At 36.3% G+C, this 144,179-nt stretch overlaps 1 pseudogene; it reads right to left on the reverse strand.

The window, feature by feature from the left end:
• Positions 1-107,663: 107,663 nt before the first annotated feature.
• LOC149219346 (pre-mRNA-processing-splicing factor 8A pseudogene) lies at positions 107,664-109,431 on the reverse strand (annotated as a pseudogene).
• Positions 109,432-144,179: the final 34,748 nt, after the last annotated feature.

The following is a 144,179-nucleotide window of genomic DNA, read 5'->3' on the forward strand; positions in this document are numbered from 1 at the left end:
GATTTTTATTTAGAAAAAACCCACTTTATAATGTTTTCTTGGAACTTTTATTTTGTTTTCAAATCTCTGTTTGATGCTTCTCTTTATTTGTCTCTTTTCAGATGGATGATGCTTTGATTGAGCTGATTTCTTCAATGGCTCATTTCTTGCAGCAAGGAGAAATGCTTGGGCAGCTTATGGGAACAATTATTACAGAAAATGACTTGAATTACATCAAAAAATATGAACAAACTAATATACTCTATTTTCATCTCAAAAACATGTTTTTGAGATGAAAATTACATCAGTGAAATAAGAACTTTGTACAATAACCATGACTTGCTACCAATCACTCTTTGTTTATTGGTCTTCCTCATACCTTTGTTTCCCTTTATTTACACTGAAACTATGCTTTTGACCTTGGAAATGAACCCTAAGACCTAATGGAAACATGACTGCCTTAACTCTAAAAATAACATAACTAAAACCATAACTGAATGAAACATGGAGACGGGTCAACAAATGTACCTCATGAGAGAAAATTTGATTTCTGAGAAGAAGACAACCATCAGTGGACCATTTTGGCATGACCTAGTGGAATGATAAAAAATTCAATATGAGACACCTAAAATGAAAATGCAAGAGCAAATTTGATCCCTGATGGAACTATGCATATACTGACACTAATAGGTCACTAATACAACAAGCGTAAGGAAATTGCCTTGGTATGTAGATGAAAATGAATAAATGCATAGTCACTAATTACCCCTGTGGGTAGGTTTTGTATGAAATTATGCATAGTATATCAAAGTCAGGGGATAGGTCTAGGAAGAGTGACACCACCACTAAATTCTAGTACATCTAAGGAGTGTTTGGATAGGTTATGGTAAAAGAAAAGAGAATAAGATGTATAGCTCATGCCAAGAGGATCGATTTCCGAAGAGATATCTGACAACAAGTGTAAACGTAATAGTTGTTACCATACCAAGAAAATAATATTTGGCATAGTTATATGTGTAGATATATAAATGAAAAAAAAATATGGGAAAATTAGAGGTTCATGACATTTTATCACAAGTCATAATAATTTTGGTATAACTTTGGAAATAGAGTTGAATAAATTTCGACTAGAAGTCCAAGATCTAATTACCATAATGAAGAAAATAGGCATCTTAGTAGAGATTTGGAGAGGAAAATGCTTGAACTTTAGTAGAAACACCTAGAATTTAAGCAAAGATAAGCTCAAAATGGTTTTAATAGGCCGCAGAAGATTTGGAAATCAAGTAATAGGAAGGATCTACAATAGTTATGTTAGCTAAACAAGTCCATTGTTATTTAAATATAAAGGAAAAACAACAAGAATAATGAAAGCCAAAGGGTTTGGCGCAGTAAGCTGGGAGATTAATTGCACGCAGGAATTGTGAACAACAATAGCAGTAGGTAAGACAACAGGGTGAGTTTATACATGAATGACATATTTTGTTGGCATATAGGAACAAAACTTCCCGGTTGAGGCACAACAAGGCCAACTCAGCATCATATTTTTCTTAAATTTTATATTTCACGAAATTTTAAATTCATGTTGAGTTAGATAAATGTTTGCATGCATGTGGCTGTTGTTATTCTTTTTTAAAGTAAGAATGCATATATATATATATATATATATATATATATGAATCAAAATTGTTTGTTGTTGATGTTAACTCTATTTTTGATTTCCTCTAAGTGTAATGGTGGGGTGTTAGAAGTGCACGCTCACCAAGATGGGGGATGGCCTTCCAGATCCTGCTAGTGTGTGGTTGGCACCAGAAGTGGGGAGGATGCTCTAGGATGAAACCATGTACAAGAGCATGGAATTGAAACAATAGAGCGGGAGCCAAATTCATTTTGTATGTTCAAAATCATATCATGGATATTCACATGCACTGCTCGATGCATAAAATAACGGGATAGGAATTTAATACCTCTTCCTAACCCACGTACTATAAATGTAGTATGTGGATATTGAGAATAGGGTGTCTCTAAATGTATCCACATGATTAGTTTGATTAGATGAGTATTATGTTGTATCTTAAGAAACCAATTTCCTGGCTGTAGAGAAATTGTGCCTTAGACATTAATAAATATTATTTATTTTCACTTATTATTTGTTGTGTTCTCAAATGAAGGACATAGAAAATTTGGTCTTTAACCCTTAATAAATGTATGAACGGAACATTTCAGAATGCCATTTGCTGCTAGATATAAATGATGGGTGAAGAAATATTGAAGGAGAAGTTAAAGATAATATGCTGGTTTTTCACAAAAACTACTATCTATAACTTAGAAGAATTATGAAAATGAGAACTGAATCATAGACAATATGCTGCTTAACACAGAAACTACTATCTATGACTCTTGGAGAAGTTAAAGATAATCTGCTGGTCTTTCACAAAAACTATTATCTATAACTTATAAAGGAAGGTGGAAACTTCAAGTATAGGAGCGCTCTTTGAAGGAATTTTAACTTTATCTACATAGGAAAATAAAGACCTACAACTTCATTATTATTCTTGAAAGAAGAAAACGTAACATGAAACATGAAAAAGAAGGTTACAAAATTATACCCAACAACTCATGGAAACTTCTGATTCTTTCATTAATCAAGGATGATATCAGGAATATAGTGGCCCAGTCTATGGGTTCTCCAAAATTCGAACCCTTTCTTTGTAAATTTTCACCTTTTTATACATTGTGGAACAGTTTTTGATTTTTGAAACTGCCCAAATTATTTAACTACTTCTCTAACTATATGAATTAAAAACTATTACAGAATTTTATAGAGCTTAAAAGACACCTCAAAGAACATGAAATAATAGGAACATAACTAAATTTATAAGAGGATGATAACTGTTGGCTTGCTCTGTTAATCTATTGCAGAATTCCTCTGTAAATGCCGTAATGATGTTTAATTCATTTTAGCCATAAGGAAATGTGTTTAGCTTCTGTAATCTTGGGCTTACATATGTATCGAGCATTTTGATTGGCCAACATACAAAGAAAACATCCTAATTGTCTTTCCCTTCAGATTCGGCTCTAACCCTAATTTTCCACTTTACACAGTGAAATTAACGCGAACCTTTGCTTAATACGCAACTCAAAAAGAGTTAATCTTGCTTTATAAATCTGTCAAATCTTCCTATTTAGCACTCTGTTGACTTCCACCGTAAATTGCAATCGGCCCTCTCAAATGATATATCACCACAAAACTTAACTTTATGCACCCTTAAGCCACATATGCATAAATCCTTCATATTTGTGCTATTTCTATTATATACGTTTTATAGTAGAAATATGCTATAAAACATGTCTATTCCGCCGATATAATGTTTGCGATGCAATATTTAAATCCTCACCATTGATCTTTTCTTAGTGGACTTGACGGTCTACAAATATTTTGAGTGGGACATAAGCATGGAGAATACCCACCCATGATGAGCGGTTTTCTCTCTACGTCCGGCTGCTATGTGTTGAACAATAAGTGGAATCAGGTGAGCTCCACTAAAAACCGCTTACCACTTTGCATCCGCCCGAAATTCTGCCTTTTAGCTTAAAATCCACCTATTCATATGCCTTGCGGACCCACCAAAATTATAAACACAATGAATATATGTTTCGGGTCTGGCTATTGTGAATTGCAATCGGAAATTAGTGAATGTACCAATACATATGCCTTCGACGCTTTATGGACCCGTTGGGCTTTTAAATATAATATATATATTTTAGGTCCGAATCTTTGACACTTTATGACTTGTTTCTTTCGCAATTCTGATACACAATATGCTTTACGATATATATATATATATATATATATATAGATATATGTATACATTCATATAACCATTGGCTTAATCCTTGGCTATACCGGGGCCGATTCTTTTATTTTTACTTGTTCCTTTACAAAGAAAACATACCCGATATACCAATATTACTCCTTCCTTTTGCTTTTATCTATTTTTGAAATATTTTCAAGTTCTTGTATGAAAAATGAATACTACAAGCAACAAAAATGCATGTTACAATGTCTTGCTCCACCTGGGGATAGTGCTTTTGGCACAGAAGCACTAAGAACCACAAATTAGTGCCTTCACCTCGGGCATGGAGTCATATATTGCTTTGCATAAATTGAAATGCTATGGCATTGTACACTGATTTCACTCCAATATTTTCAATGAAATGATGCTTGTTCTTCAGAAGTGGAAGTAATGCTTTAAGTATTTCCCATTGATAGTCAGCTCTAGATTTTCATCATCAAGATTCTTAAGAATGAAGGTATTATTGGATCCTACATCAAAAATTCTAAAAGGGCTAGACCAGAGAGGATCAAACTTCCCATGTTTACCCTTATCTTCTCTTCTGGTATCCCATCTCAATACTCTAGCAGCCCACAAATAAAACTTTAACTTAGAATCCCAATCTCTTTGATTTTCTGCAATGGTTTTCTTAAGGATCTTCATCAAAGTTTTGTTAGTAGATTCAGATAATCCATTTCCTTGAGGATGGTAAGCTGTTGAATGGGAAAAAATAACATTATACTTGTGATAAAAATAAATGAACTTACTTGAACTAAAGACTTGAGCATTGTCTATTATAATTTTAATGGGGCATCCAAATCTGCTGAAAATATTTTCCTCTAGGAACTTCATTACTATTTGATCATTTGCTCTCTTAGTAGGAATTTCCTCTACCCATTTGGTGAAGTAATCAGTTGCTATGAGAACCCACCTACGTTGTCTACTTGAAGGTGGATTTATTTCTCCAACAAAGTCTAATCCCCATTGTCTAAATGGCTCCTCTATGAAAACTGGAATCAAAGTTAAAGGGGCTAATCTCTTTTCCTCAGCAAAAAGCGGACACTTCTGACAAATTCTAACAAACTTATATGTATCACCAAATAAAGAAGGCCAATAAAATCCTACCTGAAGGATCTTATTTGCAGTTATTTTCCAATTGTAATGTCCTCCACAAAACCCCTCATGATAATCTTTTATTGTTTTTGTAAATTCATCCTCTATTAAACATAGAAATAAAATTCCAGCAAGATACTTCCAGTACAATCTTCCTTCCACAATCACATATGGTTGTGCCTTGATCTTCAGTGCCCTATCCTTTGTTCTATCTAAGGATTGGGGACAAGAAATAAAGCACAAATAATGAATTATATGCTTATACCTTTCCGAACACAAAAATTTATACTTGATCTTCATGCCTGGATCTTGCTCTCCTTCATTTTCTTTAGCTACTTTTTCATCCACAGGTGCTAACAAGTTAATTCCCTATGCCTAAAAGTTTGGTTCCATCAAAATTTTTGCCAATCCTTGTCCTTTCACCAACTTTGTGGGTTTTATGTCCAAATCATATTCTTGGATCTTGGCTATCCACTTTCCTCTTCTGTCTTCTATATCTCGTTGTAGTAATACATCTTTCACTGCAACATTTGGCACATAAGTAATGATTTGTGACTGCAGCACATAAGTTCTAAAAGCTTTCAGGGCTTTTACTAAGGCAGACACCTATTTCTCAAGAATATTATATTTCAGCTCAGAATCCCTAAGAATCGTACTGAATAATGCAATTGACCTCTCTTTCTCTTCATCATTCTTCTGCAGTAAGACAACAACTATTGAGCTTGAAGATGCGAATGGAAAAACTTGGAAAGGCTTTTGGTAATCAGGGCTGATTAAGACTTGAGCTGCCTCTAATGCCTCTTTAATCCTAGAAAATGATTATCTAGCTTCTTTGGTCGAATTCAGTTCATTCTCCTTCTTTAGCATATTAGTAATTTCTTTTACAATTTTTGCATAGTTGGATACAAATCTTCTCAGGAAGTTTATCTTTCCCAGAAACTTTTGGATATGCTTTTTACTCATAGGCAATGGTATCTTTTGCACAGCTTGTACTCTAGCTCGATCTATCTTCACTCCATCTCTAGAAACAATGCGTCCCAATAGTTTTTCTTCCTCTAGAGAAAAAATGGATTTCTTGGGATTTAAGGAAAGTCCAAATCTTCTACATCTATCAAAAGTCCTTTTCAAATGGTCCAAATATTCTTCATTAGACTTTGAGAAAATAGTAATATCATCCAAATATATTACTACAAACTTATCTCCAACAAAAGCAATGTCCATAGCCCTGTTAAATGTAGCACCCGCATTCATCAATCCAAAAGCCATTCTGGCGTACATAAATGTTCCCCATGGAGTTGTCAACATTGTTTTCTTCTTATCCTCCTTGTCCATAGCCACTTGGTTATAACCAGAAAATCCATCTAGCATTGACATTCTAAAAGATCCTGTTACCTTTTGCAGCACATGATCCATCTTAGGCAATGGATAGTTATCTTTCAAAGAAGCCTTGTTGGGATTTCTGAAGTCCACACATAGCCTTATTTCTCCATTTTTCTTTCTCACAGGTACTAAATTAGCCAACCAATCAGAATACCTAAGTGGGACTATTATTTTGGCATCAAGCAAATTCTTGACCTACTTTTCAATTAATGGTAGAAGCAGAGGATTTATCTGTCTAAGCTTATATTTGTAGGGTTTAATTCCCTCCTTCAAAGGAATCTTATGCTGAATTATATTTACATCATAGGTTTTGAGATCTTCATAGGACCATGCAAAGACATCAACATAATTCTTGAAAAGTTTAATATATCATTCTTGAAAATTAGGTGAAACTCAACCATATAATTTGACTAACCTAGGATTCTCCTGAGTTGCAATGTTGTGATCTTGAATATGTTCATCCTATGAAATTTTCCCTGAGTCCACAGCCACATCATTGGAATTAAAAAGTCGTTCAAGAGGAACAAAACCCTTTGGCAGAATATTATATTTCAATTATAAGATCTTCTGATTTGCTATTTAATCTTTTAAACCACTGACTTCTGCAATTTTTGTTGTCTCTTATTCATCCCGATCAATTTCTGTGCCCTGAAACTCTTCAACCGTAGTGAAAAACTCCTTAATTTGCTTGTCATCCTTAAGAACTTGCCAGTTCTTAACATTACAAGGAACAGAAGGTCTGTGTCTCATTTCTACCTCATATATTAGTCTTGGATTAATAGGAGGCTTGAAAGTACTAGCAGCCACAGCCAATGAATCTGCTAATCTATTCTCATCTCTTGGAATGAATTGAATTTTAAAATCTTCTCAAAGGTTCTCAATCAAATCCCATACCTCATTTCTGTATTCCCTGAGCCTAGGATGCTTTGTTTGGTAGTGATCTTTTATTTGCTTAATAATCAACTCTGAATCTCCAAAAGCAGAAATTGACTTAACTCCCATCTGCTTAGCTGCTTGTAGAGAAATAATCAAGGACTCATATTCTGCCACATCGTTTGTTGCCTCTAACTCTAATTTAAAAGAAAAAGGGAACATATTACCTCCAGGTGCAATTAGAAGAAAACCAACACTTGTTCCTTCCTTAGAATAAGCTCCATCAAAGAAACATTTCCACACTTCTTTAATTTGCAGCTCTGTAATAACATTGGCTAAAGCGAGTTGCTTCTAATTATCTTCATTCAACTCTGCATTACCATGCAGTGTGAAACAAGCAAAGTCATCCTTCTCCTGACTATATGCAGGTGAATTGCTTGCTCCATTTTTTGTAATTGTTTTTACAAACCTAGTTTCTCTGTACAATCTCCTCTCCTCCCCACCAAAAATTAGTATAACAGTATATGTAAAATCTAGCTTCAAAACACCTTGCAATTTAGCCCCCCAGGACCTAGATAGAAGCATTCCAAATCTAGCAGGGATATATGCTACTACAACATCTATGACCAAGCTTCTAGCTCTAATTTGGGCTAGTGACACTGCCAGATGCTTAATAACCCCCAGACACTTGACTTTGTTCGAATCAAAAGAATGCAAATCCCTATACGGGTTGGTCACTTGTAGATTTGGTTGCTTCATCATTGAGAAAGGCATAAGATTATGTGAAGCTCTCGAATCAAACATACAATTATGTAGGAGGAAATCATGAACAAATAAGATCTACTTTCTCTACATGTGGACCAAAAACCACTACTGGTTTATCTTCCTGCAGATTCACAGTGTCATTTATATTCTCATTTTCTTTTAAATTAATAAACTCAGCAATATCCTTTTGATAAGTAGGTGTTTTTGCCAATTCCGTAAGGGGAACTTGTATTCTTACAATTTTTAACTCCTTAGTAAGACTAAACAAGTGATCGTGTTTAGAAGTCCTTTCATTCTCATCTTCACGGTTTTTCATGACTGGAATTACTTGAGTAATTGAAACAAGTTTCTCCAAAGGAATTTTTTCAGTTTGATCTTGAGAAGACCCACCTTGAAGTATTTGTGTCTTCTCATTTGTGTTCTATTGATGCTTTCCTTTATTTACTTGTCTTGTAGGCTAAGATTCTTGTGGAGTCGCCTTTGGTGAGGAAGTTGAAACTTGTTGCTCACTTTAATTTTCTTGATTTCTTGATCTTCTCCTCAATCTCAAGTCATACTTCTTATGTAGTTCAACCAGCATAAAATCAGAAAATTGTTTCCAATATTCAACAATTTCATTTTCACCATAAATGGCATCTGTTTCATCACATACATATTTTTCTCCTTCGATACCAAGTTCATCTTCTTCTATTGCATATAACGTAGAAATTTGATCTTCAGGTTGTTCTTCACCAGGATCTGCTTCTATATATAATGGTGCTTGAATCTAATTTTGATATTTTCTTTCCCTTTGCAGGATTTGCAGAGGTTGTATTTTGTATTGGGGATTAAAGTTCTTATTATACTGTGTTTTCTTCTACAAATTCTTATTTTCTAACTCTAATTTATTTAACTTATTTGACAAAGTTTTAAACATATCCTCAAATGCTTGACTTTGAGCGGATTCGATCTTTGCCTTTCTCTTGTCTTGGGTAGGTTTGTCTCTGGTACTTTTCCTACACCCACCAGATTTGCTTCTATCTCTAATGCATCTGTTTGGATCTGATCAAGGGTTGGAGATATTCTTTCCCTTAATGTTAATCCAAAATTTGATTCAAAAGCCCCTCCAAAATTTATTTTTGCACCAGTAGAAGGAGGCTTAATCTCCACTGGGAGTCTATTGTACAATTTGTTAAATCTTCTGACAAACTCAGCCATAGTTTCATCAGACTTCTTCTTTATGGCATTAAACTATGTTAATGAATACCCATGGTCCCTTTTTTCTCCCCATTTCTGGATGAATAAATGTTCCATCTCTTCCCAAGAAGGAATAGAATTATTAGGAAGTCCTTTAAACCATTTCCTTGCTTCTCCATCCAAGGATTGAATAAAAAGTCTTAGAATAACATCTAAATGTTTAATGTTTAGGATGTCTGCAAAATTGCAAAATAATGACACATGATTCTCTCCAGTTTGTTCATCTTCCCTTGTAAAATGATGAAGAATCTTGAGGTAATCCTGTGGCATTTGATTAAATGGTTGTGGCAGTTGAAGGGGTGCATAACTATTCATCATGAATGTAGGTACTGCCATGTTTATTGAACCTTAATTACCAATAGGTGTGGAATTTGACTTAGAAGTAAATGGAGTTTGCAGAGGTGGTAATGTGGATATTGGTTCAGGTTGAATAATTATAGCAGGTAAATGAAATGTAACAGACTCTAAAGATTTCTCTTGATAGTTAGGTTCCTAAAATGAAGATGATGAAAAAGATGTCTCTTTATCGGATGAATGTTCAGATAAGTTACTGCCTGATGTAGATAATGTAGGGATTGGTTTAATTGGGATCTTAGACTTTCTAACCCTCCTAGAAACTAGCTTTTCAGGATCTGAAAGATCTTGAACCTTCTGTCGTGAAGTATCTGATTTTGTATGGGGTCTTCTTGAAGCCAGAGTTATTTCTTTGTTTCAAAATAGCCAAATATTTCCTCCTCACTGAAGAACTAGAGGAAAATATTGAAAACCCAGGGAAAAGTGTTCTTGTCTTCTAACCCCAGCAATGGCGCCAATTAATGTTGTACCTTAAGAAACCAATTTCCTGGCTATAGAGAAATTGTGCTTAAGACATTAATAAATATTATTTACTGTCACTTATTGTTTGTTGTGTTCTCAAATTGAGGACCTGGAAAACTTGGTCTTTAACCCTTAATACATGTATGGCCAGAACATCTCATAATGCCATTTTTTGCTAGATATAAATGATGAGTGAAGAAAGCTTGAAGGAGAAGTTAAAGATAATATGTTGGTTTTTCATAGAAACTGTTATCTGTAACTTATAAGAATTATGAAAATGAGAATTGAATCATAGACAATATGTTGCTTAACACAGAAACTACTATCTGTGACTCTTGGAGAAGTTAAAGATAATATTGTGGTCTTTCACAGAAACTATTATCTATAACTCAGAAGGAAGGTGGAAACTTCAAGTATAGGCGTGCTCTTTAGGGAATTTTAACTTTATCTACATAAGCAAATAAAGTTTTGCAGCTTCATTACTATGCTTGAAAGAAGAAAACATAACATGACACATGACAGAGAAGGTTACAAAATTATACCCAACAACTCATGGAAACTTCTGATTCTTTCATTAATCAACGATGATATCAGGAATACAGTGGCCTAGTCTCTGGGTTCTCCAAAATTCCAACCCTTTCTTTCTAAATTTTCATCTTTTTATACATTGTGGAACAGTCGTTGATTTCTAAAACTGCCCAAATTATTTAACTACTTCTCTAACTATAGGAAGCAAAAACTATTATAGAATTTTGCAAAAGGTAAAGACACCTCAAAGAACATGAAATAACAGGTACATAATTGAATTCAGAAGAGGATGATAACTGCTAGCTTTCTGTGTTAATCCCCTGCCGAATTCCTCAATAAATTCCCTAATGATGTTTAATTCATTTTAGCCATACTGAAATGTGTTTATCTTTTGTAATCCTGGGCTTACATATGTGCGAGGCGTTTTGATTAGACAAAATACAAAGAAAACATACCTAATTGTCTTTCCCTTCAGATTCGGCTCTAACCATGATTTTCCACTTTACACAGCGAAATTAACACGAACCCTTAATTAATATGGAACTCAAAAATAGTTAATATTTCTTTATAAATTTGTCATATCTGCTCATTCTGTGCTCCGTTAACTTCCACCACAAATCGCAATTGGCCCTTTCAAATGATATATCACCACAAAACTTAACTTTACACACCCTTAAGCTGCATATGCATAAATCCTTCATATTTGTGCTATTTCTATTATATACCTTTGATAACAGAAATATGCTATAAAACAAGCCTTTTCTGCTGATATAATGTTTGCAATGCGATATCTAAATCCTTGCATTTATCTTCGCTTAGTGGATCTGACAATCTACAAAGATTTCGGGTGGGACATAAGCACGAAGAATACCCGCCCGAAATGAGCAGTTTTCTCTCTCCACCCGGATGCTACGTGTCAAACAATAAGTGGAATCGGGTGAGCTCCACTAAAAACCACTTACCACATTGCATCCACCTGAAATTCTACCTTTTAGCTTAAAATCTGCCTTTTCGTACCCCTTGTCGACCCGCTGAAATTATAAACACAATGAATATATATTTCGGGTCCAACTATTGTGAATTACAATCGACAATCGGTGAATGAACCAATACATATGCCTTCGGCACTTTACGAACCCACCAAGCTTTTAAATATAATATATATATTTCGGGTCTCGATCTTTGACACTTTATAACTTGTTTCTTTTGCGATTCTGATACACAATATCCTTTGTGATATATATATATATATACGTATACATTCATGTAACCATTGGCTTAATCCTTGGCTATATCGGGGCCGATTCTTTTATTTTTAGTTGTTCCTTTACCAAGAAAACATACCCGATATACCATTATTACTCCTTCCTTTTGCCTTTATCTATTTTTGAAATATTTTCAAGTTCTTGTATGAAAAATGAATACTACAAGCAACAAAGATGCATATTACAACATATTACATGATAAGACCAAAGAGTCTATGTAAACAATGTACAATGAAATTTAAATTGTTGAGATGGGTTTATGTTATGATGTGGCTTGTGTGCCCATGTAGATGATTAATATTTTGTGGGGCCAATGAGCCTTGATTTTTATGCCTTTAATGACTAAGTGGATGGAAATCCATATTGCAATTATGTTTATACAAATATTATATTAATAATAAAATAAGGCTATTTGTGGAGCCCACTCCATAGAGAGAATATGGTGGGCACAACTCTAATGTAAAAAGGAAATAGTTGGGATTTGGTGAGGTGTTTGCCACTCAAGGCCCATGTGGCTTCTGGGAGTGTCATTTGGCTAGTGGATGATATGCATATAGAAAGAGCTATAGGTTCCTATTATTAGGATGCATTCATTCATCGATTATGATTATGATGATCATTGAGGGACAAACTCAAACAACTGAGTATGGTAACTGAAAACTAGCGACTCTCGGTTTGGACTTTGGAATTTGTTGTTATTGTTTTAGAGTTTTGTACTCTATTCTCTATGAACCCTGGTATTTGGAAGTTGGGTGTATCCAAGGGCTTGATGGCCCTATTTATGACTTTGTGCCATGGAGCTTTGGTGGCGAACTCAGTCAGAGATAGTTAGAGAGTCCTTATTTAGGCTTTGGTACTGACATAGGGGTTTATTCAATTTTTCTATTTGGCACATGGAAACTGGTAGAGACTGTCTCGACCAACTGTAATTCACCCTAGAAGATGGGCACCACTGAGGGATTTGAGATTCACCACTTGGGTGTTGGTTAGGGGAACATGAGATTATAGTTGGAGATTGAGGCTATTAGGGTTGGCGTGAAGGCCATTTTTTTTGTTGTTATTGGCCAACTATTTCCTATGCCATTATTCCCCTACTTGGGGGTGATGAGTGGTTAAGATTATGAGCCACACAACTTGTGGCTGGGAGGAACTTGGAGAGCACATAACCAGACAAAATTATATTTAAATAAGTATTATGTGTGCCATGTTATGTTTAATGGTATTTTCATGTGTGTGTATGATAGTAAACCCTAAAATCGATGTTTTCTTAATTTATGGGTGATGTTTTTATTTACACGCCATTGGGCTATAAAATCTAGTTGGGAATTATATAATATGTGAATTACATAGTTCCTATTCATGAATGTTTATATGTGAACTATGTATGTTCTAATATTTCCATTGTGGATAATCAATTATATATATGTTTGTGTGTGTGTGTGTGTGTGTTGCATACATAATAATTATAAATTCAAAACAAAAAATGAATATTATGACTGACTGAGTAAATATATGCTTCCAAGGGTAATTTTTTTATGTGTAAGTGGTATTGGTTGTGTGGTGTTTCCTAACTAAGAGTAGGGGATGCTAATCAACTAGTATCACCACTACTGAATTTTGTATGGTTGTATGGGATTTGGTGGAGATGGTGACAGGTTTGGGGGTGAGATTTTTTCTACCAGATTCTCTATGGGTTGTGCCCTAGATGGTGACTGGTAGAGGGTATAATTTTTCTTGGAGAATTATAGCTATGGAGGATTGGTGTGTTGTCTATGAAAATTATGAAATATGGACATTTTCCCAACTCCTCTAAGATAGGGAAATTTGCAAGCTCTCCCAACTTTCCCACCATAATAAAGACAATCTCAAGAATCGTTGTAATTTTTCTTAGAAGAAATGCAACCGTTGTAATGGAAAGGTGTCCATAAAGGCCACATCTATTGCTAGATAAAGAGAAGAATAAACCACATAATAACACACTCAAATATGAGCTATTGTTTAGTAAATTGGTTTATTCAATTGATTAAAGTTGACATGATTATAAAAATCAAAACCACTGAGAATAGACATGCTAATATTAGCTCACACATACATGATAAGAAGTTTCTAAATTTAACTTTATAAAAATATCTCGAACTAATAAATAAGTGGACTATATGACTTTAGTTAACCACATATATTATTCTCTAATGTGGTGGACTGTTTAGGTATTTAGGGTTGTAGCTAGAGGTGAGTTCTTATTCTTTCTCGATATAACATGTTAATTTTTTTCTTCATCATCAACCTTCTTGATCCTCAAGACTCGTGGGTTTTCAATTTTAGAAGGTGACAAATCTTGTTCTTATCTATATAGTGGATCTGGTTCCCAATACTAGGAATCTACATTAAATGGAAGGGAACACATTCCTAGATTTTCTCAATCATTGGAGTTCCACAATTGGTGCCATAATTCCATAGTATATTATTGATTTATTATTTAATATTGATCCTTCTATAGTAGGGAGCATGTCCCTAAATTATCTCCTCCTCTAAATATTCATAATCTTCCCAATATTCTCATAATATTCAACAAAAATAAATAATATTAGGCACAAATATGCAATTATTCATAAACCTTCCTAATGAATATATTAAAGTTAAAAATACATTATCTTATGCAAAAAGAGAGGTTTAATTTGCTGAAGGATGGTCATAGGCCTTAATTTATGTTTAATTTAAAGGCATGGGCCTTAATTTATGTCTAATTTAGAGGCCCATCATACCCCCTGCTGAAAGTGTTGCTCATCCTCTGAGCAACTTAGTGACCTCATTGTGCCTCATTCATGAACTTGGTGGCCTCTCTTTTTTGCACCCCTCATTCCTTACCCTTAATAATCTTGATTGTAAGTTCTACAAGGACAAGTCCAAAAATCTATTTGTGCATAGAAAAATCACTATTGCCTGAGACCATTAGCTTGCTTTCTTCCCCTTATTCAAGATGGGTTCCTAAATATTTTCCAGTTTGGCAAGGTCTTCCACATCCTTATCAACCTTCTACTACCTTGTTCCACCATTTGGACACCTCTAAAACCTTCAAAATGCCTTTAGATGAGAACTAGGACATCATGTAGTAATCCCTGTCAAAACTACAGGAAACCTATAGGAAACCTTGTTAAGACTACAAGAAACTCGTTTTGAGGATAAATGATAGTTTGAGGTTAGAGTGGGCCCTTAAATTGAATTACATGCCTTTCTCCCATTTTTATCACATCTTTTAGGCCTTGGACAAAAGCTAGAAAGAGATTAGAGACTTCCTGGAAAACCTCTTTTTATCACAACAGTTTGAGTTCTATTTTGATGGTGAATGCCTTATTTCCTTTTTTTTCCTTCTTCTTCTCTTTTGTGGCCTAGATGATTTCCTAATGGCCTTGGAGTTCTCTGTTTTGATTAGGTCCCTCTTAGGCACTGCCATTTTATGTTTTAGCATAATTTGTTCATTTCTTCCTTCTTGTAGCAACATTATGCCTTCTTGTAGCAGTCATTCCTTCTCTTCCATAATCTTTTAACTATATGGTAGTGATGAGAAATGATATAAAGGTTTTGGAGGATGATGCTAGGGCTAAGAGGGAGTACTGTGGGTCTGGGAAAATGGAGAGGATGCTCATTTTTTTTCAATAATTTTTTAGGGTGAGACGAAGTGTAGGGTTTTGTTCTTGAAATTATGAAATGGGATGGATAGATATTGAATATGAAGTGGATGGAGGGCTTGGAGTGCTGTGGTGACTTGTCCTTTGAAAAAAATTCTTCTTTTAATTGTTGTCCTCATTCGTTGAAATCATCACCCTTCATAAATTGATTTTTCCACATTGCATGAGTGAATGAGTGAGTTGAAATTAACTAGTTGAAGGTGGTTGATACTGCTGACCCACCTTAGCTTATAAAACCTAATTACTCATGCATTGACAAAAAATTTCTAACTATAATATGCTCAAGGGAAGAGGTCAAGAATATTGCATACATATACCTACCTGATGGTTGTTGCAGAGACATGCATGTTGCTACTGAGGTGATGTTGTTGTGCTGCTAATGACTTAGGTACATCTTCTTGACCGTCCTTTTTTTTTTTTTTAATCTCATTTTGCTGATGGGTTGTCTTCATGTTGATGTGCAGGTGTTGGGGGACCTACATCAACCTTCTCTAAGGAATACCTGACCTTTTGACCCATTTCTCCATCATATTACCTCTTGTAGCTACTTCTTGACCTTCCTGTAGAGATCCCGTAGTAATTCAAAACTTCCTGTAGAGATCCTATAGTAGCTCAAGCTAGCCTCCTATAATAGACTTGGATTGTGCATATCTCCCAAACAATAGATTGGAGTGACCTGAAATTTTTTGAGCATGTTGCCCTCATCATTATGCACCTCCCCATAAAAAATTCTTGGACAATGGATGCACGAATCTCGAGAAAAACTAAAAATGGCTGAAGGTGATGGAGGTCGAGTTCTTGGAAACAGTGCATTGTAATTTGCTGAAATTTCTTGGGCATGTTACCATCAGCCATATGCATATCTCGATGAAATAGATATTTAAATGGATGCACAAATATTGAGAAAAATAAAAAATGGTTGTAGGTGATGGAAGCATTTTTCTTGGAAACCGTGTACTGGAATTTGCTAAAATTTCTTGAACATGTTACCATCATCCATATGCATCTCTCCATGAAAAAACTTGGAATATGGATGCATGGTTTTCATGTTATGGAAAAAATAAATTTTTGCTCTATGTATATTTGTTTCTTGTAGTAAAACAAAACATTCCGATAGTTTTTTTGGACAGAAAACAAAGTGAATGGGAAAAGCTTGAGAATGATGGGTGGATGGTGGAAATAGATGAGGGTGATAGATTGACATGGCCTTGGCCTTGTTGGAGCATTTGAACAAAGGAGGAGAAAGTCAAAATTTGACTACTTTTGACTAGGCTTGACCATTTTTTTGTTTTGGTACCAACTTGTTTTTGTTACATGTAGATGTTGGAGAGTACATGCATTCATCAGAGAGACACATGGGGCAAAGATTTATTATTTTTTTTTTTCTAGGCCTACTACCTGCCTCAAGGAGGTTTTCAACTAGTAGGTCTACCTCGGCACCTCAAAGGAGGTTTTCACCTATGATCTTTTATTTTTTCTCTTTTTTTCTTTTTTTCCCAACCCATTGACCACCTCATGGAGGTTTTCAATCAATGAGCCAATCTGAGACGCCTCAAAGGATGTTTTCACTTGATATTTTTATTTTTTCTCTTATTTTTCATGTTTCTTTTCTACCCTACCATAATTGAAAAACAGAATCACCTTCAAGTATAACAATACTTCCAATGGAGCCAGGTGCACATCAAGATGACTGATGTGTAGGCCTGAAATGTATGCTTTGACATATTCCTAAATTTGAGTGATCAAATGCTTTGACTTTGATGATATCAAGCATGATTGAAGAAGAGAGTATTACTGCACCTTGTTGATTTTATGGAACCAAACCTCAATATAACTTTGATGCCCCTCGTTTTATTGTTTATCTCGATCATTCTTCATGTTTTGTTCTACCATGACCTTCAAATATTCCTCTTTTTGTTGATCTTTCTCTTGAATACATTGAGGATTTGATGGTAACTATGAGGGAGCTTTCTCAATCTCTAATTTTGACATCTGCTCTTCATCAATTGTAGCCCATGGTTCTTTGATCTTCTCTTTTGAATCTTCTTTTTCTGCATGTTTTCCTTCAATGGAATCAAGAGAATCGTTTTTTTTAATGTTCTTTCTGACCTGAGATGAATACCATTGAGATTGAGGGGAGATATTTGGAAGTGTTGTACCTCATCATTGTAAGTGGGCTGAGCTACTTCAATTTGTCGGTTTCGAAATGGTGGTACAGGTAGTTGAGTGGGAGTGTATATTTGAGATCGATGTGGTTGGGGTTGTAGTTGTGGTGAAGGTGAATGGTAAGGATAAAATGGAGTTGGTTATAGAGTATATTTAGGAAAATATTGAGGATTTTCTGGATGGCTCCCATAAGTTCCTTGCTAACCTTACTACCAAAATTGATTTTGGGGTTGAAATGGCCAATGTTGCAAAGGAAAGGTGGTGCTCCAATTACTTTGAGATGGATATGCATAAGTTTGAAATTGTGAATTAGGATCTTGTATCATATCATGTTGAATAGGCTGCCATGGCCCTCTTGGAGCTACATAACATAGCTGCATTGGAAATTGACTTGCTCCATTGTCCTCTTGGTGAAATTCCTTCAACCTTGGCAATGATGGACAATGTTGAACATCATGTGATTCTGCATGGAAAACACAAATATCAGCATATTCATTTTCTTCATCTTGCATTCTTAACATTTCTACTTGTTTGGTTAGATTGCTAAGAATATATGTTTTAAAATCATCAAACCAACTTCCAAGTTTAGTTTGACTCACTGATATTGATGCTAATTTACCTACTCTTTCCCTTCCTCTTGATATGTGTTTTCATGTTTCACAAATTTATGCAAATGATAATTGGTATGCATCACCTTTACTCACGAGATAAAGGATATCAATCCACTCGTCACTAATTTTTCTAAGTAAGAGAATTTTTAGTGTGTCAGATCTTAAATGATGTAGTTTTTCCCTTTAAAATTATACATGAACCTTTCTATTAGATCTTCTAGAGTCTCATTTTCTCTTTGATTCATTCTAAACATTTCTTCTTTAAGGTCGTGATCTTTATATTTTTCTAGAAATATATTTTTCATATCGTTCCATAATGTTATTGAATTAGTCCCTAAACTCATGAACCACTTAAGAGATCTATCCGTCAATGTTACCGGAAACAATCTTAGATTTTGAGTTTTTAGTAAGTAACCATAAGATCTACAAACAATTTCAAAATCAAATGAAGGGTGGATTGGTGTTGGAGATTTTTTGTTTTTGTTTTTATGATTGAACGAAAACACTAATGCGATGCAGTTTTCTATTTTTGAAATGAAATATTCCTAATGATTTTTTATTTTCTTTTGCAAATAGTAAAAAAGAAATGAATCAACCGAGGAAGAAAACAATGAATATTTTGACACCTCCCCGACAATGGTGCCAAAAAGTGATGAGCCTCGGTATTGTAACAAGAATGCTGCAACTCCCAGGGCTACTGACTTTAATTATCAACCCAGTGTTCATACAAACTTAAGAGGTATCGACACTATATGTGCAACATACAATGTGCCATTCCTTTGCTGTCATGATGTAATGGAGTGCATGCACTAAAATCACACCCTAAACTAATTGCAGAAAATGAACTGAAATGGAAACCCTAACCTATTGCAATAAATAAAGTACAAGGAAAGAAACATATTCTAATTACATAAAGATCATGAAATAAACGTAAAAGAAACCTAACTTAACCCTATTTATCACATGTGATGATTTAAACTAACTAAGCATGGAATCTTATCTAGAGAGTGCTAACTCTTGTGTGCATGAATAAATATAAAATAACTTTTATATTTTTGCTTGAAAAATGTAAATGCTAATATTGCTTGGTTCATTGGTAGGGGAGACAGGTGTTGAGGAAAAGGAGTAAAATGCTTCAGATGGCTTGGAGGTCAAGTAGGGCCTAATCCTGGCTTCTATTGATGATTTTTCTCAATTCGGGCTCAAAACAGGCCAATACAAGTTTTCTTACAGGATGTCTACGAGATCCCCTATTTTATTACAAAAAGCAGGCTGAAAGCTTAGGAAGTGGTCTAGAAGGTGGAATGGAGCTTTGGAAAGGTGGATAATGGAAGAATAAGGCATGGAGGTGGTGGAAACTACCCAAAACTCAAGTAAGGGCTTCAATATGGGTAGATTTTCTCAATGGAGATGGTAATTTTTGCTTTGGCGACATGGGTTGATGAGGCTTGGATGAGGTGAACGAGATCGGTTCTTCCTGTAGTGTAGAATATCCTACAACAACACACATTATTTTCTGCATCTATCGAGAAATTCATCTATACATGGGAAATATTTATTAAACAACAGAAAATTACTTAGTGTAAAAATCAGAAATTTGAGAACTAGTGAGCTAGTAAATCTATCAAATGCCTAATCTAATCAAGTGAAAAAGAAATGAGGTAAGATTTACTATTAAATATAATGTCTATTTGATATAATTCAAGTCGAATCAACTCGATTGAATATCGTTAGCATGTTCTAAAAAATAGCATAAATTTACCAATCTTTGCTAAAAAGGAGTCCCTGAAATCTAGATTTGGGTATAAGAAGACTAATCCAAGTATCTCAATGATTACTATGACATTCCAAAGATTTTAAAAGGATTAAATGATGCTTTTGATTCTGTAAAATAACTTACATCAACCATTTAACCCAATCCTACAACAAGAAATCATTAATACTAAATGCAGAAATGGAAAGAAATAAGAACAAGAGATGCATGTGAATAAGAAGTGAAAAGAACAAAAGAAAACCATAAAAGAGGTCTATGATGCTCCTAGGATGGCCAGGCCCAAGGAAAATCAGAGACCTATGGAGGAGAACAAGATTTAGAAGTTGAACATGCTACCAATCTTCATTATTTTCATCAATACAATTACATCCCTGCCAAGAAAATACAATGGACTTGCAGAAATACGAGTTCTCTCCAGTAGAAGACTAATAAAAATCTCTCTCAAGAGGAAAATTCAACTTGGTACTTATAAAAAATGATTATGAATCATTTCCCATGAAAGGAGGAATCTTTCCACTCCAAAATCCTTTGATTAGTGGTTTTGGTTCCCAGTATTAGGAATTTGCATTAAATGGTAGGGAACACATTCCTAGATTTTATCAATCATTGGAGTTCCACAATCTGTGCCATAATTCCATAATATCTTGTGGATTTATTATTTAATATTGATGCTCCTGTAGTAGGAAGCAACTCCCTAAATTATCTCCTCCTCCAAATCTTCATAATCTGCCCAATATTCTCATAATATTCAACAAAAAAAAATAATATTAGGCACAAATATGAAATTATTCATAAACCTTCCTAATGAATATATTAAAGTTAAAAACACTTTATCTAATCAAGAAAGAGAGGTTTAATGTGCTAAAGGATGGTCATAGGCCTTAATTTATGTTTAATTTAGAGGCATGAGCCTTAATCTATGTCTAATTTAGATGCCCATGAGTATGCCTCCCCTGCCTCATTTGATATTAGGTACCACAACATAAGAGGATGCTTACACTAGTTAGTTAGTCTCACCCCCTCAGTTACTATCCTCTTTCAATTCAACTCCATTGGTCTCTCTCTCTCTCTCTTTGACTCCCCTTTGGTGTCTAGTGATTGTGTCCTTACAATGTACTTTGGTCATATGTTTTCCTCCTAACACTCATACATTGGGGGAAATAACTTATCATCAAAATTTGGTTATTTAGTCATAATGTACTCGATGGATCGAAGTACAGAATGTAGGGCCAATTTTACCCTAGTAAAATTGCTTTCACTATAATAAATTACTTAAATAAACCACATATGTTAAGTTATTTTTTGTTAAACCCATGAAGAATAAATAAATAAATCATTATTTACTTAATTATCTTTTAGAAATAATTAATTAAGCCTTTGTTTAACTAATATTCATTGTCATATTTGACCCAATCATGAAAAGAAATTAGATAAATCATTATTTTTCTTATTTTTCTCCAAGAATAATTAATTAATCATTATTTAGTTATTATTCCTTGTCAAGTTTGACTAAATCCTCTAGGAATACCTAAACAAATCATTTATTTGTTTATTATTTCTAAATAAAAGTATTTAACCAATTTTAACATTTTATCCCTCCAACCAAATATAATAAAATATTCCAAAGGGTTAATTCTAGAATTTGGTTAATAATATTTTATTATTTTCCATTATTCGAGAATAACCTAATATTTTGTTATAAATTGGAGGGTTTTACATCAATTCTTCACTTTGGATCATTTTCATTGTTGCACTCACTGATGTAACTTTTATTATAATCATTGTCACTTACCATTTTCATTTTCCATTTGAGTTCCCATTGAGCTCAAACATTTTTTGCTGGGTTTACACATCGTAGAGAAGAGAGACTCTACAGTGCTGAAGACATCGAGGATAGCCAAGAACCCATCCCACAGAGGGGGACTGGTAACATCATTTTCCCTTCACATGTGTCATATAATAAGATCTATTCTTTATATCTGGTTTCCATTGAGTTATTGGAGTCTTTTCCACTTAATTCCTTATTTCATCTTGTTGTTTAACTATTTCTATTGCATAGATCTAGACTTTGGCAGGTTTTGTTTCTATCATTTGCTACAGGTCCACACTGTTTTACATCCATTTTTAATGTTAAGGTTGTTTGTCATTCACATTCTAAAGTGGTTTCTTTTTGTACGCTCTCGATAAGAATACCATATAACACTAGTAAAACCACACCTTTATATAATACGGTCAATGAGGTTAGCAAATATCAACCCCCTTAGGGATGTTCACATCCTCCCCCATAGGGAAACCAATACTCCTCTAGGAATACAGACGCAATTTCCTCTTCCTAGAAACCATACATTAATTAGGGACAAGGAAACCAATATTCTCCTTTCCTCATTGATCCAAGTGGATGTCAGTGGCCACCCACCAATCCCACTTTGACCCCCACAACTCTCGCTTTTAGTTTTTTAGTTTCCTTAATTGTAGCACAATTTACTATTTTTTGCAGTTTCTTTGGGTCGTGAACTTTCGGAGCTATTTTGAGGCCATAAACGATGTTTTTTGGGAAAAATGAGAGAAACATGCACTATAAACTAATATTTCTCACTCAAAAGTTGTATTTCTTGGATAGATATTTCTAACGAGGTACTGTGTGTGTCAAATGGAGATCGTATGCCAAAGTTACGACCCCGTGAAGTTGATGTACCAATTTACGCAAATGGGGCCCATAGTTTGGCGCTTCATCTCCTAGGGTTAGGTTTTTGGATGTTTAGGGTTTTCCATTATTTCTCAATAATAAATAGGCCTTGGAGCCTCATTTTAACACAATTCAAAGGCATGTAGTTGCCACATCTCTTCTAAGAGATATGCTACCATTGCCTGGGCTAGTTTATTTCCATTTCTTTTTGTAAGCATATTTCAGTATTTTACATTAATGAAATGAAGTATTATTTTTGTTGCATCTCTGTATTTATGTTTATTTCTATACTTTATTGTATTCTTTCATACATCTTGATTAGTGGTATCGAAGGGGTTTGTTCCTTCTTTGTTTTTCTTTGCATGTCCCAAATGAGGTCGGGATATAAGGAGTTAGGGCTTGAACTAGTCGAACCTTTGCAAGACTAGCCTCACAAATGTCGAAGGTCTCCCATGGTAGATGAAAATAAAGATGATGGGGTAGGATATCTATCAAAATCTTGCTCGAAGAAGCCCTCGAGTGACAAAGGAACTCGATGATGGAATATTTTTCCCAGATCCTTCAATGACTACCCAGGGGCGATGCATCTACTTTCAGAAGCTACTATGGAAGCACCACACCATTTAAGGTACAAGTTAACTTTGACATTCCCATATTTGAGGGTCAGATCAATGATAATGCCGTAGATAAATGGTTAAATCTACTAGAAGGGTATTTTTTTTCATGATTTTTCCAGCTAGGAAAAGATTACTTTCGCTCTTCTCAAAGTCACCCTGCACCTCAAGGATTGGTGGGAAACCTACTATGAGCAGAAGGATGAAAATACGAACTCACTATTTTCAGTCACTGCCACCTGGAATTCATTCCAAGATGCCATCAAGGAGAAGTACTACCATATCGGGAGCTACAAGGACAAATACATAAAGTGGACCACGGTGTGGTAGGGAATGGACCAAGATGTGCCAGAGTTCACCATTGTTTTTCATACCCTTCGCATGAAGTTGGTTATCAAGAATTATGAGAAACATTTGGTACTCAAGTACCGCGACTACCTACATAGATACATCTAGGATGAGATGGAGTTCCTGGACATCTCCTTGCTTGGCACGACATACCGATATGCTATCAAGATCGAGCATAAGTTTAAATAGAAGAAGCGAGACTTTGGATCCGCGAATCCGAAGCAAGGGAAAGACTTCCCCAAACCACAGAACCAAGGACAAAGCCAAGATGGTGTGACCCAAGACAACCCATCGAAGCCGCAAGAAAATAACAACACCACGAATTCAAAGAAGGACACAGGAAAGTGGTGTGAGTACCATAAAAGCCCCACTCACAACACAAGTGAGTGTCAGACCAAGTAGTCGCTAGTGGCCGAGTTGAAAGCTTCAGAGTTAGATGCATGTTCTGAACCTGAGTCAGAACCTGACAAGAGGAATGAAAAAGGGAAGAAAATCATTGATGCGGAGCCCACCACCATTGTTGCCACCGCCAATATCCAAAAGAATGACCCTGAAGATCGAGAGGAGGGGAAGCATCTTTTCCACTCATAGATGTGGGTGAAGGGTTCACTGCTGCAATTCATTGTTTATAGTAGGAGCCAAAAGAACCTCATTTCAGTAGAGGTCATGATGTGGTTGAGCCTACCGACTACACCACACCCGCCGTCGTACAGTATTCGGTGGCTTCACCAAGGATGAGATCTCCGAGTCCACCAATAGCGTCGCCTTCCCTACAGCATCAAGCCCTTCACTGATGATGTATTGTGTGATGTTGAACCTATGGATTTTTGTGATGTATTATTAGGCCAACCGTACTTGTGAAAATGACATGTTGTGTATGAGTCAAGGCCTCGCGTTGTTATTATTTCTTTGGGTAATTTGATTATACAGGATACTAGAGATAGCCCCACCTACCGCCACATCTTTGATCTCTGCTAAGAGAGGTAGTAAGATCATCTCCCAAACTAGGAAATTTATTTTCTTTCTAGTTCGCTCTCAAAGTAAGGGGAAGATCATAGCCACATCCATGGCCACTAGGAAGGGTTCCTCCATGCAGCAGAAGCAGGTGGATATGGTCATGAAAGAATATAGGAACATCTTCTCACCCACAGGGGTACCATTACACTGTCAGGTCAAGCATTCGTTCGATCTGACTCCCAGAACACCTCTACCCAACAGGTCGATATATCACTGCTCCATTGTTGGAAATGCCAAGCACAAGTAGTGACGTGATCAACATTGGGTGCCATGCAAGTTTCAGGTGAGTGAAAAATTCTACTTGCATTTGCAGAAAGAACACCTTACAAGAGCCCATCAAAAGCTCAACCCACTTCAATATGATTCGTACACCATTACCAAGGCTATGGGAAACAATGCTTTGGAGCAGAGCATTCCCCCATTCCTTGGCTTGCACGGAGTCTTAAATTTGGACCACCCATGACCATTCTTCCCACCATTACTAGACACATTAGAGATTGTAGAATAACTTACCAGGGACCAAGTTTAGCAGAAGTTTCTCCATCTCATGGAGGCACTCAACTCAATGGGGACCATTTCTACCTAAGGGGGGAGGAATGATCCAGGTGGATGTTGGTGGCCACCTACTGATCCCACTTGGACTCCTGAACTCTCTCTTTCAGTTTTTCATTTTCCTTAATTGTAGCACAATTTACTATTTTTGGCAGTTTTTTCGGGTCTTGAACTTCCTGAGCCGTTTTGAGGCCCTAAACGATGTTTTTTGGGAAACTTGGGATCAACATGAGTTGTAGATTGACGTTTCTCACCCAAAATTTGTATTCATTGGATATATCTTTCTAACAAGATATTGTGCGTGTCAAACAAATATCGTATGCCAAAGTTACGACCCCGAGAAGTTGATGTACCAATTTACCCAAACGGGGCCCATAGTTTGGTGCTTCATCTCCTAGGGTTAGGTTTTTGGTTTAGGGTTTTCCATTGTTTCTCAATAATAAATAGGCCTTGGAGGCTCATTGTAACACAGTTCAGAGGCATGTAGCCGCCACATCTCTTCTTAGAGATAAGCTAACATCGCCCGAGCTCGTTTATTTCCATTTCTTTTTGTAAGCATATTTCAATATTTTATATTAATGAAATGAAGTATTATTTCCACTACATCTCTGTTTTTATGTTTATTTCTATACTTTATTTCATTCCTGCATAAATCCAAATCACTCACACAACAAAAAAATAACCGACCAACAAAAAATAATGCAAGGGTTAATCTAGTGCAATCTTCTCTCACTTCACAACAACAATTGGAGGAGAAGCTGAATCCATTTAACCCCTTGGATGTTTCTAAGAAAATACATAAAAACAAGCCAAAGGGAGAACTCAAACAAAGGGTCAACAACTAGTAAAAACCTCGATGGGCACTGGGAAGGGGCAACCTTAACTAGAATGAAAATCAGGGATCAACCAACAATAATCCACAAAAACAACACTAGAAAACAATTTTATAGAATAATCATTCACGTGCTACTTGTGGGGAACATGATCATTATACCCACTATTGTCCTCAAATCCCTGACTTAAAAACGATACATGATAGTAGGGGACAAGGAGATCAACAAACTGTAGTAATGCAAGACTAGTTCCCCCATCAGGGAATGGTTAGCACATAGCAACAATCACCCCACTCTCATCCATCTCGAGGGAACCTCCATAGCAATTTCAATCATGACATTTTCATGACAGGGGAAGATATCATCCTGAAAACATGAAATAGAATCTATGAAGCTCCCCCATAGCCTAATCCATCTACCTCGACCATAAAAATACCTACAGGGTCGTTGACCATTCCTCGACCTTCTATAGAGTCTATGCCGAAAATGGTCACATGACCTTTATGTCATGTAAGATATAACTCAAAAGTTTCTCATAGCTGCAACATAGTCGATGACTTAGCACAATCACAATCAGCTATGTCAGCATTAGAGGTCCTACAGACATGCCCAACCCAACAAAAATTCTTACTTTATTCTCTAGGTGCATTTAACTCATTTGATTCTCACCTAACTGTCTTCGACTTAGATAAAGCTACTCCATGGCTACCACTAGTCGTTGCTTTCCAAATTCCTATGTTAGTCCAAAACATTAACATCCATCATTGCATTTCCAATGAAGGGGCCTCCACATGTATAATATCTAGATCTATTTGGCTGAAACTAGGATCCCCTAAACTCAAGTCGTTTGACATCACGCTTAGAGTGTATGAAGGGAACCCTTCTACTCCTGTTGGCCTATACCCTAGCATGCTAGTTAGGTTTGGTGGAAAAAGTGTGTTAATAGACATCGAAGTACTGGAAGCCCATCTAGATTACAATATCCTATTAGGCCAAAGTTACATGTATGAGATGTTAGCAATCGCCTAATTGGTCTTTAGAATAATGATGTTCCCATGCGATGGAAAAGTCATTATGATCAATAAAATCACATACTATAAGAAGGAAACCCTACCCAAACTTGACTATGTGTTACCCTTAGTCTTATCTTCTCATGAGTTGATCACTACTTACACTGAGTTCAGCCCTGGCCAGTTTAAGCCATCAACACTCCTAGGAACATTCCTAGGAGACCCTTTGGTGATACAAGAAATTTCCCCAAACCTTGGAGTACCAGTGTTCACGACGACCTCATCAAACAGCCCCAAAACTCAATAACATGTTTCGGATGCTAACAACGATGTTGTTGCCAATACCAATTTATTACAAAATTCCATCCCTCATTCACCCTTCTTATATCCCCCACCAAGTTTCATCTCGCGCCAAGTCATCACAACGCTCTCGTTGCTCCATATCGCTCTTGTGATACTAGTTAGGTATTTGGCCTCACAAGCCACATGATCAAACACAGATATCGCTACAAGAGGGGTTAGTCCTATAGTTCTTTAGAATAATGTGACACCCCAAATAGCGCCTACTCAAGTAGCTCCCACACCATAAGTAGTGCTTGCACCGACACCAACCAATGCAAAAATAAGGGATAATAAGAAAGGTAAAAACGTGAAGGTGTCAAAAACTCCCTCCTCTAGGGTCACTCAACCCTGCGCATTGTGTGAAACAGTAGGGCACCCCACCAATAGGTTCCTCGAGTTAAAAGAGAAAAAATATCTTCTACATGCCCCAATAGCAGTAGTGATCCATCCTCCCCCTATTGGAGAAAAGAGTGCACATATGTGTCTTAAGAAATTACGCACTATTGTTCATTAAGAAATGAATTCCTGGCTATAGAGAAATTGTGCTTAAGACATTAATAAAGATTACTTACTGTCACTTATTGTTTATTATATTCTGAAATGAAGGACTTGGAAAACTTGCCCTTAAACTCTTAATACATGTATGGCCATAACATCTCAGAATGCCATCTGTTTCTAAATATAAATGATGAATGAGGAAAGTTTGAAGGGGAAGTTAAAAAGAAGAAAACATTTCATGACACATGATAGCGAAACTGACAAATTATATGTAACAACTCCTGGAAACTTCTGGTTGTTGCATTAACCAATGATGTTATGAGGAATACAGTGACCTAGTTCTCCAAAATTCCAACCCTTTCTTAGTAAATGTCTCCACCTTTTATATATTATGGAATAGCTATTGATTTCTGAAACCTATCTAACTACTTTCTAACTATATGAAATAAAAATACTACAAAATTTACAGACGGTAAAACACCTCAAAGAACATGAAATAGCAAGAACAAAACTAAATTTGGAAGGGGATGATAACGGTTGGCTTGCTCTGTTTATTTGCTGCCGAATTCCTCTATAAACGCTTTAATGATGCTTAATTCTCCTTAGCCATAATACAATGTTTTTAGTTTGTGTAATCTTGGGCTTACATGGGCATTATGATTGGCCAAAATGCCAAGAAATACATCAGATTATCTTTCTCTTAAGCTTCAGCTCCAACCTTGATTTTCCACATGACACAGTGAAATTAACACGAACTTCTAATTAATCTTCCTGCTTTATAAACTTATCAAATCTACCTCCCGTTGACTTCTATTACAAATCTCAATCGGCCTGAAAGCCCCTGTAAAGCTTAACTTATGCACGCGGCTGCAATAACTATGAAAATATTTGGAATTATGCATATATCTTTTATAATGAAAATCTATAATAAAACATGCTTTTCCGCTTCCAATACGGGCTTAGCATAATTCCCAAGGTATAATTCCCGCCGATTCATCCCTACCATTGATATACGCTTTTCAGATCGGACGATCTACAAAGGTTTTCGGGTGGGACATAAGGCCGAAGAATACCCACTCGAAATGGGTGGTTTCCTCTCTCCAGCTGACTGTTATTTGTTGAATGCTGAGTGGAATTGGGTTGATTCCATTAAAACCATCCATCGCTTTTGCTCCGCCCAAAAACTGCCTTATAATATGCCTTGTAGACCCCTCGGGGCTTTAAAATATAATAAACATATGCTTCAGGTCCGACCTTCCTTATAGAATCCTTTATATAATAGAACTTCATATAGAATGAAATATATGAAAATATCCAATAAAATCTTTATAACCACGATATGACAGATGTGAGGGATTATAAAATATAACACATAAAATATCAAGTCTGACCATTTAAATTGCAACCGGCACTTGTCCACATACATGCATAAAGGCAGACCCGATGAACTTTTAAATATGATATATATATGTTCGGGTCCGGCCCTTATCGCATATCGCAATCGGAGGGGTCATATGCATATAATATAGGCGTTTTATATTATTTTGGACCCGCCAATGTTATAAAATATGACATAAATTTTCAGGTCTAGAACCCAATCGCTAATCGCAATCAGCGCCTATCCATGGTGCCAACCATCGATATTGCGGACCCGCCGAAATTTTAAATGCAACATATAATATTTCGGGTCCAGTGTTAATGTTTCAATGCTTGTTTTCTTTGAAATTCAACCTTTTCCTTCATTTCCTTTGTATTTTGATTTTCGATTGTTTTGCGATATATATATATATATATATATATATATATATATATATATATATATATATATATATATATATATATATATATATATATATATAGATATACATGCACCCATATAACCATTGACTTCCGATATACCATTCCTTTTTCTTTGTCTCTTTTTTTTAAAGTATTTTCAAAATATTCTTGAATGAAAAATGAATGTTATAAACAATAAACAATGCATGTTACAACATCTGGCTCCACCTGGGGATAGTGCTTTTTCCATAGAAGCACTAAGAACTGTAGATTAGTGCCTTCACCTCTGGCATAGAGTTATATATTGCTCTACATAAACTGAAATACTATGGCTTTTATACAATGACTTCACTCCAGTATTCACAATGAAATGATGCTTACTCTTTAGAACTAGAAGTAGTGCGTTAAATATTTCCCATTAATAGGCAGCTGTAGAGTCTTGCCATCAAGGTTTTAAAGAATGAAGGTGTTATTCAATCTCACTTCAGAAATTCTAAAAGGACCATACCAGAGAGGATCAAAATTCCCATGCTTACCCTTATCCTCTCTTCTAGTATCCCATCTCAATACTAAGTCTACAACTTTAAAGTCAATTTCCCTAGCTTTTCTATCAAAAATATTTCTCATTTGGATTGATACGTAATCAAATTGTCACTTACCTTATCCCTATTTTCGCTAAGCTCCACTGCTTTGTTCATTCTTCTTACCAAAGAATTTGGCTCTTCTTTTGCCTCCTGAATCATCGCAATCACTAGTTTCACAAGTTGACTTCGAAGCAAAGCCTGAGTTCTGTATACTAATTCAAAAGGTGATTTCCCCATGGATCTTCTTGTAGTTACTCTAGCAGCCCACAAAGCAAACTTCAACTTGGAGTCCCAATCTCTTTGATTTCCTGCAATGGTTTTCTTTAGAATCTTCATCAAAGTCTTGTTAGTAGATTCAGCTAATCCATTTCCTTGAGGATGGTAAGCTGTTGAATGGGTCAAAATAACATTATACTTTTGACAAAAAGCGATGAACTTACTTGAATTGAAGACTTGAGCATTGTCTGTTTTAATTTTAACAGGACATCCAAATCTGCTGAAAATATTCTCTTCCAGGAATTTCATCACTATTTGATCATTTGCTCTCTTAGTAGGAATTGCCTCTACCCATTTGGTGAAGTAATCTGTTGCTGTGAGAACCCATCTGTGTTGTCTGCTTGAAGGTGGATTGATTTCTCCAACAAAGTCCAATCCCCATTGTCTAAATGGCTCCTCTATGAAGACTCGTATTAAAGGTAAAGGAGCTAATCTCTTCTTCTCAACAAAAAGATGACAATTTGACAACTTCTAACAAACTTATAGGTATCACCAAATAAGGTAGGCCAATAAAATCCAGCTTGAAAGATCTTGTGTGTAGTTACTTTCCAACTATAATGTCCTCCACAAAATCCCTCATGATAATCTTTGATTTTTTCTGTAAATTCATCTTTTGTTAAACATAGTAATAGAATTCCAGCAGGATCCTTCCAGTACAATCTGCCTTTTACAATCACATTTGGTTGTTCCTTGATCTTTAATGCCCTATACTTTGTTCTCTCTAAAGATTGAGGACAACAAAGAAAACACAAATAATGAATTATATGTTTATACCATTCTGAACATAAAAATTTATACATGATCTTCATTCCGGGGTCTTGCTCTCCTTCATTTTCTTCAGCTGCTTTTTCATCTACAGGTGCCAACAAGTTAATTCCCAATGCTTGAAAGTTTGAATCTGTTAACGTTTTCACAAGTCCTCATCCTTTTATCAACTTTGTGGGTTTTATATCCAAATCATATTCTTGGATCTTGGCAATCCACTTTCCCCTCCTGCCTTCTACATCTCCTTGTAATAATATATCTTTCACTACAGCATTAGGCACATAAGCAATGATTTGGGACTGCATCACATAAGTTCTAAAAGCTTTCAGGGCTTTTACCAAGGAATACACCTGCTTCTCAAGAATATTATATTTCGGCTCAGAATCTCTAAGAATCATACTGAAGAATGCAATTGGTTGCTCTCTCTCTTCATCATTCTTCTATAGTAAGACAACAGCTATCGAGCTTGATGAGGAAAATGAAAAAACTTGGAAAGGATTATGATATTTAGGGTTGTTTAAGATAGGAGCTGCCTGCAATGCCTCTTTAATCCTAGAAAATGACTCTTTAGCTTCCTTGGTCCAACGTACTTCATTCTCCTTCTTCAGCATGTTACTGATTTCCTTCATGATTTCAGCATAATTGGATACAAATCTTTTGAGGAAGTTTATCTTTCCCAGAAACATTTGAATATCCTTTTTACTTCTGGGCAATGGTATTTTCTACACAGATTCTACTCTGGCTGGATCTATCTTCACTATTTCTCTACAAACAATGTGTCCCAACATTTTTCCTTCCTCCAGAGGAAAAATTGATTTCTTGGGATTCAAAGAAAGTCCAAATCTTCTACATTTATCAAAATTCCTTTTCAAATGATCTAAATGTCCTTCATCAGACTTAGAAAAAATAGTAATATCATCCAAATATATTAATACAAACTTATTCCCAACAAAAGTGATGTCCATAGCCCTTTGAAACGTAGCTCCGACATTCATCAATCCAAAAGGCATTCTCGCTTACATAAATGTTCCCTAGGGAGTTGTCAGCAATGTTTTCTTTTGATCCTCCTTGTCCACAACCACCTAGTTATAACTAGAAAATCCATCTAGCATTGACATTCTAAAAGATCCTTTTACCTTTTGCAGCACATAGTCCATTTTAGGCAAAGGATAATTATCTTTCAAAGAAGCTCTATTTAGATTTATGAAGTCAACACACAACCTTATTTCTCCATTTTTCTTTCTCACAAGTACCAGATTAGCCACCCAATCAGAATACCAGAGTGGGACTATGATTTTAGCATTGAGAAACTTCTTGACCTCCTTTTCAATTGATGGTATAAGCAGAGGATTTATCTACCTAAGCTTCTATTTGTAGGGTTTAACCCCCTCTTTCAAAGGAATCTTATGTTGAATAATATTTACATCATAGGTTTTAAGATCTTCATAGGACCATGCAAAGACATCAACATAATTCTTGAGAAGTTTAATATATCTTTCTTGAAAATTAGGTGAAACTCCAGCATATAATTTGACTAACCTGGGATTTTCCCGAGTTCCAATGTTATGATCTCGAATATGTTCATCCTGTGAGATTTTCCCTAAGTCCACAACCACATCATTGGAATTAAATAGCCTTTCAAGAGGAACAAGTCCCTTTGGCAAAAATTATCTTTCAATTGAAAGATCTTCTGATTTGCTATTGAATCATTAAAATCACTGGCTCCTACAATTTATGTTATCTCTTCTTCATCATGATCAATTTTTTACCCTGAAATTATTCAACCATAGTAAAAAAACTCCTTAATCTGCTGGTCATCTTCAAAAACTTTCCAATTCTTAACATTATCAGGAGAAGAAGGTATGTGTCTCATTTATACCTCATATCTTAATCTTGGATTAATAGGAGGCTTGAAAGTGCTAGTAGCCATAGCGAATGAATCTACCAATATATTTATATCCCTTGGAATGAATTGAATGTTAAAAGCTTCAAAGGAATTTTCAATAAGATCCCATACCTCATTTCTGTATGCCCGGAGTCTAGGATGCTTTGTTTGGCAGTGATCTTTTATCTGCTTAATAATTAGCTCTGAGTCTCCAAAAGTAGAAATTGATTTGACTCCCATCTGTTTGGCTGTTTGTAGTGAAATAATCAAAGACTCATATTTTTCCACCTCGTTATTTGCCTCGAACTCTTATTTGAAAGAAAAAGGAAACAGACTACCTCTAGGTGCAATTAGAAGAAAAGCAGCACCTGCTCCTTCTTTTGAATAAGCTTCGTTAAAGAAACATTTCCACACTTCTTCCATTTGTAGCTTTGTAATGACATTGGCTAAAGCAAGGTGCTTCTAATTATCTTCAGCCAGCTCTGAATTATCATGCAGTGTGAAACAAGCAAAATCATCCTTCTCCTGACTATACACAGGTGAGTTTCTTGCTCCATTTTTTGTAATTGTTTTTACATACCTAGTTTCTCTATACAATCTCCTCTCATCCCCACCAAAAACCGATATAATAGCATATGTAACATCTAACTTCAAAACACCTCCCAATTTTGCCCCCCAAGACCTAGATAGAAGCATTCCAAATCTAGCAGGAATATCTGCTACTACAACATCCATGACCAAGCTTCTAGTTGGAATTTGGGCTAGTGACACTGCCAGATCCTTAATAACTCCCAGAAATTTGACATTGTTTGATTCAAAAGAATACAAATCCTTGTAAGGTTTGGTCACTTGTAAATTTAGTTGCTTCATTATTGATAAAGGCATAAGATTATGTGAAGACCCCAAATCAAACATGCAATTATGTAGAAGGAAATCATGAACCAATAGGAAAATATGAAAAGGAGGTATTGAAGAATCTACTTCCTCTACATGTGGGCTAAAAACCACTAATGGTTTATCTTCCTGCAGATTTACAATCACTCTCACTTTATTTTAAATTAATAAACTAAGAAATGTCCTTTTGATGAGTAGGTGTTCTTGCCAATTCTGTAAGGGGAACCTGTATTCTTACCTTTTCCAGGTCCTTGGTAAGACTAAACAAGTGACCCTGTTTAGCAATCTTTGCATTCGCATCTTCACCTTTCTTATTGACTGGAATTGTTAGAGGAATTGAAACAAGCTTCTCCAAATGAATTTTTCCAGTTTGATCTTGAGAAGACTCGCCTCGAAGCATCTGTGTCTTGCCATTTGTATTTTGTTACTGCTTTCCTTTATTTACTTGTTTTTCATGTTGAGATTCTTGTGGAGTTGCCTTTGATGAGGAAGTTGAAACTTGCTGCTCACCTTCATTTTCTTGATTTCTCGATATTTTCCTAGATTTCAGGTCATATTTTTTATATAGTTCAACCTACATAAAATCATAAAATTGTTTTCAATATTCATCAATTTCATTTTGATTATGAATAGAATCTACTTCATCATACACATACTCTTCTCCTTCAATGCCAAGTTCATCTTCATCAACTGCATATAATGTAGAAATTTGATCTTCAGACTATTCTTCACCAGGATCTGCTTCTATGTACAATGGTGCTTGAATTTGATTTTGATCTTTTCTTTCCTTTTGGAAGATTTGTAAAGGTTGCCTTCTAAATTGGGGATTAAAGTTCTTATTAATCTGTGTTTGTCTCTTAGAGTTCTTATTTTCTAACTCTAACCTATTTAACTTATCTTACATGGTTTTAATTATATTACACATATCCTCCAATGATTGACTTTGTGACGAATCTATCTTTCACTTTCCCTTGTCTTGGGAAAGCTATGTTTCTGGTGCTTTTCATACAGCCACCAAATTCACTTCTATCTCTAGAGCATCCGTTTGGATTTGATCAAGGGTTGGATCTCCTCTTTCCCTTAATGTAAATCCAAAACTTGATTCAAAAGCCCCTGCAAAAGTTATTTTTGCACCAGCAAGAGGAGGCTTAATTTCTGCTGGGAGACTATTGTACAATTTGTTGAATCTTCAAACAAATTCCACCATAGTTTCATCAGACTTCTTCTTTATGGCATTAAATTCTTTTAATGAATATCCATGGTCTCATTTTTATCCCCATATTAGAATGAACTCACGTTCCATCTCTTCCCATGAAGGAATATAATTATTGGGAAGACCTTTGAACCATTTCCTTGCTTCTCCATCCAGAGACTGAACAAAAATTCTTAGAACAACATCTAAATGTTCAACATTTAGGCTTTCTACAAATTTACAAAATATTACTACATGATTCTATGTTGTCTGTTCATTATCTCCTGAAAAATGAGGAAGAATTTTGAGGTAATCCTCTGCCATTTGATTGTAAGGTTGTGGTAGTTGAAGAGGTGCATACCTATTCACTAGGAACGCAGGGGCTGCCATGTTTACTGAAATTTGATTACCACGATATGTGGAACTTGACTGACAGGTAAATGGAATGTGCAAAGGAGGTAACGTGGTTATTGGTTGAGGTTAAATAATTACAGAAGGTAAATGAAAAGTAACAGACTCAAAAGATTGTTCTTGACAGCTAGGTTCCTGAAATGAAGATGACAAAAAAGATTATTCTTTACCACATGAATGTTCAAGTGAATTGCTGCCTGGTATAGACAATATAGGAATGGGTGTAACTAGAATCTTAGACCTTTCAACCCTCTAAGAAAATAGCCTTTCAGGATCTGAAAGAACTTGAACTTTCTTTTGTGAAGTGTCTGATCTTGTATGGGGCCTCCCTGAAGCTAGAATGATTGTTTTGATTCAAACAGCCAAATATTCCCCCCTCACTTAAAAACCAGAGGAAAATATTGAAACCTAGGGAAAAAACTTCTTGTCTTCTCTCCCCGGCAATGGCGCCAATTAATTTTGTTCCTTAAGAAACCAATCTCCTAGCTGTAGGGAAATTGTTATTAAGACATTAATAAAGATTATTTATTGTCACTTATTGTTTATTATATTATGAAATGAAGGACTTGGAAAACTTGACCTTAGACTTTTAATACATGTATGACCACAACATCTCAGAATCCCATTTGCTGCTAAATATAAATGATGAATGAGGAAAGTTTGAAGGGGATGTTAAAGACAATATGTTGATCTCTCATAGGAACTATTATATGTAACTTAGAGGAATTATGATCATAAGGAATAAATCATAGACAATATGTTGGTCTTTCACAGAAACTACTATCTATAACTTGGAAAGGAAATGAGGACTTTAAGTATAGGAGCACTCCTTAAGCGATTTTACCCTATAGCTTCATTACTACACTGAAAAAGAAGAAAACATTGCATGACACATGATAGCGAAACTTACAAATTATATGTAACAACTCTTGGAAACTTCTGGTTGTTGCATTAACCAATGATGTTATAAGGAATAGAGTGGCCTGGTTCTCCAAAATTCCATGCCATGATAGGGAAATTCCAAAATTAGATAAGGATTAGAGATAAACCAATCCTATACGATGGCGTTCCAATAATGCCCCACCGCACCACCCCCAGATCGTGGCATCACAAGTACCCACGGTTGAATCTAAGGGTCCCTAACAAGCCCCGCCGACACTAATAGAAAATGACGTGGCATCACAACTCTCTCATACATTATGCTGCATATAAAACTTGCATAACAAAAACTCCAGAGTGTTCCACGCTACATCTGTGTCAGTTGGAACAACATGCCCCAATATGTGGTATGCATGTAACTACTAGAGGACCGCTATATGCGGCCCAATACCCTGTGGGGGGATGCTGAACCCACTTAACTTGCAATCATCACTAGCGTCGCTTGCTTTGCGAGATACAAAATGGATGCAATCATGATTCAACCCTTCTTAAATGACTTAGGTCCATAGTGTCCCTCACCCTCAACATCTGCCCACTGATGGATATCCACATGCCCAACTGGCAGTGGATAGGGAAAAGTCTCCCCACGAGGCAGAAAACCAGTAACAAAATAGATATCGATACAAACCGATATCGGCAGATTCGTCAAGTGAATAACCATCCCCTATCCATACACATCCCAATATCAAATCATAAAATGCAGGAACCTTTCCTGTGATCTTAGAAGGAGGTTCTGAAGAAACTTTAAAAGACCCCATCGCACTAGCAACAATCTAGTAGATGGATCCCCTGCCACATCCACCCATAGGTGTACCCATTCTTTGTCCCTCCAAATCATCCTACAATCCAAGATAGCATGCATCAAAATTATAGCACCCTAGGCTATTGAAAAAAAAATAGAGAAAATCCCTTTTTGTCAAGTCACATGCCTATGAGCTTAACAAATGTGATGACACATGAATTTTTCTCAAATAGACACGTGGATGCACATCTATCAATCATTATGTCATGACATCCAAATCATCAAAGACCACGCACCTATTCTTAAAACAGGTGCATAGTCCACAAATATGTGTTTCACACAAACACGTGGATAGTGCACAGTCTGGTAGCCAAGATGCGGTGGACACTAAATGGTTTCACTACAGCATATCCCACCTCAGATGGATGGACCTTGCTTCTGAGGCTCACTCTTATGCGATGTCACCACGCAAAACCCTCAGTTTTACATAGCAATCATGCGACTCCACAAGAGTTGCCCACGCAGCCATGAAAAACAAACCTTAAAAGGTCGTACAAGGGACCCCTATACAACCTATCGACCCTAAACCTGCAAAAATCATAAAGAGTAGGTTAAAATATTTTACTTATCCCTCCCCACGCATGTCCCTGGTGCTCTGGTTAACCGCAATAGCAAGAAACACTCCAAAAGCTAGCTCTGACCTCTCCAAATAAGTAGTAAAAATGAAGTGATAAATGATCCCTTCGCCTTATCTATCACTCTTCTCACCATTTTTTGTAGCCCATTTTAGAAGATTGGGAACTTCATTGAAAAAACTGGAAGAGAGACAAGGATTAGTACCACACCATCTTCATCATGGAACTATCCATTATAGTAAATGGCAAAACTCATTTTTGGTTCCGCTGCACACTGAAAAACTCATTTCAGGTACTCCTCTTGTTCATCAATTCATAGCATTCAATCCATCAAAAATTATATATATGTTTTAGAAATATGCTTTCACTTGGGGTATTGCTTGTGTACATTGCAGGTACATCACACATGATCCAATTTACCAACACCCTAACAAACAAATAACAAAGCAGGTATCATCCTCCACTTCACATGGTAACCTTGCTCCTAAGATTTGCATATTTTGACATCATTTCTCCAAAATTCACGATAGGTTCCATCATCTCGACCATGTTTATCACCATATTACCTTGGCATATGATAAATATGCCCATCGGTTGATAGAGCCCTCCAACTAAAGGCTCACTTCATGTTTGTAGACACTAATTCATGATAAGGAGACATGCCCACTCGATCCAGCCCGAGAACCGCTCCACTTCAATTCCTTGAAGTTCAGCCTCATTTTGCTACACTCATCACTCATGCACTCGATTTCCCTAGCCATCAATGGTACTTTATGGAAGATCAAGATGAATTCACCTTACATCCTACATTTGGCCTATCATTCACCCATATTGCATAACCCATCTGTGTCACTTCATTCGCCTCACCAACCCAACATGGATACCAACCAATGGGGTCCCCGCCCTCAGCAAAAAGCACCACACCTGAATGAAGTTCACCATTATTATGGGGCACCTGTCTCCATCTCTATACATCCAAATCACACTCATATTCTTTTGGCAATTGTACAAAGACCTTTTTTAGGAAAAATACTCGCACCCACACTTTTTCATGTCTTTTACCCAATGATAGTTTCTAGTCACCCTTGGTCAGAGCTTTCACATCACCCACATTCATGTACCATCCTCACGTAAGTCAAAACACATTCACACCTACCCTGGAAATCCTACTGACTCGAGGGCCATCCCTATCAGCAAACATTTTTTGATTGCCACAATTTTCACAAAAGCTTCGACCTTGGGCTAGTTGGCCCTATCCTCCTATATTGTCAGCTCTCACTACCACTCCTTAGTTGACCCACATTATTACAGTCTATTTACATCTCATATTGATTCCTCGACACCGAATGTTGGGCAGTTAACGCTCCTTTCCGGTCAACAACACATATTTCATTAAATTTGGAAGTAAATAATGGATCTAGAATTTAAAAATAACCAAAAAGCTCAATTTTAGTGATGTCCTTGTAATAAAATACTTCCAATTTTAATGAAATATGTGTTCAACTTGAACATTTGTATTCTAGCATAGAAGTAATACCTTGGATACTCTCCCCTTGAAAGGATATCCTCAGGTGGCACAATGGGAATCACTATTTCCCATTGATGTCATTGGCCCCCTTGACATTTGACACCAACACAAGTTTTCATGTCAAGGTGGTGCCATACTTAACTACCATTGTAGTTATTTCATTAAGTTGAAGACCTTCACATCATTAAGCACCTCATTCAATAGTGCTTACACTATGATACAAGCGAGGTACCTAAAGTTGAATACCTATGCATAATGTAGCACCCCACTCAACAATGCTTCACCTATGTTATGCATGGGGGAACCAAATTCAGTACATTTTACCAAGAAGTGCCCTTCAAGGCATCAATAGTTATCATCATCAACCAGAAGTACGTCAACCACCATGACATTGACTGGACATGACCATTCCCAGTCTGATTGTAATAATTTAATATTAGTCATCATAACGATCATGGAACCTGACCACCCTGTATAGACACATATTTTCACTCTTTATGTTTTCACCAAAGCATGGTTACCATTTATACTCAGTTAAGGGGTTTTTCTACTCGTCTCCATAGGAAGTTATCCTCTCTCTCAAAAATTTGATCAATCTCTCTACCAAAAAGAAAATGTGATGTATTTTGGCTTACATTTTCTCCTAACGTAAAACATCTAGGGGAAACTGTGAACACCAAAAAATCATACACTTGTTTGCACAATCTAGAAGACACTTGAAGATGTCCAACATAATGCACAACTCAGTATTTTCTAGCTGAATACATCATGAAGTTTAAAAAAATATATCTCTCCTAAGGTCCAAAGTTTACAAAGATAAAAAAATTTATGTCACCGCATATATTTATTCAATAGTCGTACACGCGTGGAATATCCTTGAAAATTCACGTGGTCACATAAATGGATGACTCAGTGATTTGGGACCACTCCACACACTTGGAGCCGATTCTATATCAGTCCAGGATAGTTGAATTCAAGTTTCCCTGAAGATATACAACCCTCAATGGAATCATCTTATCCTACTCATGTGTCATTATCATGCACAAACCAAGAGGGGAAGATGGATTCAAAAAATTCTATATAAACAGGCTATGAGAGAGCCAAAATATGAGACATTGTTATGCTACCCAAATTTTGATCAGATAAAACCATCATTCCATTATTGAAGCTGAAGAAGGGAAGAACACTAGCATGTTGGCCATATGTCTTCTAAGAAATCCATCATCTTAGTGAAAAAAGAGGAATCCACCATTGGAGATTCTTCATACTTCTTTGGGAGAGAGGAGAAACTTACAAAGAGATTAAGGAAAACAAAAACCCTTTGCTGTGGATTTTTTAGCACCATATCTCAAAGAATTCTCTTCAAGTGTCTAAGATTTGTTTATTGAATTCAACCTCTACTACCATTACTCAATAAAGGGAGATTTTTCCACTATTTTGTTGACTTGTTTGCTCCATTGAGAATTGTTTATGTATTTACCTCTTGGTTTAGTTTATGTTTATGTATGAATTGTTTTTACTACTTACAATGTTGTGTTTATTTAAGTCTGTCCACTAACAACACCAATTTTGTCTATGATCCTTTGCAGGGAACAATCAATTGTTAAGGAGGTGTTTTTCGTACACCTTTGCCACAAAAATACTACCACAGTGTGCCAAAAGTAAATATTTTGAGCTAGAATCTTATAATAATGATGATTGCTCGCACGACCTTGATGGCAGGAAAAGAACCTCTGGAGGAACATTATTTTTCAGAGATTGTCTTGTGTCTTGGGTCAGTAAGAAACAAGACTCAATATTTTTATTTATGGCTAAATTTGAGTACATTGTTGCAGACACCTCTTGCATATAGATTCTTTGGATGAAGCATGTGTTAGAATATATCAAGGTATATATAAATGATTTAATTCCAATCATGTGTGACAACACTACTTCTATCAACATATCTAAAAATCATGTCATTCATTCCAAGACAAAGCATGTTCTAATTAAGTTTGATATTCTAAGAGAATACATTTTTTTAATGTTGTTCGAATTGAATATGTGTCTAGTAAAAATTAGCTTACAGATATATTCACAAAGACACTCACACAAAATACCTTTAACTATCCTATTGTTATCACTCAGGTTGTTCCCAAAAGTTGTAAGAAATGGAGTATGACCGAGGTAACCATAGACCAATCTTTTAGACACAGATTCTAGCCAATCTGCATCAAGAGAGGGCTCTCTCTTTATGATTTAGCTTTGTTTGAGGTATATTAGGCTAGTTATGAAGTGTAGGACTTTTGTTTAAGGTTTTGGTTGGAAGGATGGGGAGTCAACAAAACAGTGAGGTTAAGCTGGAGCATTTTAGTCCATTGGGCAAGATGAAGTCAAAGAAAGATGGCTTTCCTGGGTTAGGTTTCTTATCAAAGAATTTATCGCAGAGCAAGGTACTCAAATATGGAACAATTTATAGGCTGAAATCTGATGGAATGGAGTCAATGGGTGAGGGGAAATTAAGAATCATTCATCATGTTGACAGAGGGAAAAGGATGATTATTGCCAAGGAGCAATTAAGAATTCCTTAGTTAATATTGAAATGAAAGAACCAAGGGAAACATGAGTAGTTAAGAATTCACTATTTATGCAAATTCTTGAAGAAAACATTAATAATAACGGAGATTGAACACAGAGTGCAAACAAGCAAATTCTGGGTTATTCTTTTTCTCTATTACTTAGATCATGAAACATAGATGATATAGTAAACACAAAAACTGTAAAACACAACTTAGAAGAGACTTATTGATCCATGAAATGATTCGATAATTCTGCAACATGGTCCTTAGCATCAAATCTTCATCCAGTGAGCAAAACAAATGGTTACAACAACCTTTTATTCCAAAAATTGTTCAGTATTACAGTCACAGTTATGAACTTTCTCTGCCAACCAACCCCAAATACTTCATATAGGGGGGTATTTATACAAAAATGCCAAGATATTGTGCAAAATATCTAATAGAAATAAATATCTGTTGACAATTAATGTTTCTCTTACATAGATAGAGACAGACAGTCTCCAAAAGAGGGAGACAATAAATGGTGCAATAAATTCATGCTGCTCTGGTTGATCTGAATTAAAGAGAAGTATTGGAGGTAGGTGTTGTAAGTCGGTCTCCCAACTACTTTTTTTGGATCCTCTGCACTGATCTTTCTCTTCTAGCTGGATTTCCTTTAATTTTGAGCTGATATGCTTAAATTTATAGGACTGTGCTTCATTTCTGTTCTGTGCATTTACAGTAGATGGTACACGATTTTGATTTTGACAAATAATAATTCTACAAGATCTTTGCATGCTTTTCAACCACTCTGGTCCTGGTATTTGATGTCTTTGCAACTTCCTTAAAGTCTCATCAGTCTCTGTGTACCTGTAGAAGTTAGGTGAGGTGGTGAACAGATGCTTCACTTCATGCTCTATGTAAAAAATATTTTCCAGGCTATCATAAAGGGACTGGCCAAATGGAAGTGCTTTTTCTGTTGAAGTACTTGAAGATGCACTAGCTTGACTGACAGAAAATGTATTTAATTTGTGTATATAGTCCTTGTGCTTCATCAGATGCTCATTATCTCCCACAGGACTTGGGAAAACCTTCTAATTCAGGACTGTAAATTTGTCTGTGAAAGAATCAATTTCTACCTGCATGTCCTGGAATCTTCTGTCCAAGTTTTGCATTAGATTTCTCATGGTCAGAACTCTCTTGAGATCCAAAATGGTACTTGTTCTGTGTCTGATATCCAGTGCTACCAGTTCTTCACTGGTCTTGTTATTCAAAAAATTGATTAGGATGTTAGCTTGCTCAGGCATTTGCCCCAATACAACTCCTGCTTTTTGAGCTTCTACTTGGGCCACTTTTATCAAATCAATCTATTCATAAATGGTCTGAATAGACCTCCATACACTAAATGATATTAGTCCACAAAATTCATTATATTTTTGCCAGAGGCTTATGCAAAGAGAGATCTTTTTCCAAGGATCTTACCTTCTTTTCCAATGCTTTGACTTCTCTTGTCTTTTCTGCCACAGTCATTTTGGATTTATCATAGCTTTGCTCAATCTTTGCCAGTTTTTCTTTGACTTGCTTCAATTCAGATACTTGGAGTTTCAACTCCTCCATGGCTTTGATTAACTGTTCTGTGGTCATGGCAGTGCTGCTTCCTGGTGTTGTTGTTGTTGATGTTGCTCCTGTGATGATTTCTGCAGTTGATGATGGGACAGTGGAAGGAACTAACGTTATACTTGTGGGAGGGGCAGTTGTAACTGCTGGAGTTACTTGAGGTGGCTGGGAGGTCAACACTTCTTGCTTTTCTTGTAATGCTTTCTCCAATTCCTGCTCTGTCTCAGTCAATCTTTCATTTGACCTCATGAGTAGGTCCATCATGTCCTCCTCAGATTTCTGCTGCACAACAACTGCTGTTTTTGGATGCATAGAACGAGGCATCTTGAGTTGTTTCTTGAGGGCAGCAATGTCCTCTCCCTTCTTCCTCATTAATGCTTTTATGCCTTTGGCAGCTTTGGGATCATGTCCCAGTTCAATGATAATATCCTCCAAAGATTTTATCCTGTTGTCATTTTCCAGAGAGGAAGCTTTCTCTAATTCTAGCTGAGCATAGGTGTTCTCTAATGAATTTTGTAATTTATGAGCCAACATTTCCTTGTCAGCTAGTGAAGAATACACCATTTCTCATATCTATTTGTGCAGCTCAATCTGGTCTATTAGATGAATGTCTTTGGCCAAGACCTCCAGATTTGTCCTGATATAATCAGCTACCGGTTTTGGTTGTTGTACCTTGGGCTTGAAGTAGCTCATCATCATTTTGACCTCCTTTATATCATATGTAGACATCAATCTTTGCTATTTTGTGGGGGCCATATTGAGATATTGGTCATAAATTTGCAGCCTCAATGGATCATTTCTAGCCTTAATCTCTATGAATGTTCTTTTGACATCAAAGTTCTGCTTGCTTGGTGGCCTTGTGGATGAAACTTCCACACTATGTTGCCTTTCTAGCTCTTGCTTGTGTGAGCTGGTTGATGTGTCTACCACTAGGGATGTTTGTGGGTTGGTTGCCCTCTCACCTCTTAGGCTTTATAATGTCTCTTTAATGATTTCCTTTTCAGATAAAGGATTGAGTCTTTGCCTCTTAACACCTAGCTATTTTGCAAATCCACTAATGGGTGTGGCCTCTTCTTTGTCCCTTTTCTTACCTTTTTCCTCATTAAGAGGAGTCTGCAATGCTGGTATCTTTGGTGCTTTGGTCTGTACCAGAGGAATTTCCTCTTGTTGATCTGTCATTTCTTTCTGCTCTGTGCCTACCAATTCCTTGCCCTTTGAAGAACCTGAAATTGGTGTGCCAGCCCCTTGTATAGGTTGCTTTGAAGTCCTAGCAGAAGATGTACCCACTCTGGATTGCTGAGGTAGCTTGAAAGATACCTGTCCAAAACTGTCCAGGTCAAGGGTCTTTTCTAAATATTTCATAGCTTGTTCCATTTTTTGTTTTCGAGTAAGTTCTTCTACTAATGTACCCTCTATCCATTCATCCTAATTGGCATATTGTTCTACTTCAGGGATCCTATGATGTGTGTAAGCGGACAACCAATTTTTTACTTTTATTTCACTTATAAAGCCATTTGGGTCATATGGTACCCAGCAAAAGCTTTTTTTCAATTTAAGTTCTTCCCCTAATATTTTATCAGCATCTTCCCATGCTTCCCTTTTGTTAATGATAAAGGGGCGTAATTGGTTTCTTATCCTCAGCTGAGCTTTCTTTTTGACATTGCAAAAATGAGTCAAATCTGCATTAATAAGTTGTCTAAAATATTCCAGTGCAAACAGTCTCATAGGCACATATTTGGGCAGCTTATAAGGGCACATCTGACAGCCATATGTCCTGATATCGGTGTGGTCCTGGTAGAAGTACCAGTCACCTATCTTGTAGTTCTTGGATAGCTGTAAAATTTTCCTTATGTCACCAGATAGCCTAGGAGGAGGAGCTCTTATTTATAGAGTGGAGGCTGGATGTACGAACAGGTCAATGAATTCACAGTAAGTATATGGGGTTTTAGCAATTCTATGGAAGACAAAGGTCGAAAAGATTACAGACCTCCTCTCTCCTTTGTCATCCAATTTTCTGATGGGAAATATAAAAATGTCTGGGTGGTAATACAACAGTAGATGATATATGAAACTTGTGTATTTAAATACTCCTTCTCTTTCCAAATTCATAGATTGACCATGGATTTTGTCAGCAATGAAAGAGGCATAGTCATACTTAATAGCAGGGGGTTGTCCACGAGTGAAGGTGGACAATAGAACCACGACCATTTCATCCACAAATTCACTGGACCTGAAACCCTAGATTATTGATATCATGAGAAGAAGAATTCTTCCAGTCTCATTGAAGGAGACATATGAATAAGGAGATGGGCCTTGGGGCTAGCATTCTGGCTTCATGAATAACCTAGCAATCCTGGCTATTTCTGTACTGGACAATTGAGAGCCTTTCTCCAGAAAATATCCCATGGAGAGAGGAGCAAGAGGCTGAACTGGATAGAATTGTAGCATTTCATTGATGGACTCAACAGTTATGTAGAAAAGGATAGCTTGTGAAGGAGAGATAACTGCTTTACTGATAGGGTCATAATTGGCACAGCAGTGGTGAACAATATTTGGGAATATATTGATTAAGGGAAGGTAGTACTTGGGGATATTGGATTCCCATATTCCATAGATATCAGAATTATCTGAATGACTGTTTCTAACTAGGCAGAAAGTTTGCAGATGATTTTGGAAACCAATTGGGTCTCTTATTTGGAAATCTCTGTCGGCCAAGGGTAAATGATGTTGGTCTGTATGAGGTGCATTGAGAGGTGCAACAGTGAGGGTGATCGGCGTTGCCATATTTCAATTGTCTGTGTTCTTTAATTTGGAGGTTGAATTTTTGTAAAAAAATGCAACAGAGAAGTTATGATTGCCTTGGTATAGAAATTGTGAATTGCTTGAGTTTAAAATTGGCTCCTATAGGTACAATTTTGCATAGGAAAACCCAAAAACACAAGCGGGAGGTGGAAAAGGGTAAATAACTATGTTTTGGAAGTGCACAAGTGCAATTGGCAAGTTGACCAATGAGTTGAGGCGTAGAATGCTCGAGTTTGTTGGTCAGGGTGTCGGACTGGAGCTCTGGTAGCTGCTGGACATTAATTTGCATGCAACAGTATTGTGAAAACAACGAATAGAAATGAGCTGACGTTTTTTGGTTTTTTAACAAAAAATTGGCTTCGCAGGCTTTTTGGCACTTTCGGTCAGATGACCTCAACATGACGGGATAGTTTTGTCGCGACACGGGGTACGGAAGGGTTACGTGACGAAGACGTGGAGGTGATGTAAGTAGGGGGGTCAGTGGGGGTGGTAAGTGGTTTGGGCCCGCACCACTTATGGGCCGAAGCGGTTTTGGTGGGGAGGGCCGCAAGCATGGCAGGGGGACGCCGCCTGTCCTCTGTACGGTCGAAATACTACTGGCTCCCCGGGTGGTAAAGATCAGCGTGGAGGGGTGCCGCGATATGATTGTGTGCCGTCCGACCATTGGGCTCGGATCTAACGGCTGGCGCTCAACGGAGCTGGTGGAGGGGTACGGTGAGGGATCCAATCAATAAACAATGATTTTAAACATACTAGGGGGTGTGTTATTGGCCGTTGGGGGGATTAATAGTTAATTAACGAGATGTTAATTAACCTCGAATATTTGCGGGCAGGGAGGTTTTTAATGCATTCCGGGTGAACCACTAAACCCTCATTTGTAAATTCTTATGGTTATATATTAACCAGGAGTAGGATATTCAAATTTTTGGGGTTTTTTATATGTTTACATAATACGAGCAAGGGGAATAACCATAGGGAGTTATATACTAGTGTTAGCAGTTAAAATGGGTTTGTAACAAAAACCACTAAGTTATAAAGTTTGATAACTTAGGTTGAGGCAACGAAAGGATTTTACACAAGGAATGTGGCTTCTTAGCCTGAAGCAAGAATGTTCTACTTCTCTGGCCTTTTTATGAAATGGATTGATTTAGGAGTACTGAGCAGATCTCAATATCCTTGAGGAGAATTAATAAGTGATTTTGGGAGAAATGTGAGGGAAAGTTAGACATGCATCACTTGATTTGTAACCAAACAATCTCCATTGTACTTATGATATCAAATGAGATGAACCTCTTGAGAAACAAAGATTAATCATAAGCATACTTCTGCAACACCAAAACTTCCTACCCAGCCTACAGTACCTAACATTTTTTCTTCCTTTTACATGGGTGCAGTTTGGACTAGCAAACCCCTGCTCTCTTCTTTTCTTTTGACTGTAATCCTATTTAAGTCTACCCTTATTTCTTCCAAGGGCTCAGATTTAACTGTTGAGCACTTTCGCTTCTCTACCTAGCTACCTATCTGCCAAGATTTGAACTGTTTGGATAGATTTTATTCTCTATCTCTAAAACAAGAAATTTAAACATGAACTGGCCAACATTAAGCTGTTTGGCCATCCATAAATTATGACAAGAGTCAACTAATTGCACACAATGAAATTCTTTGCAAAAGCAGAATAGTAGTGGCATTTTGGGCTAGCACACTTTCCTGGTCTTTTCTTTGGGGTTCATTTCTTTTCTCTTTGACCATTTCATTCCTTCTACCCTTTGATTTTTCTTTTAGGGCATACCCTCTTTACATTTTTAAGCTTTTTGATCTTTTCAAAATATGGAACCTTTTCAGCAAGGAAAGGATGAACATATTTGGGATTTTACCAGTCAATCATGAAATATGACACCTATTGGTATAGGAGCATAACACTGGCTCCACTTGGGGATGGCTTTTCCTGGTGAAAATTCACAAACAGTAGGTCGCATGGCCTTATGTTCAATTCTTGCTGCATTCTAAAATCTTCCCTTGTTGTAAACAAACTATCAGAGGACCATGTAAAATGCAGACATCTCTTTATGAGGTGATCCAAACATTTGCACTTCTGTTTTGGATACTCTGTCTTACCATTTGTTCTCATATTTCAGCTCCCAAGTCTCCTTCTTCAGCCTTTGTTTAAATTAAAAAAAATTGGTAACACAAAAAGGTGGCACAGTTCCTTGACTGTTTCTCAAAATTTCCTACACTCCTTCCCATTTTTATTGCTGTAAAAAAAAATTGCAGAAACTAAGCATCGTTATGTACAAGTTGGAGTCCTGACATATCAACAAACTGGGTCAAAATAATACTTCAGCATCTGACCATTAACCGGTCCATCTTCTGCTTCTATACCATCTAGTATTTTCAAAAAGTAGGTATTGTTTCCTTGGGAGGCCTGAATAACAAAAGGTCCCTTCCACAGGAAGTCAAACTTCCCATGTTTTCCTTTATCTTCCCTTCTAGAATCCCATTTCAAAACTTTGTCCCCTATGAATAAATCCTCTATCTTAGTCCTCTTATCAAATATCTTTTTGAGTTTTTCTTGTAACACTTGAGATCTTTGATATACCTCTTCTCTAGTTTGCTGCAAATGTATAGTTTGATTTATCCTTCTTTGGATGTCATTGGGCTGTACTTGGACTTCTTGCAATAATTTCATTACAGGTATTCCCAAGGAGGAATGAAATATAGCCTCCATACCATATACAAGCTCATATGGACTAGTCCCAATGGATCTCTTGGTAGTTAACCTGTCTGCCCATAATGCATTTATGAGCTTCTTATGCCAATTTTTCTTGTTTTCTTCCAACAATTTCTTAATGATATTCATGAGGCTTTTATTGGATGACTCAGCTAGAACATTACCTTGAGGGTAATAGGCTATGGAGTGGCCTAAGGTAATGTGGTATTTATGACAAAAATTGATCATTCTCTTGGATTTAAAAGCAGCAGTATTGTCTGTTATAATTTTTTTAGGACAGCCAAATCTAGATAGGATGTTGGTTTCTAGGAATTGCATGATCACTAAATCATTGGGTTGTCTACAAGGGATGGCCTCTATCCACTTGGTGAAATAATCTGTGGCAATAAAAATCCATTTGTGCTGGCCAAAATAGGGAGGGTGAATTTCCCTAATGAAATCTAAACCCCATTGCTGAAATGGTCTTTCGGTGGAAATTGGTCTAAGGGGTAAAGGTAGAAGTTTCCTCTTGCCGTCAAAGATTTGACATTTATGGCAACTAGTAACAAATTTTCTGATATTAGTAAACAAAGTGGGCCAGTAAAATCCAACCCTTGGGATTTTATCAGCAGTTGATTTCCAATACAAATGTCCACCACAGTGCCCTGCATGAAATTCTCTGAGAAATTTGTCAATTTCATCTTTTATCAGACAATTTAATAGAACACCTTCATGATTTTTCCAAAAGAGAGCACCATCTAGAATACAAAACTTTAAAGCTTTCATTTTTATAAACCTTTTCTTTGTTCTGGATAACTATGGAGGAGCATGCAGGTTTAATAATATATAACAGATATCAGCATACCAAGGTGATTCTAGGAAGGCCTGGCTGATTTGTGGAGTCGTCATCTCCTGTTCGTTATCTAGTTCGTTGATATCTAGGGCTTGGCAATTGGTTTCAGTCAAGAGTTTAGCCAATCCCTATCATTTTATGAGCTTAGTAGGTTTTATCTCAATATCATACTCTAGTATAGTAGCAATCGATTTACCTCTTTTGCCTTCAATCCCCTCTTGGGTCAGGATACCTTAGACAATAGTGCTTGGCACATAAGCTATTATATGAGAATTTAGTATATAGACTCTGAAATCTTTGATGGCTTTCACAAGTGCATAAGCTTGTTTTTCCATGATTGGGTATTTTAGAGGTGCATCCCTCAGTGCTTTGCTAAAGAAGGCTATGGGTTTTTCACATCATTGATCATCTTTCTGTAGCAAAACAACAGCAATAGTGTGTTTAGATGCAAATGAAAATATAATGAAGTCTCTGTCAAATTTTTGGCTTGTAAGGACTGGTGTTTTGGTTAAGGCTATTTTGATTTCTTCAAATTCCTGCTTGGCTTCTAATGTCCATTTGACCATGGAATCCTTTTTCAGCATATTATTCAACAATCTTATTAGTTCAGCCAAGTTGGGTATGAATCTTCTTAGAAAATTAATTTTCCCTAGGAAAGCTTGAAGTTCCTTGACATTTCTGGAATGTGGGATTTGTAAGATGGCTTGTATTCTGTCAGGGTCAATTTTGATGCCATCTCTTGAGATTATGTGATCTAACAATTTTCCTTCTTCTAGGCCAAACAATGACTTCTTTGGATTTAGTGATATACCATATTTTCTGTAGGTTAAAAACACTTGTCTGAGATGATCTAGGTGCTGCTGGTCTAATTTAGAAAACACAATGAGATCATCTAAGTATATGACTAGAAAATCATGAATTTATTTAGAAAAAGCTATGTCCATTGCACATTAGAAGGTTTCCCCTGCATTCTTGAGTCCAAATGGCATTTTCACATATTTGAAAGTTCCCCACGGAGTTGTAAAAGCAGTTTTTTTCTTGATCATCAGGGTGAACTAAAATCTGCTTGAAGCCTAAAAACCCATCTAGCAGTGAAATTCTAGAGGCTGCTACTACCCTTTGTAAAATGTGGTCCATATTAGGTAAGGAGTAGTGGTCTTTTAAAGAGACTTTGTTTAGATTCCTCAAATCAACACATAGTCTGATTTCTCATATTTTCTTTCTAGTGGGCACTAAATTGGAGACCCATTCTGAAATTCTAATGGGTGCAACTATTCCCACTTCATACATCCTCTTGACTTCTTTTTCAAATAGAGGGAGGAGTATAGGGTTGACTCTTCTGAGTTTTTTCTTGAAAGGTTTTTGATTTTCTTTGAGGGGTATTGTATTATGAATCACAGAAGTGTCATAGGATTTGAGATCTTCATAGCTCCATGCAAACACATCCTAAAATTCTTTGAACAATTCAATGTATTTCAGGTTTTGGTTAGGAGGCAAAGTTTTGGACAATTTTATCATTTTAGGATTCTGTTCAGTGCCTATATTACAGTCCTCAATTTCTGCATTTAATGGTTTCCTTGGGATATCATTAGAATAAAAAATGTCTTCCAGAGGAGTCAAGCCTGTGGGTAAAAAATTGTCCTTTAAATCAATAACTTCAAACTCTCCTCCAATAGTTTCAACAAAGTCTATTTCTTTTAGCTCTTGTAACTCTTTGCTCGTAATTTTTGTTGGATGTAGTATTTGAGTTGCTGCTTCAACTAAAATGCATGCTTCAACTTTATCTATTTGATCAACTTTACAAATGGTGCCTGTGTCTATACTGGTGCTGGAAAATTCTTCTTTCAAGGTCAGGAAATTATTAATCTAAGTGTCATTGTCAAACACCTGCAAGTTTTTTATATTGTTTGGTACAGTTGGCCGGTGTTTAATTTCATCTTTAAAATTATGATTAGGCTCAAATAGGAGTTTACAAGTGCTAGAAAATGATGCCAAGTTGTGAGCATGCAAATTGTGTTTCCTTGGAATTTTAGCAAGATGAGTTTCAAGGAAGGTATTGAGTATTTCAATTGTTGCCCCACTATAAGACCTTAATCTGAGATCATTTGTGAGTAAGTTTCCTTTTATTTGTTGAATAACTAAATCAGAGTCTCCCAAAATTGATACCCTGACTGCCCCTAAGCTTTTGATCACTTTGAGTCCTAGCAAGAGGGCTTCATATTCAGCCATGTTATTAGTACATCTAAAATTCAACCTGTATGCATATCCTTCATCTTGGTCATTTTCCATGTTATGTATCCAAATTCCAACTCCTGCTCCTAGTTTATTGACTGATCCATTAAACTCTAAATACCAAAGGATTTCTTGGTTATAGGCAGGATCAGGAGTCTTAGAAATTTGCTTACTAGGCATATTTGGATTTTCAGTTTTATGAGGTTTCCCTTGTGTGTTTGTTATATCATTAATCATAGAAATTTATGGAATCTGAACACTAGATTTCTCATTTATGATTTCATCCTATGCTAATGCTAAAACCTTGTTATAAATTGGAGGGTAAATCTCAGCATTGTATAGGATGAAGGAATCCATATCAGAATGCCTGGAATAGATGGGAAAATTTTGTGGTTTCTACTGGCTGCTGACCACGTATTTCATCAGGGTTTCTTGGTAAAATCTCTTTGGCTAGCCAAAAACTAAAATTGTGGTATAGGACATGTCCAACTGTAAAAATCCCTGGAGCTTTGCACCCCAAGATCTGGACAACAAAATGCCATATTTTGGTGGAATATTGGCTACCATTACATCCATTATAATTGTCTTGGTCGGGTGTTGAACTAATGACACACATAAAACTTTGATCAATCCTAGACATCGGACTTGGCTTGAATCAAAAGAGAACAAGTCTTTGTATGGCTTGGTGATATCTAGGTCTAACTTTTCCATCACAGATTTGGGCATTAAATTATGGGAAGCTCCCGAATCAAACATTGCATTGTGCAGCATTTTGTCATGAATATTCAGACTTACATAGAAAGGAGGGACCCCTCCCTCTACTGATTTACCATTTACTTCAGGGCCAAAAATTAATTCTGGCGGATCATCAAAGACATTTATTGCATCTCTATTTTCAGAAATCTGAAGTGATCTGTTGATTTGTTCTCTATAGACATCATGCTTAGCCAATTCTGACAATGGAATTGCTATCTTCAGCTTGCCTATTTCAGTCTCAAGGCTAAAAGGTTTTTCTGTTTGGGTCTCCTCATTTCGAGCAGCAAAATTTTCTTTTTCATCTCTTTTTCAGTGTTTTTCCTTTATCAGGAGCAGTGTTGTGGGCTGAAGTTGCTTGTATGTCAATTTCTGTAGGTTCTCCTACAATTTCTTTAGAAGGAATGGAAGATGAAGACTGTTTATTAGGCTGATGATTATCTGAAACATCTTCAACTATTGGACTGTTTGGGTTAGGAACTTCTTTATAAGGAGTTTCCATAGGAGGGTTCCTGATTTTGGCTTTAGTAGGTTACTTAGTTTTTTTATGTTTAGTGTCATCAGGGACATCTATTCTCCTGCTTCTCAGATTATATTGCTTGTGAACTTCATAGATGGCAGTCTCATATCCTTCTCTAAAATCAAATGACTCTCCTGATTGGATTTGGAACTGATTAAGAGTATGAGCTTCTTGGTCTTCTTGGGTCAAGAAAATTTGCTCTTCACTATTAAGCCCCATTAAGTTAATATGGGTGTCATGTGTTGGTTCACTAGAATTTGACGCTTCAGTATAGTTTTCTTGGAATGGAGGTCTAATGTTCTAGTTAGGACCAGCCTTTCCAGTGTTGGGATTCTGATTTTTTCTGAAATTTGGGTTTCTTTTGGTGTTGCTCGATTGACCATCCCAAGGGGATTTTCTCTCAATTGTTTCTACTCTATCACCAAGTCTGTCCATTCCTTTGATGATAACAACTAATTTCTGCTCGAATTCAGAAGGTTCTTCTTTAATGGGTATCCTTCTTTCAGCCCTAGCCCGGGCTCGTTTAGAAATCAGGTTGGCCTCAACACTGACAGCTATACTTTGCATGCCTTCTAGGCTGCGAGGAGCTCCTTACCTAAGTTGATATGCCAAGTCCGAGTCAAATCCATCAGGGAATTTGATCAAGGCCAAGTCCGGTGGCGGCCTAAGATTCTGAGGAACAGCATGGTACACATTGTTAAATCTAACACAATAATCTTGAACAGTTTCTTGTGGACCTCTCTTTAAGTTTTCATATTCTCATAAAATGTGGAGGGGATCTTTTTTCTTTTCCCATATGTTTAGGAAAGTGTGAAAAAGGGCTTCAGGATCAGCAATAGTGTTTTCAGGGAGTGCTCTAGACCAGGCTCTAACATCTCCAGTTAAACTTTGGACAAAGATTTTCATTCTTACATCATCATTATCAATCTCATAGTTTTCAAAATAATCCATAATTTCCTTGGTGTGTTGTTGAGCTGTGTAAGTGCCAGTACCATCAAAATAGGTGATTTTTCTCTGACAATCTTGAGGCATAGCCCCTCAATTTGCAGTTAATTGCAAGGGAGCATATCTGTTTGCCATATTTGCATAGATAAATGTAACAGCTGGAAGAACAGGGGTAACAGTTCAAATTTTTGCAGTGGATGGGGGAGTGGAGAAGATGGTTTGAAGTGCTGATGGTGAACTAGGAGAAGTGACAGTAATGGTAGAAAGGACTGATGCTTTTGCAAGAGTAAGCTCACATTGGGTAAGGTTCTACTGGCTTTTAAGGTGCTTAGGAACCAGATTAGGATTTTGAAACACAGGTGGGGGATTTGGATCTAGATTTGATCTAGTTTAATAGATATTCTTCTTTGGAGCCAACTTCTGAATATATTTTTGGTTTTTCTTCAAACATTTGAGAGATACAACTTTAACAGTATCTTACTAGGAAGTTTTAAATATGGGAGTTTTGAATTTTCCTGAAGATCTATTGAAACAGGGAACTGATCAAGTATTTGAGACAGCTATTCAATGCCTAAAACTTGACTGGAGATATACTAAAGCAATTTTTATTTACTCCTGCAATTGCATAGCAAAAGCAGTTTCAAAGGCTACCTGGTTAACTTCAGGCTCCATCTATAGCTTTAAAAAATAAATAGCAATAACAAACAATTATTCAGATCCCCAGTGGAGTCACCCATAATGTTATCACTCAGGGTGTTACCAAAGTTGTAAGAAAGGGAATATGGCCGAGGTAACCATAGACCAATCTTTTAGACACAGATTCTAGCCAATCTGCATCTAGAGAGGGCTCTCTCTTTATGATTTAGCTTTGTTTGAGGTATATTAGGCTAGTTATGAAGTGTAGGGGTTTTGTTTGAGGTTTTCATTGGAAGGATGGGGCGTCAATAGAACAATGAGGTTAAGCTGGAGCATTTCAGTCCATTGGGCAAGATGGAGTCAAAGAAATATGGCTTTCCTGCGTTAGGTTTCTTATCAGAGAATTTATCACAGAGCAAGGTAATCAAATATGGAACAATTTATAGGCTGAAATCTGATGGAATGGGTCCAATGGGTGAAGGGAAATTAAGAATCATTCATCATGTTGACAGAGGGAAAAGGATGATTATTGCGAAGGAGGAATTAAGAATTCCTTAGTTAATATTCAAGGTGAAAGAACCAGGGGAAACAGGAGCAATTAAGAATTCACTGTTTATGTTAATTCTTGAAGAAAACATTAATAATAACAGAGATTGAACACAGAGTGAAAACAAGCAAATTCTGGGTTATTCTTTTTCTCTATTACTTAGATCATGAAACATAGATGATATAGTAAACACAATAACTATAAAACACAAGTTTGAAGAGACTTATTGATCCATGAAATGATTCAAGAATTCTGCAACATTGTCCTTAGCATCAAATCTTCATCCAGTGAGCAAAACGAATGGTTCCAACAACCTTTTATTCCAAAAATTGTTCAGTATTGCAGTCACAGTTATGAACTTTCTCCACGAACCAACCCCAAATACTTTGTCTAGGGGGGTATTTATACAAAAATGCCAAGATATTGTGTAAAATATCTGATAGGAATAAATATCTGCTAACAATTAATGTTTCTCTTACATAGATAGAGACAGACAGTCTCAAAAACAGGGAAACAATAAATGGTGCAATAAATTCATGTTGCGCTGGTTGATCCGAATTAAAGAGAAGTATTGGATGTAGGTGTTGTAAGTCGGTCTCCTAGCTGCTTTCTGCAGATCCTCTGTGCTGATATTTCTATTCTAGCCAGAATTCCTTTAATGTTGATGTGATATGCTTAAATTTACAGGACCGTGCTTCATTTCTGTTCTGCGCATTTACAATAGATGGTACACGATTTTGATTTTGACAAATAATAAGTCTACAGGATCTCTAGCATGCTTTGCCAGCACTCTGGTCCTAGTATTTGATGTCTTTGCAGCTTCCTTAAAGCCTCATTAGTTTTTGTGTACCTGTAGAAGTTAGGTGGGGTGGTGAACAGATGCTTCACCTCATGCTCTATGTAAACAAGATTTTCCAGGCTGTCATAAAGGGACTCGCCAGATGGAAATGCATTTTCTGTTGAAGTACTTGAAGATGCACTAGCTTGACTGATAGAAAATGTATTTAATTTATGTATATAGTCTTTGTGCTTCATCATACGCTCATTATCTCCCACAAGACTTGGCAAACCCTTCTGATTCAGGACTGTAAATTTTTCTGTGAAAGAATCAATTTCTACTTGGATGTCCTAGTATCTTCTGTCCAAGTTTTCCGTTAGAGTTCTCATGGTCAGAACTCTCTTGACATCTAAAATGGTACATGTTCTGTCTCTGATATCCAGTGCTGCTAGTTCTTCACTAGTCTTGTTATTCAAAAAATTGATTAGCCTGTTAGCTTTCTCAGGCATTTTCCCCAATACAGCTCTTGTTTTATGAACTTTTACTTGGGCCACTTTTATCAAATCAATCTATTCATAAATGGTCTGAATAGACCTCCATACACCACTAAGTGACTGAATGATAATAGTCCACAAAATTCCTCTGATTTTTGCCAGAGGCTTATGCAGAGAGAGATCTTTTTCCAAGGATCTTACCTTGTTTTCCAATGCTTTGACTTCTCTTGTCTTTTCTGCCACAGTAATTTTGGATTTATCATAGCTTTGCTCAATCTTTGTCAGTTTTTCTTTGACTTGCTTCAATTCAAATACTTGGAGTTTCAACTCCTCCATGCCTTTGATTAATTGTTCTATGGTCATGGCAGTGATTCTGCCTGGTGGTGTTGCTGTTGATGTTGCTCCTGTGACAATTTCTGTAGTTGATGATGGGACACTGGAAGGCACTACTGTTATACCTGTGGGAGGGGTAGTTGTAACTGCTAGAGTTACTTGAGGTGCCTGGGAGGTCGACACTCCCTACTTTTCTTGCATTCTTTCTCCAATTCTTTCTCTGTCTCAGTCAATCTTTCATTCAACCTCATGAGTAGGTCCATCATGTCCTCCTCGGATTTCTGCTGCACAACATTTATTGTTTGTGGATCCATAGAAGGAGGCATCCTGAGCTTTTTCCTGAGGGCAGCAATGTCCTCTTCCTTCTTCCTCATTAATTCTTTTATGCCTTTGGCATCTTTGGGATCATGTCCCAGTTCAATGATAATATCCTCCAATGATTTTATCCTATTGTCCTTTGCTAGAGAGGAAGCTTTCTCTAATTCTAGCTGAGCATAGGTGTTCTCCAATGAATTTTGTAATTTATGAGCGAACATTGCCTTGTCAGCTAGTGTAGAATATGCCATTTCTCCTGTCTGTTTGTGATCTATTGGATGAATGTCTTTGGCCAAGACCTCCAGATTTGTCCTGATATAATCAGCTGCCAATTGTGGTTGCTGTATCTTGGGTTTGAAGTAGCTCATGATCATTTTTCCCTCCTTTATATCATATGCAGACGTCAACCTTTGTTGTTTTGTGGGGGCCATCTTGAGCTATTGGTCATAAATTTGCAGCCTCATTGGATCGTTTATAGCCTTAATCTATGTGAAAGTTCTTTTGACATCAGAGGTCTGTTTGCTTGGTGGCCTTGTGGATGAAACTTCCACACTATGCTTCCTTTCCAACTCTTGCCTGTGTGAGCTAGTTGATGTGTCTATCACTAGGGATGTCTGTGGGCTGGTTGCCTTCTCACCTCTTAGGCTTTCTAATGTCTATTCAATGATTTCCTCTTAAGATAGAGGATTGAGTCTTTGCCTCTTAGCACCTGGTTGTTCTACAGGTCCACTGGTGGGTGTGGCCTCTTCTCTATCCCTTTTCTTACCTTTTTTCTCATTAAGAGGAGTCTGCAATGCTGGTATCTCTGGTGCTTTGGTCTGTACCATAGGAATTTCCTCCTGTTGATCTGTCATTTCTTATTTATCTGTGCCTGCCACTTCCTTGCCCTTTGAAGAACCTGAAACTGGTGTGCTGGCCCCCTATATAGGTTCCTGTGAATTCCCAGCAGAAGACGTACCCACTTTGGCTTGCTGAGGCAGCTTGAAAGATACCTATCCAAAAGAGTCCAGGTCAAGGTTCTTTTCTAAATATTTCATAGCTTGTTCCATTTCTTGTTACTGAGTAAGTTCTTGTACTAATGTACCCTCTATCCATTCATCCTAATTGGCATATTGTTCTACTTCAGGGATCCTATGATGTGTGTAAGCGGACAACCGGTTTTTTACTTTTCTTTCACTTATAAAGCCATTTGGGTCATATGGTACCCACCAGAATCTTTTCTTCAATTTAAGATCTTCCCCTAATATTTTATCATCATCTTCCCATGCTTCCCTTTTGTTAATGATAAAGGGGCCCAATTGGTTTCTTATCCTCAGCTGAGCTTTCTTTTTGACATTGTAAAAATGAGTCAAATCTACATTAATAAGTTGTCTGAAATATTCCAGAGCAAACAGTCTCATAAGAACATATTTAGGCAGCCTCTAAGGGAACAACTCACAACTATATATCCTGATATCAGTGTCGTCCTGGTAGAAGTACCAGTCACCTATCCTGTAGTTCTTGGAGAGCTGTAAAATTTTCCTTATGTCACCGGATAGCCTAGGAGGAGGAGCTGCTATTAATAGAGTGGAGGCTGGATGTATGAACAGGTCAATGAATTCATAGTAAGTATAAGGGGATTCAACAATTCTGTGGAAGACAAAGGTCCAAAAGATTACAGACCTCCTCTCTCCTTTGGCATCCAATTTTCTGATGGGAAATATAAAAATGTCTGGGTGGTAATACAACAGTAGATGTTATATGAAACTTGTGTATTTAAATACTCCTTCTCTTTCCAAATTCATAAATTGACCATGGATTTTTTCAGTAATGAAAGAGGCATAGTCATACATAATAGTAGGGGGCTGTCCAGGAGTGAAGGTGGACAACAGAACCAGGACCATTTCATCCACAAATTCACCGGACCTGAAACCCAAGATTATTGATATCATCTCAAGAAGAATTCTTCCAGTCTCATTGAAGGAGACATATCAATAAAGAGCTGGGCCTTGGGGCTGGCATTCTGGCTTCATGAATAACCTAGCAATCCTGGCTATTTCTGCACTGGACAATTGAGAGCCTTGCTCCAGCAAATATCCCATGGAGAGAGGAGCAAGAGGCTGAACTGGATGGAATTGTAGCATTTCATTGATAGACTCAGCAGTTATGTAGAAAATGATAACTGCTTTACTGACAGGGTCATAATTGGCACAGCAGTGGCAAACAATATCTAGGAATATATTGACTGAGGGAAGGTAGTACTTGGGGATATTGGATTCCCATATTCCATAGATATCAGAATTATCCAAATGACTATTTCTGACTAGGCAGAAAGTTTGCAGATGATTTTGGCAACCAATTGGGTCTCTTATTTGGAAATCTCTGTCGGCCAAGGGTAAATGATGTTGGTCTGTATGAGGTGCATTGAGAGGCACAACATTGAGGGCGACCAGGGCTGCCATAGTTCAATTGTCTGTGTTTTTTAATTCGGAGGTTGAATTTTTGTAGAGAAAAGGCAATAGAGAAGCTATGGGTGCCTTGGAATAGAAATTGTGGACTACTTGAGTTTAAAATTGGCTCCTATAGGTAAAATTTTGCAGAGGAAAACCCAAAAACACAGGTTCAGGAGGTGGAAAAGGATAAATACCTGTCTTTTGGAAGCACATGAGTGAAATTGGCAGGTTGACCGATGAGTTGAGGTGCAAAACGCTGGAGTTTGCTGGTCAGGGTGGCGGACTGGAGCTCTGTTAGCTACTGGACGTTAATTTGCATGCAATAGTATTGTGAAAACAACGAATAGAAATGAGCGGAAATGACGTTTTGACGGTTTTTTTAACAAAAAATGAGCTTCACGGGATGTTTGGCGCTTTTGGTCATATGACATCAACATGAAGGGATAGCTTTGTCATGACGCGGGGTATGGAAGTGTGACGTGCCGATGACATGGAGGTGACGTAAGTGGGGGGTCAATGGGGGCGGTAAGTGGTTTGGGCCCGCACCTCTTATGGGCCAAAGCAGTTTTGGTGGGGAGGGCCGTGAGCATGGTGGGGGGACGCCGTGTGTCCTTTGTACGGTGGGAAGACTACCGGCTCCCCTGGCGGTAAAGATCAGCGTGGAGGGGTGCCGTGATATGATTGTGGGTCGTTCGATCATTGGGCCCGGATCTAACGGCTGGCGCTCAATGGAGCTGGTGGAGGGGTGCGGTGAGGGACCTAATCAATAAAGAATGATTTTAAACATACTGGGGGGTGTGCTATTGGCTGTCGGGGGGATTAATAGTTAATTAAACAAATGTTATTTAACCTCGAATATTTGCGCACATGGAGGTGTTTAATGCATTTCGGGTGAACCACTAAACCCTCATTTGTAAAGTCTTATGGTTATATATTAACCAGGAGCGGGATATTAAAATTTTTGTGGTTTTTTATATGTTTACATAGTACAGGCAGGGGGAATAACCATATGGAGTTATATACTAGTGTTAGCAGTTAAAATGGGTTTGTAACAAAAAACACTAAGTTACAAAGTTTGATAACTTAGGTTGAGGGAACGAAAGGATTTAACACAAGGAATGTGGCTTCTTAGCCTGAAGCAAGAATGTTATACTTCTCTAGCCTTTTTTATGAAATGGAGTGATTTAGGAGTACTGAGCAGATCTCAATATCCTTGAGGAGAATTAATAAGTGATTTTGGGAGAAATGTGAGGGAAAGTTAGACATGCATCACTTGATTTTTAACCAAACAATCACCATTATACTTATGATATCAAATGAGATGAACCTCTTGAGAAACAAATATTAATCATAAGCATGCTTCTGCAACACCAAAATTGCCTACCCATCCTACAGTACCTAACATTTTTTCTTCCTTTTACATGGGTGTAGTTTGGACTAGAAAACCCTTGCTCTCTTCTTTTCTGTTGACTGTAATCCTATTTAAGTCTACCCTTATTTCTTCCAAGGGATCAAATTTAGTTGTTGAGCACTTTTGCTTCTCTACTTAGCTACCTATCTGCCAAGATTTGAACTGTTTGGACATATTTTATTCTCTATCTCTAAAACAAGAAATTTAAAATGAACTGGCCAAGATTAAGCTGTTTGGCCATCCATAAATTGTGACAAGAGTCAACTAATTGCACACAATGAAATTCTTTGCAAAAACAAAATAGTAGTGGCATTTTGGGCTAGCACACTTTCCTGGTCTTTTCTTTGGGGTTCATTTCTTTTCTTTTTAACCATTTCATTCTTTCTATTCTTTGATTTCTATTTTAGGGCATACCCCCTTTACATTTTTTAAGCTTTTTGATCTTTTCAAAATATGGAACCTTTGCAGCAAGGAAAGGATGAACATATTTGGGATTTTACCAGTCAATCATGAAATATGACACCTATTGGTATAGGAGCATAACACCTACACAATAAATAATAGATTTTCCTCCTAATTCCAAATGATTCAAATTGAATTAGTATTAGAAGGTACTTATCTTGTTGGATCAATTAAATAATAGGATGCAAATTTTTTTGGTAGATTTTCCTTCATTGGGTGCATCCTTTGCCATTCGTGTCAAATGGCGAGAAGAAGTGTTATGCGGAATTTTCATGATTGCAGACAAAGGTGGATTCCCTAGATCTAGAGGTCTGTTGTAGAACGAAATAAGAAAAAAAGATAGATTTTTCCACAAGGAAATTAGAGAATTGGAAATAAGCCTAGTTCATATCTATAGCAAACTTTCCTTTCGTTCTCACCTGTAAGTTCCATTTCTAGATCCAAGCGCTAGAATGATAATAACTTGCACATGCGAATGAAAAAAGCAAAGGATATACAATACCCACGTAGCATATTTTAACAACTCTATTGAATGAATCAAAAAATGAATTTAAATACATGAGTGTAAACATAACACAACAAATATAGGAAACAATATACTCTTTGTATTGATAACTATAGGAGATAGTTTACAACCATAAATAGTAGCTGACTTTGTATATGCCTCCGAAAGTTGACTTGTCCTTCCTTGTCACAAAGCACGCCTCAACATCAACCTTAATGCATGAATATGGTGACTCCTTTTGGCTCAAAGAAACAACATAAGGGTGCTTTCAATCTCTAAAGGAAAACCCAAACCTTATGGGAGGAAGTAAACTTATAGGAGGAGTGTAGTAATATGGGAATTTTTATCTAATTACCAATCTAGGCTTCAGATCCACTTAAGGGGGGAATATGAGTTCAAGCGATAAGATATGATGTCTCTAAGATAGGATTTTAGCTCTCTATCCACGGTAAATGGTTAAAAATACCATCGAAGCTTCTGGAAGAGGAAGCTTTAGAGATATTTTTTATTTTTCTAAATTTCTAGAATCAACGTAGTTGAACAGTAGAGAAACCTGCACTAATTATTGTAGTTGCTCAGTTATGCAACATGCAACCAGTGCAAGTGGACCAAAGGGCAGGGTGTGCCGGGGAAAAAGATTTGGGTTTTAGTTTGATTTTCCTAGAAGCTCATAATTTTTAGAGAGGAGATGATTATAGATTTACCAAGGGATAATGAAAAAGTATTTAGGATGTTGATTGATCTGGTTTTTCAGGCCTTTTGAGTTGATGTGAAAAAATGGTTCGTAACAGGTTGCCTCTAAAGCACAAAGTCAAAAGTAGTGGCTAAGGACTGAAGTTCTTTACCTTGTGACAAGTCCAAATCAAGAAAAACTTGATCGAGATCATTATCTATTACAATACATATTTTCATCATGATATCATTGCCGAGGGATTCATACCCATGCTAAACTTATAAGCCAATATTACATGTACAAAGATAAAAATGTATCTTCCATCGATGAAAACGTGTGGACCCATGTTCATATGATTGTTTCTATGATCATAGCCATCATACTCTGTGATCTTAGTATGAATCATAAATCACATCCCTGATGAATGAAACTAGATCTGGGGTCTTTTATTTCATTCACTTGATTTCTTGATAGTATGATTCTAACCATGTGAATAAATGAGCTCATGTTGAACATAGTAGAAACCATCTAATTACCCACCAGTGATGTAAGCCATTAACAGATGTGAGAGAAACCACCAATCATGTTAATGGTTCTTGAGATACTGAAGTGCAATCCATATGGTGTGAATAGATGAGTTGAAGTGGAACATCACATAAAATATTCTAATCGGAGGCCAATGATGAAAACTTGTCACCGAAAGTGAGGAAACTTTACATTGATGTCTACAAGCCCCAAGGTACCGAAGGGAGCATCTAAGTCAACTTCCTGTATAATGAGCTGATGTGGACAAGAGGTGACTTGTTGTAGGAGGGCCTTAATGTATCCCTCATCAACAACATGAAAAGGGTATCAAAATTCAAGATGAAATGATGCTAATGTAGAAATGGTTAAAGAACGAAAAGCATGAATGAAGGCTCAAAGGTATTGTATTAGATATCATCTGGAGGACAACTCTTGAACATATCAGTGACACTGGATGGAGTTGGCAGCATTGACCCAAAACCAGTTATGGAGGCTTTTGATATGGTATGTGATTAACCAAATAGGCAAGCAAATTACCCAACCCAACAATCATGGAGATGAACTAAAAAAGTGTCATGTTCAATAGAGACTCACTACCATTAATAGATTAAGTACCCTATTTTCCCAATTTCCCAGTCATTTCTAACCATTACCTCTTTATTTTAAACAATATTGAGGAGTATAACATATGATTGAACTATAAGTTCATCTTTCAGATGAATCCCTCTGAGTATTTTAATGAAACATGAGAAGGAGAGGTTCAGTTTTGTCATGTTCATCGAGTCCATCACTGTTTGATGTTATTACGAGTCCAGCGAAGGTTTAACTTTACTCCTTTTTCATTTTTAGAGAGTTTTAAAAAGAGGTAAAAAAGAAAACACCAAAGGTTCCTTTGTGTAAAATTAGCTCTTGAGTTTGAAAAGGAAAAACAATGATACTTAGCAGGACCTCTTAGCCATATTTGACTAAGGTATTCCTTTTTCATAAATATTCTATCTCAGTCCATAAAACGGTTAAACTTATACTAGGTAGACGTCTTTTATTTAATTTAATGAGTTCAAAAAGAAAATTTCTCAATAATATTTTCATGTTTTCGGAGTCTGAAAAGAGCTGAAAGAGAACTCCTCCTGGAGGAATGAGTGGTATAAAGGGTAGCAACTAGTTTCAATCATGATGGAACTGCTCAAAACATGCAAAGGTCAAGAGGCTTGCAAATAAGACCACTCATCACAACGGTTCCTCTAGAAAGGGTAAAACAACCAAGTGAAAGCATATGATCAACCAAGAAAATGGTGACGATGGAATGAGGAAACCAAGGCTCATTTGGAAAAGGTAGGCTAAAAAAATGGCAATCTCGACAGGTAGGATGAAGATGGTTTCATTTTTTCACAAGCTTGAAACATGTGGAAACTATAGTTGGTTATACTGGAAGATGGTTTCTATTTTCCACAAGTTTGAAACATGATGAAAATTATTCTTGAGAGTGGTTTGATTTTTACACAAGCATGAAATAGAGAAAATCTATGCTTGAAAGAAGTTTGCATGCCCCCAACATAATAATAGATTTCATTTTTACACAAGCTTGAAACATAGAAAAAATTGGGCTTGAGAGTGCTTTCATTTTTACACTAGCTTGAAATAGAGAAAATATATGCTTGAAATAATTTTGCATGTCCCCAACATAGTGACTCAATTCTAGGCACATGCCCCGCAAGTTTCATTTCATTCACCTAAGTAGACTACTAGTTACAAATAGGTGAATGAAGATTAATTTATGAGATCAAGCGAAAGACATGACTGGGAGTTTATGAGATCTAATCAAAGGCTCAAAATGGAAGGGGATATGTTTCATTTTTTAATGATATTGACAAAAGAAAATAACTATGCTCATAGAGATTGTTTCATTTTTTAATGAGCTTGACATAAGAAAATAAGCTCTACTCTAGGATCCAATTTCATTTCCTAATGAGCTTGACATAAGACAAATAAATTTGCTTTGGGATTTTATTTGATTTTTTAACCAGCCTGAAACAAGAAAAGGGAACTCTTCTCTAGGAACCTTGTTCCAGTTTTTAAGGATATTGACAAAAGGCAAGGAACTTTTCTCCAAGAACCTATTTTCATTTTTTGAGGAGCTTGAAATAAGAAAAGGAACTTTGATCTGATACCTCTAGTTATATTAATCAAGTCTCCCCAAAAACCATTTATTCCAATAATCTCTCATCAAATGGGAGAACAATGTTTTGGAAGGGATACATATCAAAGGATCCAATGGAAAGTTCAGGTTCTAGTGCTCCTAGTACATGATGCACTACATCGCCTACTATATTATTAGTAGACATTGGCATGGAAAATGTTGGCACATAATTAATTTGTTCCACAGGAGATACCACTTGCATATGAGGACCATTTAGGGAAGATGGTTGATTGGGACTCAAATTAGGAGCAATGAACAAAAGCTAGTAAATGGTCATGATTCTTCCTTCATAGAGGAAACACATCACATGAAAGGTTCAAGAGACGAGAGCTCCCATTTCATAAATATAGCCATGCCCAAGGAGTAAACTAAAATCCAAAGGGATTTGGACTACCATCGCATTTATATAGACAATAATTCCTCCCAAAGTAATAGGAAATTGAGGAAGGATCCCTAACTATTGACTAGTCCCTCTGTTTAAAGCTAATAGATTTTGGGTAACGGGCATAAGCTGTAGAGAACCTAAATCTTTCCAAGAATTTTAGGATAAAATAATAGCAGACATGAATTTGTGTATGACTATTTCAGGTATGGCTATATTATAATCTTGTATTATGGTCTGGAAGGGCACATAAGGAGGAAGACGATATCCTACCAATTGAATCTAATCAAAAGAAGTGACCATACTACTTGGTCTGGGTGTCGTGGGAATGGGAGAACTACCACCTTGTGCTCTGGGAACAAGAACACATACTAAATTAAAAGAGGGAATGATAAAGTCATGCCAAGCAAGGAAAACATAATGTGAATTTTAAAGTTGATCTTAAACATATACATAATAATGACAATATAAAAATGTGACATTATTTCTCTCATCTACAATTAGCTTAGATCCATCCACTAGTACAAAATGGCTAATCAGTTACTAAAAAATTGACTAAAATTTGCATATAAACATCCAGTTTCTAGTCGGTAACCAATAGTGGCTAATTTGCAGTATCTTATAATGCGACCAACTTTTAGTCATTTTTAGCTTAGTCATTAATTGGTTATCTCAATTTTATCATATAGTAGTATATTTAGCCATAAATTTGGTCATTAATTTATTCATTGATTTAGTCATTTATTTCCACAATTAATGACCAAATGCACAACAAAATATACTAATATATTATCACCTGAGAAAAATATGATCAAAATGTCCATCATGTTATAAGATATTGTAAATTGGCTACTAATAGTCATATATATCCAGATTTTAGTAATCAATTGAGACCAATTAATGACCAATGAAATATGACTAAATGTCAGTTGTGTTATAATATGTTATAAATTAGCTACTGCTAGTCATATATATATGCAAATTCTGTTAGCCCTAAGGGATAGCTCAAATGGTCGAGTTCCCGTTGCTAAAGCACTTTCCCAGTTTGGGAGGTCACGGGGTCAAATCTCCTCGACGCCCTCGGGGTTAGGCCTGTTAAGATTGGTTGACGGGCAGATCCCTTTGGGTGGATCTGCCCAGATATTTTCCCATGGATGTAGCGGCCACTCAGTGACTGTGAACCACAACTTAAATATATATATATATATATATATATATATATATATATATATATATATATATATATATATATATGCAAATTCAGTTGTAATTTGTAATCACAAATTTACCATTTATAGTGGTCATTTATCTTTTTTCGGTAGTTTCATATTCATTATATAAACTATTTATGTAGTAATTTATATTAATTTCATTTACTTTTATTAATAATCATTGTAAACGACTAATTTAGTCCTCGTATATTCATTTTATTTGTGTTTATCATTAATCAATATAAACTATTAGTTTATTAGTTTTAAATTGATTTTATGTGTTTATTATTAATCAACATAAATTAATTATTATGGTTTTGCAACTAAATTAGGAAATTGTCATACAATATGCATGTTCATCTAATATGAAAATCCAAAGTTAAATATGTTAATTACAATACTAAAAAAGATCAAGTACAACTATACGTAATTTCAATCGTAAGTTATATTATATCAAATTTAAAATATTACAATATGAGTTTCAAACTTAATATTGGTTGGGCTACAGTTTACACATGAAATATTGTTTCGTCACTTCAAAACATTATTTTTGTGTTGCCAAGGCATTGCAAGTGAATTCACCAACTCTAAATACTTTACCATCAATATGTATGTGTGAGTCTCATGTAGGATATTGGATTTAAGAGTATCACTGTTTTTTTTGTCTGTTGGCTCCAAAATTCCTTCCACTCCACCAAGAGCCTAAATAACATTTTTTCGATAATTATTCTAATTCCACTGCTTCCCATTATGTTGTTGCTGAGTCCAACAAAATGGATTTTTTTTTAACAACTCATACTGTTTGAAGTTTGTTTGTACCTTCCAACCTTTGTCATCAGCCAAAATGTGTCAAACTTTTTGAAAGGGAGTATTAATGTGAGGAATACCGAGTTTTCCCATGAATCATATAATATTCAAGTAGAATAAGTGTTGTAAATAGAGTAGGTTCAATATTTATAAATATAATGCAATAGAAAGCATACGTCAAGATTCTCTAGAGTTAATCATCTATTCTGAGCCTGTTCTTCTTGCATATTTAAAGAATATTCAGCCCAAACATGTTGAGATTCTATGAATTCACTCTCCCAAATATTCCATAGACCATATTTCCATCTTAGCACAAAACTTCGAACTTGCAATTTTAAACAATTTCAACTAGAGGCAAATTGCCTACACTTACCTGTATGTATTGATACAAATTTGGAATAGTTGATCTTCCTCATGGCTCGTACCACTATGGAAGTGTGATAGGGCTCTCAAGTGTATTTTTAAGCACACATAGATAAAGAAATATATATATATGTATATATATATATATATATATATATATATATATATATATATATGGAAAAAATGAAATAACTAGTTTATTGTTATACTTGAGTTGAAGAAAACAAACTAAAAGTCCATTAAAGATATATCAAGACAAAAAAATACCTAAACAAGATGGATTTAACATATGTGATTGTGCATCCAAACATATTTCTAAAAGAAAAGCAATATCTAACAATATACAGTAGAGTAAGATCTCAACTCTCTTGCAGATTTTTGAACAGAGACTCACAATTACCAAGTAATCATAATGAAGATTTTATGTTACTTGAAGTTGGAGGAAGTTAAAAGAATTCTCATTTTTTACAGAATAGAGTTCACATTTAATGCTACTACAAACTTAGTGTTTTAAAATGGAAAAAGAATTCCATTCATTCATTGTTGCCAAGCTTCATTTTCATGGAAGGGAATTGAAATTAATCCTTCGTAGTTTAAATGTAATTTTCATGATGCTTTTGGAATAAAAAATTATTATCATCCTACCTATGATTCTTCTATATTTTTTGTTTTCTGGTACACTACATGGAGGACATAACCTTCAATTGGTTTAACATGCACCCATTTACACCCAAACTTTTTGTTTCTAGCAAATTTTACATGCCCTAAGAGCATAAAGAGTATGGTCTTTCCCCATACCCACATAATTTCCATGATGAAACTTGGTGCCTTGCTAATGAATAATGATGTTACGAGGTATGAATTTTTGCATCCAAACAGAAGACGTTAGTTGAAAATTTGATAAAATAGTCAATGAGAGGCTAAAAGGAAAAGACACACAATCATTAATTGAATTGTAATATTTATGTTATGATTTTTTTAGCTATGAATCTCACACAAGCATGAAAATTATAGCCATCTATAATAACACTTGAGGATAAAAAATCATCCTTAGAATCCATAAGAGTTCAACCTCTCCTCCAACTTTCTTAACCCAAGAAACTTTGGATGAGAATCATGACTATTTTGAGTATAGCCTGCTACCTTTTTTGTAGCCCACCTACTAAAAATTAGAGCTATTGGTCCAACCCTACTGCTAAGAACATTTACATAGACAACCAAAATAACATTCAATTAATACTATATAAATATTTTGTTTGCAAGGGGAATAAAATACTTACAGTAGATGATAAACTAAATAGATCTCCTAAAGCCAACATATGCATATATCCAAGGAGTTAATCTGCCAAACTGCAAGCATATCAAGCATTAACAAATCAGAACCCACCATAAAGAATTCAAGGACAAAGTTTTATAGCCAAGATATCATCAACAAATAAAATGAACACGTTAATGTTTCTTAAAATTCTCACATGGGGAGATGCATATTCTACAGTATGATGAGAATATACAAAGAACACATATTTCATTAAAATTGGAAATATTTTATTACAAGGACATGATTAGAATTTAACTTTTTGGTTATTTTGAAATTCTAGATCCACTATTTAATTCCAAATTTAATTAAATATGTGTTAAAGAATGAAACCCTACAATTCTCATGAATGGTTTATTTTAGAGTAAATATCTTAGCACATATGCAACACTATTCGATTAAACTAGTTGCTTTGTTTGTGTTCCTATACTTCCCTCTTGAGCACAATTTTGCAATATTCCATTCATTTTCTATTTTTAACTCCATTCTGATAACAAGAAAGGTAACAATTCTTTCCTCATTACAAACACGTTTTAGAGGCAATCATAGATGTTTGGTGATGAGCCTCATAAATCGGTAATTATATGGGCTCATTTTACCTCCTAACCTTGTCAAATCAACCATTCTCTTAGCTTATTGTATGATTTTCTGATTATATTTATGCTTATAGGGTGAGTTGAGTTAGTTATTATGCCATGTGGCCTAACATGTATTTAATGCACATTATTGATGGATTTCGAGGTCAAAGTCAAGTATCTAGTGGTCAAATTGCAGCAATATCTCGGAGAAGATAGGGAAGAGGACTTATAGGAGGGAATCCTCTTCATTTATTGCTCCTCACTTCGAATTCCACTTCATTCATCTCGAAATACAAGTAGCTGAATCATGCACTAGAAGGCAGCCGAGCAAGTGGAAGATGATTGATAGTTATCTCGAGTTTTTGGAGCCAAGCCTCCCAGATTCTAAGGAAGCTATTGGCATCTTTAGATGTATAAGTAGAGAGGCCTAGGGCCTCACTAGGGTTGACTTTTTCCTTGTGTAAACTCTGCTCAAATTTCGAGCTTATTATTTCATGATAGTTTTATGTAATCTTGCTATTTTTTGATAATGAAGATGGAATCCTTTTTGAGGTAGCACTGAGTTACCTCAGAGGGCTAAAGCTCTTGGGTTAGAGGCCAATCCAAGCAGCCAATCTTCTCTTTACTTTTATTTGTATGCTTTACTTCAGTTTGTAGATTAATTTACTATTAGATGTATTTCTCTTATGGTTAAGAATAGGTTGCTTTTGATGATTTAGTAAAATGCTTCCATTTGTGCTTTCTATAGTAGGTTAAGCAACGATAAAAAAAGATTCAAAACGCTAGCAACAGTGCCTTGGCCTCTCTTCCTCCCTTTGGGACCATGATTTGAGGCAAAGACTCTCTTGCTGCCTCAAAAACACAAATATTCCTCATTCTTAGGACTTCTAGTGTTTGCAGCTCTCTAGTGGGTTTCTAGCCCGGAAGACCAAGATAAGACCACTTTCACTCGTCCTTGGGGTACCTTTGCATACCAAGTCCTTACTTTTTGTTTGTGCAATGCTCCAACCACTTTTCAAAAAGCAGTATTGAGTATATTTTCTAAACTGATTCATGACGCAGTAGAAATATACATGGATGATTTTACTCCTCATGGCTCTGACTTTTAGGAATTTTTATCTAACCTAGGAGAAGTTCTAGATAAGTGTATTGAGATGAACCTATCCCTCAGTCTGGAAAAATGTGACTTTTTTATGACTGAAGGGACCGTACTAGGTCATGCAATATCTCAACAAGGACTGTAGGTGGACCCCAATAAAATTTCCATCATCCAAAGTGTCCCACCCCCTCAAAAGCTGAGAGATGTCAGAAGCTTCCTTAGCTTAGCTAGATATTACAGGAGGTTCATTAAAGACTTCAGCAAGTTAGCCTCTCCTTTGTTTGGCCTCCTAGGCAAAGATGTTGAGTTCATATGGTCGGAAAGCTGTCAAGAAGCCCTAGATACCTTGAAGAGCAAGCTAGTGACTACCCCAATTCTCAGAGGCCGAAACTAGGCCCTACCCTTTCACATTCACATAGATGCCCCGAACAAAGAAATAGGAGTAGTCTTAGGACAAATTGATGAAAGGTTACCTTATGCCATATACTTTATAAGCAAAAACTTGTCAAATGAAGAGTTAAACTATACCTTGACCGAGAAGGAACTCCTAGCTGTTGTGCATTTCCTAAACAAATTCAGACATCATATCACAGTCTATCAAACCTTTGTGCACACTAATCATGTTGCAATTAGATATTGAATGAGCAAACTAGACATAAATGCCGCATTATTAGATGGTTTCTTTTACTGCAGCAGTTTGATCTGACCATTATTGATAAGTCTAGTAAAGAGAATGTTGTTGTTGACTTTTTGTCTAGAGTAAATTTGGCTGTAGGTGAAGAAGTAACGGTAGATGACCAAATTCTAGATGAACACCTATTTTCTATATCAATACTCTCTCCATGGTTTACTGATATAGCAAACTACTTGGTTTCAACACAGTTCCCACCACACCTATCCTTAAAAGAGAAGAGCAAGATAGAGGCAATCTTTTCGAAATTGGCCTAAATCAGATCTTGAGAAGATGTGTTAGGGAGGAGGAATTCTTTTGTAGCAATTTACAGGGTATGTTCCTCAGACAGAACACCAAAATAACACCGCTCACAAACAGATCACAGATCAATACACCAATATTTTGACGTGGTTAAAACCCTCAAATAGGGAAACAGTCCACGGCCTGAGCCAACGCGGCCACTTCAGGCAATTTATTAATAAAAGAATGAAAATTTACATAAGCTTCTCTCATGAACGGGTTAACATACAAATGACCCTCCATGCTCTTTAAATATAGATCATGGACCAATCAAGTGTTAAGCCATGGATCAAGTGTTGGTAATACCGAGGAGAGAATGAACCGTCGGATCACTACATATCGTGACCGTCGGATTGTAAGTTACAAAATGTACATAGTAAAGAAACACACTTTACCTAACTCTATACTAGACCAAGTTATACTTACTATTTCCTATGTGTCAGAATATCATAACATCCCCCCTTAAGAACAACTTGGGATAGGATTGAAGGATTTACAAATATGACACAATAGGAGAAGGAAGGAGGCACTAGAGCCTATCCCCCCTTAGTGAAAACTTCCTGAACTCCAACCATAAAGCGAAATTTAGTGAAATTTGCCTCTGTGAGAGCCTTTGTAAAGATGTCTGCAAATTGATCATCTGTTGAACAATATTTCACTTCAAGAACATGGTCATGAATGAGCTTTCTGATGAAGTGCATGTGTAGTTCAATGTGTTTTCTGCAATGATGTTGGACTGGATCTTTGCATAGTTGAATGGCACTTTGATTATCACACCAAAGTGTAGTCAGATGCTGCTGCTGAAAGCCAAACTATAAAAGGATCTAACAAAGCCACAAGGCTTCCTTACTAGCTTCTACGGCACCATGATACTCTTCTTCTGCTAAAGAAAGAGAAATGGCACCTTGTTTCTTGCAAGCCCATGTAATAGGTCCTGAACCAAGAGTGAACACATAACCTGCAGTAGACTTCCGATCATCAGGGTCACTAGCCCAATCGGAATCAGTGAAACCAACCAATAGAGGAGCTGCTTCGACACTGTAATGAGTCCCAAACTGAACTGTACCTCGAACATAATGAAGTATTCTTTTAGATGCTTTCCAATGACTTTCATGTGGGTTTTTCATAAACCGAGCAACAAGGCCAATAGCAAAGGAAAGCTCAGGACGAGTATGGGTTAGATACAAAAGTTTTCCTACAAGTTGATGGTATAAGGTAGCATCAACTTCAGGAGAAGTACAAGTGACTGAAAGCTTGACTCCAGACTAAAAGAGAGAAGGGGTTGGCTTATAGTCTTCCATGTGAAAATGGCGTAGAATATCACAGGCATACTTGGACTGAGAAAGGGAAATACCTTCCTTGGATTGCAAGACTTGAAGACTAAGAAAATAATGTAAGTGTCCTAAGTCTGTCATTTCAAACTTCTTTTTAAGGCTGGAATTCACATGGTTGATAAGCTTGGTATCACTACTAGTGAGGATAAGATCATCAACATAAAGAACAAGAATGATAAGGGACTTGCCCACTTTCTTGGTGTAGATAGTATTGTTAGAATGACACCTAGAAAAGCCATTTTCTAAAAGAAAGTTATCCATTTTGGCATACCAAGCTCGAGGAGCTTGCTTGAGACCATAAAGGGATTTCTTAATCCAACATACAAGGCTAGAGTCTATTTGTATAAAGCCAATAGGTTGTTCCATATAGATTTCTTCATGCAAGTCCCCATGCAAGAAGGTGGATTTAACATCCATCTGATGGGCTTCCCATTTGAAAGAAGCAGCAAGGGAAAAAACAAGGTGGATAGAGTTCATTTTGGAAACAAGGGAGAAGGTTTCAGTATAGTCAATGCCTTCAACTTGTGAAAAACCCTTAGCAACAAGACGAGCTTTATGTTTATGAACTTTCCCATCTGGTCCATACTTGGTTCTGTAAACCCATTTGCATCTAACATTTTTTCATCCCTTTGGTAGAGGAACAAGATCCCATGTATCATCTATAAATAATGAATGGTATTTTTCATTCATAGCTGCTTCCCAATCTGGATGGCTTGAAGCTTCTTCAAAGGTGTCAGGATCATAATTCACTAAAGCTTGAGCCAGTAAAGAAGAGGCTCTCTCAAACTGAGAATGTGTACGTCGCTGATCTGTAGGATCACCGACAAGATCACCTGCTGCATCCTGAGTAGCACAGACCCATTTTGGAAGCTAAGGAGCTGAAGGAGGATCCTGAGAAGGTGGGCGAGGATTGTCATCCTCATTTTCATCATCTGAAGAAGAAATATTTTCAAAAGTAGAAGAGATAGGAAGAGGTGGCACATCCACCGAACTAGGCTCGTAAGCCGATATATTTTCAGGAAACTTTACATCTCTTCTAATGATAACATTCTTGGAATTAAGTGGAACAAGTCTATATCCTTTGACATCTTCAGAATATCCAACAAAAATACATTTTTCACTCTTAGGTTCTAAAGCTTTATGTTTCTCATCTGGAATATGGGCCCATGCTTCACTTCCAAAAACATGAAAGTGACTTACAACTGGTTTAATTGAACTCCATAATTCTTTTGGAGTGATATTCTTTAAAACCTTAGTAGGAGTGCGATTTATTATGTAATTTGCACAGTTAATTTCTTCTGCCCAATAATTAAGACTAATTCCTTTAGATTGAAGTATACAATTAGCCATTTCCTTTAAGGTGCGAATCTTCCTTTCAGCTACACCATTTTTGTGGAGTATATGGAACAATATGTTGCATTGGAATTCCATTCTCAGTGCAAAAGTTGATGAATTTTTTGTTAACATATTCTCCGCCATTATCAGATCTTAGCTTAGGAATTTGATGTCCAGATTGTTTTTCAACAAAGGCCTTAAAGGCCAAGAACATATTAAATACTTCACTCTTGAGTTTTAAGAAGTATACCCAAGTGCGTCCGGAGAAATCATCAATGAAAGTTAAGAAATACTTGTAACTAGAGAATGAGACAACTGGAAGTGGACCACATAAATCACTATGCACGAGCTGTAAAGGGGCCGAGGCATGCCAAGAGGCACGTTTTTCAAAACTGTCCCGATGATGTTTTCCGAGTACACATCCGGAACAAACACCGTCTCTGCAAGATACCATTGGAAGACCTATCACCATATTTTCTTTATATATAGTCTAAAGGGAGCAACAGTATAAGTGACCAAATCGCTCATGCCAAAGTTTGCTCACTTCATCGTTATGAGCAACAAATACTGAGGGAAGATTTGATGACCCAAAGTTGTGAAACTTATACAACCTTATAGAATCATCAATAATGCCAGTAGCTCAAATCTGTCTAGGATCTCGTAGGTCCTTAATTACAACATCGTGAGGTGAAAATTCAACGATTTTACCTTCACCTGAATGAGTTATCTGATATATAGATAGAAGGTTGCAGGATAAGGTTGGAACACATAATACATCATTAAACTGACCATTGTCTATATGAACAATTCTAGTCCCTACAACACTAAGAGATCTATCATCACCAACATATATATTTTTGGTGTTACAATCATTTAAAGAAGAAAACATGGCTTTCTTTTTGGCCATGTGATAAGAAGCTCCAGAATCAATGAGCCACTCATGAGAATGAGAAGAAGAAGATACATTTAGTGCATAACCAAACCGAGATGCTTGACAACCACATGCAGAAAGTGCCATTCCTGAAGATGAAGTTGAAGTTGAAGAGTGCTCCAAATGGATGTTATGCTTCTTCATTGCTGCTTCCAAGGCTTCCATCTTCTTAAAGAATTTGGATTCTAAGTGGCCATCTCGATTACAAAAGTTGCAATGTCTATCAGTCTTCTTCCCTTTGTTTTTATTTGTCTTATCATTTTGTTGAAATGATTTTTCATTTTGAGGCTAAAATTGCTTAGGACCCTTGTTTGGTTTAGGACCATTCCTTTTAGGATACAACTTCTTAGGATTCTTTGAATTTGGTTGCTGCTGGGTGGGTAACGCTTTCTTAGAAGAGTTTCCAAGATGAAGAAGACCAAGGTTTAAGAGTTTTTCTTGTTCTGTTATTAAAGAATCACAAAAAGAATCAAAGGAAGGGGACTTGTAGTCTTGTCCTTGAGAAATGAAGGCTTCTCTTGTAGAATGGAAGGTGGAAACAAACACAGAGTAGGCTGGTCCCAACTTAGTAAGAATGGAATAGATAAGGTTACTATCTTCTTTCTTAACCTTAACACCTTCCAAGAGAAGTCTAAGGGTCTTCAACTTGGACAAAAAATCTTCAATGCAAGAAAAATTATTGGGGTCCAATGTAAGCAACTCATTTTCAAGTTGATGGGCTCTAAGTTCATTTTTTATTCCAAAAACTTTAGTAATTTGTTTCAATGCTTCATCAGGAGTATCAAGTTCTGCAATATGGAATCTAAGATCTGGAGAAATAGACATCCCTATCAACCCACGTGCTTGATCTTGCCTATTTTCCCATTTAGTTGCCTTATCTTCATCTTGCGGTTTGGTTTCTTGGCCTGAGGCTATTCTGTAGAGACGTTTACTTCTAAGTAAATCCACAATGTAGGACCACCATTGAAAGTAGTTAGTGCTGTCAAGAATAACTTGGCATGGACTTTCCATTTTAATAGAAAACTGAAGCTATAGATGATGAAACTAAGTGTTCCAATGGAAAGATCTCGAAAAATTAGGCTGTTTAAAAAAAACGGCTCTGAAAACGACTTCTGAATGAAGAAGTTATGGATTTTTGAAGAAAAGTTGATGAAGATGCCAACGAAGTGCGGGAATGTGCGGAAATGAAAAATCCGCACCCACAAAAAGGAGACTTGAAATCAAGACCTCTACTCTCATAAATTAGCTTTGGACCAGGTGAGCTATACAAAAAGTTTGAGAGAGAGAGAGAGAAGGGGGGGGTTGAAGTTTTGGGTTGCGTGCTTGCTTTGAGAAAGCTCTTTTTCCCTACAAAAAAAAAAACACAAAACCCAACACAGACATACAAAAAAAATGAACCTTGTGGCTCGAAGTTAGCTTTAGCTGGAAACTAAATATTTTCCTCAATGTTTCTGATTTTCCGAGATCACACTAAGGGGCAGTGGAAAAGAGCATACGCATGCTTCCTTTCTGTTTCTGATTTGCCCAGATCGCATAGAGTCACGGGGAAAATAGCATACATAGAAATGATATAGATCCGGTAATAAAATAAATAAATAAATCGAAACCGAAATAAACAGAGAGAAAATAATTGTAAACTGCAAATAAACACTTTATACCTCCGGATCTTAAAAATGACGTAGCTAGGGCTACCAGAAACCTTTTCGTGTGAAACGAAAGGGGTTCCTCACTGGAATAGATGCTCCCAACACAACAAAGCAGTCCTCTCGGCCTGAAAGTAGTCAGAAATACTAGATATAGGAAATGGTAGTCGGATGCAGTTCTACCGGCTTTAGATTTGGATCACCAACGGACGCGGCCCTCAAATAGCTCTGATACCATGTAGGAATTTACAGGGTAAGTTCCTCAGAAAGAAAAGCAAAAGGACACCGCTCACAAACATATCACAAATCAATACACCAGTATTTTGACATGGTTAAAACCCTCAAAGAGGGAACTAGTCCATGGCCTGAGCCAACGCGGCCACTTCAAGAAATTTATTAATAAAAGAATGAAAATTTACATAAGCTTCTCTCATAAATGGGTTAACCTACAAATGACCCTCAATTCTCTTTAAATAGTGATCATGGACCAATCAGGTGTTAAGCCATGGATCAAGTGTCGGTAATACGAACGAGAGAATGAACCATCAGATTGTAAGTTACAAAATGTACATAGTAAAGAAACACATTTTACCTAACTCTATACTAGGCCAAGTTATACTTAACTATTTCCTATGTGTCAAAATATCCTAACATCTTTGACATCCTCCTAACCTATCATGATAGGTGTTATGGAGGTCATTTTGCAGCAAAAAGAACTGCCTTCAAGATATTTCAAGCAGGCTACTACTTGCCCACTCTTCATCAGGATGTGAGGAGATACATGAGCCAGTGTGATCGGTGTCATAGGATGGGGAAACCCACTCCAAAGGATGAAATGACCATGCAACCTCAAGTGACCTTTGAGCCATTTAAGAAGTGGGGCATGGACATTGTGGGGCCTATCAACCCCCCTTCAAATAGGAAGCAATGCATCATTGTGTGCACTGACTACCTGACAAAGTGGGAAAAGACAAAAGAAATCAAAGCAACGATAGAGGAAAAAGTAGCTAAGTTTTTGAGGGAAAACCTTTTCCACAAGTTTGTGTATCTGAGAGAGTTGGTCACAGACCAAGGCCGTTAGTTCACTTCCAACCTGATAGAAGACCTGCTCACACATCATAAGATCAAGCACAAGACTTCCACCCCTTACCATCCACAAGCCAGTGGGAAAGTGGAGGTCACTAATAGAGCATTGGAAGGGATCGTAACCAAGGTAGTCAGAAACAACAAAAATTAGTGGGCGGGCATATTAGTTGAGGCCACTTGGGCCTACAACACAACATGGAAGACCACCATAAGGTTCACACCGTATGAACTAGTCTATGGGAAGAAGGCCTTGCCATCAATTGAGTTTGAATTCAATACCCTCAAGATGGCAGCTCAGCTGGACCTAGAGCTCAGCCATGCACAAAAAGAGAGATTACATTAGCTCAATGGATTGGATGAATGCAGATTGCAATCCCTTCTCCATACAGAGGTAGTTCAGCTTCAGAGAAAGGTATGGCATGATAGAAATATCAGGGAAAAACAATTCCAAGAGGGCAATTGGGCACTACTTTATGATTCAAGGTAAAAACATTTCAAAGGTAAGCTAAGGACAAGACGGCTGGGACCCTACACTATGGATAAATGCAATGACAATGGTTTAGTTCTGATCAGAACCTTTGATGATGCAGCCATCCCCATGCTTGTCAGTAGACATTGGTTTAAAGTCTACAAGAAACCCCTCTCTAAGCGAGAGTATATTGAAGATTTGAATAAAACTGTGATGGTAGTGGAGCATTTCTTAGCTTCCAATTCACCCACTCACTGAAGAAAAAAGAGAAAAGATAAGGACTCAAGTGAAAACCTGCATGAGGCACTTGAGTCCCATCATTTGGTTGAAAACCTCTTCTGAGGTGACCTAGTGATGTTAAAAAAAAAATGGAAAAGAATAAGATCCCTGGGTGAAATCCTCCCTTGGAGGCGTCCAGGGTAGGAAATTAAGGTGAAAACCTCTCTAAGGCACCCTAGTTGTTTAAAAAAAATAGAAAGAAAAAATAAATTTTTACTACATTGCAGGTTTGCAGGAGGACTACAAGGAGCAGAAGAGGATGCCAAGGGGACCTTGACATTCATACCAGCATCCATCTCATCTTCTCCACACCTTCCTCCATCATTTTTGGCATCTCCTTTACCCCACTGTACCTCTTCTTCCAAAACGGTGTTTTCTATAGGAGGCTCTGTTTTTTCTATAGGAGGGTCCTGTAGGAATTACAGAGAGCCAAAAGTGTTTACAGGAGGCAGTTTGAGGGACAAGAAAAGCTTCACGAGGAACCTATAATCCCTCTTACCATATTCAAACCTCCTTGCCATCATTTGCAAGCCTGCATCACACTCCAAGAATCATTATTATTTTTTTCCTTTCCAAGAAAAAAACATAGAAAAAATAGTTTTTCAGTTTTGAAGAAAATCCAAAAATAAAAGGAGGAAAGGGCACCATTAGCTTTACTTGAAGCTTACCTACTATCCCTCCATCATTCATCTCCACCTCTGGAATCATTCTCGAGCTCCAAGCATAGGGAAATAGCTGAAGTTTCAAGGGGAGAAGCAGCTACAGGAGCTCCTGTAGGAATTCTTGTAGCAGCTGATCCCATAGAAGTCTAGCACTAGTAGTAAGGGATAGCACATATGAAGGTTGAAAAGGAACATGTAGCTTAGCTCCTTCAAAGAAGAACCTACAGAAGCACACAACAACACATCAGCAAGTAGAGACAACATGCATGAAGGAAAATGAAGGCATGTAGCAGAGAAAGGCACAACACCTCATAGTCGATGGCAACAAATACACCCGATTACAGGTAAGTAGCTAAGTCACTCCTCTATCTACATTTGTGTAATTAGATATTGTTGACACCTAATCTTAAGGATTAGGTGAACAGCTGTAAATAATGTAAATATAAATAAGTAATAGAGAAAACAAAGAGTCGGGAGATGAACTGAACAGTCACTCCCTCTTGTATATAACAATGAATAACCTGAATGAATAATATAGAGAGTTTCTGTTTTGAGGAGTTATATCTTGGTCTGTCATCGTATCAGAGAAAGTGCCATTTTTGGCCTTTCTTTTAATTTTTTAACTCCTTCACTCTCTGTTTTGCATTTCTTGCAGGCTGACATTTTTGTTAGATCTCTGCGAATGCCCATCGTTTGAATACTTTGCTGCTATGTTAAATAGTACTGTAATGGCTTGATTTTGTTGCTGACCTTTTGTTTGAAGAACAACATGTAACTATTTATATTTTTTTATAGTATTTACCACATTCACCGTACTTCACCATCGTTTGATATATTCACTGCTGCATCTTTTCTCCTATTGCTTGACGCACTTATCGAACCCCACTCTGGACATAGTTCCCAAGGTTTTATGGGCTCAATCTCGATCGTAGATCTTTTGATCTCAGATCTAATGGCCCACATCAATATCGCATGACCCTCATGCTCGACCATTACTCATGCGATATAAGTGGTTTCTTCTCTCTCCTCAAAACCACGTGTCCATCGCTCTGTGGAATCGCATGCTCCCCGCTCCAAACCTCTTACTTCCTTGAGCTCGTGCGATATACCGCTCACCACCCTAAAACCACTTTTTGGTAACTGTTAACATTTGGACTTGTTCGCCCCTAATTTTCGACTCCATGACCATCGATCTTCAACCCCGGTAACCGTTAACGATTCGACTTTGTCTAACGGTCCTCCTCTACATTTGTTATTTCTCCGCTCATCCAACGCTCATCATCCATTGTTCACTTCTACCATAGATAGTTACAGTCAGACTCTGACTCCTATATTCGGGTGAATGTTGAATGTTGAAAGTATTACGTTGTTCGATATGCATTCAAACATATCTTTTGTGGGAATAACTCTCACCGGAAAATAGAATTATCTAGAATGCTTGAGGAAACTCCAACACACTCTTATTTTTAATGAGCTGTGGAAACGAGTGTGTGTTGGAGAAGGAGATAAGGACCCCGTTAAACCTACCTTTGACAAAGAGCATGCCATCTGGGAGAATAAAAATAACAAAGCATATGCATTGATCGCTGCATCTGTAAGTGAAGAGGTGAGTCAACACAACAAACCATTATCAACTACATTTGAAACGTTACAAAAGCTGAAAGAACTCTATGACTCACACTCTGCACTTGAAATTGTTCAACTCATGATTAAACTCTTCACCCTTGAATTACAAAATAATGATCCTCTTACTATGGCATCCGAAGTAAAATCAATAATGCATGACATTAAAGCTACTAAGGTTGAAATGGATATTCCTCTGATTGCTTTTCTCAAGGCATTGTATCCTACTTACTCTAATCATCTTGAGTCATTGCAAGCAAATGGAAATCTCAAAGATATTACCTTTGACTCTCTTGTGAAAAAATTTCCTTAAAGAGAGAAAGCTTTTGGAAAGAAAAAAACCCATGAATCTTCTGAAGAGGCTATGCGCCTTGATCATAAAGAAAAGAATCCTGCTCAAGAGTCTTCTAGAGGAAGAGGTGGTCGCAAAGGAAGAGGAAGATATTTCAGAGGCAGGGGGGTAGACACTCTCAAGGAGAAAAGTCAAATTTGCATTGCATATGCTGTAAAAGAAATGGATCACATGATGCCTCCACATGCAAGAAACCGTGGGATAAAATTGAGCAGCAAAGAAACCAACAAAAAGGTAAAATTGTTGAAACGGACAAAGGTAAAGCACTTGAATCAGCTCATTATGTTGTGGCACAATGTAATATTGGAGTAAATGAAGACTTATTTAATGCTTTACTTGCTTCTTGGAAAAATGGTTGGTTGGTTGACTCAGGAGCAACTTGCCACATGACTCATAGAAAAGATTTTTTTGAAGAATTCACTGACAATGTTGATGGAGCAGTATACTTTGCAGACCAATCCAAACTCAAGCCATCAGGGCTTGGCACAATCAAGCTTAAATTTCCTGGTCTTCTAGACTTTCTTCTGCATCATGCTCTATATCTCCCACAACTAAGGGGAAACTTGTTGTCCTTGGTCCACATCCGCCAGCAAGGTCACTCCATTCATATTTTTAATGGTAGGCTTGAGGTAAGAAAAACATCTAACCACTCACTTGTCATGAGGGTATTAGAAGAAGAAAGGCTCCTCAAGCTGCAAGGTACCTCTGCTTGTGCACAACATTTCTCATACAATTCTCATTATGAAGAAGGTAGACTTCCATCAAGTTTATTATGGCATGCTCGATTTGGACATTTGAAATATGACAACGTCCGCTTATTGAAGAAAAATGGTGTTGTTGGATTGCCTACAATTCCTAGGAAACTTAAGCAATGTGATGCTTGTATTCTAGGAAAACATAGCAAACAGCCCTTCCATGATTCACATTCCAGAGCACATAGAAAACTTGAATTCATTCATTTAGATTTATGTGGTCCAATGCCTATCTCTTCCGCAAATGGAAATAAATATATGATTACATTTATTGATGACTACACCAGAATGTGATGGGTATATTTATTGAAGAACAAATCTAATGCTTTTAAAACATTCAAGAACTTTCATGCATGGATTGAAAATTATGCACAAAATCATATTGGATCTATTCACATGGATAATGGAAAATAATAAACTTCAAATGAATTTGAAAACTATCTTCACCAACATGGTATCAAACATCAAACAATTGTGCCTTATAATCCCTAATAGAATGGAGTAGCTGAAAGAATGAATAGGACAATCTTAAATATGGTACGCTCCATGCTCTTCAAAAATGTAAAAGTAATGTTTTGGGCTGATGTTGTTCTATGTGTTGTATATGTAAAGAATATATGTCCATCTAATGCTATTAGAAACAAGACTCCTTATGAAATGTGGTATGGACACATTCCTTCGTTAAAGCATCTCAGGGTCTTTGGTTCCACCTGTTATGCCTTGATACCAAAGGTACATAGAAACAAACTTGGTTCAAGAAGTCGTAAGTGTATCTTAATAGGGTATTTGAACACCTCCAAAGAATACCATCTCTATGATGAAATCAACAAAAAGTTTGTTGTGTCTAGAGATGTAATCTTTCTTGAATCATCCAAAAATGACAATGTTGTTGAAAGAAAACTTGATCGCTTGGATAGATTCACAACTGCAAAGTCATTTCAAGAATTTGATAATCAGATTCCACATCTTGAAGGGGGGATTCCTATACTAGATCAACCTGTGGAATCTTCTTCAGAAGCACTCTCTCCCCTGCATGAATCTCCAACAACAAATGATGCTTTGAGTGATGTAATTAACAGAATTGGTAGACCCAATCTTGATTCAGTCCCAACTCAGTCAACGGAGCATCCTGGACCATTTGAGAAAGGTCCCCCAAAGTGGCTAACAAAGACACTTGAAAGTGTTCATCCTGATGAGATTGGAAAGATAGGAACTAGAAATTCAAATCAGAAAAATGGAGATAATATAGATGACTCTGATTCACCAATTGATATGGATGTTTCTTATGATTGTGAATTGAATTTGTCTACAGATTTTGAACCAACTTCCTTCAAATAGGCTGCTTCTTGTGATGAATGGAAAGAAGTAATGCAAAAGGAGTATGATGCTCTGATAAAGAATGGCACTTGGAAGCTGGTTGATCCTCCTTTGGGAACCAAACCAATTGGCTGCAAGTGGGTCTACAAGAACAAGTATAAAGTTGATGGCTCACTTGAAAAGCACAAAGCCAGACTTGTGGCAAAAGATTTTGCACAGAAGGAAGGGGTTGATTAAGAGGATAATTTTGACCCCACAGCAAAATGGGCCACCATCCAGACACTCTTTTCCCTAGCAGCTCAGAGCGGTTGGAGAGTCCATCAAATGGATGTAAAAACTGCTTTCTTGAATGGAGATCTAAAAGAGAATATTTTTATGTCCTAGCTTGAAGGATTTGCTGTGAAAGGACATGACCATAAAGTATGTAAACTTGTGAAATCCTTGTATGGCCTCAAACAAGCACCACGAGCCTGGTATGAAAAATTAACTGAGCATCTTATGAGACTCAATTTCAAACATTATGATCTTGATGATTCAATTTTGTTTGAAAAGAGGGTTGGAAAAATAGTTGTATATCTTATGGTATATGTAGATGATCTATTCATGATAGGGAACAATGAAAGCTACATTGCATCCACAAAGAAGGAATTGAAGAAAGGTTTTGAAATGACTAATTTGGGCTACGTTCATTACTATCTTGGTATTGAAGTAACTCAACATCCAAAGTCCACATTCCTTTCTCAAAAGAAGTACATTGGAGATCTGTTAAACAGGTTTGGCATGACTGAATCCAATCCTCTGACTACTCCAATGGAACAAAACTTAAAGCTCACATCCATTGAAGGAAAAGAATTTGAGGATGCAACAAAGTATAGACAACTTGTAGGAAGTCTCAACTACTTGACTACCACCAGACTAGAAATTTCATTTGTTGTTGGAATCCTCCCGGTTTATGCAAAAAATGTGTGAGGGACATTGGTCTGTTGCAAAAAGAGTTCTAAGGTACTTGAAGGGAACTCAAGACTTTGGAATTAAGTATACACAGGTGAGTGACTTCAGCTTGATTGGATACTCTAATTCAGACTTCGATGGAGATAAAGAAACAGGGGTATCTACTTATGGCTATGCTATGAGTCTTGGATCAAGAGCTATCTCCTAGAGATGATACAAATAGTTAGTTCCAGTAGATTCCACAACAGAGGCAGAATACGTGGCAGCAGCTGAAGCAACAAAATAAATTGTGTGGCTCAGGAAAATTCTTGAAGATTTGCAGGTGAAACAAGTGCAATCAACTCCACTCATGATTGACAAACATCTGCAATAAAGCTGGCTAAGAATCCAAAGTTCCATGATCGAACAAAGCACATCAATACTAAATATCATTTGATTCAACATCATGTAGAGGCCAAAACAATCCATCTCCACCACTGTTCCACTAATGAGCAAATTGCAGACATCTTCACCAAAGCACTTGGAAGAGAAAATCTTGAAAGATTCAAAACGATGCTTGGGATCACCAACACTCCCTCGGATTAAGGGGGGTAATTTTGAACCTAATCTTAAGGATTGGGTGAAATGCTATAAATAATGTAAATATAAATAAATAATAGAGAAAACAGAGAGTCAAGAGATTAACCAAACAGTCACTCCCTCTTGTATATAAAAATGAATAACCTGAATGAATAATATAGAGAGTTTCTGTTTTGAGGAGTTATATCTTGGTCTGTCAGATATCATACAAAGGAAATGAGATGGTTGAAATCGAAACAGGGAAAGGTGGCCAGTTAACTTGGCCACCTTCATTTAGTTGACTCCACTTAACCGAGATATCACCCACACGTGCACACAGTCAACTCAAGAAAAATATGTGAAGGATAGGTAGTGGGAGGAAGAGTTAACTCCGATGGAGTAATGAGGGGATGATTATGAGGGGGGGTCATGATGACCAAGTGGGTGGTGACCAATGGTCCTAATCTAGGCAACGTACACTTTGCCATCTCAACACTCATAACCGAAAACAACCATAAAAGGTAATGAGCACTCCTCCCTGCGCATTCTCACCACCTTTTCTTCAGTTTCTCCTTGTAACTCAGCCACACAACAGTCTTCTTATGCCCTCACAACATCGTATCCACCATCCTCCATCGATTTCCTCCATATTTTTTCTCTCAACATTTTCTACAGGAGGGACATCGGGCTTCTATAGGAGGGGCAGTGAGTCATTTTGAAGGGAGAAAATGTGATTTTTGGCAGAAACTTTAATATGAAGAGGTAGGGTTCATGAATTCCCTCTGTTGAATATCAAAATGTGAAATATTTGGTCTAAAATTGAGGATAAAATGAGTCTTTAAGAGGGTAGAAATACATAAAAAAAAAAACTGTTTTAAAAAAAAACACAGTCCCCTCTGTTTTTCTATTTCACTCAAAACTCTTTGTCTCCACCTCCATATCTAGTTTTTCAAGGAAAGTACAGGAAGAATGACATGGGGGTTTATGAGAAAAGATCCCACTAACTCCACTAGACTCCATGCACATCCTCAAGTGGTGGAAATATTTACAAGGGAAAACTGGATGAATTTCTTTGAGAAGTTTGGAGGGTTTGATGATGAAATTGCCCATGAATTTTCTCTCTCTCTGGTCCCTCAATCAAGAACTCATGCTACTGTAACCATTAGAGGCATCTGCATTGAAATAACCCCTGAATTTATCAGTAGGGTCACTACCCTTCCTCTTGGGTTGCCTTGGAGTAAAGATGAGAAACCAATTGGCGAGGGTACCAAGAGGAAATTTTTCCAAGATAATGAAACCCTTGTTGAAGAAAAAAATGGAATTAGGAGGGCTAGTGTACCATACCCCTAGGATGAGGTTAGCTACGAAGTGATCAAATAAATTTCTTGTGAGGGGAGGCACAACATTGTTTATGGATATCATTTCAGAATCCTCCAAGAATTGAGATATGACATGGATACCCCAACATATCAAAATCTCAGTATCCCTCATTGACTCCACCGCCAAGGTACAAGAAGGAAATTCACAACAGCTAGCTCACCATGGCCTAATCAAAATCCTAGTTGAAGAAGGCCTCCATACCCTTACAATCCCTATAGCATGGGAAGTTTTTAGAAATATGACAGCTGAGGATGACATCAAGGCATTAACCTATGATGTCAGTCCTGCTGTCAGTGAGGAGGGAGAACAAAAAGGAGGAGAAGATGAAGGTAGTGGTGACATAGTAGAGCAAGAGAGGAAGGAGGAAAGAAAAGAAATAGAGGAGGGGAGAGTTGAAGAGACACAGCAAGAGGAGGAAAATTAGATAGAAGAGGGAGAAAAGGAGGCAGAGAGGGCAGAGAAAAGAGAAGAGTCCCTTGAAACTTCGGAAAGAGAAGCAGTAGCTACCCTCAGTGCCCTCAGTACACCAGTCAAGTAGAAGCAGAAGACGAAAAGAAAAACCTCCATGTATTTTAGGGCAAGGAAGAGTACCAAAATTAAAACAGGCAAACCTCAGCCCTCATCAAAGACTCTCATTAACATTGAAGATTCATCATCTACCAAGGTGAAAGAATATCCTTCCAAGACACCCATAACCTATAAAAGGAGGACTTGAAGATCTTCTACATGGAAGGGAAAGGCAATTATACAGGACCCCAAACTAGACTTACAAGGGGCTAAAAGAGTCCTACAGGAGACACAAAAACTTGAGGAAAAGATAGGATGACAGCTAGAGGTGAAATAGGAAGCACAAGAGCTACAGGAACCTGATCCCTAGCCTAATCTTGACTCCTATTACAGACTACTTGAGGGAGGGAAGATAATCGCATAGAACTTTGCAATTCCACTATTTTTCGAATTGGAAAAAGAGAGAGTGAGAGCACATAGGTGGATGCAGATAACCAAGTCTAAAGGAGTTGAGGATATTGGCCACATGGAAAACAAACTCAGGGAAATGGGTCAGGAATTGAGTGCTCTCAGAGACAGAGAAGCCATTACAAGAAGCCACCTTGAGAATGAGAATGAAATACTAAGGACACAACTACATGAGAAAGAGACTCATTTGTCATGCATGGCCAGCTTATCCATAGAAGCATTACAATGTAGAACACCAGCCAAATCTTATGGCCTCTATCTGAAGGATCAATGGCTTCAATTCCAAATAAAATCTTTGGCACAAAGAGGCATAAAGCCTTTCCAAGACTACAGGCAGTTCATGGATTTGTGTGCCCAAAGCACCTCTGGGGACAAAGCAAAGATGGCAGAGTTCTATCTACACAACATGCCCCTCACAGACTTGAATGCGTGGGACACCAATGCCAAGCTAGGGGATCCACAATTAATGGCCATGGCCTCACGAATGAACCATGAAGAATTGAGGGCAGAAGAAATGAAAAGATTTTTAATAAAAGAGCAGAATGAACCATTTATGATAAGATCTGATCCATCAGATCCTATGGCACTCATCAGCACGCACAACCTGCTTGCCAATGACCCTCAGATTTCCCCTAAATGTCTAGCCAATCAGGAACAAGCCATTTCACACTTTGAAGATATGCTTAGGCTACTTGGGGATGACTGTGTGCATGCATGCATGAGAAAATGGAACACCCTACCCCACAGCTTGCAGATCAGAGAATACCACCCCCCCATGATGTTAAAGGAGGCATTGAAATGAGTGCCAATGTACAAGCACTCCATTCAAAGGCCGAAGGTAAATTGGATTGGCCTCAAACTGAGTCCTCCAATCATATTAGGCATGTTGGAAGGCATAAGAGAAGAAGAAGAGAAGGAGTAGTGGAAGGACATAGACATTAAGGCAGCATTTTATGGAGAACATGAGCAGACCACATCAAAAGCCTGGAATGCTAGGGAGGCCACCAGGCCCATAAAAGACGAAGAGATTGACTAGGTTGCTTAGAGGATGAGCAACACCTTTAGTAGTGAGGTGATGATGAGCCTCATAAATGGGTAATTATATGGCTCATTTTACCTCCTAACCTAGTCAAATCAACCATTCTCTTAGCTTATTGTATGATTTTCTGATTATATTTATGCTTTTAGGGTGAGTTAAGTTAGTTATTATGCCATGTGATCTAACATGTATTTCATGCATATTATTGATGGATTTCGAGGTCAAAGTCAAGTATCTAGTGGTCAAGCTATAGCAATAACTCAAAGAAGACAGAGGAGAGGACTTATAGGAGGGAATCCCCCTCATTTACTGCTCCTCAATTCAAATTCCCCTTCATTCAGCTCAGAGTACAAGTAGTCGAATCATGCACTAGAAGGCAATCGAGCAAGTGGAAGATGATTGATAGTTATCTTGGGTTTTGGGAGCCAAGCCTCCCTGATTTTAAGGAAGTCGTTGGTAGCTACAGATGTATAAGTAGAGAGGCCTAGGGCCTCACTATGGTCAACTTTTTTCTTCTGTAAACTCTGCTCAAATTTCGAGCTTACTATTTTATGACAAATTTATGTAATCTTGCTATTTTTTGATAATGAATATGGAATCCTTTTTGAGCTAGCACTGAATTACCTTAGAGGGCTGAAGCTCTTGGCTTAGGGCCCAATCCAAGTAGCCAAGCTTCTCTTTACTTTTATTTGTATGCTTTACTTTAGTTTGTAGATTAATTTGCTATTACATGTATTTCTCTTATGCTTAAGAATAGGTTGCTTTTGATGATTTAGTAGCTTGCTTCCATTTGTGCTTTCTGTAGAAGGTTAAGCAGTGATCATAAAAGATTCAAGAGGCTAGCAATAGTGCCTTGGCCTCTCTTCCTCTGATCCTGATTTAAATAGGAACGCAAAAAGTTACAAAGATAACCATAAACATAGAGATGCAACGGAAATAATAATTCATTTCATTAATGTAAAATACTGAAATATGCTTACAAACAATGGTAGCTTATCTCTGAGAAGAGATGTGGTGGCTTCATGCCTCTAAACTCCATTACAATGAGGCTTTAAGGCCTATTTATTGTTGAGAAACAATGGAAAACCCTTAACATCCCAAAAACTAACCCTAGAAGATGAAACACCAAATTGTGGGCCCCATTTTGGGTAAGTTGGTACATCAACTTCCCAGGGTCGTAACTTCGGCATATGATCTCCATTTGACGAGTACAATAGCTAGTTAGAAAGATCTATCCAAGCACTACAACTCTGGGAAGAGAAACATTAGTTCATGGACCCATGTTGCTCCCAAATTTCCCAAAAAAAGTCGTTTAGGGCCTCAAAACGGCTCTGGAAGTTCAGGACCCGAAAAACTGCTAAAAATAGTAAATTATGCTACAATTACATAAACTAGAAAACTAAAAGAGATAGTTGTGGGGGTCCAAATGGGATAGGTGGGTGGCCAACAACATCCAACTGGATCATTCCTCTCCCCTTAGGAAGAAATGGTCCCCAGTGCGTTGAGTTCCTCCATGAGATGAGGAAGCTGCTACTGAACATGGTCGCTGGTGATCTATTCTACAATCTCTGATGTGTCCAATAATGGTGAGAAGCATGGTCGATGACGGTCCACATTGAACACTCAGTGAAAGTGAAGGAATGGGGGAATGTTGTGCTCCAAAGCATTGTTTTGCATAGCCGTAGTAATGGTGTAAGGACCATGTCGGTGTGGTTGGAGCTTTTAATGGGCTCTTGTAAGGCATTAGTTTTGTAGATGCAACCAGACTTTGTTGCCCACTTGAAAATTCTGTGGTACCCCTGTGGGTGAGGAGAAGTTGTTCCCATGTTCTGTCATGACTGTAACCCTATGTTGTTGCTTCTGTGTGGAGGAACCCTTTGTGGGGGTCATGGATGTGGCAACGACCTTCCCCTTACCTTGGGAGTGAACCAGAAAAAAATAAAAATAATAAAATAAATAAATAAATAAATTTCCTAGCCTGTGAGATGAGCTTGCTGCCTTTCATAGCAGTGATTAAAGAAGTGGCAGTAGGTGGGGCTACCTATGGTATCATGTATAATGAGTTACCAAAGAAATAATAATAGCACGAGGCCTTGACTCATATACAGCATGTCGCCTCCACAAGTAGGGCTGGCCTAATAATACATCATAAACATCCAAAGGTGTAACATCATACAATACCTCATCTATGAAGGGCTTGATGCAGTAAGGAAGGCGGCATTGCTGGTGAATTTTGAGATCTCGTCGTTCATGAAGCCACCCGATACTGTATGACTGCAAGTGTGGTGTAGTCGGTAGGCCCAACCGCTTCACGACCTTTGTTGAAATGAGGTTCTTTTAGCTACCACTGTCGATAATGAAATGCAGTGGCGAACTCTTCACCCACATCTGTGTGTGGAAAAGACACTCCCCCTTCTTTGGGTCTTGGGGCTCATTCTTCTGGATCTTGGAGGTGGCAACAGTGACGTTGGGCTCTGCATCAATGATTTGCTTCCCTTTGCCATTCCCCTTATCAGGTTCTAACTCAAGGTCGAGACATGCATTTGGTTCTGAAGCCTTCAACTCGGCCACCAGCGTCTACTTGGTCTGACACTCACTTGTGTTATGATTGGGACTCTTGTGGAACTCACACCACTTTCCTGTGTCCTTCTTCGACTTTGCGGTGTTGTTCTTTTCATGTGGCTTTGATGGGTTGTCTTGGGTCACCGTGCCTTAGCTTTGTCCTTTAGTCTTCTGATTTGCAGATCCAAAGCCTCGCTTCTTCTGTTTGAACATTTGCTTGATTTTGACAGTGTAGTGGTATTCCGTGCCGAGCGAGGAGATGTTTAGGAATTCCATCTCTTCTTGGATGTATCTGTGTAGGCATCCATGGTATTTGAGTACCAAATGCAGCTCAGAGTCCTTGATACCCAACTCTGTGCGAAAGGTATGAAAAAAGTTTGTGAACTCCGGCACATCTATGTCCCTTCCTCGCCGCAGTGTGGTCCATTTGATGTATTTGTCCTCATAGCTTTTGATAGGGTAGTACTGCTCCTTGACAGCATCCCGAAATGAATCCCAAGTGGGTGCAACTGAAAATAGCGAGCCTCTACTTTCATCCTTCAGCTCGCACTAGGTTTCCCACCAGTTCTTGACGTGGGGGGCTGCTTTGAGAAGAGCGAAAGTAATATTTTCCTGGTATAATGAAATACCCAAAGAAATAATAACAGCGTAAGGCCTTAACTCATATACAACACGTCACTTCCACAAGTATGGCTAGCCTAATAATACATCACAAACATCTAGAGGTGTAACATCACGCAATACCTCGTCTATGAAGGGCTTGATGCTGTAAGGAAGGCAACACTATTGGCGAACTTTGAGATCTCGTCCTTCATGAAGCCGCCCGATACTGTACGGCTATGGGTGTGGTGTAGTCCATAGACCCAACTACTTCATGACCTCTGCTGAAATGAGGTTATTTTGGCTACCATTGTTGACAATGAATTGTAGCGGCGAACTCTTCACCCACATCTGTGAGTGAAAAAGATGATCCCCTTCCTATTGGTCTTCGGGCTCATTCTTCTAGACCTTGGTGGTGGTAATAGTGATGCTAGGCTCTAGACCAATGATATGCTTCCCTTTTCCATTCCCCTTATCGGGTTCTGACTCAGGGTCAAGACATGCATCTTGCTCCGAAGCCTTCAACTCAGCCACCAGCGACTGCTTGTTCCGACATTCACTTGTGTTATGAGTGGGACTCATGTGGAACTCACACCACTTTCCTGTGTCCTTCTTCAACTTCGCAGTGTTTTTCTTTTCTTGTGGCTTCGATGGGTTGTCTTAGGTCACCCTGCCTTGGCTTTTTCCTTTGGTCTTCGGAATTGTAGATCCAAAGCCTTGCTTCTTCTGTTTGGACTTTTGCTCAATTTTGACAGTGTATCAGCATGCCATGCTGAGCGAGGAGATGTTCAGGAACTCCATCTCTTCCTGGATGTATCTGTGTAGGCAGCCATGGTATTTGCGTACCAAATGCAGCTCAGAGTCCTTGATACCCAACTGTGTGCGAAGGGTATGAAAAATGTTTGTGAACTCTGGCACTTCTTGGTCCCTTCCTTGCCGTAGTGTGGTGCATTTGATGTATTTGTCCTCATAGCTTTTGACACGGTAGTACTACTCATTGACAGCATCTCAGAATGAATCACAAGTGGGTGTAGCTAAAAATAGTGAGCTTGTACTTTCATCCTTCTACTAGCAGTAGGTTTTCCACCAATCCTTGATGTGGGGGCCTGCTTTGAGAAGAGCGAAAGTAATATTTTCCCGACTGGAAAAATCATGAACAGAAAAATAACCCTCTAGCATATTTAACCATTTATCAATGGCATCTACGTCTATCTGACACTCGAATATAGGGATTTCAAAATTAACTTGTACCTTAAATGGTGTGGCATTTATAGAGTAGCTACTCGAAGCCGATGCATTGCCCCTGGGTAGCGGCTGAAGGATCTGAGCAAAGTTTTCCATCACCATTTTCCTTTGTCGCTCGACTGCTTCTTCAAGCAAGATTTTGATAGGATCTCCTCCCCTCTAATCTTTCTTTTTATCCACCATGGGAGGCCATCAGGATTTGTGAGGCTTGTCTTACAAAGGTTCAACCAGTTCAAGCCCTAACTCCTTATATCCCGACCTCATTGGGGACATGCAAAGAAAGACAGAGGAAAAGCAGACCGCTCTGATACCATTGATCCAGATTTAAACAGGAGTGCAAAAAATTATAGAGATAACCATAAACACAAAGATGCAGTGGAAATAATACTTCATTTCGTTAATGTAAAATACTAGAATATGCTTACAAACAACAATGGAAATAAACCAGCTAGGGCTATGGTAGCTTATCTTTGAGAAGAGATGTGGTGGCTACATGCCTCTGAACTCCATTACAATGAGGCTCGAAGGCCTATTTATTGTTTAGAAACAATGGAAAACCCTTAACATCCCAAAACCTAACCCTAGAAGATGAAACGCCAAATTGTGGGCCCTGTTGTGGGTAAGTTGGTACATCAACTTCCCAGGGTCGTAGCTTTGGCATGTGATCCCCATTTGACCCATACAATAGCTCGTTAGAAAGAACTATTAGAGAACTACAACTCTAGGAAGAGAAACGTTGGTCCATGGTCCCTTGTTGCTCCCAAATTTATGAAAAAGTGTCGTTTAGGGCCTCAATATGGCTCCGGAAGTTCAAGACCCGAAAAACTGCTAAAAATAGTAAATTGTACTACAATTATGGAAACTGAAAACCTAGAAGTGAAAGTTGTGGCAGTCCAAATGGGATAGGTGGGTGGCCACCAACATCCACCTGGATCATTCCTGGCCCCTTAGGAAGCAATGGTCCCCATTGCATTGAGTTCCTCTAGGAGATGAGGAGGTTGCTGCTGAGCTTGTTCCCTAGTTAGCTATTCTGCAATCCCTGATGTGTCCAGTAATGGTCGACGACGGTCCACATTGAACACTCGATGTAAGCGAAGGAATGGGGGAATGTTGTGCTCCAAAGCATTGTTTTCCACAGCCCTGGTAATGGTGTAAGGACCATGTTGGCATGGTCAGAGCTTCTGATGTGTTCTTGTAAGGCGTTATTTCTATAGATGTAACCAGACTTTGTTTCCCACCTGAAACTTGTGTGGTACCGTTGTGGGTGAGGAGAAGTTGTTCCCATGTTCTTTCATGACTGTATCCCTATGTTGTTGCTACTGTGTGGAGGAACCCTTCACGTAGGTCATGGATGTGTCAATGACCTCCCCCTTACCTTGGGAGCAAACTAGACAAAAAGTAAATTTTGTAGTCTGTGAGATGAGCTTCCTACCTTTCATAGCATCGATCAAAGAAGTGGCTGTAGGTGGGGCTACCTCCAGTATCCTGTATAATGAATTACCCAAAGAAATAATAACAGTGTGAGGCCTTAACTCATATACAGCACGTCACCTCGACAAGTATGGCTGGCCTAATAATACATCACAAACATCGAGAGGTGTAACATCACACAATACCTCATCTGTGAAGAGCTTGATGCTGTAAGGAAGGCAGCATTGCTGGTGAACTTTGAGATCTTGTCCTTCATGAAGCCACACGATACTGTATGGTTGTGGGTGTGGTGTAGTTAGTAGGCCCAACCACTTCATGACCTATGCTAAAATGAGGTACTTTTGGCTACCACTGTTGACAATGAATTACAACAGTGAACTCTTCACACACATTTGTGAGTGGAAAGGATGCTCCCCCTCCTCTGGGTCTTCAAGCTCATTCTTCTGGATCTTTGCGGTGGTAACAATGACGCTGGGCTCCGCATCAATGATTTTCTTCCCTTTGCCATTCCCCTTATTAGTTTCTGACTTAGGGTCGGGACATGCATCTGGTTTTGAAGCCTTCAACTCGACCACCAGTGACTGCTTGGTCCGACACTCACTGGTGTTATGAGTGGGACTCTTGTGGAACTCACACCACTTTCCTATGTCCTTCTTCGACTTCACGGTGTTGTTCTTTTCTTGCAGCTTCGATGGGTTGTCTTGGGTCAGCCCGACTTGGCTTTGTCCTTTGGTCTTTGGATTTGCAGATCCAAAGTCTCGATTCTTCTATTTGAACTTTTTCTCGATTTTGATAGCGTATCGATATGCCATGCCGAGCAAGGAGATGTTCAGGCACTCCATTTATACTTGTATGTATCTGTGTAGGTAGCTGCGGTATTTGAGTACCAAATGTAGCTCAAAGTCCTTGATATCCAACTGTGTGCAAAGTGTATGAAAAATGTTTGTGAACTCTGGCACATCCTGGTCCCTTCCTTGCCGCAGTGTGGTCCATTTGATTTGTCCTCATAGCCTTTGACAGGGTAGCACTTCTCCTTGAAAACATCCCGAAATGAACCCCAAGTGGATGTCTCTGAAAATAGTGAGCCTGTACTTTCATCCTTCAGCTCGTAGTAGGTTTCCCACCAGTCGTTGACGTGGGGGGCTGCTTTGAGAAGAGTGAAAGTAATCTTTTCTCGACTGGAAAAATCATGAAAAAAAATAACCCTCTAGCATATTTAACCATTTATCAAAGACATCTGCGTCTATATAACCCTCGAATATGGGGATTTTAAAAGTAACTTCTACCTTAAACGATGTGGCATTTCTAGAGTAGCTACTGGAAGCTGATGCATCACCCCTGGGTAGCCGCTGAAGGATCTGGGCAAAGTTGTCCATCATTGTGTTCCTTTGTCGCTCGAGGGCTTCTTCGAGCAAGATTTTGATAGGATCTCCTACCCCCTCATCTTTCTTTTTATCCGCCATGGGAGGCCGTCGGGATTTGCGAGGCTAGTCTTGCAAAGGTTCGACCAGTTCAAGCCCTAACTCCTTATATCCCGACCTCGTTGGGGTCATGCAAAGAAAAATAGAGAAAAAGAAGACCGCTTTGATACCACTGATCCGGATTTAAATAGGAACACAAAAAATTACAAAGATAACCATAAATACAGAGATGCATTGGAAATGATACTTCATTTCAATAATGCAAAATACTGAAATATGCTTATAAACAACAATGGAAATAAAGCAGCTAGGGCTATGGTAGCTTATCTCTGAGAAGGGATGTGGTAGCTACATGCCTTTGAACTCCATTACAATGAGGCTCGAAGGCCTACTTATTGTTTAGAAACAATGGAAACCCTTAACATCACAAAACCTAACCCTAGAAGATGAAATGCCAAATTGTGGGCCTTGTTTTGGGTAAGTTGGTACATCAACTTCCCGCGGTCGTAACTTTGGCATACGATCTCCGTTTGACATGTACAATAGCTCGTTAGAAAGATCTATCCAAGAACTACAACTTTTGGAAGAGAAACATCAGTCCATGGACCTATGTTGCTCCCAAATTTCCCAAAAAACATTGTTTAAGGCCTCAAAATGGCTCCAAAAGTTGAGGACCTGAAAAACTGCTAAAAATAGTAAATTGTGCTACAATTACGGAAAATGAAAAATTGAAAGAGATAATTGTGCAGGTCCAAATGGGATAGGTGGGTGGCCACCAACATCCACCTGGATCATTCTCCCTCTAGGACCATTATTTGAGGTAAAGACTCTCTTGCTGCACCAAAAACACAACTTTTCCTCATTCCTAGGACTTCTAGTGTTTGCAGCTCTCTAGTAGGTTGATAGTCTGGTTTTTCTTTTCTTTAGATATTATTTATCATGTTCACTTCCTGATTTACAATATCCCTTGTGCATGCTTTCCTTTCTTACAACATTTCCTAGCATTTCCTTCTATACATCATAGTTTAGGCCATTTTAATGCCAAACTCTGTTTTTCCTAAGATGCACTCATTTCATTGGTTGCTTGATTTTCTTGGTTGAATGTAAATTTCTATGCAGTAGATATCTTCCAGTAGTAGGCCAACTCACCAGAAATCACACCCTCCATCTGATCCATTCCCTATAGGTCTCCCAAACCTCACCTCAATTCTGCCCTAGTTTCCTTCATTTTTCATAGAATTTCTCCCTCTCTCCTTCAAAAAACCCAATCATCTCTCTCTCCTGGTGATTCATGGTATACCATAGGCACCCTAACACCTCATTCCAACCTTCATCCACCTTTTCCACCCATTCTCACACCCTCAAAACAGCGAAAATTTCTCTCGGCCTCCTCCTGTAGGCCTCCTGTAGTTTCCCTGTTTTCCTTTAGTAGTTTTCTTGTGTCCCCCTGTAGTTTTCCTATAGGATTTCTTTTGAAGGCCAAGTGTGGGAAAATCCTTTAGAAGGCCACCTAAGACCTCCTAGGACCCATCCACACCATCCTACATCCTCCCAAGCTCCAACATCGCCCTCTAACGCCACCTGTTTGTTGCCACACTCAGACATAATAAATTAGATGCATGATAAATTCACATAAAAATCCAAAAGTATATTTTTTTTCTTATTTACTTCCAAAAATCATATGGTTAGATGTTTTTTACTTCCTTAAGTAGGTAATGGCATTTCTTTCATGGTTTTCATAGTGTTTTTGGCAAAAGTAGAGTTAGCATGTTAATTAGGGTTTACTAGGTTTTGCTTTACATTCCAGTCTTTCTCCTTTCTGCAGTTAGAATAGCATCTGTAGAGTAATATTTCTTTCCTTTCATCAGACATAGAGCTTTTTCTGAAATCTATAAAAGTTGGCTTGAGCTCCTAGTGATCTTGCACCAGCTGACGATGTGACAACCTGCATTGAGAACTATTACTTGTGCATATAGCACTGACACTTCGAAGTTTGTTACAAACTATCGGGTTGATAAAATTAAAGTTGGCAGCCCAGGAGTTGCAACATTCTTGCTGCAATACTGGTGCTCACCATTTGGCACCAAGAAGGAGTATTAGGTTATCCCCTATATGTCATGAAGCAAGGTTATCTTGATGCATTTGGTAGCATACACTGCAAAAGGATCAACTGGTAAACCTTTAATTCCATCATGAGTTCAAATAAAACAAAGCTTTTGGTCAGGAGATCTATTCAACAATTTCACTAATGGATCTTTACATGTTCATTTCAAATTTTAAAATATGCCTTGCCATGCAAGACCTTTCTACAATTGTCAGAACTTTTGTTTGCCATAAACCATCGAAATTGTTTTACACTACACCTAACATGACTTTGATGTACCTTTTTCATTATGCCATATTGTGAGAGAGAGAGAGAGAGAGAGAGAGAGAGAGAGAGAGAGAGAGAGAGAGAGATTATATTAACTTCTTCACATTTCAAGATATTTTTAATGCAGAGAAATGATTTCATTATTAATCTCCATCATTAGTTCCCAACCATTTTACAAAGCATACTGAATCAGTCTCACATTAAATTAAATAGGAAACTTGTCACCGATAACAAAAGCACAAACATCTATGTTCTCATGTTGCTCTCATTCATCAATCCAAGCCTTCCTACACAAGAAGAGACGCAGAGACAAAATGCAGATATAATTGATGAAGTCCTTAACAAATTCACTTATGACAAAGTCCTCTCACAATATTTGGCTAAAAGGCCTACTCTTCTCAACTTTTAAATCTCATATCGTCAAATTGAATGTTTCTGCTTTAGATTACCTATCTTGTTGTCTAGTGATTGTACAACAGAATGTGCTTCTTGGAAAATGATTACCTTATGCAACTGATTTGTCTAAAAAAGAATAAGTCATGAACTTTGAAAAAATGATTCATTTCACAAAAGTGGTCTATGGTCAAATATGACAAGTAATCCATGTATATTAGAGTTTATTGGAGATTTCACCATAGATCCACTATTGAAATATCTCAACATTATATGAAGCCAATTTTGACTATCCTTTCTCAATCTAACATTCTTTCAAGGTCGTTCTAGATCTTAAACTAGGGTTTCTAGCATTGTTTTTGGTCTACTGTTTCAACACTCTTTTTTAAGACAACAAGCAATTTTCTAAAGTTTTAAACCTTTCTTTAGAAACCTTCTTCTTCAACAATTTTTTGGTATTTTCAGCTCTTTAAGGGGATTTTTTTTCATTTCTATACAATTTTCAATGGAAACACCCTCTCCCCTCTTTTCAACCAAAATACTATATTTCTTAGGGTTGTGTTGCCAGCTTGTGCATCTATGAATGGAAAATGTTTATTTTCTAGTCTTAAAGAGGCTAACTACAATATTTGGGTCGATCAAATGGAACCCCTTATTCATAGTAATGGTTCTTGGATGTATTTGGAGTAACCCCTTCCTTCCCCTAATGATGAAAATTATGATCAAGATTTCCTGAAAAAGGATGAAGCCCTTCAATTGATCACTCTCTATGTGGAGCCATAACTTGTTCATCACACGAAGAATAATAAAATTTCAAAGAAAAATTCAGATACTTTTCACAGCTTCTTTCACACAATGAACACTACTCAAGTCAAATGACTTGAAATTGAGCTACACAGTTACAATATGATAGATTTCGCTAGAGTTGAGGGGTATCTTGTAAGGTTCAAGAACCTACAAGCTAAGGTATCCCTTGTCGTTTTTGTTAATAGACTAGAGATAACAAACATGAACTTAATAGAGACTTTTCATGTATTCCTCTTACTATTTAGTGCAATAAAATAACTGCTGTAAATATTTCCCATGTGTTTGTTGTCTATAATTTAGAGACTGGACATGAAATTAGTAAAACCCTTTCATTTATTGCCTTTGTTATTTGAAGAAATGAAATAACTACTTTATTGTTATACTTGAGTTGAAGAAAAAAAACTAATAGTCCATTAAAGATATATCAAGACAAAAAATACCAAAAGAAGGCATATTTAACATATGTGATTGTGCATCCAAACATATTCCTAAAAGAGAAGCAATATCTAACAATATACACTAGAGTAAGATCTCAACACTCTTGTGGATTTTTGAACAGAGACTCGCAATTACCAAGTAATTCATAATGGATATTTTATGTTACTTGAAGTTGGAGGAAGCTAAAACAATTCTATTTTTTCACAAAATGGAGTTCATGTTTAAAGCTACTACAAAAATAATGTTTTAAAATGCCAAAATAATTCCATTCGTTCACTGTTGCCAAGCTTCATTTCTAGGGCAGGACATTGAAATTAACCCTCCACGGTTTAAAAGTAATTTTCATGATTCTTTTCAAATAAAATTTTATTATCATCCTAGCTATTCTTCTTCTAGAGTTTTTGTTTCCTGGTACATGGGATGGAGGACATCACCTTCAATTGGTTCAACATGCACCCATTTACATCCAGACATTTTGTTTCAAGAAAATTTTACATTCCCTTCCTTAACAACATAAAAGGTATGGTCTTTTCCATACCCACATAATTGTAAAGGTGAAACCTGGTGCTTTGCTGACGAAAAATGATGTTACCAGGTATGAATTTCCGCATCCAAAGACAAGACATTAGTTGAAAATTCCACAAAATCTTCAATGACAGGCTAAAAGGAAAAGACACATAGTCATTAATTGAATTGTAATCTCTATGTTTTGATTTTTTTTGCTATGAATCTCACACAACCATGAAAATTATAGCCATCTATAAGAACACTTTAGGATAAGAAAGAGTCCTCAGAATCCATAAGAGTTCAGCCTCTCCTCCAAATTTCTTAACCCCAAGAAACTTTGGATGAGAATCACGACCATTTTGAGTAGAGCCTGTTGCTTTTTTGTAGCCCACCTCCTGAAAACTAGAGTTAATGGTCCAACATTGCTGCCAGGAACATCTACATAGAAAATCAAAATAGCATTCAATTAACAATATATAAATATTTTATTTTCAAGGGGAACAAAATACCTACAGTAGAAAATCAACTGAACAGATCTCCTAAAACAAACATATGCATAGCTCCAAGGCATTAATCTTCTAAACTCCAACCATATCAAGAATTAACAATTCAAAACCCACCATAAAACAATTCAAGGATCAAAGATTTATAGCCAAGGTATCATCAAAAGATAAAATGACCACATTAATGTTGCTTAAAATTCTCACATGAGGAGATGCATATTCTACAATATGATGAGAAGATAGGAAGAATGAAACGCTAACAGTTCTCAAGCATAGTTTATTTTAGAGTAAATATCTCAACACATCTACAACACAATTCGATTAAAGTAACTGCTCTGTCTGTGTTCTTATACTTCCCTATTGGGCACGATTTCCCAATATTGCAATCATTTTCTATTTTTAACTTCATTATGCTAACAAGCAAGGCAACTATTCTTTCCTCATTACAGACACGTTTAAGAGGCAGTCACAGAGTTTTGGCACCAAGCAGGAGAATCAAGTTATCCCCTATTCTTCATGAAGCAAGGTTAGCTTGATGCATTTGGTAGGATACATTACAAAAGGATCAACTAGTAAACCTGCAATTGCATCATGAGTTCAAATAAAAGAAAGATTTTGGTGAGGAGGTTTGTTCAAAAATTTCACTAATGGAGCTTGACACGTTCATTTCCATTTTTTAAAGATGCCTTGCCACCTAATACCTTTCTGGGATTTTTAAAATCTCTCTGCTACAACTGTCAGAACATTTGTTTGCCATAAACACTCAAAATTGTTTTACACTACCCCTAACATGTCCTTGATGTAAATTTTCCAATATTCCATGTTGTGAAGAGAGAGAGGGAGAGATTATATTAACGTCTGCACATGGCAAGGTATTTTTAATGCAGAGAAATGATTTCATTATCATGCTTAATCATTTGCATTTAATTCCCAACCATTTTACAAAGAATATTGAAATCTAAAATTAAATTAAATAGGAAACTTCTAACTAATAACATAAGCATAAACATCTATGTTCTCATTTTTCTTTCATTGATCAATCCAAGCCTTCCTACACAAGAAGAGCCACAGAGACAAAATGGAATTGATGAAGTCCTTAATAAATTCACCTATGACAAAGTCCTCTCACAATATTTTGCCAAAAGGCCTAATCCTCTCAACTCTTAAATTTCATATCATCAAATTGACTCTTTCTACTTTAGATACCTATCAAGTTGTCTAGAAATTGTACAACAAAATTTGCTTCTTGGAAACTTATTACCTTATGCAACTGAGTTTTCTAAACAAGAATAAGTCATGAACTTTGGCAAAATGATTTATTTCACAAAAGTTGTATATGGTCAAAGATGATAAGTAATCCAATTATATTAGAGTGTATTGGATATTTCACCATAGATCCACTATCATAAGGTCTCTACATGTTATGAAGCCAATCTAGACTCTCCTTTGTCTATCTAACATTTTTTAGGGTTGTTCAAGGTCTTAAACTAGGGTTTCTAGCCTTGATTTTGGTCTATTGTTTCAGAACACCTTTTTTAGATAAGAAACAAGTTTCTAAAGTTTTAAACCTTTATTTAGCAACCTTCTTCTTCAATAATTTTTTGGTCTTTTAGGCTCATTTAAGGGCATTTTTTTTGTAGTTCTATACAATTTTCAAGGGAAACACCCTCTCCTCTATTTTCGACCAAAATACTACATATTTTTTAGGGTTGTGTTGCCAGCTTGTGCATCTATGAATGGAAAATGGTTTTTTTTGGTCTTAAAGAGGCCAACTACAATATTTGGGTCGATCAAATGGAACCCTTTATTCATAGTAAGACTTCTTGGATATATTTGAAGTAATCCTTTCCTACCCCTGATGATGACAACTATGATCTAGTTTTGTTGAAAAAGAATGAAGCCCTTCAATTGATCACTCTCTATGTGGAGCCAGAACTTGTTCATCACACCAAGAATAACAAAAGTGCAAAGAATATTTGGGATACTTTTCACAGCTTTTTTCACACAGTGAACACTACTCAAGTTAGTTGATTTGGAACTGAGTTTTCCAATCACAATATGATGGATTTCACTCTAGTTGAGGGGTGTCTTGTAAGGTTCAAGAACCTATAAACTAACATTGTTACATTCATTGGAAATGAAGAATTAGATTCAAAATATGTGAGTAATACTCTAAATAATCTTTGTCCTGCACTCAATTTTATTTTACTTTGATTCTAGATTTGAGTAATCTCAGGTGCCTCAAAATTTTACTGAAAGAAATAAAAACAACAAACAAAAGGAGAAAACACCATTGTTTCATCAGCTTCATGCGAGAATCTCTATGCTAAAACTTTTTGTTGTTGTAACCAATCATGTTTCATTTTTTGGATCTGGATCTTTTGTAAGGTAGCATTGGATAAGATCCCTTGCCTCTTCATGAGTGAATCTAAAAAGAATGTGTACATGGTCAATATAACGAGAATACAATATTATAGAATGCCTCACCTCCACTTTAACATCTGAGTAAGTAATAAATTCATTTGAATTTGTGGAGGACCAGTTGTTTCACTTGCCCAAGTCAAACCAAGGACCATGATATCTAAGACAAAACCATGATATTGCACAACAAATGAGGCTAACTAAAGACCTCGAATCAACCCATATGAATTGGTATGGCTCATATATTTGTATGATAGAACAATGTTGTTTTTTGTGGTGACATAATCAACAATGTTGTGGTCAAGCATCAAATTCAGAAGCCTGCAATAATTATTGATTCAGATTCTAGAAAAATAATTCAATCGAAAGAAAGATTTTTAGTACTCACAAACAAACAACATAAAACAAAAATATTAATTGTTTAGCATTGTCAGATCTATTTTTTCAAAGAAATTTTCAAATTTTGTTTGAAGCATCACAACACATTGACCTTCACTGGTATTCCATATATCCTGCAAATTATTGATTACTTGACACCACTTATATACCAAAAGTGGAGGTGAATCTAAATTTGTAGGTTTCATCTAGTTTGGAAAGAGATGGCATTTGCCACGTTCATACCAACGATATTAATCAATATATGCATCTATAATTTTCTCGAGGTTCAATTTCATACGTAGGTATCAAATAGATATACAAGTCAATAAACTCAATGCCCACCTGCAATGTGAAACACAACCAGTTATTAGAAACCTAGGTAGACATCATCTCAATGCCATTTATTTAGCATCTAGAAGTTAATAATTATACAAATTACTTCTTTGAAGTAACTTTGTGTAAGAAGATGAAGTTTTATATGTGATAATGCCTCATGTGGATTATCATATGCCTACTTGATAAGGCCCAACTCTTCCCTCTATTGTTGATTTCATCAAAAAACAACACTATAAGATCATTTCAATCATTCGAGTGTTAGTATTAGGAGTTTGGTATCATGTTTACATGACAGTGGTGGAAAAGGAATGGGAGAAAAATTTCTTGATTCTAGCCAATGCATTGTAGTGGTATAGATGACCACAACTTCCTCAGGTGTTTCATAAGGGTCATCTTTCAATTAATTATGTTTTCATTCCTGTTAAGAAATCAACATAATTCATTAGAAATTTGTGAACCTCTTTGATCTTGAACATTATACACTGTCCATTCAATATAGTGTAGGGGAAATGAAAGCATGCCTACTCTACTTTCAATAAAAGATATGTGAACCTTCCTAGATTTTTCTGACATACTACCTTGTCCACAATTGCACGGTGCCTTATGTTGTCGTTCTGTATTTTTTAGGTTGAGGGAGTAAACACATAGAAAAACATCAAAACAATTTTTGAAGTTGGGATCTAACCTTGCCAGCTTTAGGGAGGGATCTCTCTGGGAAATTTAGCTATTTTTGGTGTAAATTTTAGGCTAGTTATTACTGTACTGGTTGTTTTTTATCAGATTTTTTGGTTGATTTGATATAATTACATTGGGCTATGGAGTCTAAAGATTAACTCGATCTGCATCAAACTTTGAATGAGTTTCACAATGAAATCTAGGTTGCCCTAGTTGCATCTTTCAGAATTCTAACTGGATTATGAGACAAGAAATGTGAGAGTCAGTAGAAACTAAGGATCAATGAGGAATTCCTTAATTTGACTTCAGAAGAAAACATATAAATTACTAACAGCCAAAATAGGGTGTTCTGTATAACATATCCTTTCGTCACAATTTTTGTTATGTAATTAAGCTTTTAAGAAATTATATAGAAAAAAGACAATGATTAAACACATGAACAAAAGAAAAACATCACCAATCCGTACACCACATGAATCCTGTGAAGAATGTTCTTGTATTATTAATGCTTCCAGCAACTAGAAACTATAATTTGCAAAGGAAATTATATTGAACAATCAACATCTCTTACTTCAAATGATGAAGTATTTCTAAAAATTCTAAACTAAAATATCTTGAAAAAATATCAAGATTTGTTTACAAATATCTCAAACTGTATTACACAAATAGAGCTAAAATATAGGACATTCAAAACTAATGAATCTAGTTGGAACTATCCTTATGGATTGCTAGTGACAAAGAAGAGCAATTCAAATTTGATAGCAATTGTTATTTGATGAGGTGGCATCCAAGTCACTAACTGTCTTTTGAGATTTTTCATCCAGAAATTCTGAAAAATAGGGTCCTGTAATACTTTTGTATATCCCAAACCATAATAGCTATTAGAAAATTGAGAGAGATTTTTGTACATTATGATGTTGTCAACAAAAAATATTTCATTTTTCAAAAATTCATTTCCACTTGCTCAGAAACCGCATTTGAAAACACTGATGGAAAATATAAAAATCAGGAAAGTATACCTGCAAATATTCCTCCGAATTTCCCAAACCATAATAGCTATTACAAAATCAAGAGAGAATTTTTTGCATTAGTATGTTAGCAACAAAAACCACTTTGATTATTTGAAAATACATTCTCAGTTGTTTGTAAACCATGTTTGAAAGTACTATGTTGTATAGGGAAAAAACATAGTTTTACTTGGCCATGAAACAAACATATGACATGGAGGTGGGGAATAATGTGGAGACACAGTTTTGGAGGAAATATGATTAGGTGGAAGAATAGGAATTTAGGATGAGGAGGGACATGGTGAGGAGGTTGGTGGTTTTCAGAGGGGAGTCAAAGCGGTAAGTGGGTTGTGAAGGGTGGGGGGGTCTGAAATGGCGAGGTGATGACATGTAGAGTGGGTCTGGTGGGGAGGAGAAAAAATTTTCAGAACCCTCCCCCACCAATAAAGGTAGTATGGCAACGGGGGGATGAAAAAACCTGATGGCCATTGATATCACAGAGTGACGACGAGGAGGCTAGATGGTGCATGGGACTTAACCACAACTGACAAAATCCTTTTGTTATTTTTGACCCTTATGACATGAGCGGAAAACTTTGGTTATAATACATAAGGCCTCTTAACTTTGGATAGAGACAAAATGAACTCAAATATTAGGATTTCATGTAAAATTAATAGCATTTTATCTTTTTGACCCCTTCTTGGAAATAATTTGGAGGATGAAATATTATTTACAACATTTCGAATATAATAATCATCGGCTATAATAAAGTGACCCTATAAAAATTATAGGTCCCTAACACCCTATACGTTCATGATCATAATGGGAAACATTAGTCGACAAGTCTTCTTTTAATTTTACATAATGAAGAACCATATTCTCAATTGGCACTGGTAGGCTAGGCATATGGAGTACCAAAGCAGTAACATTATTTATAAACTTTAGATATCACAAAGAACATAAGTAAAGAAAATTGTCGAATTTGTCATGCTTAATTGAAAGCTCTATTACCACGTGAACCTTTGAGGGGATTTTCTCCCAATAGTGCCACGCTTAACTCAAATTTTGCAAACTGGTGTGGCATTTGTTCTGCTTGATGCTCTTTGTCACAATATGACAAAATATGCCAACAATTATATAATACAATCACTAAGAGACTCGGAAATTGCATAACACTAAAACAAAACGGAGGGAAAAACAGGGGTGTAGAAACTTCAAAGTAAACAACTAAGTTAATCATTAGAAAATGATCTAGGAAGAGGAGAAATAGCATGCTCATCAAGGGCTGAACATATATAGAATAGATTAACTCAAGCCTATTTACATCAACATCTAAGTGATTTCAATCTAATTGATAAATTCCAAACAACAGAAACATCCCTTTCTTGCCAGTTATACTTGAAGACAAAAAAATCACCTAGAATTGCATCATGAACATCATGCATGAAAACTGCTCTAAGCTCCAAATTAAAATGAATTTCAACCCTTTTTTTTTGTCATAGTGTTTTCCACTCACGTTGAATGATTAACTTCAAACTGTCATGCAAGAAAGTTTCCAGGCCACCTTTCTAGTAGGGGTACTATACCATCTAGGAAAAAAAACCATACTCCCCACACTGGAGTTCAAAATCCACATTGAGGTCCTTTCCCAACAGGCGTAATGTTAAAGCAATAATAAATCAAACACTTTAGATTCTTACACATTCTTATTTTCTGCATAAACCGATACTTGTAACGATACATACCATTCAATTTCCCGACATGTTAAAATGTATATTGTAATCCATTCTCCAACTACAAAGAATATACACTTCCTAGTCGAAACTGGATATTTGTATCAACAACTAGTTTTTTTAGTTGCAAAATTTCATGACATAAATGGAAATAATTTCCAAAAAATGACTTCTTACGCTCCTTTGTTGTGAGTGTCTTCACGTGATTCAAATTAAAATTGTATTCAACACGAAAACAATTCAATTTATTTTGGTGAACAAGAAGATTCATCATATAGTAACCTTTTTTTGCAAATTTGAGTCCTAGCCTCTGACCAATCTAGCTCTGTTGTCTGGAAAAATTTGGTAGCTTGTAGGGAACAAAACAATTATTTCTTATTTTGATCCTTTGGTTGTATGTGATGAATTTCATTTAACACAACATTTTAGGAGCTTTTGAAATCTCACACAAACCTTCATTGGGTATGTGGGAGGATTGCATGACGTGAAACATTCAAGGAATCAAATCCATGGCACATGTAAAACACAACTAAAGAACATGAATATGTGTCATGCATCAAAAAAATGCATACCAGTGTTCCTTGTACCAATTAGAAACAAGAGGTATATCTTTTGCTCATTGCATATGACCTAATCACATATTGAATGGGCGTGGAGAAAACAACAATGAAATACCAATAGTTTGTTGTATCTACGTAAAGTTGTCTATCATGAAACAAAGGTTCCACACCTTCTATACAAAACAAACATCATCACCCTCCTCCTCATAAGTTTTCATCTCATGGTGATTCATCTTATGAAAATAAATTGGATGAACCACATGATCAAAATATAATGCTAGTAAATTTGGATCTTCAGTTTTTATGTACATCACCATAGGACTGTGATATACAGAAAGCTTAACTTTCCTAGGCATGTTGTTGTAGAGATGAGGAAATGCAATTCTATACTTTGTTCGAAGTGGAGAGTAGATAATAAGCTTATTAATATCATTGAATTCATTCCAGTCTTCATCACCCTTCTCCATATCTCGGTTCAAAGGCTCAAACTTTGGTCCTCCTGTTGTTAAAATAGACATGTCAGTAAACTTATGAACTTGATTGCAGCAATAAAAATTATGAAAAGAGAAAAAAAAATAGATGAACAAATATTGAAACAACAATTTTATGGGCATAGACTTCATAATAACTAGGATGCACATGTTCAATCTTTTTTTTGTGTAAAATGACTCCATATCAAAGAGATAGAAATAGTTTTTATCACTCAAGTCAAAAATTGGTTGTCCTGTGACACGATGCAAAGTTGCCATGATGGGAAGTGATAACTTCTACCTTATATAACTAGGCCCATTTATGCTCATTGATGATGATATTTCTGCTCATAAGCCTCTCGTGCATAATGATGACACATACTGATGAGTTAGCTTTGAAGGATAGATGAAAATCGAAAAACGAAAGGTTTGTTTTAGGCTTGTTAATGAAAAAGGTTTAGATGAAAGAAAGGAAAGCTTAATAATTAATCAACAACAATTTAGACTAGGAGAAAAGACCCAAAAGTGTCCAATTTTGATTTCCAACAAAATTTGATGAAATTGAGCCTAGAAATAAAGCATTGTGAATAGGTGTAATATTACCCTTGCTATAGATTCTAGATCAAAGTAGAGTGTGATATTTTCAACCTAAAGCATGCACAAAAATATGAAACAAAAACACTCTTCTTTGGAGGCCCAACACCCTTTGTGATAACATCATACCAACACCATAAAAATATTTTCTACATGTTATCTCTACCCTTAGATATCACATATCATAACCACTTTTAGACAAGACAATCACCTTCTAAAGACTTCTTTCCTAAATGACCTGATTGAAGATGAAGTGTACCTTAATCAATTCAAAGGTTGAAAAGGTCCTTTATAGGTTGAAGCAAGTAACACATGCACAATACTCATGGGTTGATGAGTACTCTCTAGGTTTGGGTTTCAGTAAGAGTATATTAGCTTATAACCTTTATGATTTATATGATAAATCTATTTTCCTTGTCTTGGTCCTATATGTAGATGATATGATCCTTACAGGAAATTTTCAGAAGCCCATGCACGATGCAAGAACAAGTTATCTAGTGAATTTATTATGAAGAACATATTTCTCATCCATTACTTTCTAGGTCTATAGGTTTTTCAGTGAATAAGTAAGGTATTCCTTGGACATGGGAAATACATAGAAGAGATTTTGAAGAGATTTTTTATGTTGGATTGTAAACCCTTGGCTACTGGTGTGGTTCCAAATCTGAAATTCTTTTTTAATTTAGCATCACAATTGGTAGAATATTTTTTTGATATGTAGTTTATTGGTTCCATGATGTATCTCATGAATACGAGGCCTAACATATGTTTTACAGTGAATACTTTGACTATATTCATGGTTAAACTCAAGCATACTAATTATAAACTTGTTAAGCATGTGGATACTTGAAAGGCATAGTTAAGTATGCCTTGAATTATGTGGGAGATGGTGAGTTGGGTTGCATGATTTTGTTGCTAAGAAATAATGATAACTCTAAGAACCTTGAAAATGATTATTGAATTCAGCATGACTTGAAGCTATACAAAACTGATTAGTATGAGAATTGATTTTCTGGTCAGAGACAATTCAACAAGAATGTATCATTTTTGGTTGCATAACACCATATAGACAATTGATCCTAGATGCACAACGCACTTTCCAACTAAAATTAAAATAACAAGCTATGTACCTTGTAATTGACAGTAACTATTTTGTAAAATTTATATATTACTATTACTTTTAGACTCGGGTTTAGGTAGTTACTAGTACATAATTAATAAAATATCATTTCAGTCACTTCCTGACTATATATGTTCTAATTCCAAAGTTGAATGCTTCAGTCATTTGTAATTTTTTTAAGTGAGGACCTATTACTTGATCTATAGCCATTGGAACTTACAGGTGCTAGAATTTATGAGATGGCTAAGTAAGCTGAAATTTAGAGTGTAGTTATGTATAGAGTGGGTGCTAAATGGTAGTAATATCCATTGGTAATTTAAAGTAAAGTTGTTTAGTCTTACTCTGTTCACATTTATATTGAAAGTATAAAACATTCTGAGGCATGGAAATGACAACTGAGTAACAACTGGCAGTAATTTTTAAGATACAATAGTGGCAGAATTGCTAGACAGAGTAACACAAATAAGATCAGATGCATTTAATTTATCCTTTAATGAAAAAAAAAGTAGGTCAATGAAACTCAAAACTGTAGGTCATAGTGCAAAAGCTACTAAAAAGGGAGAAATATAAAAGGCATGATCATATACAAGTAGAGGGGATATTAACATATTACTTACTACAAGATCTTAATCCCTTGACCAATTTTAATAAGTTCTATACAAGGCTTATCTCACTTTAACTCCCACAGTAATTATAATAGAAATAGAGTCAATTTTCTTTAATAATGACACAATATCAGTAGACTTGGTCTGAAATACTAGAATCTTTTTTTCCAATTCCAGCCACATGATGTCCTTTTGACAATACCAGGTAATGAAAGTAAAGAACAATGAGTAGAAATACGGTGATGATCAAGAGAATATCTTAGATTTCCAATACACAAATCTCAACAACAACTTACATTTTTCTCTTTTTTCTTAATTTATTATATTAGTGAAGATTGCCTTCACATGTTTCCAATGTCTTAAAAGCTAGCTAAACTGGAACCAATAAATTCAACCCTAAAATTGATTGGGCTAGATGTTGATTCAGTATGCAAATAATTGAGAAAATTGATAAGGGTCCAAAAAACCAAAAAAATCTAAAAATTGAGACAATATCGGTAAAAATCGGTAAACTTCGGCTAGGCCAAAAAATCATGATTTCATGATTTCTACGTAATAAAATCAATATGTTTGCAACATTGGTTGAAACATATGATTCCCAAACTGAACCAGTCGATACCCACCAGTGCAGATAAAAAGGGAAATTACAAAGAGGCAACAAATCCCTCCAAACCCTAAGTGAAAATTGTATAATAAAGCCCCCTATTTTCCTCACACCTTAATATTTAATTAACTGTGAATGATCAACATCTACACAGTTGTAGTGTGAAGATATTTGATTCAAAAAGATATTAATCATAACAATCATTGGTATCTAGTTATTGATTGTAGGTTTTAGCCAGTAGCAAGATTTTGTTTGGACTCGAGACACCATTTAGAGCCTTGACTTTTATGTATTTTGTTTCAAATATGTATTTCACTCGATGCCATTTTGTTACATTTACCTTTACATGCTATACAACATATAGTAATAAAAATGAGAAAACTTTGCATAATTGGTTTATAATAGTTTTCATTTACATTGTTCTACATGAATATGTGGTTTATATGACAATTTTCATCCTTTATGTATTTTTAGTAAACTAGTTTGCTAGATGGTTCTAGTCCAGTCTTACCCTTGACCAATTCCAATATGAGTTCCACCTTCTAAACCATTGTTTGTTTGTCTTGATCAATACATTTGTAGTGCAGTTCCTTTAAGCCAATCAAATATTTCATAGCACATATCTGCTTAAATCTCGTGGATTTTCTAAGCATGATCTCTTTTTGTTAGGATTGAACTAACATAAATGCCTAGATGCATATATAGATAGAAATTCTAAACAAGCAATCTTTGAAAGGAATCCACATTCTCATTACCCTGACTCTAGGGTGTTGTATTCTCAAATTTGGCAAGGTCTTGAAAGCTTCTTTTTTGGATGAATGATATTTTTTTCTTTAAATTTGGATATTGGTTTATTTCTCATATTGTTGAAATATTCCAGAATAGTCATGTGAATATATCCACACAAGAGAATGTTGGAAACCAAATTACAAACCTTATGCGACAAAAAGATAGTTGAATTTATGCCATTAGGCTCCTCCTTCCCTTTCCAGAATCCATTGGAGACACATGAATAAAACTCAACCAAGACTTTCATATAAATGGTTATTGATAAGAGGAGTTCCACCCAATACCATGCATCAAAAAATGGTGAAATCTCAACGATGCTACTCAACCAATATTTTCATATAAATGATGTTTGATCAGATAGATTCCATAAATTAGCATGCATTAGAAAATGGTGAAATCCCAAGGTTGTTGTAAGAGTTACACCCCATATTCAAGGTTTTCATGTATATAATGAGAATATCACTAATTACTCAGGTTGAATGATCCAGAATGGATTTTTGATAAAGTAAAAGTGGCTAGGAAAATTGAATACTCTTTTGACTATGGCTTAATGCTATTGCACTAAACCCATGATACCACTGGATTGACTCATAAATATCCAACAGAAAAGAGATATGGAAGAGTAGTCAACATTATAATTAGTAGCACACTTCACCTTGTACAACTCCCCAGAATAATAGTCACCTGGTCTGTGATCATGTTTGAACATAAAATTAAAAAAGAAACACCCCATACAAAAATTCAATAAAATTCACCATTAAATTCAAATATATTTATATAAAAAACTTATAATTTTTTTGAATATAAAATAAGAAATATATTAAATTCAACATTTACAAAACATGCAACATATAACTTAATAATTGAAAATAAAATATTGAAAAGCTTCATTTATTTTAGATTCTAAGATATGTTTATGTCAAAGAATTTACAAATATAAATTCACTAAAGATAAGCATTCAAGAGTCTTTTGTTGAAAGATCTAGAACCAAATGCAAAAAGGTGAGTTTCATTGTATTTCAAAAAGTTTCAATAACTAGCACAAGTACAATGAAGTTCATAATCTTATAAAACTGGAGGAGAAGGTTAATGGACAAAAATGTGCTACCAACAACAAGCATATAGAAAAGGACTTGGCTAACATCATCCCCAATGTAGAGTTTTCAAGAAACAAGAAGAACAACCCCTCTTCGACCATAGATCTATAATAGAATGCCAAAGAAATGATAGCATGTCACATGGATTCACCCTCAAAGATGAACCACTTGTTGAATGGTATCAAGGGAAAGCGGCAACAATTCAATGATGAATACTACTTGTCGAAAGGCCTCAAGGGTTCAGATCTTGCTCCAAAATCTAAGGATGAGATAAAAATGGAAGATCATGAGGCTGGAGAAGACCCCCACAATCCGATTTCCTTGAAATAGATGAATAACATGAAGAATCGTAGGTCCCCCTCTCTATGAGGTTTAGTTTATAAATTTTATTTATGTTGGTCTAATAGCATAGGATTTAGTGGCTAGAAGCAAAGCTATATACAACACTAAAATGTATTTCTTCTATTTTATTTAGTTTCCAACAACCTAAGTATATTTAGTATTATTTTCTTTCTATTATATTACGAGATAGTAGACAAGGACCCAACACTATTATTCTAAAACTTGGCCCCACTTGGCTGAATGGGCCTGCTATAGCATTTTTGGTTTTGATAAGTTAGCATCAATTAGTCAAAAAATGAAAATCATTCCAAAAAATGTTAAGTTAGGCTATGGACAAAAACAATATTGAATGAAAAGATGTTAGGGATATTTTGATGAATAAGTCCATATCAAATAAAATGTTAGAATAGATGCCCTAAAAAAGGAAGGCAAAAATAAAAAATGTTAGATTAGAGAAAAAGGAAAAAATAATAAATTCTGAAAGTGTTGCAAATCCAAATGCCACTACTCTTAGCCAAAGTTTAGTTTTCCAAATAAAAAGTTGTGTGTAGTTTGTTTAAATTCCACACTAGTTCATACAATCCAATTGTATAGTTTAATCATGATTGGATTTGATTTAAATTGTTTGTCAATAATTAGGAAATAAAATTGGCTCAATAGTTTAATCTGAGCCAATGGAAGCAATAAGCGGATAGAAGTAGATTAAAAATTAAAAGGAAAATGTTGAGTTGCTAGTCTAAATGCACTTGGGTGACTAAGATTGAAAAAATGTTAGGAAAGTAAGGGTAGGTAGAGAAATGAAATTGGAGCATAATAGGATTTTCATCCTAAGTCGGAACATAGAATACGTGTGTATATGTTGATTGGTTTTAATTAACCATAAATTGTAAATATCAATGTTATTTGTGATATTCGAACTTTATTCATTCATTCGCCATACCCCATACCCTTCGCATGTCACATCCGCTATAACTCTGGACCCCACCATTGCTTTCTGCCCTGTCACATTAAAACTCATTCACATATTTTTCATCCCACACACTCCCCTGAGATTTGACAGGTCTACCTCGCTCCTCAGCCCTCCTCTATCAACTAAAGTTTATCGGCGAGGGGGTACGGAGTCAGAAATTTCGAAAACCGCCTTCAAAACTGCTTTTCCTCCATCCTAGTCTTTTGGGACTTAAAATCCCGAAACAACTTACCACCTGCACTTACTCCCGAACGCGGTTTTCATTTGACCGTTTACTGCCACTCTTGCATCATCATCCACGTCTGCCCCATGTCACTTCCTCCGTCCAATCAGCTGCCACCTATTTTTCTGTTATTCATTTAATTCCCCATTCCCGCTCATACATCAATATTCCATTGATCTGTTAATAAGCCCCATTGGAGAATTAATGACAATTTAACCATTGATTAATGGACCCACTCCATGTTTTTCATTATAATATTTTTCACAAAAACTGTTACACAATGCATTCTCATAATTTGCTGGATATTTGAAGCTTGTAGTCAAAATGACAGATTCATCATTCAACTGAATTTTCAATTCTGTTCAGAACCAAGCCGACATCCAGGTCCACCTAATCCATTTTCAGTTATATTGTTTTTTTGTTATTACTGTGTTTCAGACCAATTCTTCCCATTTCCGTCAAGTTTAGCTTGCAATTCACTTAACAGAATTCCTCCTAAGGGAAAGGAAATTGCAGGAATCCCAAATCCCCTCACTCATTCACAGGTTGACTTCCATCATACTACCATGGTCGACAAAGACTGTAAAATCATCGAGTCTTCCTGTCAATTTGATTTATATAAAATCTAATGCTGGATGGAGGATAAGCTAGTTGATCGAACAAATGAAATAGGACTTTGGGACTCCCACCTTCCTCACTAAATTTTCCCTCAAATACAAAGAGCACCTAGATTTATTAGGAAATTCCATGAATCGTATGATCCTAGTCAAAGAGCTATAATTTCACCTACAGGAGAAATCCTCTATTTGATCAATGATAAATCTATTGAACAGATGTTGCAGGCCCCAACTGTTGCACCAACCCATCCTTTTTCTCATGAAGCCTGATAGAAGCCTATCAAAAGCTAGATTTCACTAAAAGATCTTAAACTCTTGAAATTTTCCTAATTGTAGATAGCCCTCTACCTAAAAGAAACCCTCCCTATGATTCATCCATGTTCCCGGACAAAACCAAGAAAATTACCACTATTCTTTCTTATCTACTTGGTTACAATTCTGATCAATATGTAAATGATGCCATCATAGGTTACTTGTCTATCTTTTATATTGATCCCAAACCCACTGTTCTCTATAATTTTAGCCAATTTGTAGCTGAGGCCATCCATGAAATTTTTTTCCAGTTTAATACTAAAGAAGCATTCAAGTATGCTTCACTACTTGTATATCCTTTTATATATTTTCAGGGAGACAAGTTTTTCACCTTGCAGAAGTTAGATGAAGAAGGAAATCGACAATTAGTGATATTTTGGACTTCTATTGGAATGAAGGAGAAGGAATAATTTACATATAAAAAGTTCATAGAATTGTTTTTTCATCCAGCTATTAATCTTATGAGCAACACTCGAGTAACAAGAATTAGTGATGAAATTGTGAAAGTATTGTAGCTGGTTGATCAAGCCACAATAGGAGATTGGTATCTTTACCAAAACTATATAGAAATCAGAGTCTATGGCTATGAGATTCCACCCTACAAACTTCCTAAGTACCTCCCTATCAGAACTTTTGCATTGGAATATATTAGGTAGAGGTTACATGTAGATTAAGTACATTTTGTAGCTGCAAAGAAGAAATCACAATTCAAGTTAAAGGCTCAAGTTGGTCCTTTCATCTATAACACTAGAGCATCAGGAGAAGTAGTAGACATGTTATTGAAGGAAATGAAGTTTGGTCTCAGCTTCACTTGGTATTATTACCCAATGGGAGTAATTTCAAAAATCAGGGTTCAAAATAAGTTTACTGCATACCACCACACAGCCAAGCCTGAAATAGAGTAGTACAAAAACTAGTCAGAATGGAAGGAGAGCACCCTTTAAGAAGATGAAGTACAGGCAATCTCTACTTCAAATGTACAAACTCCACTTGCACAGGAAAAGATAGCTAAACGAGGAAGGGAAGCACATTCATCCCCTACAATTGAAGCATCAAGCCAGTGCTTTAGAATTGTACATAGAAAGAAGAGACCTAGGATCTCTGTGAAGGTTAGTGCAAAAAATGAGCCACATAGAACAACATTTGATGGACTTGGAGGGGCTTTTCTTTTTACATAGTTTGGTGGAAAATCTACTCAGTCCCCCACTCATTCCACTACTTCTGAGGAACAAGAGGTTACTCATACCAGTGGAACCAGTCAGAAGGACAAAGAAGATGATATATTTTATGTCTTCAATGAAATTAAGAAGAAGAATGAGGAATTGAAGTTGAACGCCTATACTCAATTCTGGAAACAATCTTCCAGTTCCAAACCTAGACTTATTTCAGTATTTGACTCTGAAAATGGTAAGATGCATATGGATTTCTTACAACCTCAAATTCCATAGCCCAGGACTCCTATACATTATCATAATAAAACCTCCTTTTAGTTTAATGTAAAAGATGTACATCTAATTGACCAAATTGAGATGCACAAGCGGACTGGCCAAATGATTTTTTCCAGTTTAACCCACACGGCCATGAGTTTGTCAAAGTTGTATGTCACTTTAGCCAATACACAGTCACAACTCAAGTTGGAAAAATTTTCCTCACAGGAAAAGACTTATTGGAGAAATCTCAGGAAGCAATTGAAACTATCTCCAAGGAAATTAAGGACATGCTAGAGTTGCCACTGAGGTAATCAAGTTTCTAAGTTCTAAAGACAGCTATGAGCTTGAAGAATTAGGTATAAATGACAGGACAACAACCATACTGGAAGTTAAGAAGATCATTACAAAGAAGAACCTTATTCTTTAGTTAGAGGAAAAATGAAAGATCGTTAATGTCATAGTTCAATGATTTTTTAGCAAGTTAGAACCCTTTACCAACAAGGTTTTGCCCTCTACACTTGTGATAAACGACAAATTAATGGCCATTGAAAATTATGTTTGAAAGATTACAGAGGTAGCTACCAATGCAACTTCAGTTTCAAATATAAGAGGTGTAACAACACCAAGGGTTGTGTTGAATGCACTTAGAGATACCTTTTTCATCCTAAATGAAATCAAACATAAATTTTCAGTAAAACCCACTTTTACTAAATATACAGAAATGGATGAAGTTTACCAAAGGGTAACTAAGTTATCTTTCCCAGGTAAGAAACGTTGGGAACATTTAACTGATTTACTTGACTGAAAGGAGGATCAAACAACATTCAATATTTTAGGGAATAGTCATCAACAGTTCAACTGTTTTCAGCTTTTCCAGGAACAGTCATCAACAACTCAACACCAAAATAGTGATAGATCGACTATCAGTTTATGTTCTTGATTTTTTATTGATCTATTTTTGTAGATTTCTTTAAGATATTTTATTAGCTCTAAGATTGTATAAATAACTCCCTTCCATGAGTTATTAAGAGTTGCTCCATTGAAAGAAACATTTGTAAGCATTAAATGTACTTTGCTTTTTTGAATAATTAATACAAAAGCAAAGGATTCTGAGTTTTGATTCATACATTTTGTATTCCCTCTAAGTTTTCTAGTTTTCATTTACTGTGTTCTTTCTTCATATTCTTAATTTTTACAAAGATAAACAAGTAGGAATAGTTGTGTTTCAATTTACTCCTATAGGCTTCTAAAGTGATCATCTTTAAAGAGAATGAATTATACAAACTATTTGTTTAACTAATTCCCTCTAAATCATAAAATCGTCAACATATTTTGTAATCATAGGCATATTCTATTAAACTTTCTGAACATTGTTTTAAGGTTTTCTTACTTATGATTATTTAATTTCCTATTTGAAAATTGTAACAGTCATATCATCTTTCAGTTCTGCTCATCACTAAACAAGCTATATCACTGTGTGGATTTTAATAGAAACCATCTGTTTAAATATTAATATTATTCAAAAAGGTTAGACATGACTGTTTCAAATCTGTTTCATACATTGGTCCTCCAAAATTAAAACAAACCCGCCCCGCCCAAAGAAAAAAATCTTTGATGCCCTGGGATGATATCTAACCATTATCATCTTAGAGATACAACATTAATTTAGTGTCGTTGCTGGGGAATCGAACTTCATTAAGATTTCCTGGGTCAATGATATAATTCCTATTCCTTTAACGTGACTAAAGGTCTAGGTAGGTCAAAATATTTCACCTGGTGACTCCACTGTACCAAACTGGCACCTTTTAAGCACACTAGATCCCATTCTGAATCTGACAGAGTTATTCCTCTGTCAGAACCAGAAAGACTTGTGAGAAAGGCTAGTACTAGAAGAAGACATCAACCATCTTCTTCTACTTCAGCCTTACAGTCTGAAGATATATTACAATTTGATCCTTATAGTAACATTCCATCCAATCCAGAGTATGCTCACTTATCACCAAGGGTTGTTGAACTCTTAGATTGGGTAGTTGATTTCAAATCAGCTTTCCTTATTCATTCACTTGAATCTCATCCAGAACCCCCACTTCCACCAGGACCACCTAAATCTGAGTTTGACCTTGGTGTTCATTTACTTGAATACAAACCTACAGACTTTATATCCCACACTACTTATTCATTTCATTCCACTTCTAAACAACCTGAATCTTCTACTTCTAAACAACCTAAAGGGACCTTTGCTATATATTCAAATCCACTCTTTGAAACTAAAGAGGATATTCATTCTCAGGTCCACAAGTTGGTTATAAAGACTCCTTTAAAATCATTCACGACGTCTCCACCTTCTTCACCCCCACATAGTAATTCACCCCTTCTATCACCATTTTCCTCTTCTCTATCATCATCTTCAGAAGCATCTCATACATCATCTTCTACTATGGCATTCCAACCCATTGTACAGGAAGGATATGCAATTTTAGTTTTACCTCCAGTCCTTGGTGCTTTCCCTAATGGATATTTAAAACACCTTCCTAGATATAATGGAGAAACGACCCCTCAGCTGAGGACCATCTTCAAGCATTTCTAGACTTTGTAGATAACATGAACATAGAACAAGAAAATGTTTACATGAGGTTGTTTGTTCAGTCTCTTGAGGGAAATGTGAGGACTTGGTTTAGGTAGTTACTTGCAAATTCCATTAGAAACTAGGAAGAGCTAACAAATATATTCAAAAACCAATGGGGAGTGAAGGAAGTTTCTCTTTACATTTTGACTGAGTTTGAAAAACTTAAAAGAAACTTTGGTGAACCTGTCTCTGATTTTATCGAAAGGTTCAACAAACTTTATCATAAGATGCCCCTTGATTGGAAACCCTGTTGTAGCAACAACCAAGTCTAGGTTTTCAAAAGATTTTGAAGATGATTTTGCTGTGATGTTAAGAGAAATAACTTCAAGGGCTCTTGAAGATATACAAACTAATGCGATATAGGTGGAAGCAAATAGGGCTACCTCAACCACTTTAAGAGATAAAGAGGAAAAGGCCCAAAGAAAACTTAAATTGAGTCAATAGACCTCTACTCCCTCTAAGACTAAGACTAAAGATTCTAAAATAAATGAGATAACTTCACTTCTTAGAAATCTATCTAATAGAATTTCCGAGATTGAGACTCAACCTAGAAAAGTTCAACAAATGGTCACTCAACCCCAAAATCAAAATCAAGGTCAATACAAAAGAAATCCACCATTACAAGTTCTTCAAAGGCCTAGTAATGATCAACAGGTTCCGACTCCTTTACTGATACATGATCAACGACCTGATGAAAGTACTCTGACTATCACTGAAGACATTAAAAATATGGATACCTATTCTGGTCAGCCCATTATTGTTCCTCTCTCCCAACAAAAGCAGGTTCAAGAAGATCAAGAATCCTCATAGGCTTCGAAATACCATGCCTTCTCTAAATTCCTAATTGCATAGCTGAACAAATGATATGATCTTAGACTTCGACTTGGCCTTGGAGGACCTCCTAAGGGACCTCCAATAGTTGAACCTCGTACCAAAACTATTGAAACTCAGAAAACTATTATTAGAGAAGTAAATCACTCAACTGATATAAGTCAAATTGAAAAAATTGTCCTAACTACATTTAATGTTGAAAATGAGTTAGAAAGAGTTAAAATCCGTATACCACTTTCAGAACTTTCCAAAAAACCTGGATATAAAAATCAAGTCTCCAAATGGATACAAAATACTTCAGTTGATGCTAAAAGTGATATTATTAGTCTTCAAGATGAAAAACCAGTAGTTCTCTTTGGTCCTAGCTCAGATATGATAGATTAAATAGTACCCCCTTTCTATGTGACTCTTAAAACAAATTATTCCATGCTATACAATTGTATTCTTGATTCTGGAGCATCACACAATCTCATGCCAAGAACTATCATGGATCATTTAAATCTTGACATAACTAGATCCTATCATGATTTGTACACCTTTGATTCCAAAAGGGTGCCTTGTCTATAACTGATTAAGGATTTAGCAGTCACTCTCGCCCAAATCCCAGTGAAAAGTGCAGTGTTAGATATAGTTGTCACAAATATCCCTCCCAAATTTGGAATGCTCCTTTCAAGGTCTTGTTGTGCCAACCTAGGGGGAACTCTTCGAATGGACATGTCTTATGCGACTATTCTAGTTGATGGGGGAGAACAACTAAGGCTATATAGAGAACTAAGATTGGTGCACATTGTTTACATAAAAAATCAACCAAGGAACCATTTCATTTATGCAATTGATCAAGAGTTGTTTTCAACTCTCTTCAAACCAAACACATGAAACTCGAGTAAAAATTGGAGATGTAATTGAAAGTCCTGTATCAAATTAGACTGATGCGTGGAAGCTATTCTTTGATGGTTATTTTACAAAGGATGGAGCAGGAGCTAGGGTAGTATTAATATCACTACAAAAAGAGAACATTACACAATCATGTAAACTTGATTTTGAAGTTACAAATAAGGTAGCTAAATATGAGGCTTTCCTTTTAGGATTGAAGTCTTCCAAGAGCTTAAAAGTACAAAACTTGAGTGTTTTTATGGACTCAGATCTCACTTTTAAACAAGTTATAAATCGTTTCCAAAAAAAACATCCTAGGATTAGATCTTATCGAAATGAGGTCTGGGATTCAGTTGAAAATTTCTTTAATGCTTTTAATTTGACTTATATCCCAAGGGATCAGAATATCTATGCAGATTTCCTAGCTCTTTCTGCTAGTTCATTTAAAATCCCTGACCAAACTAATGTGCTCTATTAAATACAAGTCAAATACAGGCCATCCATCCTAGATAATCTAAAATATTGGTAGATATTCGAAGATGATGAACAATGAAAATCTTTTTTGCAGGTTATAGATGAATTTTTAGTTCTAGAAATTGATGAAAACAGAACTAAAACAAATGATAAAACAAATGAAAATGATAATTCAGATTTCAATTCAAAAATTGCCAATCATGATATCGTTTAGTTTTCTAACAATTTTATTCCCAAAGGTCTCATTCCTTTAGAGAAATTGTTTCATCAAAATGATGTCCTTAGAAACCCATAGTCAATATGACATAGAGGAAGTAAGTATTGGAACAAATGATGACATTAGGAACATCAAAATTTGTACATCCTTAGATCCCAAAATCAAAGCTCAATACCTTAAGCTATTTGAAAAATAAAAGGATGTTTTTGCATGGACCTATGTTGATCTAAAGACTTATGATACATCACTGATACATCATAATATTCCTTTAAAACCAGAAGCAAAACCTTGTCAACAGAAACTTAGGAGGATTAATCCAACTCTTCTACCAACTGTAGAAAAGGAAATTAAGAAAATTTTAGATGCCCAAATTATTCTCCCTCTTAGATACTCTAATTGGGTTGCTAATTTAGTTCTTGTTAGAAAGAAGAATGGGGAAATCAAACTTTGTGTGGACATTAGGAATTTGAATAAAACATCATTAAAAGATAACTATCCTTTACCCAAAATGGATTAGTCAGTTCAGATGGTTTCAGGAGCACGAAGGCTTTCCATGCTTGATGGTTTTTTAGGTTAGAATCAAATAAATATTGATCCAGCAGATAAAGAGATGACAACTTTTACTACACCCTGGGGTACATTTATGTATTCTAGAATGCCCTTTGGCTCGGACTTTTTAATTTGCATAGGTCTAGAATTATGCTACTTGAATTTTAGAAATCTAATATTTTCTTTCAAACAACGAATTGGAATTTTACTATGGTTTCCACCCTTAGAGTCAAAGATCCTTCATGGATCCATGCTAACCTGGATGATGGGAAATTTTTTTGCAAATACTACAAGAAATGCATTAAACAGGGAAAGGGGGTGGGAATTCATAGATTTAAAGAACACTTGGCTAGTATAAGAGGCCACGTTTCCCCATGCATGGCCTCACTAGAGGAGGTTGGACATATTAGATTTGAATAGTAAAACCATCTTGAAAAATTTGAAGAAGACAAGGCTAGGCCAAAACGAGATGGTTGTAGCATTTTTTTCAGCCTCTAAAGCCTGTGGAGACCATTTAGAATCTCATTGTTGCTAACGTATGTTGGACTCCATTTTCAAATTTTTTTGATATATTCAACTTTACATGGTATATGTATGTTCCATGAGTGGAGTTTTTCATATTATGTTTCAATGGTTTGGAGTCTTATATATTCTTTGGTAAATAGAGTCATTGAAATAAGGTTAGTTTGAGTATGAGTTTTCAAACATTGACCAACACATACACAAACTTTCCAAACTTCGTAATGAAATTAGTAAATCCAATGGACTTGATAGACTATATAGTAGATTCAATGTGAGGGTTTCTCAATTGAATTCTCAAATAAAATTTAAACATTTTGACAATTAGTATATATGAACAAATGACTTACCATTTTCTTATTAACAAATAGGAAGAAACCTATGCACCATAATTAGGAAACTTACCAAGAGGATGACACACTCAAAATGAAGATTTATGTGCTCATACTTCCTCTTGTGTGCCCTACACTATCTAGGTAACCATTCAAGCCTCCTAAGTGAAATAGAAGGAAAATTAGTTTTTTTACCTCGATTATACTAGTAACTGATTTCAATTTTATTTCACTGGAACTTATGGAACAACCTTTGAGGAAGCAAGTTTCTCTTCCTTCCCAACCTTTGTGGCATGACGCTAAGGCTTAAAGTACCATGCATCCTCATCAAACTTGAAATCTTAGCTAAAAACCATATTTCATTTAGAAAAAATATAAACTTTGTAAACCTTATTTGTTTCATTGTATCCCACCAAAGTACCCTTCAAACTAGATGGTTACAACTTGGGTCTTTTCTTTCCAATGATATGAATATATACAAGACAACCAAAAACACCAAAATGTGATACTTGTGGTTTCTCACCAATTAAATATGTTTCTGGAGTCTTATGCTTCAATATCTAGTGAGGTCACATATTCAAAATGTAGATTCCTGCACAAGATGCTTATGCCGAAAGAGAAATGGGTAGATCTATGTCATGGACCATTGCCTCAGAAGTCTCTATGACACGCCTATTATTCCTCTCTACACCCACATTTTGATGTGTTTTGTAAGGCATTTTCCACTTGTCCTTGATCTTTACTCCCACGCAAAAAGTTGCAAACCCATATTTTGAAAGGTTTCCCCTCAACTCGCTCTTGATATCTACTTCCATGAAAAAAGTGTCAAACTCATATGTTGAAAGGTTTCCCTTGTAAGTGTCACATGGATTCAACCTCAAAGAAGAAACCCTTATTGAATGGTATTACGGGAAACCTGTAACAACTGAAAAGATTAATACTACTTGTCTAAAGCCTTCCAACGTTCAAAGGTTGCTCCAAAATCTGGGGATGAGAGAAAAATGGAAGACCATGAAGCTGGAGAAGACTAACACCATCCCATTTCCTTGAAGTGAATGAATAACATGAAGAATCTTAGGTCCCCCTCTCTATGATGTTTTAGTTTATATGTTTTATTTCTATTGTAAAACAACCTTTGAGGAAGCAAGCTTCTCTTTCTCCCCAATATTTATTTCGTGACACTATGGCTTAAAGGACCATGCATCCTCATCAAACTTGACATCTCAGCTGAAAACTATCTTCCATTTAGAGAAAATGTAGACTTTGTAAGCCTTATATGTCTCATTGTATCCCATAAAAAAACATATTCTAATTATGGAAAAACCAGAAACAAAATAAAACTTGCTCAGACTATATTAGTTATTAAAATATTTTCATCTGTCTACATCAAGAAAATATGTTACACTTTGAGGTTTTTCTAGTGCACCCTCCACCATCTTGGATCTAAAGTTACAAAAGGTGTGCTACTAAAGGCACGTTGTGAAGACACATTTAGAGCAACCAAGTAGATATTCTAACAATTTGGAGGATATTTATCACTTTTATTCTCTTTTTCCTACCTCTATTCACTCTAGTGTACATGTCATACCCTTCAACATCACAATTTCAAGAATTAAGTGAAATGAATCCCAAGAAAATTTATGATGGACTTGATGTTTAGGGTATGTATATCTGGTTCACAGTACTTGGACAATTATAACCGTTAAATATAAGGGATATTTGTTCTCCATAGATCCACCCAAGGGAGTCACCTCCTATTAGATCAACCATGGAGCTTGACCCTAATAGTGTTCAATGAATTGAACTCGTGACTTCTCAATAGTAGATTTACCTTATCGGCCGAGACTTGACTAATTGAGCTAACTTTTCGGACTAAGTCCAGGGTATGTTTATTTTCTATATTTTGTATTTTGATTTTGTTTTTTCCTTGAGGTGGGCATGGGTGCTATGGTCAGAAGGAGTTGAAAAAATCATAAACAACCATTGAACAAGGGTTAACCATAGTCAAGTGCATTGCCTGTGTTTTGTTTAATATATTGAACATTGAGCTAAATATCTAATATGGGAATGATATTTAGTAATTGCGGTAGCTGGAAAAATAGCGCAGAGCATAGATTGAAAGACAAAAATAATGCATACCTAAAAAAATTTGATGTCTTTCTCAATTATCTCAGTTGAAAGTGTTTATGCATTTCTAGACGCAAGGGCTAACCATGGTAGGACCTCCAAGTAGATTCCAACTATGAAACTTTAGCTCGTTGGTGTGATGATGCCGTATGAAATACACAGATCGATAAATGTTATTATTGATTTCCAAAAGCAACTACCTTGAATTATTCCTCCCTGTGATTCCTCATATTCACCCTCTTCTTTTCAATCCACCCACCCAAAAAAGCAGACAAATCTTTTATTTTTTTCCACCTTGTGATTCCTTGTCTTCGCCCTCTTCTTTTCAATCCACCCACCCACGAAAGCAACTAAATATATTATTTTTTTCCATCTATCATTGGAATTCAAACCCTACACTACCTTACAACTTATTCCTTTATTTTTCATTCCTTTTCATTAATTAATGGGCATATCTCTTAATTTCAAGGATAAACTTTATCATGCACCTACCTCCTCTTACTCGCTTTGGAACATGGGTCTCTTTTCACAAGTTTTGTAAATAAAATGGCAGGAATTTGGAATGTGAGCCACCATTAAATGGTTTTTTTTTTTCTAATTATGCTATATTTATGAGGTGGGTTTTTATTTTCTAATTAAGAAAACATTATTTAAATATAAAATAGAAATTTTGTCTCTATAATATTAAGTTTATTTTGGGATATTAAAAGGGAAAAATGTTATTCTCCTCACTCATATTCAATTCTTTCTTACAATATATTAGTTCTTCATGAATTTACTATTGATTACATTTTTTTGTGAATCAGCTATTGATTGAGGTTGGCAAGGTATCAGTGATCTCATTTTGACCTCTGGATTGGAGGGAAATACAAAAAGTTACATGTAGACATTGAAGATTGATAATGGAGGGTGATACAAATAGTTACACGATTGATAAAGAAGATGATGTGAGGAACTCATCTCCTTCTCAACTCAATGGAACCTACCATAAACCCTTATAGGGTTCCACCCATAGATTCCATAAGGATTTTGGATTGCAAAGAAAAGTAAGGAAGTCAATGATTTCAAGGGAGAAGTAGAGCCATGACACCTCTAAATATCACTTGGGTTCCTGTTTGGTATTTTCTGTAACCAAACTCAAAGTGTTTCTATCATGTTTTATGCTCTTTTCACAATACGTCAACCTCCTAGACCTACTTCAAAGGCACATTATCCTACATAACTTAATAACCTTTCAATGATGGAAATAGGCATGTGTATTTTGAAGATGGTTGTTGGGTGCAGTATAGGGTCTACAAATGTACCAACATTTAATTTTTCAATCCGAAGAGTTCGTGAACTTCGGGAAACAACACTGGAAATGCCAGAGAGAGTCCCTGGTAACCTGCAAAACAAATTCTAGTCTATCTTGCGATTAATATCGAAAATAAATGTAATACTACACTAGTGCGAGAAACACCAATCCTAGACTAGTTCGAGAAACACCAATCCAAACAATTAAAAGCATGCGGGAAAGTAAAAGCAATCAATGTGAAAGGAAATTCTAATTCCAAGTAAACATAATGGAAATCAGAACTAGAAATAAAGTGGTTCTCGCACAATAACGAAAAGACTGTAAATTCTGGAATAAATTCAAAAGCAATTCAAACTATTCTGCTTGCACTAAGTCTACCTGTACTAATTCTTCTTGCCCTAATTATGTGTAAGAACAATCCAAAAGTTAAAGGAAACCATAATATTAATGAAGAATTTATCAATTCAAACATCTAGTTTCCATATTTATAAATATCGACTCAACAAATGTGAAAATCGTAAATTTAAATATAAATTAATAGATCTAGATTAATTTACAGAATTAGAGTTAGATCTCATAATGGCAGAGCCTATCTTATGGATTCAGACAATCTGGAGGGTGCAATCATTGTTTAAAATATTTTAGGTGCAAGTATAATTAATAATGCAGCAAATGAAATAGAAACAAATTGCAACAACTCAAATTAATGTTAAAACTTGGAATAATGGATTGTAGTAAATCGAATTAATTTTTGGGAATAAAACATTGCAACAACTTAGATAACATCAATCGAAGGCAGAAATAAATTGTAACGAAATCAAATTCAAACTGCAAACAAACAAGAATTCAAATGCTATTTAAAAGATGAGAGCAATGTTGAGTTGTCTGGCGGCCAACCTACCCAACTCGCACCCTCTTTGTGTGCCTAGTTCACACAGAAAATGAAATTATTAGATGCAATAAATAAGTAGACAGAACATGGATAAAAATTGCCTCAATCAATTACTGAAAACAGTCTTTTACATAATGCAGACATCGACTAATCCCAGAAAGTAGGAGAAGCATTCCACACTAAAATCCACATGCTGCTACATTGGAACAACTTCCCCTCCATTTTGCGCTATGCCTTGCTATGCGTGCTTATGCTCTCTGCTTAATTGATTGACTAATTGATCAGCTAGGCTTGAAGCCATACCTCTTCTTTTATAATCTTTTTACATTCCAAACTTGGTATAAAACAAGCCAATCCTTTGCAAACATCATGGGGATTGAATCCCAACTAATTATCACTAATAGACTATCAATACAACCATTTCACTATTGAAATAATGGATCATATTTACCACGAATTTCCCAAATCTAGGCATTTTCTAGAATTCTGGAAAAGTTGATATTTTTAACAAACTTCCCCCAAAGCCCCCTTCATATCTCCTAAACCACTATGAATTTTGGAAAACATTCTAATGCTTACTCAATCTCCTATGTTGGGCAAAAAAGCCATGTTTTAGAACTATTAGATTCACTATGATCGATGCGGAAATCGAGTTGTAAATGGGTAGTCTGGAAACTACCACAAATTCGGGGCTGTAGCATTAATTATTCTCTAAATATAAATATGTATGACCTGGGCATGCCTTAGATTATGTGAAAGTGTTCAATGACATTTTGATCATAAACCTCTTTTAGATTCTCCCAGAAATGTGTCAATGTATGAGAGCCCCAAATTCGTGGAGGCATGCTGTAAGAACTAAATTGGTGCAGGAATTTGTTGCACAATGCCCGTAGATAAGTGTAGGTTCGAAACATGATCAAATCAACTTCAACCTACAACATACAAATCTTTATTAAACTTCCATTAATGGTATTTTAATCCCGTTAAAACAAAATATGTAATAAATACTTGAACAATAATCATTTAATCAAACAGTAGCATGAGAGATTTTGAGTGAAAAATGAGACAAAATCGAGGCCCAACATCCCCCCATGCTGACCATCTTGCATGTCCTCATGCAAGAAAATCTGGTACTATTATTCCTTTGCAAAAAAACAAAAATTAGAAACATGTATAAACATTCATAATGATGTTCCTACAATTTTGCATGATTACATTTCCCGCGCTTGATAAAGCTTGCTCTTAAAAATAGTGTCTACTAGAATCTTTATTTACTTAAAATGATTTCAAGAAAACCTAAAACGAAAACTACCATGGAAAAACTAAATTGCAAGGATGGTGTTATTACTTGAGAAAAATAGACAACTTTTAAAATTTTCAAAAATAATATCTCGAAGGCATCCATGATCAAAAGTTTCACTTTAACATCCTCATTATAAACATGAGTGACATGATTTAACAGATATGGTGTTACAAGTAGACATAGCAATACCTTCCCATAATGATAATGTTACCATTATCCATGTATAGTTGAAGCTTCTCTTCTCCGGGCATAGTGAATTACCTGCGCTAAGGGTCCCCACATCCATAATAATGATTCCAAAAAGATAGAACTCCAAGGTATAACAACAAAAGGATTTTAAAGCCATTCTCAAAGAGATTGATAGTGAGTTCACATAAATCAAAATCAACCAAGTAAATTATAGTGTAGAGTGAACTTTAATACCATAGGCATGGCCCTACTTCCAGCAAGCGTCTATAGCCTCGACAGGGGTACCTTTTAACCTTATGAAATGCTTTTGTCCCACCTACTAGATATAGATTCATAGTCATTTAAGAATATTTTACTTTTTTATCTTCTTAAGAACTGAATTGAAGGTCGTTGTCCTGGCTTGGTAACCAGCTAATGACAATGCCATTCACTAGAACTAACAAGAATGATGAGCCGGCTCGCGATGAGGCCTCGCGTATTCATGTTTTCCAATTGAAAGCCATTACCCTAGCTTGGTGACTGGTGCGGTAATGTCATTCTCCTTAGGACCCATGATCATAGTAGGTCGGCTCGCAATGTGACCTCCTATCCCTAAATTAATTCATTTATGTTTTTAGAAAAAAACTATGATTATGATTAACCTCAGATGGATTACTTAATAGGTGGGGAAGCAAATCTACTCCTTAAGAGTGCAGGATGGCATGAAATTTCTTTAATTACTATTCTTTACTGGTTGGTCATGCTACCCTAAGAATTTATTAAAAAACATCTCAGATAATGACCAAAATGATTCCTTGAGTTTATCATGCTAGGGTTCTTTATGACAGCTTATTACGGTTTTGGAAACGTGGTCCACCATAATAGGGTTTTCATTGATTCCTTCGAAGAGGGACTTGAAAAGATTTTCTGGATGATATTTTGTTAGAATAAGAGAAAGGTATTACATGTAACTTATAACAATACATATTGATCCACAATCAAAGTCACTTTTAATAATATGAAGTGTTAAGTGTAAAGTACTTTTGACAAATTTTACCATGAGAATGCGTAATAATAAAAATTTCAAAACTTGTTCTTTTATGGAATCACAAGTTCAAGAGTGTTGTTATTCATCTTTATTCATTACCCTACCCTATTTTTAAAGTGAGAAATATCACCTTTAATTATAGGTGTACTTACAATGAAGCCATGTGCGTAACAAAATGCTGATTATACTCACACTTAGTTTTAAAGAATAAACTTCAATACATATAGAAACTAGTTTCTTTAATTGACATGGTACCAAGAGTTTTTGAATGATGAAGAAATAAGATGGGTTGATGGATGCTCGAAACTAGGATTCAATGGAATCCACATATTTATGATTCCCCAACTGATGCAAGTCTTCCATAGTTTGATAGTCATTCTCTTATAAGCACAAAAATCTCGTGAAAGGCAAAAGATAAATCCCTTAAGTTCGGGCTCAAATATTTGATTTTCAGATTCAAAAGAAAGTTTGAGAGAGATTCTAGGGCTTTGAGTTTCAACAACATTTTTAGAACAAGTTCCAATGAAAGATTGGTCCTCAGGTGTTCTTTGAATTATATCTTCCCGGGGTAATTGTTCTGCGATAGTGGGGAAAGTTTCCAAATTCATTCCCTTTCCCAATATGGAAGGTGTAACATCTTGTGCAATATGGGAATCAACAAAAAGAATAGGAGGTTCAAACTGTTGTGCAACTTGATTGTTTGGAAAAGGGTTTGGATTGGGATTACAGTTAGGGTATGGATGGGAGCATGGACTAGGGTTAGGGTATGCATGAGGGTATGGATGAAGGTTAGGATATGGATGAGGGTATGGACTAGGGTTAAGATAAGGTTGCACATGCAGCTGGGAACATGGAGGAGGATAACATAATGGTGTATTGGAAAGAAATTGTGATTGTTGTTGGTGCTCATATCATTGAATTTGCATGGGAGATTTCCCTAGAGAAAAAGATCCAAACGATTCTTGAGGCCATGGAGATATTTGGCTCGAGGATGAGGACCAAGGAGAGGGCAATTGTGACCATAAGGTGGGGTACTGAATCAAAGGATTATTATAAGTCTTCCATGGAACTGTGGGGTTGTAGATGTGTTGAGGAACCTGTCGGGGACAATAAATATTACTCCAAGTATTAAATGATGATGGGTTTGGAGTTATACCTGGTGGTCGATTTATTTCCTTACTTGGTTCCTTAAATACCTGTTGAAAGCCCGATAGTGATGGAAAATAATTTTTTGAATGATTCTCCTTACACCACTTCCATTCTTTCTACAAATCATCCAATTGTAAATTTAGAAAAGATTTTGTAGCTCCTATTTTTTTGGTAGATTCCAAAAATTCTGAAGATAGTTCTCAAGAATTCTTACCGATCTTGGAGATTCCTCTTGAATAACTAATGCATAACTTACAAACATCATCATATGGTAAGTGAGAAACATCACCTTCTCCTATAAGATTTAAAGGTTCTAAAAATTCGTCTTTGATTCCTTTGAGTAGGAGTGTTTTCAAGGTCTCTTTTACGAAATTATTATGTTTTGTTTTTTAGAGGTTGTATCTAAGTCGCTCCACATAATCCTCCATGCTTTCATTTTCTCCTTGTGTTATTCCAAAACTATCTTCATTGGCCTGGCAATAGTCTTGATATTTCTCCAAGAATGCATTCTTCATGTCTTCCCATGTTTCAATACAGTTCCCACTAAGGCTCATGAACCAGTGGAGAGCTGCTCCTTTAAGAGTAAGAGGAAACACTTGCAACCTTTGAGAATTAGTAATATAACCATATCCTCTACAAAATACTTCAAACTCAAATAAGAATGTATCTGGGTCTTCACTTTCCAAACCATGAAATTTTTTTAGTGTAGATGGGGGAATATTATGCATTTGAGCCACTCCTAGATCTTTGATAGGAAATTAAAAAGTAACAATGTTTTCCATTTCTTACCAAACTAAAATAGGTTTTGCATCTACTACTTTGAGACTCCTTCTTTGAATGTTTATTTCAACTAATCCGTAAAATAGGTGCATTGAATGATTGATATTAGCCTCAAAATTCTTCATTCAAGAATTCCTCGAAATACAATTTCTCTATCTTTAACAAGCTCGTTGGTATATATTGTTAGCATATGACTAGTGTATATATATGTGTACGGTGGGTGGAGGGTTCTTACAACATTAAATAAAATGAGAAACCTTAAATCAATAGTGCAGGAAAGAAATAAATTCAAAGAACATAAAATTGCAAGAAAAGCTAGGTGAAGGAAAAAAACCAAATGCGGTAGGTCACGCAGGTCAATCCCCTAAGCGCCTCCCTGGAAACAACGCCAAAATGTTGGGTGCAGTATAGGGTCTATAAATGTACCAACATTTAATTTTTCAATCCGAAGAGTCCGTGAACTTCGATACGTAACACTAGAAATGCTAGAGCGAGTCCCTAGTAACTTGCAAAAAAAATTCTAGTCTATCTTGTGATTAATCTCAAAAATAAATGTAATCATGCACTACTGCAAGAAACACCAATCTTGTACTAGTTCGAGAAACACCAATCCAAAAAATTAAAAGCATGCGGGAAAGTAAAAGCAATCAATGCGAAAGGAAATTCTAATTTCAAGTAAACAAAAGGGAAATCATAACTAAAAATCAAGTGGTGCCAGCACAATAATGAAAAGACTGTAAATGATGGAATAAATTCAAAAGCAATTCAAACTATTCTGCTTGCACTAATTCTACCTGCACTACTATATATTGTAACGTGATTGCACTAATTATGTGTAAGAACAATCTAAAAGTTAAAGGAAACCATAATATTAATGAAGAATTTATCAATTCAAACATCTAGTTTTTGTATTTATAAATATCAGCTCATCAAATGTAAAAATTGTAGCTTTAAATATAAATTAATAGACCTAGATTAATTTACAAAATTAGAGTTAGATATTATAATGGCAGAGATGATCTTATGGACTCGGACAATCTAGAGGGCACAATCATTGTTTAAAATATTACAAGTACAAGTATAATTAATAATGTTGCAAATGGAGTAGAAACAAATTGTAGCAACTCAAATTAACCTTAAAACTTGGAATAATGGATTGCAACAAATCAAATTAATTTTTGGGAATAAAATGTTTGCAACAAGTTAGATAACATCAATTGAAGGCAGAAAGAAATTGTAAAGAAATCAAATTCACACAGCAAACAAACAGGAATTGAAATGATATTTAAAAGATGAGAGCAGTGTTGAGCTGTCTGGTGGCCAACCTAGCCAACTCGCACCCTCTTTGTGTGCCTGGTTCAAACAGAAATCGAAATCATTAGATGCAATAAATAAGTAGACAGAACATGGATAAAAATTGCCTCAATTAATTACTGAAAATAGTCTTTTACATAATGCAGACATCGGCTAATCCCAACAAGTAGGAGGAGAATTCCACACTAAAATCCACATGCTGCTACATTGGAACAACTTCCCCTCCCTTCTGCACTATGTCTTCCTATGCATGCTTCTGCCCTCTGCTTAATTGATTAGCTAGGCTTGGAGCCATAACTCTTCTTTTATAATCTTTTTACATTCCAAACTTGGCATAAAGCAAGCCAATCCTTTGAAAACATCATGGCGATTGAATCCCAACTAATTATCATTAATAGATTATCAATACAACAATTTCGCTATTGAAATAATGGAGATTTACCACAAATTTCCCAAATCTGGGCATTTTCTAAAATTCTGGAAAAGTTGGTATTTTTAACAAACTTCATCCAAAGCCCCCTTCATATCTCCTTAACCATTACAAATTTTGGAAAATGACCCAAGGCTTACTCGACTTCCAATGTTGGGAGAAAAACCCATGTTTCAGAATTATTAAATTCATGATGATCAACGTGGAAATTGAGGTGTAAATAGGCAGTTTGGAAACTGTTACAAATTTGGGGTTGTAGCATTAATTATTCTCTAAATATAAATTTGTACGCTCTGGGTGTGCCTTGGCTTATGTGAAAGTGTTCAAATGAAATTTTTATCATAAACCTCTTTCAGATTCTCCTAGAAATGTGTCAATGTATGAAAACCCCAAATTGATGGAGGCATGCTATAAAACTTGCACTGGTGTAGGCATGCCAACTGCACTAGTGCAGGCACGCTGTAAGAACTAAATTGGTGCAGGAATCTATTGCCCAATGCCAGTAATTAACTGTAGGTTCAAAACATGATCAAATCAACTTTAACCTGCAACATACAAATCCTTATTAAACTTCCATTAATGGTATTTTAATCCCATTAAAACAAAAGAAGTAACAAATACTTGGAAAAATAACCATTTAATCAAACAATTGCATAAGAGATTTTGAGTGAAAAATGAGATAAAATCGAGGCCCAACAATGGTGGTGCCCATGCGTTTTTCGTGTATCCTATTGAGTGTGATGGGCATGTGTCCTATGTTTATGGAAACATGCATGTGTATTTTGATGATGGTGGTGTCCATGTGTTTTTTTGTATCCTATTGAGTGTGATGGGAATGTGTCTTACGTTTATGGCAACATGCCTATGTAATTTTTTGATGTTACCAACCTTATGCCTTTTATTGATATTTCATTGAGGTATATGTTGATAGTGGTGAGCTCTTCGTATGGGCTTAGATATTTTGCTCATCGTGGTTCCTAATGGCTTTACTTTCATTGAAATGTAGATTATTGTACACAATTAAAATGACTAACAGAAACCACTAATTCATATTATTGTAGTACTTGTTGGGTAGTAATTTTTTTGTTCGTAGACTAAATTACTATTTCACATTAGTCATTTTGAATTTTATTACTTATTAGCTAGTAATATATTTGATCCTGGGACTAAATTACTTGTTTTTAGTCGGGTCACCAAATATTGCCCATTTTTGGTAGTATTTCACTTGGAAAATTCGTGGTGACTAACATTTTTAGTCACCGAGTCACTAATTTCTCATTTTCTACTAGTGATCTAACACTGGATCAATCATTCGTCGAGAGGGATCAAATCCCTCAAGGTGAAAACCTTATTTTTTTACTGTAGAACTTGAGGAAAGGTTTGCACCTCGAGGGATACGATCCCTCTCGGTGCATGGTAGACCTAGTCTTAGATGGATGTAAGCTAGTTTACTAAAAAAAAAATGAATCATACCCCATGGTTGCCATCATCGTCTTGAATCCTATTGGTTCTTATAAAGCTGATTTTGGTTGTACAATTTTGTTTTGAAGCCTACTTTAAACATTAAAATTTCTCTAATGAAAATCAGGCATAACAAAATATCCAGTAGTTGATGCATAAAGAGAGAATGTAAGAAATAAAATCATCTTTTAGGGCATTTTCTAGGGTCAACAATCTAGTTCAAGACATCACCCCAAACCTCTGAATCAAAGAATTATGGATGTTCCCCTCACATTTTTCATTCCAATAAAAATACTTCTCTACATACCTCCAAAGGTACCAAATCAAAATATGAAGCAACTAAATCACCAACAAAAGTTTGACCCTATTTAATTCCTATACAACCAATGCCACCCCTTATGATTCACCATACGTTGACTGGGAGGCATGGTTGCCAAGGCGAGAATGCAAGATAGACATCCAGTTAATGAGATATGTCTAGAAAAACAAATCGAAGGATGAGACAACATCCCATTTACAACAACTAAAACATAATAAGGTCATCCCCCACTGTCCACAACAAGGGGCCAAATTCAAGGGTCGAGTGCAACTCAGCACACCAGAGTGGCATACATTCCAATAAAACATAACAAGACAATTTAAACAACCCCAAAGGCATAGCTATGTATACTCAGGTTGACAACCCCAAAACTGCAGAGAAGAGAAGACACAGAACTCAAGAAGAACCGAAAAATTAACAAATTGGCAAACAACATCCCAATTCACCAACACCAGATGCAACAAAGGAGTAGCATCCAAATTCACCAACAATGGATGGGATAAAGGAGTACCACCCCAATTCATAGACACCAGATGAAATAAAGGAATAACTCCCCAATTCACCAACACCATACACAACAATGAAGTGTATAAGCAATAATGACTCAAAAGCCAGGTAGAATAAATAACTTTTACCTAATCCTGGGAAGTCCAAACTTCAAATAAATAGTAAAAAATTACTGGGATACCAACAACCATATATCAATATTAGGAATGAATAAAAAATAAATGAAAAATGAATTTCTGATAAAGGGGAATTTGAAAGGACAACTACAAACTCAAAAATAGGTCCTCCCTTTGTGGTATGCAAGAAAAATATAAAATAAATGGGTACGTCTGTTTCACCGCCATTAGGAGAAATTGAGAAGAGAAGACCTCTATACCACCAAGAACCAACGCCATGACTAGGAATCCAAGATGACTGTACCATAAAGAATAACTAGCACAACTCATGAAAGCACCATAAAACTAGAGATGAGGGGGTGAGGGATGCACCTCAACTCCACTACAATACACAACATAATTCCCTTACCACCCAACACACATATCTTTAAATCGAAAAGGTTTTGGGTGTAAAGCCAAAGTCCACCCTCCTTCTTCATGCCACACCATTCTTAATGATGTACATGTATACATCTCCATCTCACTTCGGTTGTAATTTTAAACAATTCTGAATTCCTCCATTGCTTTTGGACATGAGATTAGCTTTGGTGCTTTGGAAGTTTTTTTTTCTTCTTAATTCTTAGATAACCTTCTAGGCTTTGGCTTGCTGTTCATACACAGTGCTTTAGGTACTTTAGAAAAAAATATTCTTGTTACAATCAAATGGTTTTTAAGCACATAAGTCATGTTTCAAAAGTTTAAAAAAACTCACTTTCTTAATTTTAACAAAACTCACTTTCTTGTTCTTAATCGAAAATTTCATGAAGCATATCTTAATCTTATCCAAATCTTAGATTATTCAGAACTTCTACACAGTATATATACTAGAATTTACACCTGAAGGGCGCAAAGATACACCGATAGGACTACAAAATCGAAGGTCCTACTCTTATTCATACATCAGCTTGAATTTTCCTAGATAAAATATTGGAAAGCATTGCTAGGACATTTTTTTTTAGTCGAAGTTTTTGATTGGCAAAAATGTCTTCGTCAATATTTTGGGGGAATCCATGAAGTCAAGATTTGTAAATTAGGTGTATATCTATTTAAGTGGTGGTTCCGAGTAGTATAATGGGACTAGTTATATTGTACAATGTAGTAAGGGGCTACCTTGGGTCATTTAGTACATTGCTAAAGTGTTTGTGGGAAAAAATGTTTCACCATGGGGACCCTTTAATTGAATGGTTGGTCATACCACTATCTGATAGTGAGAATTTTGTTTCTATTTTCCTACTACAATTTTATGTGGTTTCATTAAGATGTTTGGTCTTTAGCACCTAATTGAATATTTGACATTTTTCACTACCTTGGGCTATTAAAATGTATAATTTGCACATTTCTTTTGTTCCATAAAGTTATGCATCTATAGAAATTTAAATTTCAATTGTAAATATTTTGTAAATAATTTATTTGTACTTTATAGATAGCCCCAGAGACGAAGAAGCATTCATAGTCTTTAAGCCTTAATTTATAAAAAAATGGTGCACATATTATTATATCAGAGTTTTGGTATAGGAGGAATTAATTTGAAAGGCACAATATTCAAAAGTCTTGAACCTCATACTAAGTGGATGTAGTTCATTTATATATTAGAAAGAGGCTGAAGTATTATGGAGAAACCATTGTTTGTGATATTATTCCCGCCTCCCTTTACGTTACATGTGATCGCTTTTTCTCAGCCTAGAAAACAATCATGCTCCCCTCTAATCGGAAGTTTCCAATCAGAGAATTAACATGGGATTTGTGATATTTCACACTTCCAATCTAGCCCATAGCTCTTGGTTCTCAGCCCCAACTTCGCGTTTTTGGTTTTCTGAGTCGTAGTGACCAATTTATGCCCAAAAACCATATAAATAATGACTTTTTAAATTTACACAACAATGGCCCATAGGAGGTGACAAGTGGCATAAATTAGCAGGTATCGAAGAAATGGATATCATAACTTTTAACATTTCCAACAATATAAAGCTTGTGATGTAAATAAGTCTCGATAAGGAGTGGATTTGATATCAACACTAAACCGTTGTTTATATGCTCATTGAATGCAAAGGAATATCAAGAATCATAGGTTTAAGGTATCAAAGGTTTTATGATTGATACCATATAAAGCATTCCGATGTAAGTGGTGGATGAGATGTTCCAATTAGGCCATCATTAATATGTATATCAAGTCTGGATATGAAAGCCTGGCAGATATCGGAAGTCAAACCAGAAGGTGCATTGGAATATCAATGATGGAGAGATTATCAGAGATCTGAGCTAGAGGTTATATCACTATCAGATATCGGAGTCCATATCGCATATCAGAGATATGAGATCAAAGATGAAGATCAGAGATCAAAGATTGGAGTTGGAGATCGAAGACTGAGCATCAGAGTCGGAGATCAAGGATTAGAGTCGAAGATCAGAGATCAGAGATCAGAATTAGAGATTGGAGATCGGATTCGTAGATCAAAGATCAGAGATCATATTCGAAGAACAGATATCGGAGTTGGAGATCACAGATTAGAGTCAATGATCGAAGACTGAAGATCAGAGTCAGAGATTAGAGTCAAAGATCAAATATGTAAGTTTTGAGTCATGACATACAATAAAAAATGATGTTATAAAAACGTCGATATCCTATTTCTTAGATATCATTGTTCCTCACTTTTTGTTCTTTCTTTTAGGAATTTGTGATATTCTCTTGGATCTGCTCCTCCTTCAATTGTATTGGCTATTGTTCTTAGCTTCCAATGGCTTTCCTTTGGCTCCTCATGGCTTCTCTTTGAACTAATTCTCACTCCTCTCTTTGGTACTACTCCTCTTTCTTCTCGGGAGTAAAGCTTATTGCGATTTTGTTTGTATCTATCTATCTATCTATCTATATATCTATATATATATATATATATATATATATATATATATATATATATATATATATATATATATATATTCAATCCATAAGGCCATCAATGACAACACTAGAATCTCAAAAATCTCCCCCTTTATCATTGATGGAAACATACTCCTTTTCCTAGATCCCCTCCTTTCTGTATTCTCTCCCCCTTTGGCATTAATGGAAAATGGGGTGCTCAAGAATTTCTTAATGAATTTTACTACCTATTTGAAGGATATCTCAACAATAGTTGTGTTTCCTTGACCTGTTGCTCTTTCTTATCATATTGCTTCTTCCATTGCTGCTTAGACAAGAACCTATGCTCCCTTTTATGTCATCATCATGGTGCTCAGTCACGTTTTTCATTTTGTTCTATAGTTCTCTAATGGTGATATAATGATATGGGTTTGTTTTAAGCTATATGTCAAGTATTATAATAGTTGGTTGTATATTCTTCTGATTCAACTACTATCTATTTCCATAATGTCATTTCCAAATTTTAGATCTGTTCATAATCTTTTGAGACCAGTTTAAATTTTTTGTCTTTGCCAATCATTTACTGCCTTCTACTATCAGTCTAATCTCAACAGAAGAAATGCATAATTTTCCAACACTAGTGACTATATACAATTCAATTGTAGATGATCAATCATCTCCCCCTACCTGCATAAACTCCTTTAGGTCTTTTGTTTGCTTCAGAGAAGAAATATTGCTACAAGTGGAAGATATCTTCAAGTCAATGGATGATTTTCTTCAATGGAGTTACTTCCGGGAGATAATCTATCATAAGATATGCCTCATAGCATGATTTTCCATATGTGACTCATCATGTTTCTCATAGGGCTCTTCATGGATAAATTTTGCAAGAATAGTTCAGAAACACAATCTCCCCCTAATAGTATGGATGGGCTCTTCTTGGCAAAATCTTATCATCAAAATCTATGAAAGATGTATTCATCAGATCAACAACATGTGTTGTTGGCTTGAGTGGTCAAGAGGATTCTTGATCCAGTCTACTTCTTTCTCAAGACTTGTGTGACTTTCTTTTTTGGCTTGGTAGTTATCCTTTGAGATTGTTTATGGATCGAAGATAAGTTACTATCATGAGCTACATGTCCAATGTTATGACATTTGAAGAACTCATTTTTAAACATGAAAGAGAGTGCATAGTTTCCTTTTGTCAATCTTGTTCTGGAGAAATGATAGGGATCCTCATATGCTCCACAGTGCTTAGCCATGTTTCCAAAATTTGAGTAGGAGTAAAAAAAACCATGAAATAAATTTGGGTACCTAGGAAATCATGATTTCCTTGATGCACTTCTGAAAGCATTTTCATCATAATTATTTGATTATATCCATTTCCTCTTGCACCCTTGACACTTTATGCATAGTTTTGTCTCGATGTAATTCTAAACTTATTCTATCCTGGAAACCTTTTATCATATTTATTGTCTCTTGTAGCCTTGACACCATCTGCAAGTCTTCTTGGAGTAGGATTCCTTCCAATGTCATCTTGACTCTTCTCCTTTCCTTTTGTTGGAATTTGGAGCATCGATATTTATTACAGTATTCTCCACATCCTTGTTATTTGAAGCATTAGGGTTTGCGTCATTCTTGTTTGAGGGATCACCTGCATAACCAAGACTTGATTTATCAAGGGGATATCCTTGATGACTTAGAATGTCATCTAGGGTTTTGGAACTCTTTAGACTCTTACTTAGCAAGTCAAATTCCCTTTTAAAGAAGATAATTTCTTCTTTCATTTTTTTTCATTCCTCATCCTTATTTAATAGAATGATCTGCATTTCTTCCTATATCTTGGTTGCTTCATATGATTGGGCCTCAAGTGAATATATTTTTTATCTTAATTTCAATATGTCATCATCCTCTTCTTCTAGTTGGAATATCATGGTATTTATTTCGTATTCAACTTCATCAACTTGTTCTCCTATGACTGCCAAAGCTTCCATCAACTTATCAGCTCCTTGTTCTTGTTTCTTTGCTTCTTCTACTTGAGATCTAAGGGAGGAGACCTCTTCCTTGTATTAATCAATTTCTACTTTAATTTTGTCCAAGTCTTCATGTCTTTGTTTAAGATGGCTTAACAAAGTTTCTTCCCTTTCCCTTTCCTTATCCAATTGATTTGTCATGGATATCACTTCTCCATGATGTTTTCTCTTGTTTTGATGAAATTCCTTCTTAAGCTTGGTGAGCTCCTCATCTCTTTCTTGAACTTGAAGCTTGAATAGGTTAAATTCATTCCTTGTCTTGTCAAGGTCATGGGCACCATTTTGTGATTGCTTCTTGAGCCCCGCATTATTCCTTTTCAATCTTCTTATCTCTTATAGGGAAGCTACAACCTTCTCCATGAGATCTTCTTTGAATTCATATTTACTCTTCAACTTCTAGGCCTTCCTTGGCCTTGATGTCTACACTCATGTTTTCAGCTTCCTTAATGGTTTCTAGATTTCCTTCTTTCTTTCCATCATATTCTTGTATAATAGTCACAGTCAATGCTTCTTTTGATTGAAAATCTTGAAGTTTGTCTGACATACTTTTTACCAATGAAAATTCCTCCACTTTGGTCTTATAGCATCTGGTAGCCCATTCAAGATTCCCTTCAACGCTTTTGCTTTATACTCCCTGGATTCTCCTTCCATCATGTTTTTAGTAATCACTAATTCCAATGCTTCAATGCCTTGAGCCATTAATAAATTTCTCGTTCTCATCTTCCATATATTAAAGTTTCCATTTAACAATGGAACTTTCCCAATTTGATTGTCTTCAGTTTTCACAGATGAGGAAGAGACATCTTAAGAAGGATTAGAGGCTTTCTTCCTTGGATTTTCCATTTGTGTTATTAAGTATCAATATTCAAGTTCTTAGGATTTGGGTGAAGGTACTGGATCTGATACCAATTGATAGAAATACTAAAGGGGGGAGGTGGGTGAATCAATATTTCTTTTCAATTGTTATCTTTACTAGCTAGATAACTTATAATTAGAACAAAAATGAACAATGGTAAAATAATAATTTTATTAATCGATGATGACCACTCCAGTCCTCTATACAATACAACCAATACAATAGTGTGTAGGGATCCAACCCTAGATGAAGACATCAATCTCCAATCTCCCAGGATCCAACCTATTTTGCAAAGCACTAATTTGGACTTTCCAAGGCTCCAAACTTGTCACCTTCAGGCTCCAACTCTATCTCTAGTATAGGATCCCACCTAGTCTTCTTGAGGACGCCTATCATCCAGAGCTCCAACCCACGACTCTCTAATACAGGCTCGAACCTGGTTTCTTGAGGACTCCTATCCTCTAGGACTCTAACACTATCTTCCAAGGTACCAACCTTGTCTCTATAAGGCTCCAACTTCCTCCTTCAATTTATCAAGATAAGTTTATAAATTCTTCGCAGCTCCCAATACCTTCTTCAGTGAGCCTTTTCTATCTTCAACAATGCCTCCTCCAAATTACTTCACCAATGAAAACCTTGTCTTCTTAGAAGGTGTCATCGCTGCTCTTCATGTCACCCCAAAAAAATATATCCAAAGTCACCTCGGGATTGCTTCAACGCATCATAGTATCCAATATTGTCTTCAAAATGACTTCAAGAGATATTCTAAGTGTCTTCAATAGGATTCTCCAAAAGTACTTCAAAAGGTGATCCAAATTCCTCCTCCATTACTCAAGGTTCCAAGGTTCTTCACTACTCACATCTCCATGCACCTGTAATGTTCTTTACTGGCCCAAGGAACTGAGGCTCCACACGTTGTTGTAGCTTTGAGCCACCTGTAGAAGACTGCCCACACATTTTTAAAATGGCGAAAACTCCCACAGAAGATTGTGTATACAAATGTCACAGGTTTGAGCAACAATGGTGACTATAACTTCAGATCATAGGTTCTATGCATTGCAAATATCCACAAGACTGTAACTTCGAGCTTCTAAGATATCACAGGTTTGAGGCATAAAACATCATTGTTCCTCTAAGCACTGAGTTGTAGAATTGTTCCAAGATATATGACTGTAGTATGGTTCAAGATAAAATTGATCTGAGATATGTAGTAAAACACAAATCCGAGGTACTATAGAAAGGTTTGAGCTTCTGCAACTCCCAC

Source organism: Pinus tabuliformis, chromosome Q, assembly GCF_031772625.1.
Source record: "Pinus tabuliformis cultivar Carrire ecotype Pingquan chromosome Q, CPIR1, whole genome shotgun sequence".
Taxonomy (NCBI): Eukaryota; Viridiplantae; Streptophyta; class Pinopsida; order Pinales; family Pinaceae; genus Pinus; species Pinus tabuliformis.